At 46.6% G+C, this 121896-nt stretch overlaps 1 protein-coding gene across 2 annotated transcripts; it reads left to right on the top strand.

The window, feature by feature from the left end:
* The first annotated feature begins 3640 nt into the window (after positions 1-3640).
* LOC142768623 (uncharacterized) lies at positions 3641-81924 on the top strand. Of its 2 annotated transcripts, XM_075870633.1 has the most exons (6): positions 3641-3768; positions 35420-35568; positions 61261-61337; positions 66640-66750; positions 77730-77840; positions 81750-81924. In XM_075870633.1, exons 1-5 carry the CDS (start codon positions 3658-3660, stop codon positions 77795-77797), a joined length of 516 nt encoding a protein of 171 aa, XP_075726748.1. In that variant the 5' UTR covers positions 3641-3657; the 3' UTR covers positions 77798-77840; positions 81750-81924. The 2 variants fall into 2 exon arrangements, with proteins under 2 accessions (XP_075726748.1, XP_075726747.1); XM_075870632.1 differs by lacking the exon at positions 77730-77840.
* The last annotated feature ends 39972 nt before the right edge of the window (positions 81925-121896 follow it).

Below are 121896 nucleotides of genomic sequence, written 5' to 3'. Positions count from 1 at the left end.
ACACTGGTTTTCAACTCCATTGCGCACATACGTCCCCTTCCCCCTCTCTCCCCTTCTAACTTCACCCCTCTCTTGCCACGCTGACGCAAGTAGTATCTGCTATCAAGTTTTCTTTTGTTGAAAAAAAAAACCTACTGCTTGCGCTGTACAACCGTTCACTGACCACCCCATTCATATGGGGTCGCCAGTGATAAATAAAAATAGCAGCTATTACTATGCCGTGAGATTGTTAGGTGAATTATTTGGTAAATTATCTAAAGCAATAGGTAGCATGCGTCGCCATTGCAGTTATCTTCCCAAATTCATTAAAAAAACTATATGTTTCAATGTTTCTTTCTTTGGTTCAATACGGAACTGTAGTCTTGGGGACCACTACTGTCGAAATTGTTCAGTGACTCTAGGTACCACGAAATAAAGCTATACGCCTTCTTTCCAGGGTGCCTTATCTTTGGCATGCCTAGGTGACATATTCGTATGGTTGCCTGTGTTGCCTTAGGTTCACCTGTTGCTTTCTTTTCGTTTTGCTGTCTTTATCACTACAAGGATTTTACTCGGTTTTTCAAATGCTTACGCAATACCTTTGTTCATTATTTCTGACCGTGTTTGCCTACTTTTTCTGCTGTTCCGTTCATGCATTAGGTTTAAGGCATGCCTTGAACTGCTGTAACCGCTCAGTGTGAGGAGGCCAGGTTCTCCTCAAGCTGCTCAGTGAAGCTTTTCGCCTGGTCTCCTCGCAACCTTCTTGCGGAATAAACCTCATTCAATAATTCAATTCAATAAAGGCACCACATTGTAACCTCTAAAGTAGGGCCGGTAGGGGATCTCATCTGTGCGTTGTCGAACAATAAAACTCGTAGCGTGTGCATTAACTAAAAGTGGACTGTGGGTCTCTGCGTCCAATGAGCGTATTCTGTGCTTCATTGTCAATTAGCAGTGATTGGCATGTTCCAGTAGAAAGCACCAGTTCTACACTTCGTGCTTTGCGCCTCTCAAGCTTTCTCCCCAAAGCAACGCCTCTATGAACGCAACCGTCAACACCACCGCCAGTGTAAGCATTAGCGCCCGCAGCTTCGCATCTACACATAATTCCTGTAGCAGGAGATGTCTTTGATGTCGTTATATTGATCCGCAGATTGAATTGGTCAAAATACTTTCATGGCTGTTTCGAACTAAACTAATTTATCCGGATGAGCACGAGTGATGATCTTTGGATAAGTGGTTATGGTACTTGACTGCTGACTCAGAAGTCGCGGTTGGTGTCTCGGCCTCAGTGCTCAAACTTCGGTGGAAGCGAAAAGCTAGAGGTTCGTGTCCTGCGTGTTGTCAGTGACGTAAATAAGACGAGATGGCTTAAATCTCTGTAGCCCTTCACTACAGCGTCTTTTAGTTCGGGACGTCCAATGATAGATATATTTACAATTATGAATTACTACATGTAAAATTTGATTTGATTGATTGATATGCGGGGTTAAACGTCCCAAAACTAGCATATGATGATGATCGATGCCATTGAAGGGCTCCGAAATTTTCGCTCGGGTTTTTTTAAAGATTTCAAACTTTCGTGTGCCACATGTGTGATTAAAGCTCACAAGTTCTTGCATGATTTTCTCTAAAAAAAGATGAAGACCAACACTTCATAATGGCAAGTTTTTATTGCGAATGAAAAAAACTTTACACCATCTTCCTAAAGAGAACCATGATGAGAGGTGAAACAGCAGCGTTGCGCTTGGGTGGCATCACGGGTTCAACGGCACTAACATGGGTGCTGGGGCGAGCGCTCCTGGTGGTGGTGAAAAGCGTGCATTTACAAAAAAAGAGGTGTAAAACCTTTTTAGAGGTCCCTAAAAACCATGTAGAGTATCTTCTCCGGTACCCCATTGGTTAGAGACGCCGCCCTGGCTCGCTAGACCAAGGCCTGCTGGGCCAGAAGGTCTGAGCAGCCGAGCAGGGCCGTCTGCCAGTCCTCTCACCTAGTGTTTGGATTGGGAGTAATGGCGTTGTTATCTTCGCCGGCCCACGCCATGTGGTAGGTGTATGCCAATTCCCAACAGTGATGCCACTGTCTTGTGACCATCGGTTTGAAATGTTTCACTATGGAAGGACATAATAATGTATTCGTCTGGAGGCGAAGCAAAATGCGCTTCTTTGCTTTCGTCAACCCCCTTGCGGGAGGAGGGTAGCGACGATGACTTTTTCGATAATATTGAAGATTTCTTTAAAGCAATGGGTGGCGTAGGTTTTGCGATGGCTCGCGCATCAGGTTTACTGCGTGTGATTGACGAGCCGGCGGTGTTGCGAGTGGCGTTATTGGTAGCGGCGCTAGCGGCAGGTGCTGCTGGGGAACAGAGAAGGCGGGAGCTGCGGCGTGCGGGCGGCAGGCGAAGGAGAGAGTGACGTCATCGTGCGCTGCTAGGGGAGCATGACGTCAACGAGCAGCTGCGGCGTGACGCACTTGGCGCCGCTTCAACGCCTGCGGTGAGGGGAGCGCATTGTGGCGAATTCGTATGGATACACGCAAGGACAGCGTTACGCAGGCTTGTCAAAGAACTGCTTTGCATCTAAAAACGTGTACCTTTGTTCACTGTGCGTCGACATAGAACAACGTCTTGAGTAAGATGGTGGAAATCTGCCCTGAACTTTGCGACGTGGTACTTTTCCAGCTTTATTTGTAAAACTCTATGGCCATAACGGATTTTATACAGTGTACCAGTGTGCCATGGACACTATTTAGAGACTACTGGGTAGTAGTAGTCCAGCCATCAAAATTAGCTTTACGTTCTCCTGTTCCCACTCTGTAAAGGTACTTTCAGTCAACCATGAACAACGTACTTTGCCACCTTGACTTCTATAGACAGTTTTAAAGACCTTAGTCTTTCTTGCGAAACTTGACATAGAAATAATGGCCAGTCCGTCTGTCTGTCTACCGCTCTGTTGTTCAGACGATGTCTGCCATGCATGATTCAGCCACGTGGCCAAAATTTGAGCACTTACTGGCTGAACGCCCAGCCAACTTCAACTGGTCTCAGCGTACATACTTGTAAAAAGTGTCCCCCAAAAAAGAGAATATTAAGCATACCTGAGGTGCAGCATCAATACGCAAGTACTAAGTGGTATGTTCTCTTTTAGAAAATACATAGATAGGTAAACATAGAGACCCTAGTGCTTCTGACGCTGCGACAATATGCAGGAAAAAGTCCTCTGTCGAGGATATGTTGCTGCCACTTGGCAGGACGTAAATGGTACGAGAACTGCATCACGCCTAGCCTTGTATGAGACCGTGACTCATGTAGTACGGCTGGCCGAATACTATCGTCATTCGGCGACGTTTGCAGAGAAACACGCAGATACGTGGCCACTTTTTTTACGTCAGTGGCTTCTGAAATTTGAAAAATAATTAGTTGGAAGCATTTTCAAGGTAAGCAGGCATGCACACGATAGTTCTCAACAATAAGTTGCGTCAAGCAAATGTTGCTACGAAGTATTGTTGACAGAAAAGCAGAAATATCATTTTTATGATATCAAAAGGTTAAGTTTTTTTAAAGGGTGGCTGTTTTTTCACAATAGCACTAGTTCTTTTTTAGTGTCTTGGAAATTCTATGGAATATAAATTTCATCCTTTGAACAGATACCTTTTAGACGAAGTACTTCTTTGCTCAAATGTACGCGTTGCATGGAGTTCTGATGACTGTAGCGATGCCGCTATTCTGTGATATCACCGCTCTGGTGAAGGTTTCTGTTGCGGAAAATACGGTGCCACCTATCGTTAACGTAAGTGAATATCTGTTTATATACTGCAAATTGTTATTCACGTGAAATAGGGAAGAATTGCCTTCTAAAGTGTTTCCACACCCATATCTTTCCTTCGGACCAACAGTTAAACCATGTCGCATGCCTTGGTTGAAACAGAGTTGTGCATGTTGCATGATAGCACTAAATCTAGAACGCGATAACAGACTCACTTTGGTTGCTGTTCGAGATTGTTAACAGGCTCGAGGTTTCTGACGAAGGCAGTCCAAGTTCGATGAAAGACTAATCGAGAACGCAGACTAACGCAATTTAGATGCGTTTCAGTGAACTACTGTAATGGAGAAGTCATCAAGTAGCCTTAAATGTTTCATTCATTACAGTGAACAAAGTGCTTTGTAACGTTAGCGTTCATAATGAAACATGGGAATTATTGATCAGTATTCAAAACTTAGCCGTGCGGAGAGTGCTGCAGATGAGTTGCAGGTAGACAAAAAAACTCTGACAGACAACGCTAAAATGCTGAAATGAGTGAAACCTTCTTTCACATGCTAGTATCTCTACCACGCACCACGACGCTTGGTGATTTTTATTCCTTGATTGAACAAGCATGCCACTGCGCAAGGAACGAGCGGCCGAGGCATAGTTTACAAATATTGACACCTTTCTGCGCGAGGCGATGTTGGCCTTTTTGTGCAGAAAAAATTGCTGGTACACGATAAGTTAAACTAAAACGCGTGCTCTGCACTGACAACACCGTAGCTTTTTAAAATTGAATTCCCAACTCACGCATGACATCCAGCAGTATCTCCACAATAACTGCATTCGGATTTCCCACTATTCGGTGGCTTCACCGCCGCTCTTCGTGTTCAGTGCCATCACCGTACCAATTTGAACTTCAGCCGCCGTCACTTTTGTTAAGTTTTTGGCAGTACGATTCGCTAATGATAAGAATCTGCCTGGCATTATATAAATGTGTGAAAACAAAAGCGACAATGGCTTGCTGATTGATTGATATGTGGGGTTTAACGCCTCAAAATCACCATATCATTATGAGAGACGCCATAGTGAAGGGCACCGAAAATTTAGACCATTTGGGGTTTTTTTATTCTGCACCAAAGTCTGAGCCCATGGGCCCATAGCATTTTCGCCTCCATCGAAAATGCAACTGTCACATCTGGGATTCGATTCCGCGACCTGCGGGTCAGCAGCCGAGTACCATAGTCACTATACCACTGCGGCGGGGCAAAAGCTACATTGTCTGCGATGTCAGTCCACGAAACATCAACAGGAAGACAGTGTGCTATTTTTTTATTATTTCATCTTTAGTTACGGATACTGTCAGTCAGTCAGTCTTACATAGGGTTATTACAGGAGCGGAAAAAGAAGTACATGAAAACATAGCGATCCTTGTAAAAAGACACCATAGTTAACAAATATCATCAAAAGTAACAAGTTAGAAAACAAAAATGAAGTCAGCCAAAAGAAAAAAAACGCAACAAAGAACTTGACCATTAAATACACTGGAGCATGCAGAGACAGATAAAGCATCATTATTTACAAACGAGAATATGTGCTGTTTTAAAAACATATCTATGGATGAGCATAAAACGGCTTCATCGCTCAATGATTTGCATTCATTGATAGCTCTTGGGAAAAGGTTACACCTAAATAAACGGTAGATACAGCAGGTGCAGAAATAAACATTGAATGACAATGTCTAGAAGGTTCAGTACGAAAAATATTGAGACAGTCAGCATACCTTTAATGAACCCGGTCATTAATAATGAGGTAAATATACTTGAGTCCTTCGTGTTTTGTCCTAGCTTGAATCGTTGGTCGCTCCGACAGTACACATGGTTGAGATAGGGAATCTGTCCACCGATATTTATTAAATAAAAACCAGATTACTAAACGCTGAATTTTTTCAATAATTGGTACTTTTGTAACCATGAATGGATCCCAGGCAATTTTCGCACATTCAATTATTGCTCCAATAAGTGTTTCGTAAGCTAAACATTTTTATTTCTTGTGTCGCAAACGGCCAATAGTGCCTAATAATCCCCAGGACCCTAGTGGCTTTTGCGCACACATGATCTATGGCATGATTCCAGCGAAGATCACTTGTAAAACTCAAACCAAAGTACTTATGTTGTTCAACTCTTTTCAGTGAGTTATTATAAATATAAGCAAAAATTTTTGATTCCTAGTGACTGTCTTAACTACTGTTTTCCCAGGGTTCAGCACAATTTTCCATTCATCCCACCATTTTTTATTTTCTGTAAATTTACGAGTTATTTTACCTGGTCACCTGTTGTGTCGACTTTATTGTATAGATTGCAATCGTCTGCAAATAGCCTAATAGAAACGTCAATTTCCTTCAGAAGGTCATTTATAAATAACAGAAAAAGAAGTGGGCCCAGGACACTGCCTTGGGGTACTCCCGACTTAACAGCTGGAGCAGTTGTTATATGAGCAAAAAAAAAAAGAAGTGCCATCAAAATAAGTACGCAGCACGCATTACCAAACGTTTGCTTTATTGTACAACATTTATGTTACGTGGCAAGTTCAATATGCCGCAATATACCTGGAACACGCAGTGTTCTACTCGGCCATATGACAATCGCTTGATTGATATGTGGGGTTTAACGTCCGAAAGCCGCCATATGATTATGAGAGACGCCGTAGAGGAAGGCTCCGGAAATTTTGACTACCTTGGGTTCTTTAACGTGCACCCAAATCTGAGCACACGGGCCTAAAACAATTCTAGCTCTATCAGAAACGCAGCCGCCACAGCCGGGATTCGAACCCGCGACCTACGGGTCAGCAGCTGAGTACCTCAGCCACTAGACCACCACGGCAGGGCCAAATGAAAATCGCATATGGTTATTGATTGACGGCTAAACATAAGCGGTCAAGTATGTTCCTGGCCGTTAAAGTGGAAGTAATCTAAGCACCTTTCGAGCACCACTGCTCTCGGCCCCGCCGCGGTGGTCTAGTGGCTAAGGTACTCGGCTGCTGACCCGCAGGTCGCGGGTTCAAATCCCGGCTGCGGCGGCTGCATTTCCGATGGAGGCGGAAACGTCGTAGGCCCGTGTGCTCAGATTTGGGTGCACGTTAAAGAACACCAGGTGGTCAAAATTTCCGGAGTCCTCCACTACGGCGTCTCTCATAATCATATGTTGGTTTTGGGACGTTAAACCCCACAAATCAATAAAGCACCACTGCTCTTTTGGCTTTCTTTTGTTTTTATACTTTATTATGAACGGCTTGGTCCAAACACCTTGGCTTGGTCCAAACACAAAAGGAACCTCACTTCCTAGCTGGGTAACCAGCATGGCACAATTAATTTCTACTGCGAACCCAACCTTACAGAACCCGAAAATTCGCTGATTTTCACATAAAAATGACGTGGAGCAAATCTTGTCGTGAGTGTACAACTTCCGTAAGACGACGGAATGAATTGTGCGGAACGTGCGATATGAAAGCCGAACTGTGAAAAAAAAGGGTTCTACCTCTTCGTTTTTAGCATAGCTACCTCAGGTAAACAATTTTTTTGTGTGGTCAGGAACGACAACTGACAAGTCGCACAATGATATATGTGATACATACAATATAATCAATTTTCTTCTAAAAGCACAACAAAATAATAAATGTTGTTAGGCTTGTGCATTTTTTTCATAACGGCCACTCTTGCTCGTTATCCTCACGAACGTCAGTCAAAATTTCGCAAAAGCCGTACAACTGATAGAGAAAAATTTTAAAAGTAAGCAAAAGATTGCTTTTATGCTGATCCTAGTTTCAAACCCAGCCGTGTTTGGTCCCTCATTGGCAGAAGAAACTAACTGTTTTCTTATACCACTGCCACGATCCAATAAAATGCCACGAGTTCGAGAAGCAAAAAAAAAAGAGCATGCTAGCACGAAAACATCAGCATCGCTTTTTGTGTGCCACCATGTCCCTGTGAACAGTTTTAATTTCGTCCGTACCTGGAGACAATGAATAATGAAATACGCATGTGTGACAAAGACTGATTGAAAAAATATAGACTGCAGTTTGTCAGCCACAAACAAATGCTGTCATCACCGAGAAATCGCAACTGCGCGCACACGCACGATCTTACGTACCTGTGGTAGGCGCTACGACAATACAAACAGACCGCGAGTGCAAAAACAAACTTCAATCTTACAGTCCAGGAAAAACAAAATCTATTGTTTCTTCAAAGGGTGCCAGCATTTGCTTGCCCTGCGGGAAAGAGTCGAAAATTCCTGACGATTTTAAAAAAGTAACAGTGCTGAAAGCATACGACACCAACCACTTGCAACACGTTCGCACCATCGCATATTATCACATTTGACCCCGAGCGAATCGAAATGTTTCAGCACGTATCAGAGACTTATTTCCTACCTTTACTACATCAAATGAGACAAAATTTTGTGTGCCAGAACGAAAAAGAAAAAAATGGTTGATTCCACGTACAGTGGGAGTCAATGATATGCGAAGCCGGAATGAGGAAGGTGGAATAGTCCCTTTCAAATCGAGAGAAGAATACGAGGCGGACGTAAATTATGCCGTCTTTGAGTTCCGTGTCATGATTATCATGTTTGTGCCCGGCATTTGTGCTCGTTGTCTATACAGGTCACGTAATACCAAATTTGCTGTATGTGAAGCTAGTGCAATGACCACGAGCGCACTATTAGCTTTGTATATAGTCATGTTTTATGTGACACGCATGCCATGATTGTCATGCTTGAACGTGTCATTTATCTCCATCGTCTATTCACGTCATGTAAAACCAAATGTGGTGTAGCGAAGATAGCAAAATGGCCGTGAGTGCATCTTCAGCATGGTATGTAGTCATGTTCCTACATGACACGTATATGATAATTATCATGTTTGCAGCAGTCACATATTTTCATAATCCATTCACGTCACGTAACACCAAATTTGGTATAGGTAAAGCTAGCGAAACGACCGTGAGTGAAGTATGAGCGTGGCATGTAGGCATATTTTACATGCCACACATCTCATGATTATCACGTTTGGACATGTCATTTATCTTCGTTATCCGCTCGCGTCGTGTAATACCAAATTGGGTATATGTGAAGCTAATGAAATGGCTGCAAGCACGATGAGCGTGGCATGTAGTCATGTTCATAAATGACAGGCATATCATGATTGTCATGTTTGCACCAGTCATATACCTTCGCCATCCATTCACATCTCGTAACACCAAACTTGGCATATGTTAAGCTAGCGAAATCAAAGAAGCGCACTATGGGCGCAGCATGTACTCACGTTTTACATGACACGCATGCAATGATTATCATATTTGCACCACTTATATACCTTCGTCATCCATTCGCATATCGTAACACCAAACTTGGTATATGTTAAGCTAGCGAATTCGCAGCAAGCGCAATACGGGCGTAGCTTGTACTCACAATTTACATGATTCATATGTAATGATTATCATGTTTGCACCACTCCGCCTTTCTTCGTCATTCATTCACCTCATGTAATACCAGAATACGAATTTGGTGGCAGCGGTGACAACGTTAACCCATGTTTACAAAGAGTAAGGGCAGCCGATGACAGCAACAGTCGGCACTTCACAGATGCACACTATGGAAGACGACACGTCATCAACGGCCCTAGAACCTCCTGCCCCAACTACGCAGGAAAGCTTGGTACAGGACGCAGAGCCCCAGTCTCATCACACATCCCGCCACCAGCGCCCCATCACCTTTTTCTGTTGTATTTTGTTGTCCAGGATACGCCAAATCCTGGACATCAAATCCTGGACACCACTCAAGCACTGGTGCCATTCTACCTATACCTGACTGCCTGCAAGCCCTTGTTTCACAAAGTGAGGCCGGCAGACGAGCTTTTATGCAAGATTTCGAAACTCGCTTCGCTACCCACTTGCTCTCTTTTGAGGCCACCTTCGCCCAACGTGCCCCGATGGCGGATGTCGTCACCGACCTAGCTGCGCGGCTCTCTGTCGTTTAGGAGCAGTCCGTGTTTCAGCAACGTTTGTCTACCGCGGTCAAACGAAATGTTCCTCTGTCAGCTCAGCTTTGGTTTTTTGAAGCACAACTTCCACCACCTACCTTCGATGGCACGACGTCGTGGGCAGCATTTTTGGTGCATTCCGAGTCCGTTGCTGCCCTAAGCGGTGTTTAGAGTAGGAAGTTGATGATGGCATCCTACCGCTGTTCGCCAGTTGTTAAGGGTACGAGGTCGATGATGGCCCGGTGGGCTATTTCGAGGTAGCTGGCTACCCGCTGTTGTCCGCACAGCCGAGCTTCAACAGTGAGGAGACGCGTTCGTGAGAGAGAATGAAGATTTATTTACACAATAGTTCAAAGATAGGAACTGTACAAAGATTGAGAAGATTCAGCTGATAGTTACAAAATGCTTCGTCTTTTATAGGCCGTTAATTCTTTACACGGCAGTCTGAAGAAGGCGGTGACCATTGCTGCTGCGAATAAAGTGACGTGATGTCTCAGTGGTTCACTAACCAGAAAGGGTGCAGAAATTGGGCCACACGTACGTAAGTGAGAATGTCCAATGATCATCACAAGTGCAACACACAATGACGCACGCAGCCCACGCCTTGAGGCACCGCAGGGCGAGGGGGTAGAGTCCGGAGAGGGAAAGTTGAGCTCCTCCAGGTAGATAGCCGCTGACACGAACGTTGCAGCGGTTCATGGCTTCTTTCTGCTAAAGGCTTCCAGAACTCTCTCGAACATGGTAGTTCAAACGCTCGATCCCTGAGAACGGTTTCTTCGGCGCCTTTCCACGCTTCCAAACTGTTAGAGTTTTGCGACGGCCTCACGTAGATGACAATAGCCGAGTCGATATGCGACTTCATGAGAAACGCCACACTGGCGCCGTCCTATGCTGTTGGAGCCTGTTCAAGAAAAGGGTTGTCTCACGAAGTTTTTTTTTTTTTGAAACCCGACCACAGAGAACTAACTCGAAACCCTACAGAACAGCGACGTGCTTTTCGCTTCCGTCTGGGCACCGATATCGGAGAAAAAGCCTTCTCGCAGACCGGCTCGCGCACAATGGCGTCTGCTTAGACAAACTGCCAGGCCAAACGTAACAACGACTGGACATTTCAAAATAAAGCTCAGGCGCTCGTTGTGCAGCTCCATGGCGCCGCGGTTAAATACTTCGAGCACATACCGCAAGTCATCCGCTCGAACTATGAAGCTCTGGTCTTCACGCTGGAAACCGGATTTGGCGACCGTCATCTTCAGCTCTACCTTACACAACTGAAACACGTCCGGCAAGGTCACCCCGACTTTCAAGAGCTCGCTGCTCATGTAGACAGCTTTTTCCGGACGATCTTGTTGGGTCGGTCTACCACAACCATGGACTTTATTGCTGCTAATGTCTTTGTTGATACCATCAATAACAGAAGCATCAAGCACTTCGTCCTCCTCGCTCGGCCGATTGACGTACGATCAGCTTTAGCTGTCGCTATTGAGGTGGAGATACAGGAAAGCTCGCAAGCAGCTGAGGATCCATACCAGAGGCCAACCTACGAGGACGCGCCATCCCGGACCCGGCGTTCGGCTCCTACTCGGCTCCATGATGCTACAACGGCCGCATCACGATGTTGGGCATTTTGCTCAGAACTGCCATCGGGTGACCGAGTCGCTGACAAACTCAGCTTTTCCTATGCAGTCTTTCTCGGGAAACTACAACGTGGGCCATCGAGGGCATGACCCCGTATGGTGGCTGAAGCCCCTCTTCTTTCACTTGGCTCCTTCACAGAGATGCCATCTCTGCCGGTGAAGCTTGGAGACCCGCCGTAACACATTAAAGCACTGGTGGACACAGACGCTGCATTCAGGTTTTTAGCGATAAGTTTCTTGTTTGGAAGATTCTCGGTGAGCCCTGAACAAGTCATCGATCAACCCCATGTCGCCCAAGCTGACGGAGCCACTCTACCTACTTTCGGCGAAGTCTGCCTGAATATGTGTGCGCTTGGGAAGACAGTGAGACAGCGGTTCTTTGTTGTCCCAAACCAGTGTGTGCCAGTGATCTTAGGCTGTGATTGGTGCACAGAGTTTGGCATTAGTTTGCAGTTTAACAGCACTGATTGCGCCATTGAACTGATATCTACCGATTCGACTTGATTCGAGCAAGTGTCCAAACTTCGAATAAAGTTTGCTCTAGGCAGTCATATTTCCCGTTGAGTCATGTCATTTACAGATCTGTTGACAAAGAGTGCTCCCTGCTCGCTGACAACTACCGCATGATGAAAAGTCTGATTATCAAATTTTCTTCGAAAGTCGGCATTCTATCAAAGGGCAAGAATGCGGCCGTGGGCTAAAACAGAAGTGAACAACCTGAAATTGAAAAATCATCCCTGCTTTTCAATCTTGTGTTCACGGCAACCTCAGTTACCATTCTCTTGTCGCCTGCTGCGTGGGTTCCTGTTTACCACCTCGACAAGTCCTTTGCTGACAAGGACATTTTTGTACAAAGTACCAATTGTTCCCGGTCTGGAGGGGATTTCGCAATGCCACGGGCCCTCCATCACTGTTCCGGCAAAACCTTTGCAATGCTTGTCTTCAACTTGTCCGACAGTATTCTGTGCGTGCCGTCAGGCATCATCTTCAGTAGCTGTACTTACCATCAAGCACCATCTGTCGTAGCAGTAGTACAGCCCATAGAACCTTCGCCCCCAACTGCATGGCTCTTAGACTGGGATGAATTCAACTTCGGCCCCAACTTTACTCCGTCACAGAAACCCGAGATTCAAGCACTTCTAACGAAATTTCGTGACTGCGTGGCGATGTCACTGAGTGAGCTCGGCCACACTCCTTTTGTGCAGCACAGAATCAACATCGACTCTGAAGTTCCTGTTCAGCGTCACCCGTGCCGAGTCTCTGCCTCTGAAAGCACCGAAATTGCTATGGAAGTGGATGACATGCTTAAGCGTGGTATCATAACGCGCTCGTCAAATCCGTGGTCATCTGCCTTAGTTCTTGTGAGAAAGAAAGACAGCACAATCCGTTTGCGCGTTTACTATCGACAGCTAAACAGTGTCAACAAGTCTGACGTGTATCCGCTTCATCGTCTTGACGACGCCCTTGACCGCCGGCATGGTGCCCGTTTTTTTCACTACGCTGGATCTACTTTCGAGCTATTGGCAGGTGAAACTAGACCCGAGTGACGCTGAGAAGACCGCCTCTATAACTACGGATGGCCTATACCAGTTTACCCGCCAGCCATTTGGTCTCTCCAACGCTCCTGCTACATTTCAGCAATTATTAATTAGGCCGGGTTCTTGAGCATCTCAAGTAGTCAATGGCTCTGGTATATTTAGACGACATATTTAACCATGCTCTCACGTTTCCCAAACACCTGAAGCATTTGGAAATGGTCTTGCGTGCTCTCCAAGACGCTCGCCTTTGTGTTAAACTTTCCAAGCGCTTTTTCGGCTTTCGTAATTTACTTACTTGGGGCACGTAGCGAACGCCAAACGCAACAACCCAGATCTCACGAAGCTCCAAGCCGTTACCTGTATTTTGCCTCCCACCACGGCTAAGCAGCTCAAAAGTTTCTTGGACTCCACTTAATACTTCAGATGCTTTGTCTCTGACTTCGCTTCTCGCGCGGTACATCTCAATGAGCTACTGAAGAAAAAAATTCGCTGAAAATGAAGACCCAACCAAGAAGCTGCCTTCCGCGACCCCAAGATTGCCCTCCGAGCACCACCGACGCTCGCGCACTATGACGGGAATGCCCCAACACTTTTACACAGCGATGCCAGTGGTCTTGGCCTCGGAGCTGTTCTCTTGCAAGTTAACGAGGACGGGCAGGAGAGACTGGTCGCTTATGCCAGCCGCCAGCTCAGTGAACCAGACAACCGATACGACGCCCCTGAACTTGAGTCCTTGGCCGTAGTTGAGGCAGTCGAAAAATTTCGTCCGTACGTTTATGGTAAAAGCTTCACGGTCGTTACCGACAACGTCGTCCTTCGCTGGCTTCAAACAAAAGCAGACCTCAATACTAAACTCACCATGAGGGTTCTCAAACTCAAGATTGCAACTTTTTGCTATTGTCCATCACAGCGGCGCTCGCCATCGAGACGCTGACTACCTTTCTCGCCACCCGACAGCTTTCAACGACATCTCCCCAGTCTCTGCAGTGTTTGATGTACAAATCACACAGCTATAAGACGCAGAAATTGTCGATATAACCCGACGACTATCCGGGGAAGTACGCACTTCCAAACTTCGTCGTAAATGTCTTTCTGCATCGTATGTCGTCCGAGAGGAAATTATTTATCACTGAAATTATCGGGCCGGTAGCCATGCTAAAATCGGTGCTATTCATCCGCCACGTCACTCCGACTGCCGGTCACTTTGGGCTGCACAAGACGCTGGCATGCATTAGAGAGAGTTTTTGGTGGCGGCGCTTGCTTAGTGACATTTCCCGCTACCTTTCGTCGTGCCCACTCAGTCAAGCACGGAAGGGCACCACAAATCCACTACCGATCCCTATGCAACCTACCCCTTTCCCGGAAACACTTTTGAGATTCTTGGACTTGATCATATGGAACCATTTCCACGTACATCACGTTGCAAAAAGTTCCTCATCGTCGCCACCGACTATCTCACGAAGTGGACCGAAGTCAGGGTCGTCCCTGACTGCTTCACTCTGCACGTCCTATCGTTCATCAAAGAGTGGGTCATCTTTCAACACTTCAAGCCACGCTTGCTCATCACTGACCATGGCGCAGCATTCACGTCCCGCGCATTTGAACGACAATAGAATTCGGCATGCCACGGCTACTCCCCAGCACCCACAAACAAACGGTCTGGCAGAATGTACAAACCGTACCATAAAGGACACTCTGTCGCCATACGCGAGTTCCAGTCATAACAACTAGGACGAATACAACGCCGCAGCTGTCTTCGCCCTCAATACGTCACAGCAGAAAGTCACACAGTATTCACCGTTCAAGCTTGCGTATAGAAGGACGCTCAAGCTTCCGCAAGAGAGCTTCTTTGATTTGAACACAACAATGCAAAACCATCTGGATGATATCAGTACTTCGGAGCTTCTTCTGAGGGCTCACTTTAGAGCGCACCTGGCCATAGCACATCAACAAGCAGAATTCCACTCGCTTTCCAACGAAAACCACACCCCGTTCAAACGAGGAGACTTAGTGCTGGTTCAACACACCCAGCGTGTTCCACAGCGTTGCCAGGAGTTTTTTTCCGGTATGCCGGCCTATTTTGCGTGGTGAAAGCCCTAGGCCCTGCTACATTCCACCTGGAAGTTATTCCCGAACTGTGATCCAAAAGCAAAAGCCGTGTTTTTTCCGCCCATGCAAGCCAGAATAAATTTTCTGTGCCGCGTAATTTCTGTATAACGCCTCTTCGTCTTCTGGTTGAGACCCCAGGGGAGAGGGAGTGGCGAATGTTGTGGATGAGAGCAACGGGGTGACCTGTGCGTGAGGGGTAGACCGGGGAAAAGCGAACGACCAAGACAGAGCTGTGTTTTATCGTGTGCGAGTGAGTGACTCTTGTACGTTACAATATATATAAATATATATATATATATATATATATATATATATATATATATATATATATATATATATATATATATATATATATATATATATATATATATATATATATATAGAACTTGAAGGGAAGGCACGATAGGTCCGGGTATTTTCTATATTGAATTAACTTGCAGATAGCACATAAGAAAAGGATCGTATTTACTAACGTTTCGGCCGTGGCACAGCCGAAACGTTAGGCAGAACCATGGAGAAAAGTAGGCAGAACCATGGAGGCATACAAAGGCATCGTCGATTCATGGCAAACGGTAGGCGCCTCTCTTCGGAATCTTTCTAGGGGGCGGTAGTCCACACAAAATCGCCACGATCCGTCCTTCTTTTTTACTAATACCACCGGGGATGCCCAGGGACTGGAGGATGGTTCATTAATATCCTTCACTAGCATCTTGTTCACCTCCTTCTGAATTATGCTCCGCCCAAAAGCAGACAATCTGTAAGGACGTTGGTGAACGGGGTTCGCATCACCTGTGTGTATGCGATGCTGGACAAAGGACGTCTGTCCTAAGGTCGGTCGCCAAAATCGAAAATATTCTGGTAGGCCTCGAGAAGATGTTGTAGGGCTTCAACTTGCGGAGGCGGAAGATCAGTGGCGATCATGTCTAAAATTTGACGGCTGCCCGAATGTGTTGCGAGTGGTGTGCGCTGCGGTGAAACAAGGGTGTCTAAGGCAAGCACTTAAATTTGTGAATCGAGCAACGGACACAGGTGGGCCACAGAAATGCCTTGTGGAAGCACGTGATTCACGTAGCTGAAATTTACAAGTGGTAGACAAGTTTTGTTATCTGTGATGCTGAGCACCGTGTAGGGCACTGAAACATTGTGCGCAAGGAGTACGTCGGTGAGAGGGGTAGCGTAATAGTCACCATCGGCACAGCTGGTGAGCCCAGAAAATTGACGTACGTCACAGCTTTAGAGGGCAGGTGAACAAAGTCGCTGCATTGTAATGGGCTTATAGGTTGGTACGGGGTGTCACTGATTTGTGGCAGTTCAAGGCGGAGCACACCAGCGGAGCAATCAATCAGAGCAGAATTGGCGGCAAGAAAATCGAGGCCTAGTATGAAGTCGTGGGGACATGTTGCAAGCACGGTAAAAAGGACCACTTGATGACCGGCTACGGTAAGTTGAGCTGTGCACATAACGATGACAGGGACTGTTGCGCCATCTGCAACTTGGACGACATTGGTCAACAGGCGTGAGGACCTTCTTCATGCGACAACGATAACGCGAACTCATAATACAGACGTGGGCACCAGTATCTATCAAAGCTTCAACAGGTGTGCCATCAACATATTCTTCAAGGTTGTTCCAGTTCAAACGTAAGGGCAAAAGAGGATTTTTGGTTAAGTCGACAGGGCAGCTTCGCCTCTAGAAGCTGCGCAGCCTAGTTTTTCGGGGACATGCGGCGGTTAAACGATGGCGAGGGAGAGCGGCGACGCTTATTTGAACGAGAAGGGCGGCTTTGAGGCGGTGGCGACGACGGGACAGGGTGGCCGTAGTCCTCGGGGACAGTAAATGCTGCAGACTTAGCTCGGGTCGAATAACGGTGGTTTGGTGGAGGGAATGAGTTACTGTAAGCGGGGTATGAGCCAGAACACATAGACGGCCACTGGCTGCGGCAGTAACGAGCGACGTGTTCTGCGCGACCACAGCGGAAGCAGATTGCCTTATCATCAGCTGTTCGCCATTCAGGCGGGTTTCTGGTTCGAATAAAGTACGGATGGCGATGTCTCAAGTCCACAGAAGCTATCAAGGGACCAGTATTATCCAGGGCGGGTGCAGTGGACAGGATGCCAAGGTTAGCGAATTCCTGGCGGACAACAGCCTGGATCAAGGCGACAGCTGGCGTTGAGGCGTCGGACAACGTCCGTTTGTTGGCAGCCGGGTAAGCGGCCTCGAGTTCACGTCGGAAGATGCGCGTCACGTCTTCGGTTGTAGACGAATGACAAGGAGTGGCTTCGCGAGGCGACGTTGCCGCGGTGTTGGGTCGGCGCTGGAACTGCTGCAAAATGCGTCGACTCTTCGCCTGCTCGAGACGGCGGCACTTTTTCGTCACGGCGTCGATGGTCGTTACGTTCGTAAATACAAGCAGGCTGAACGCGTCGTCGGCGATTCCTTTTAAACGTGTGAAATCTTGTCGGCCTCAGTCATGTTGGGATTGGCCCTTTGACACAAGGCTAAGACGTCTTGAATATAAATCAAGTAGGGCTCAGTGGACGTCTGTGTACGTACGGCCGATTGCTTTCGGGCATCAAGCTGTTGACCAAACGGGTTGCCAAAAAGGTCGCAGAGCTGTTGTTTAAACATTTCCCAGCTTGTGATTTCGTGCTCATGGGTCTCAAACCAGATGCGAGGGGTCTTGTCGAGATAGAAAATGACATTCGCAAGCATAACGGTTGGGTCCCGGCCATATTGCTTGCTTACGCGCTCGTACATACTAAGCCACTTCTCCACATTCGCGTTGTCCTCTCCAATAAAGGTACCGGGATCATGGGGTTGCGTTAGGGCGACGTACCGGGTTGCTGTCGTTGCTGAGGTAGATGGTGAAGCCGTATCCTCGCCCGGAGCCATAGTAGCAGACTTAAGAAAACGTCCACTGCGTAGCCCTGTTGTCAGAAGAGCACCCAGCACTTCCACCAAAATGTTACGTGGAAAATAACAGTGGTCAGTCTGCAGCCACAATGCAGCTCACCGACAACGTCCACTTCTTCACTCTCAGTCTGAGGCACATTTCTTGGGTATGTTCTACTATGCCCTGTTTGTCAGCCGAAATCACTTATCAATATGTATATATATATATATATATATATAAATATATATATATAAATGTACACAGGCATGGTGGTTGAGTGGCCGTACCGTTGCAAGTAGTCAAGTAGATCCTCCGTGAGCGGTCACAACGTGGTTTATTTCGACGTTGCGGCCTACAATCTGGCCTTCATCAGGATTGAGGGTACAGTTTGTTGGTGCTCAGCTTCATACAATCTTGAATCAGAGGAGGAGAGAGAGAGAAAGAGGAAAAACAAAAAAAGAAAAAAGAAAAAGTGGAAGAAAAGAAAACAAAAATAGAAAAGAAAAAAAAGGAAAATATAAGGTGGGCTCCCCCGGGCGGTCCTTTTCACTCTACCTTCCCCTTCCTTTTCCATCTCTCTCCCTTTTCTTGTTTTCACCTTTAGGATGTCTGTGGTCTGTGTATCCTTCCTTTTACTAACGCGTTGTGCCTGACCAGACGGCACCTCCTGGCTCTGGCGGTTTGGTGTGGGGGAGAAAGAGCTTTTTAAAGAAGTTTAAGCCTCTTACTACTCAGCGCCCCGTCATCTCGTCGTAGAAAGAGGGGCGTCGCGTATTGCTGCAGAGGCTGGCAAGCGGGTGCAATGGCAATTCTTGCCCGCTTCTGGATTACGCGTGCCGTAGGGGCCTTCCAATTGTGCACAGGGTTGCTGTTGGGCATGTCATGTTTCGCATAATTGATTGTATAGTGAGGTAAAAACAGAAACAAACGTACGGCTGTACCTAGGAAGAGTGGTTACACTTGTTTTATTTTCAGTTGTCCAGTGCCCTTCTCAGTTGCTGTGCCGTGAACTCAGTTATTTTTTCATTATTTCCGTTATTGTTTTCTAGTGCTTTAATTGCTACAAGCGTACCCGGATTCTCATTCATTCCTCTATCGAGGGTGTTAAATCGGTGTGACGCTCGTTGTTCATGTTCTCGGTTTGATTTAAATCCGTCTCTAAGAGCGTTACTAATAGTTTGTCGAATGCATGTTCGGGAAGATTGATATGTTTTGATAGGGGAAGATTTGGGGCTGATTTCGCATGGGCTCTGTGATTATTGAAGCGAATCCTAAATGGTGTTTGTGTTTGTTCGATGTACTGCATACTGCACACGTCGTATTCGAGTAGGTATACCACATTAGAGGAATCACATGTTAGCTTTTCTCGTATGTTAATTGAAAACTTTGATTGTGTGCTGGTTGCTTTGTGTGTTTCACGCATCGCTTTACATACAAGACATCTTGACTTTAAACAATGTCGGCATGAATTACTAAGGGGTGAGTTATTGATTTGAGAGTGGACAAGTGTGTCTTTGAGGTTGCGTGGTCGTCGGTAAAGGACTTCTGGAGCAGATGGGAATGTGAGTTTCAGACGTTCACTTTGTTCCAGAATGTTCTAATGTCGTTTAAGAATTTTGTTTACATTGGGGAAATTTGTGCTGTTAGTTAAGCAGAGGTGTGTTCATTGTGGGTCTTCTTGCGGTGGTCGCTTCCTAAGTAAGTCATCACGCTTCAGTTTTCTCGGTTTTTGAACGGCGTCATCAATTACATGTGGCCTTTATTTTTGTTTATCGAGCATGAGTTTTAGCCTCTGTGAGCTCGTGTCAAAATCAGCGTCTCTTGAGCAGATTCGCTTAAACCGGTGAGCCTGGCTGTGTGGAATACTGTTTTTACAGTGGCGCGGGTGATCGCTCAGGTAATGGAGCTATTGTTGTCGATCCTTTGGTTTGCGATATCGGGTTGTAGAAAGTTTGTCTTCTTCTATCGTTAAGGTAACATCAAGAAAATTTACGGTTGCTAGCGAGTAGGTGTGTGTGAAGTGTATGTTTCGATGTACAGTGTTATAAGTGTCGACAAAGCTGAGAAGTTCATCCTCGCTGTTGGTCCAAATATGAAAGATGTCGTCTATGTATCTTCTGTATAACAGTAGTTTCAAGGAACTTTAGGCAAGAAATTTCAATTCTAGCTTTCCCATAAATATGTTGTCATAATTAGGAGTCATTCTGATGTCCATAGCGGTCCCGCTGCTTTGTCGAAAATACTCTTGGTTAAACTCGAATGATTTTAATTCGAGAACCATCGCTGTCTGCAGCTAGGGGGCTGAGCCACTCGGACGCCTCCCGAATGGGCTCTGCCAGTTTTTCACTTTCGCGGCTGAATAAGGACAACCACGCGATTCAAGACCATCACAGCTGCCGCCAGACGATCACCCGATTTGTCTGATGCCAGGATATACCAGGTGGGCCAACTTTTTTTTTGAGCCGTGACACTACTTTTAAGTTCCCACAATGGCGTCGCCCTAGCTACGCCATCGCAGTGCCGACGCAGTGCCATCGACGCGCTGGCAACTAGGCGACAAGCCAGGCCCGCGGCTAGTTCGAAGCCTGCGAAATAAATGTTGTGGAAATTGAGGGGGAGACGCGGTCTCCCGAAGAGTACAACGACACTCAAGGATGGGTTGTGGCCCATGAACGACGCAAGAAGGCAAAAGACAAGAGAAACGCAGAACCAGCCACGAACGCGGGAGGTGCGTCCATGGAGGCGTCTCGGAGACTGAAGGCTTTTTTACATCGCCGGCCAGTGCTAAAAGAACGGGAACTACCAGAAGACGATTACAAGTTTGTAATACGCCCAGGAGGAGGTCTGGACTTGACGCGACAGAGTCTAGCGCTCTTAAGAGACTGTGTTCTATGAGCGGCAAAAGTACTGCCTGACATTGCTGGGGAAGACACTCTCAGAATCAACATGCCACAAAATACCATGATCATGAACACAGCTAGTCTGGCCAATGCGAAGGAATACAGCAACATCAAGGAAATTATGATCAATGACAAGAGCTATGCTACAGCCGCTTATGTAACAGCACCAGAAAACACATCCAAAGGGGTTATCCACGGAATACCGAAGTATGATATTCAAGAAGACATAGAAAAAAGCTTGGTCAATCAGAGGAACCCGACGAGTCTACATGCACGACATATGGGACTTACGGACTCAGTGGTCATTGCTTTCGAAGGGTTGTTTGTGCCGTATTTTGTATACTACCGTGGTGCCGAATATAGGTGCTTCCTATACAAGAAGCAATATGAAACATGCACTACTTGTGGTCGAATTGGACATCGGGCGGATGTCTGCCCACAGCCTGACAGCAAAAAATGCCGTGGTTGTGGGGCGCTCAATCCAACTGAAAACCACCAGTGCGTCCCTAGGTGCAGCCTTTGCGAGAAACGTCATCTTACAGGGGACAAAAAATGCAAAGAACGGTTTAGGACCCCGTACCTTTTGAAGAAAAGATGGTGGGAAAAGGAACAACAACAAGGCGGTGAACGAAAAGAAATGAAGATTTTGTCGAACACTAGAGCAACACAGGCATGGAGGGAAGGGTATTCACCAAAAAATCCATGGGAGGAGAAGGGCAACGCCATCCAGGACAGAGGGGGACGACGCAGAGATCGTTCCAGCTCCTTCCCGCGACTCGCCGAAGGGGAAAGAGAAGGGACTCAACACGAACCCAGATCTACGTCCAGATCAAGGTCCACTCGTCAACACAGATCCAGGTCATGGGCCAAATCCAAGACAAGGGCAACGACATCACCTCAAGGACAGTCCCACGAGGGTCCTGTCGGCGGTCGGGGCAGTCAACAAATGGTGAGCTGGGTGGGCGAGGTATCAGGGGAGTCTCTCCGGTCTGGGAGTTTGCCTGAGGTTGTGGCAGAAGGGTCTACCCTAGGTCAAGAGCTAAACCATATTAAGAAAATGCTAGAGCAACTCACCCGTGAAAACGCGAAACAGAGGTACGAAATAAAACAACTAAAGGAAGAGAACTCTAAACTCAGGCAAAATCAGCTGCGCGAGTCAACTAGCTCCATAGCATCGTGTGGTCGAATTTTTATCTCCAGCGCCTGCAAAGGAGTCAGGAGTGCATGCAGCGAAACGGAGAGCAGAGGAAATATCTCCTGTAGAAAATGAAGACCTCTCAAAACCTCTCGAAAAGAAAGTCGAGAATATGCTCGGAGAACTTACTAAGGTAACGCAACAACATTTCGCAGGATTGCAGCTGCAGCTCGTAGAAATAAAACAAAGAATAGATAGCATAGAAAATCGACTAACGCTGGTGGAGAACACACAAACAGATTTGAGGTCTATAGGAGTAGGCCCGGTTAAAACTACTACTAAACCCTACAACCAGCCGACTACGACCGAAGTAATCTGTAGTGCCATCATCACCATCATCATTTCTCAATCACCGCGCCGCGCCTCTCGCGCAGCTGGTGCTAGCTCGAGCTGCGCGAGGATTAGAACGAGCTCACGCACCTGGCGCGTCGGACGTGGACAGCCACGGCGGCTGCTCTTCAGGCGTGGAATAAACTGGCGAGATCAGCACGGCCCCGTCGGCCGCCTTCGACGCCGTCTCACGTCTCTCTTCTCTCGCCGCTACATTGGTGACCCGGAGAACACGCCCTTCGCCGAGCGGCCCGCGGCCATGTTCCTGCAACTCTGCCCGCCAGTGCCACCGTTCCAATCGACCTACCCCTAAGGTATGGTTCATGCAGCTCGATGCCGTTCTGGCGTTGAATGGCATCACGGACCAGCCGCTGATGCACGCCATTCTTCAAGACGCCCTTCCGGTAGAGTTGCGTCATCTCTCTGGCACTTCAACCTCCAGCCAGCAGCCTTACGATGACCTCTGCTCTGCAGTGCTTGCCAGCTATGGCCTCACCTACCACCGTTCACCCGCGACTTACAGGTTTCGTCTATGTCGCAGCGTGCGGTACCCTCCGGCCCGAAAGTCTTCACTGACCGGGACCTAACTTCCCCGACTACGTCTCCTACAACATCTCGTCCGGCCGCTATCAACGCGAGTCCCGCGTACGAATGCCCATCCGACGAGGTTCAGAACATTCGTGCTGCACGCGACCAGTCAGCCACGAAATCCGACGAGCTTCTTCAATATGTTCCTGTAGCCAATGACCGGGTCGCCACGAGGTGCATTTTTCCGAAGTCCTCGGCCGATTGTCCCTCGGGCACTCTCGCCACCCACATGTCTTCTCCGGCCTACACAGACCACGATTTCTCAGACATGTCAGACTCCACGACGGCTTCATCACCGCATATCCCGGAGTCTGCCAAGACTACGGATATCCTCACGCTCACTATTCGCCCCTTGGTCGCGGAGACTTCAGCGTCGACGATGTCCGAAGGCGCCTCCCCACCCAGCTCGACGCTCTCTGCGTCCTGCCAGCAGCGACCATCTTCAGCCCCGCAGTCTCCCGCAGCCGAAGTTAAAGTCATAAGCCGTCAACCACAGCCAAACATCCGAGAGGCTGCGACTATGATTGACGCAGCTGAGGACGACTTACCTGGCGGCCTATGGCACTGCAGACTACATATGCCACACATACTGTAGAGGTTGTCATCGATCATGCAGACCTGCACACCAACCCTCATGCGCGGAGAACCGATGGTCTTTCAGGTGTGCCACCCGATCCTCCATCAAAGCTCACGTCTTCTGAGCTTCACAACTATTCCCCAGAGCATTTGGCGCCGGATGCAGTCCGCCACACAGGCTCGTTGGTAACAACAGCGACGACGTGCGGTCCAACTGCATATCTGCCGCCCTTGATAGTATGCCAACGAAATCGTCCCGTTCGGCATAGTACAGAGAGGCCCTTTTTCAAGCCTCTTGCTAAACAGTCATGTGTTGCAGCCTTGACCTTCAAGACGGCGCAAACACCTACGAGGTTTTCCCGACGCAAGGGCCAACCACTTGCCGTGCACATGACTAGCCGCAATGCACGGCGTTTCCGCATCCGTCGACTCGGCCACACGCCCCGGCATGCCGGTCGCAGTGCTACGCGGAGGCCGGTGTTTCATCGACAGAGACGTCCGCACCAGCACGACCGCGACGCTGCTCCTTGTCGACAGCTTGCTCAGCACCCTGTGCGCTGTCCGAGACCCCGCTGTGGCTGTGAAACTTCAGTGCTCGGTCATCATGGGTGCGTTCCGATCCTTCACACTATTTCGCCCACATTGCCGGCGCGAGCTCTTCAGCGCCTGTCCACAGTTCCAGCTGTGGGCACGTTTGTCAGCCGCGTCTACTCGAAATGGCGGGTGCGCATTCGCATGGTCCCGCCGCGTAATTGTGGGATGGACGTGTCTATGAACACAGCGACCCGGCACTTCCTTTTTCGTCCCTTGCGCTTCTCCCCGAGTCGCCCACCGGAGACACACTGCCTACTGATGGCCCATAAACGTTGACAACCTGGACTTGCCAAATGACCACTTTATGGATTGCCGTTCATGTATATAGCATTTGTCGCTCTCTTTCTTTTTTCATATGCCTTCAAATCGCGCAAAGCGCTAGGGAGGGAGCCCTGTAATGCCATCATCACCATCATCATTTCTCAATCACCGCGCCGCGCCTCTCGCGCAGCTGGTGCTAGCTCGAGCTGCGCGAGGATTAGAACGAGCTCACGCACCTGGCGCGTCGGACGTGGATAGCCACCGCGGCTGCTCTTCAGGCGTGGAATAAAGTGGCGAGATCAGCACGGCCCCGTCAGCCGCCTTCGACGCCGTCTCAAGTCTCTCTTCTCTCGCCGCTACAAATCTAAATCGCAGGGGAAGAGACCGTTCCTAGACATGGCACGACGTAATCAGTATAAAATTTGGCAGTGGAACTGTCATGGGTATCGCCAGAAACGGGGTAACTTACAACAGTTCCTAAACGGAAAGGAGGCACCAGACGTCATCGCCTTACAGGAAACTGGAGGAATGGCTAAATTGTCGAATTACAAACCCTATGGTACCCCTGATGAAAAAACGTCCGTAACAACCGTCGTGCGAAGAAATCTCACGGTGATAGAACATGATACAGAAATCTGCGATGTCGATCATGTTCTTGTTGAGTTAGTTCCATCGCAGAAGAGTGGTGAAAGTCAATTCATATTAAATGTCTATAGCAGCCTTAGACAAAAAACCAAATTTAGGTCACTTTTTTAAAAAAAAAGATCAGCATTACTGAAAAGCAAGCATTGGTTATAGTAGGAGATCTCAACGCGTTGCATGCGGCATGGGGTTATGACAAAGAAAACATCAAAGGTAGAAATCTCTGGATCGACGCCCAACAGGAGGGCCTTACGTTAATAACCGACCCCCTTTTTTCAACTAGGATGGGAAACAGCGTATCCAAAGACACATCTCCTGACCTCACGTTTACTAAGAATATCATCGAACCTTATTGGCTTAATACACAAGAAAATATGGGCAGTGACCACTATTTAATTGAGACCACGTTTAAAGCAGGTCCACGTAAACGAGGAGGCAAAGAATTAAGGATGGTTGAACGGGATAGCTTTAGAAAAATCAGAGAGAAGGTGTAAACGAAGACTTATATGAATGGCTAAGGAACCTTAAGCAAAATATTCAAATCGCAACTAAGACCATACCAAAAACAGAAGGACTAGAAAGCACAGACAGTAAGCTCTTATATATGTGGGAGGCAAAAAAGAGCCTAGAAAAACGGTGGAAAACACAAAAACACAACAAACACCTTAAAAAAGGATAGCCACCCTCAGTAAAGATATTGAGAAGTACGCGGAGCAACTATGCAGACAACAATGGGAGGAAAAGTGTGATGCAATGGAAAAACAAATAAGTCTCTCTAAAACACGGAACTTGTTAAGATGTCTGATAGACTTAGAAGCGAGCAAAACAGCACAACAAGAAAACTTCATTAGACTTGTACATAAATACAAAGGTACGGAGGAAGAACTGATTGAAGAAATCAGACAGAGATACATTAGGGCTACAACCAAAGAGCAATTAAGCTCGTACAGAGGTAAAGAAAATGATTCCCTAGACCGACCCATATTAGAGGCTGAGGTACGATCGGAACTAATGAAACTGAGCACAACATCAGCCCCGGGCCCCGATGGGATCACGAATGAAACGCTCAGAAACTTAGACGACAAATCTATCACAGCCCTCACCGAATATATGAACAAGTGTTGTTAAAAAGGTAAGATACCCAAGCAATGGAAAACGGCAACAATCATAATGATTCCCAAGCCAGGCAAGAAACTAGATCTTGATAATTTTAGGCCTATTTCCCTGACATCCTGCATAGGAAAGTTATTAGAGCATGTCATCCTAACTCACCTGTCAAATTATATGGAAGACAACGAGCTCTTTCCTCATACGATGGTAGGCTTCAAAGCAAAATTGTCTACACAGGACATTATGTTTAAGATTAAACACCAAATAATTGATTCGAGTCTCAATACACACGATACAAAGGTAATAGTTGGCCTAGATCTTAAAAAGGCATTCGATAATACATCACATAAAGCTATACTTGCCAATCTTCAAGCGTTAGGGGTGGGAAAAAGAGTATACGATTATATAAAAGACTTTTTAACTGACCGGATTGCAAGAATAATACTTGGCGAAGCAGAATCCCAAGAGTTTAGTCTGGGCAGCAGAGGTACGCCGCAAGGCTCAGTCCTATCCCCCTTTCTTTTTAACGTGGCCATGATAGGTCTCCCTACCAGACTGAAGAAAATTCCAGGACTCCAACATAGCCTCTATGCAGATGACATTATCTTATGGGTAGCAGAGGGTAGTGACGGATACATAGAGGAAACTTTACAAACAGCAGTGAATGTTGTGGAAGAATCTGCCATCCATGCAGGATTTCAATGTTCACCGGAAAAATCGGAACTTCTCTTCTATAGCCCGACATGTAGGGGTCGGAAAAGCATCTAGGAAAAACCTAACATTAAAGTCTGTGTTGGAAAAACGCAAATACCTACAGTCGAAAGCATAAGAATTCTGGGACTCTGAATCAGCTCAAACGGGCACAACGAAGAGGCGATTAGAATACTTGAAACCAGTGCGCAGCAAACTATGCGTCTACTTAAACGAATTGCAAACCGGCACTATGGTATGAAGGAAAATAATATGATAAGACTGGTACAGGCTTTTGTCATCAGTCGTATTGTATATGTGATTCCGTACCTCAGACTGCAAGTGCCCGAAAGAGAAAAGATTGACAGAATCATTAGAAGAGTTTTCAAACCGGCGATCTGACTTCCAATTACTACCTCTAATGATAAATTACTTCAATTAGGGCTTCACGACACATCAGAAGAGCTTATAGAAGCTCAAAGAATCGCACAATATGAAAGACTAACGCAGAGTAAATAGGTAGAGCCATACTAGAGGAACTGGGTATAAACTACGCAAATAAATTTGGCATCAAAAAAGATATCCCGTATGAAATCAGGAAATGTTTAGTAATCTTACCGATTCCAAAAAACATGCACTCCGAACATCACAAAGCAAGGAGAGCTGAAAGAGCGAAAAATATACATAACAACGTAAAAGATTTACCAGAAACAACATACGTAGACGCGGCCAAATACAAAGGAAATGACAACATGACTATAGCAGTAGTGGACTACAAAGGAAATCATAAGGTCAGCGGCTCGGTGAGAACGAGCTTTGCAGAAGAGGCGGAGGAAGCAGCTATGGCAATGGATATAGCATCCAACTCGACTTCACTCATTTTTAGCGACTCGCAGACGGCTGTGAGAAACTTTGCACGAGGGCGAATATACCAAATAGCTTTAAGAATATTGGTTGGATGCAAAGACCAACGAACAATAGAAATAGTCTGGGCACCCGCTCACTCCTCCTTGCCCGGCAATGAGGCTGCACACCAGACAGCTCGAGGACTTACAGACGAAGCCTCTGGGTTGCCCTGGTCGAACGGGGAGGACGATGAGAGATTTGAGCGGATGACCACTTACAGAGATATTACGCAGTATTACAGGCTAAGCAGGAAAATTTATCCTCCCGCACACTCGTCATTGAACAAAGGACAGGCGGTGGCGTGGCGCCTACTCCAGACCCACAAGTTTCCTAGTCCGTTAACAATGAACCGCTGCGTGCCGGAACTTCATTCGGACAAGTGTAAATTTTGCCACAACAGGGCGGGCTTGAGCCACAATTTATGGGCATGCCCGCAGGCCCCCATGAGAGGCGAATTTCCAGACGGGAGTGGATGGGATGCCGCACTCCTCAGCTCTGACTCTCAATTACAAGCATGCTTAATACGGCAGGCCGAAGACGCCGCCAGGGCCCATGGGATCATAGCCGTCGTCTAGGTTTGGTCCTCCCTTGTCCTCTCGCACCTGAAAGGGGAAGAGGACCTTTCTGCTAATTAAATAAAGTTTGTTCATCATCATCATGGAGAACCATCTTGGTCAAAGTTGCGATGGCAGAGAAATCTGGGGTGTTAGATTATCTATGGTCTGTGTACATGTTTTGTATTGCAGCCTTGCCGTCATGGTGAGGAATATTTGTATACAATGAAGAGACATCAAGAGTAACCAAGTACGAGTTTTTCGGCACGCACAGACCTGCAATGTCTCAAAGAAAATGTGTGGTGTATTTTATGTACGACGTGAGGGTGCATGGAATGTGGCTTATTAGTTTGTCCACGCCCCCTGATATGGGTTCAGTTATTGTACCGATGCCTGATATGATTGGTCGATCTGGGTTACCGGGTTTATGAATTTTGGGATAATGTAGAAGTGACCTGGACGAGAGTATGCTGCTTGCAGCAATTTCTGGTTAGTGTTTGTTATCTTTTCTGCATCAAACAGTTTCTTTAGTTATGTTGAGACGATACGTTTGTATTCGTCTGTCGAATCACCTGGGAGGCGTTCGTAAAATCTTGAGTCGTCTAGTTGGCGGCATGCTTTTTGTAAGTAGTTGGTTGTATTGAGGACTACAATTGCTCCTCCTTTGTCAGCGGGTTTTATTGTTATGTCTGTCACAGATGCCATTTTTTTCGTACTCATTTTTTCAGATTTTTCAAGATTTTTTATTTCCTTTCTGTCTGTGGTATTCATGTACTATATATTTCTGTACTAACGTGATATAGAGGTCCAGGTACTTGTATCGATTACTGTTCGGTGTCCAATCGTATGTTTTATGACGGTGAATTGTTTCTTGGTTAGAAGGCCTGTCCAAGAAATATTCGCGCAACCTTAAGCTTCTAGCGAAGTTGTCGAGGTCTCGGAGCAATCGAAAAATTTTGTGGTCAGGCAGAAGATTAGTTCTTCAGATAGCAGTTTTTCTTCGTCAGGTGGCAAACTCGTGCCCGATAGGTTTACAATCACAGTTTCAGAGGGTGTGTTCATAGATGGGGGCTCGTTTGTACCGTTAGTGCTTTCCTGGGTAGTAGTAATAAGGAACTATACCAGGAAACATGGGGTTGGGCACATTGTGTCTTTTGAGTTTATAAATTTTTGTGGTGATGAAGGCTTGATATTTATTCTGTTCAAATTCTGTTAACCAGGTGGTTTCTTCGTTCGATAAAGTGTTGTGGCGGAGAATGGCGTTGGTCATAGCGACCAGTTTCTTTACCTGCTTATCACTGTGATTGAGAGCGATTTCTGTTAGAGATGCCTCAAGGAGGAAATTTTTCCATGTTATTTGGTCGTGTTCGTCTATGTTTGTAGCGGCTGGTGTGATGGAGAGTGTCATACCCTTGGGGGCTATTCCAGCATGAACGTACACTTGCAATGTTGATTTATTCATTTCACGTCTAATTCATTTGTCAGCAAGTTTTCGTACTTTCAGGAAAGTGACACTGCAACTGCGAAGCGATGAGCTGGACGTACATTTCAGAGGTCAATCTTCTTTTGGGTGCGGGGATGGCACTGATGAAGTCCGCAGACTGTACTTATGTCCGACAGGCCTCCGTCGTTGTAGGAAGGATTTCGGCGTTGATCTCCCGGTGAACGTGTTCGTAGGGAGTTCCGGTCCCGCGGTCCGCAATAGAGGGACGTGATTTCTTTGAGTACTGGTGTAGAGGTGCTGTCGTGTAGTGCTTTTGGTCTCGACATCCGCAATATAGGGACGCGATTTCGTAGTTCGGCAGGCTTCCCTTTGAGGACTGGTGTAGAGGTGCTGTCGTGTAGTGCTTTTGGTCTCGACATCCGCAATGGAGGGACGCGTGTTGGCAGTCCAGCAAACTTCCCCCCTAATAGTGGTGCGCTGTCTATGATGGTGAGGGGGTGCTTGTGGCTCGCGAGATTCACAGTTTCGCCAGTCTTTGGAAACTCGTCTGTGATGTTGGGGGGGGGGGGGGCGGGGCTCCTGGAGTATGTTGATATGCAGAGTTCTTGTCGCGGGTGTCTTGTTGTGATGAACTGATATTGAAGGGAGGTGCTGGTTGAGTCGACCACCCCGTGGTAGCTTCGAGGTCTCCGCGACCGAATGCACTCTTGAGGGTTTCGGCAATCAACGCGACACACATAAAACTTCAATGAAGCCCATCCGCAGCAAGATAGCATCTCAGTGGCAAGTGCTCAAATTGATAGTCGATGTATGACACCTTGCTAGGTCTACGGCAGGAGGCTTTGACTGTCTCATTGAATTCACGAGGGTCCCGGTTGAAGTGGTGCACGAATCGTTCGTTCGATCTTTCCAGGTGTTGTTGCGGCAATACGTGGCGCCCCTCTTTTTACGACGAGAGGTCGACGGGGCTGAGTAGTTAAGGGCTTAAACTTCTTTAAAAAAAGCTCTTTTTTCCCCAACACCGAACCACCAGAGCCAGGAGGCGCCGTCTGATCGGGAAAAATGCGTTAGTAAAAGGAAGGATACACAGACCGCAGACATCCTGAAGGTGAAAAGGAGAAAAGAGAGAGAGATGGAGGAAAAAGGGGAAGGAAAAGTGAAAGGGGGTTCCCGGGGGAGTTTACCTTATATTGCCCTTTTTATTTTTTATTTTTTTATCTTTTTCATTTTTCCTCTTTCTCTGTCTCCCTCTTTGATTCAAGATACTATAAAGCTGAGCACCAACAAACTATACCTTCAATCCTGATGAAGGCCAGACTCTGAGCCGAAACGTCGAAATAAACCACGTTGTGACCACTCACGGAGGATCTACTTTATATATATATAGAACGGATGAGACATGGTGTCAGTAAGAACACCAGTTGATTCTGACTCTTCGTCTTCCTCATCGTCTTTTTCACCATTCACACGTGAAGCGTCACACGTTTTCTTCTCCCCTCGAGAGACCGTCAACTTATTAGGACAATAGTAACGGCGCAGTTTATTGACGTGCACAATGCCACTAGTTCCGCTTAACGGTGCTACGCATAGGTCAATCTCGTAGTTCGTCGGAGAGACTCTGCGAAGAATTGTGTAAGGTCCCTCCATGACCGAACTGAGCTTTCCTTTGTTTGGGTGCCAAGGTGTTTCGTAGAGGACCTATTCGCTAGGTTGAAGATCTTGTTGTAGGAAATTTTCCTCGTAGATGATATTTGTTCTTCTCGTGATAGGCAAGCGTGTTCTTGATTGCACTTTTCTTTGCTTCTTGCACACCCTCCATTGATGCGCCTAAAATTGTGTCGTATGAAGGAATTCCTTACATGAGGTACGATGGTGAATATCGTGTTGCTTCATGAGGGGGTTCTGTTGTATTCATCGACGACATCCGAAAGATATTTGACCTCGATACTTCTGTGGCAGATCATTCATTTTGCCCTTTAGCTGGGTTACAATAGTTTGATTCGTACGTTCGTTCACGCCAATACATTGAGGGTGTTGGGAGGACGTGAACGATTAGTGGACGTCATTGCGTTTTATAAACTCCTTGAATTATCAGCTGTGAAAGCTGGTCCACGATCAGATAGAAACTTCTTGGGCTTTCCTGCAGCAAAGATGATGGTTATGCACAATATGTATGCATCACAAGTTTCATTCTTGTGGGGAAATGCCCAGACATACCGTGTAGCGTGGTCGATCACCAAGTGAATAAACTTCTTTGTCGAGCCGTATTCTGAAAAGCTGCCTATATTGTCTATTGCTAAATGATCAAAGGGTTGTTTTGCAGGTGGTAATGACTCGAGAGATCTGAAACTCTTGGTTTTCGGCTTCTTACAACGCTGACATATGTCACTGTGGTGAACGTAGGATAAAACGTCTGTCATGATTTCCGGCCAATAGTAGGATAATGACACCAATCCTCGAGTTTTCTTTACTCCGACGTGTCCGAATTGACAGTGTACTTTCTGCAGAAGGCCTAGTCGAAGCTTGAGAGAAACGTACACTTTGCGAATTCCTTTACGTGTCACAATAGTGACCCCATTTTCCTTTGTTTTCTTGCAGCGAGGGTGGTCATTCTGATAAGTTTGAAGTTCTGGTAACGAAAAGAGTTGAACTATAGGGCTCCGGGAAAATGCTCCCGCTTTGATGTTTTCGCTGCCTTTTTAATGTTAATTGTTAACATTATACATCGACAGCTTCAGAGATCATCGAAAGAGCCGTACGTGGGTTTTTTTATGTTTTTGAGCCATTGCAAAGCAGCATGACCGGTAACCACAGTGAATGATCGTCCACGGAGATAGCAGTGCCCCTTGTCAACAGCGTCAATTTAAGAGAGGCATTCGAGCTCTGTAATGGCATAATTTAATTCGTGCATGAATAGCTTGCGCGGGTGATAGGCAACGGGGTTTTCTTTACCATCATGACCTCGTTGCTTGAGAACTGCACGTATGCCTACGTCAGATGCGTCGCAATAAAGAATGCACGGTTTTTCGCAAGAAAAAATTCGTAAAATGGGTTCTTTAGTCAAACAGTATTTCATGTTTTCAAGAGCTTCTTCAGGTGAGGAACCCCATTCCCATGGTGTGTGCTTTTTCAACAGCTTTGTAAGTGTGAAAACTATGTCCCCGAAGCGCGTTATAAACTGGGGGTAAACGTTGCTGGTGCCTAAAAACGCTGAAGCTCTTTCGGGGTTTTCTGTCTTGGGAATCACAATACAGCTTCTATGTTTCTCCGTATAGGCGATACTGTACCGTGCGACACTCTGTGACCCAGATATTCAATAGAATCTTGGGCAAAATGGCACTTCTTCCATTTTAGTTTTATATTCTCTGTCTTTAGAGCATGTAATAGAGCTTGAAGGTGCTGTAGGTACTGAGTAAATGTGTCGGAGGAGACTACAATATCATAAAAATATTAATGACATTTTTCAATTTATGCTTTGTGATAACTGATTTCACAGCTCTTTCGATCCTCAGGAGCATTTCTCAAACCGAAAGGTATAACAAGCCACTCATAATGGTCATTCGGCGTGATAAAAGCTAATTTTTGGATGTCCTCCGGGTTCATTTTGACATGCCAGTAGCCTGATGTTATATCCATTGTCAAAAATTATTTCGATTTTCCCGGGTAGTCTAGAACATCGTCTAAACACGGAATAGGTTGATAGTCAAGTACAGTGACAAAGTTAAGGTTTCAATAATCAATGCATGAACGTGTGCGTTCTTCACGTTTTTTCTCTGCGAGAATGACGGGAGCCGCGTATGGGGAAAAAGGCGGATGCACTACACCCTGCTTGAGAAGTAAGTCCGCTTGCCTGACAATTTCCTCTTTGTCTGCTGGGGAGCATCGATAAAGTGGTCTGTGGACAGGGACGTTGTTGCTGAGGGCAATGCAATGTCGTTCATCCGCAATACATCCGAAGTCCATCTGAGACTTTGAGAAAAAGTCCTCGTAACTGTGAAGCACCTCTCTCAAAGCAGCTTGTTGCGATGGTGGAAGGTGCGTGACATCAACGGCTTGGAGTGGGGTTGTATCGGCGCTGAAGACACACTTTTCAGTTTGAAAGGAATTCTGCAGAGCTTTGTTGTCTTGAAGCAAAGCCATCGTAATAAAGTCCAGCGACAGGTTGAAAAAGGAGGCATTGTCCAGGCCTAGCAAGCATTCAGTCTTCACGCCTGGCAGAACGTGTGCTTGGACTGCCCGCTTCATCTTCCCTATTTCCAACTGTATGTGCACGGGGCCCCAAGTTTTTGTGGTTGAGGTCACTTGTTGGACCTCAATGCATGGATGCTTGAGCAAGTGCAGCTGGAGTTTTTTGAGCACAACTTCATTAATACAGGTAATAATCGCTCCTGTATCCAGAGTTGCGTTTACCAGGTGTCCGTTCACAAGTACACCAAAACGTATTATTGAAACGTTGGCCCGCCATCTTGGTTTTACTGGTTGTCAGTTAGAGCAGACAATCATTTCACGACGAGGGCACTCATTGTGCCAGTGAAACTGATTCAGCAAACCAGCGGATGTACAATGTCGGCACTCACTGTGAGGGGTGCGCATCGATCCTGCAGGAAGCCATGGTTGCGTAGAATAAGGCTCTCGATGCATGAGATGCTGCTTTGACGAGTGTTGGGAAGCATCTCTATGGAAAAAGTCTTCCACTTGGCCGGAGTGGTGAGCGTCAATCCAGCGAGGCGCCTTTCAATCTCCTCTGGTACACCGTCGGTCAATCCTGATACTATGTGAACGTCCTTCAAGTCTGAGAGGTGACCAAGGCGCGTCTTCTCTTCGTAGTAGCGCCTGATGCGCTGTTGTCTTTTGAGCCTGCAGTGTATGAATTGCCGGAAAGGGTCGCTGACAGGTGCAGAAAATCAAGCTATCATGCTTGTTTTGAAGCCTTCCCACGTATCTTCTGCGTCGAAAATCTCGGTGAGGTACCCGTGGAATGCCCCATTTTCCAGGCACTCACTGATGCAGTCGATGCGATCTCGTTCTGACCAGCTAACGTTGCTCGCCTTCGTTTCAAGAAGTGCAACCACTTGTCCACAGGGACGTCGTCATCAGCTCTGGTGTATTTCGGCAGGCTTATCATCTTTTTTGGTGGGCTCATGATATTGCTGCGGTAGATCCTGTCGACTTGCTGTAACGGATGAGACATGGCGTCAGTGAGAACACCAGTTTATTCACACTCTTCGTCTCGCTCATCTTCCTTTTCCACATTCACCCGTGAAGCGTCACACACACACACAAACACACACGCATATATATATATATATATATATATATATATATATATATATATATATATATATATATATATATATATATATATATATATATATATATATATATATATATATATATATGTTCAAATTGTCTTGGAATTCTATTCACATGTATATATTTAGTTTTCTTCTGTTTTCTGTCTTGGTTTAAAGCCACTTCTGCTAGGGCCAAAGTAACGGCCTGCCGTATTTTTAAACAATAAAATAAAATCTCGGTCGCCACGCGCGCGAATCGATCCTCAGGCGTACAGATTAGCAAAGCGGCGCCGAGCTTTCTCAGCAAACCAGGCTGTTTCTGACGCTATATCTGGAGAGTCTATGGAATTTTTGGCTGACTTCTCGTGGAAGTGATTTTGCTGTATTTTAATTTACACGCAGGTGTTCAATACAAGTCAGCCACTGTGGTTCTACCAAAGAAACTCTTCAGATCCTGAACCACGTGATACATGCATATCATATGGCTTTATCGCCATAAACGAAACGGACTACTATTCTTGGAACAATGTATCCTATACAAAAACTTTTAAGTAAGTAAAATGAGTGGTAAATGACCTGAGATTAAACAAACGTGTGATTTCTGAAGGGAAAAATCACTGAATACAACGCTCACAAATGTAATCTTTGTGAAATTTATTTGTCGTACCTATATGAACATGGCTGCCATCGTTGTGCGGGTCCCAATGTGAAAAAGATGAGTCCACACAGATCGAATGCCGATGCAAGAGCAAGTATCACTTTAACTAAAGCACACCATTTGTTCGAAGCAATTCATAATATGCTTCCGCCATTTAGAGCCACCAATAACAAAAACTTTATCACCTCTCTCGAGATGGTCCAAATTCATCGAATTTCATCGAATTATAATTCACGTGCTACGCGTAACGCTCGAAAAATTATCTCTTGAACTTCCCCGTTTAATAAGAAGAGGGAGAATCCCCCCGTCTTTTTCTATTCCACAAATTATACCGGGATTCCTCTCACTTGCGTGGAACACTGTTACTTTCACCTACTACTACTAAGCTAAGTACAAATGTATTGCCGCAACGTGAAGACAGAAGTAGTAATTAAGAGGTTGAGAAAGTAGCAGCAGGTCAGTATTTTTATTTACTGCGTGCCAGAGCGTTCCTCTACTTTCTTGTTATTGCTTGCTGCATAAAAGCGTGAAGATGCGCGTATGCGCTGTCGTCTTCGTCTTCCTAGCAGTACGCACGTAGCAATATGTTCTCATCGAATAGTGTGACGGCCGATGCATGCAATGTTGCAATGTCTTTACCGAAATGAAAGCGCTGATAAAATATCGCCTGCGTGACCTTGAATGTGCAGTCCCTAAAGACCCATAGAGCTAAGCAAAACGCATCAGCTTAGATTTTTTACCAAAATTCGCTACATGAGGTCGGTGAAGGTGCGCTAAACATTGCTCCTGAATATTACAAATGCGCGTTCTGACTAGTAGCTCGTGCTGGCCGCACTGCACCGTCACAAAGTTCACTGCGATTCAGATGCACTGTTAAAGAACGAGTATAACGCAGCAGATCGCTGCCGCACAAAAAAAAACAGCGCCCACACTATCAGCAGGGGCCGGAGCTAGCGTTAAACCACATCTAGCTTGTCTGAGAGCGCCACACGGCGCCATCAAGTCTCGTCGCCTAGACAACCTTGGCTGCCTGGTATTGCTGCGCGCCGGGCGCACAGCGCGGGAAAGGGGTCGACATCGTCTTACATGTCACTGCATGCGCTGGCGAGAAACCCTCCCGTGTGTGTGCGTGTGGTGTGCGTGGCTTCTCGATCGGTAGAGTTTATTAGTCGGTGTTTAGTTTGAAATGTGCCTGCGCTCTGTGCTCGAGCTGTGTGTTCTGTCAGTGCTGATTATTGCGAAGGTGCACCATCTTGAAGACTGGACCTGTGGATTCATATTGTGGAGCACTCGAAGTGAAATAGTGAGTACCACTCTCACGTTGTTCCGTTCAGCGCTTTGTTAACTGCGTGAGCACGAGAACAACGCCTTCAAACAATTTTGGTTTCAACTAGTTGATGAGAAATCTGCATTTTTAATTAGCGAGAATATTTGTCCGAACTGTTTCACGGGGATGATGGCGAAGTGTCATTGTGGGCAAGTTTTTTGTTTGTTTGGTTGGATTGTTTGGAGTAAAAAGCAGAATGAGCGTGCGCCGCTGAGGTTCAGCGAAGAAATCGAACACATTTTTGCGGTGCCCTTTGTTGGCAGCCGTTTTTAACGGGGCCCGCTCGTGCTGCACATCAATTTTAGTTTACTAATTAATACATGTGTGGGGACGGTGCCTGTTAGCTCTAAGCATCAACCGTATGTAAGACGCATATGCTTGGGCATGTCGGTAGTTCATTTACTTTCTTTTTTTCTTATTGCACAAAAAGACCGTGAACGGAAAACAAGGGCATGGTGTACATGTCGTTCTTTTCGGTTCTTTTCGTTTTGTGCGTTACACTACCGTGATAACTCGGGTTGATGCATCGGGTGACAATACCGCATATTGTTTCGCGTTAGGTGCGCCCCGCGAAGTTTGCCTACTCGCTAATACACTCAATTTTGTTATTCGTCTTCACCGGCATTTTTGTTAACCCGCAACGTAGCGTGACACTGCCGACAGCCGTTCCTATGTAGCGGATCAAGCACTGAAGCTGGACTTTTGTTTGAACAGACCTTTCGTTTGTGTGTGTTGTCGAATTGCCTACTTGAACAGCGCAAACGCTTGTTTGAACATAACTGCTAACGTTCGAGCACATTTTATTCAGATTGTTTCCGTCATGTGTAACTTTCAAAATATTCTTGTTATTCAGAGTTTTATTGCCATCGCCTCGCTTTGGTGTTTAACTTCGCTAAGTACTTCAGATTTTAAAGGTATTTTCGCTATGTGAAACGTATTATTAGTTTTTTGTTGCACAAAAACACTTTGATTTTATACATACTGCACGGTATCTAAGCTTGTGTAGCAGCCAAAATGTAAGACTGGGCAGCATATCTATCTGGGAACACAACACGCACAACCACTGAACAGCCTACACTGCATTGGGAAGGAGTTATGCTTTCTCATCCTGACAGCATGATTGAAACAAATGGCCCTAATTTAGCAGTATGCAATTGTCATTGTGTGAAGGTAACAGGGTCACTTTATTCGACATTTCCCAGCCAATTTCGCGGCTATGGCAAATGTGTTTGAAAAAAAAATCGTGATGATTTAATGCACTGAAAACAGCAAAGTGCTTGAATATTTCGAAGAGAAAAAAAGTTTTTGGTCACGTGGTCGCATTTCAAACCTTCCTGACTGTTGTTTGAGTGTTGTTTGTGAAAAAAATATTTTATAAGTACCGCACGTTTTTTTATACCAATTTCGGTACATGTTAAGTAAAGTGGCTTATGTAATGTGTTTGAAACCCAGCAATAATAATACAAATTTTCAGCCACATACGTCTGCAAGAATTTAGCCAAAGTGTGTTATGTTTGCATTTTCATTGCTATACTGCACTTTGTATGAATATCTGAGCTATGACTACTTACTTCACAGAAAAGATATTTTGATGAAAAATTATTTTAGACATCTTAAGCTGTTAACCTCTACGAAAAAAGACCACTCATTTCGAAGAATTGTCATTTTTGTCCGTATTGAGACGCAATTTGCACCATGTGGTGGTCCAATTGGAATTCACCTTTTACCTAAATTGAAAGCAAATAAACAGTTTTATGTATGTGACAAGTTTCATCATTATTTCTATTTCAAGGAATAAAATATTTTTTTGAATTTTTCCATCAACGGCTATGGGGAACTTCGAGGCGTCGGCTGCTGTATGACCAAATAACGAATGGGGAACTTGGAACTTCAAAAATTATTTAGGGGCAAAGCTTTTGAGGCCGTGGGTCATTCCCTCCTCTGTAGTCGTACTAGTGTTATGTAGCCACTTGATGAGTTGCACAATAGATAGCGTTAGTGGTTTTCACAGCATATACACGGGCAAAATGATGATTCGTGGGGCGAATCGTTCGTCCGTACAGTTGTGCTTTCGTCCGTTCGTCTGTGCATCCATCCGTCCGGGCTTCCGTGTGTCGGTCTGTCAATGAGTCCGTCCGTCTTTCTGTTCGTCCATACTTCCGTAAGACTGTCTGTCCATCAGTTTGTGCGTCCGGACGGACGAACGCTACACCCCACTCATCATCATTCACTCCGTGAATATGCTGTGATCTTTTTCTCAAAACATAAATTGCTATGACAAAATTTGGCACAAGAAAAGAGCTGTTTATTTGCTTTGATTTAGGTACAAAGTCTACTTTAACTCAACCACCACATGGTGCAAGTTGCGTCTCATTATCGACAAAACAATTATTTTGTGAAATTTGTGATATATTTAGTAGAGTTTGACAGCTTGAGAGACCTGAAATATTTTTTCCTCCAAATATACCTTATGTGGATTAAGCATTCACTCCTCAGATATTCATTCAAAGTGCAGTATTGATATATAAAAATGCAGATATAACACACTTCAGCTAAATTATATGAGGCGTATGTGGTCGAAAAATGGTAATATTGCTACGTAGCTGACGTATCAGCGGTGAAAAGACGACAACAAGGAAGTGGTCTGTCGGTTGCGCGTGCTGCTTCCATCTTAGTCATACGCATCATTTTGAATATAGATTTTAAATACACACACCTCGTGTCATTTTTACGTAACATCTTTGTGGTGGACGTGCTGGGTACTTCCCCGTCTTCATCACGAAGCTCCGCAACGGCCGCATCATCATAGGTCCAACCATGTCACAGGTTGAACAACCATCGTCTTCGCCACCTGCCCCTACCGTGACTTCTACATACGTCGTTCTACCTCCTGCTCGTGATCCCGGTGTATTTTCCGGTCAGGATGGCGTTGACGTCGACAAATGGATAAACCGGTACGAACGGGTCAGCGCAAGCTATAGGTGGGACCCGACTCTTATGCTTGCCAATGTGCTTTTTTACCTCGATGGCCCACCGCGCGTGTGGTTCGAGACGCACGAAGCGGAGATTACGAGCTGGGACTCCTTTAAAAAAGAGATCCGCGACCTTTTTGGCGACACCATTGGGTGGCAGATCGCAGCGCGGAATCAACTGGCGGCTCGTGCACAGACGTCGACGGAGTCGTACGTCGCGTACATTCACGACGTCATCGCCCTATGCCGCCAGATTGACGAGCACATGAGTGAGTCGGAGAAAGTGGCCCATGTGCTGGAAGGCATAGCAGACGACGCATTTAATATTCTAGTTTACAACAACGTTGCCACCGTCGACGCCATCATTAAAGAGTGCCGGCGGTTCGAAGAAGCCAAGAGCCGCCGTATTACTCAGCGATTCACCCGGCTGCCCAACACGGCCGCGACCTCATCGTGTGAAGCCGCCCGCCAGTCCCCCACGTATGACAACGTCACACGTATTGTTCGTCGGGAAATTGAAGCTGCCTGTCCGGCTCCTCTTCAGCCACCCGTTTTCGCAACGCTCACCTCTGACCAACAACAGCCGTCAGTGGCGTTAATACAAGCTGTGGTGAGGCAGGAGTTTGCGAACCTCGGACTTCTCTCAGCATGTCCCCTGACTCGCCCTGAAGCTCCGTCCTACTCCCGAGGACACGCTCGCCGTTCACCTCCAACAATGCCCTTCCGTAACCCTTCGGAATGGCGAACACCCGACGACCGACCTATTTGTTATTCCTGCCACCAGTCTGGGCACGTTTCTCGCTATTGCCGCCGCCGTTGGTCAAACCAACCACGTCAGACTTTCTCTACCTCAGCGCTCATGCATCCGACGAGCCCTCGACGTTCAGACGCCACACCCTTCAATTTCTATTCGTCGTCATCTTACGAGCCTTCCACTGACGCCCCTTTGCCCGGTCGCCGCTACCCTGACGCCCCTTCGTCCGGTCGCCGCAGCTCTCGCTCCCCGTCGCCGCTACGTCACCAATCCCGCTCTCCGCCACCTCGGCGCTTTTCCTCGCTGAGCTTCTCTGGACGACCGCAGCAGGAAAACTAGATATTCCAGCTTATAGAGGTGAAACTGCAATACCAATGATGACCGAAAATCTTCTACTGACGCTTCCCACGCACCATAGCCTGCTTGAAGTACAAGTCGACCATGTTCCTGTGACCACCCTCATTGACACAGGTGCGCACCTGTCTATTATGAGCGCTTCTCTACGCTGCCGCTTACAAAAGATTATGACGCCATCTACGACTCAGGCAATACGTGTTGCCGATGGCGGCACTGTACCAGTAATCGGAATGTGCACTGCTCGTGTCAGCATTACCGGTCGTCACGCCGTGGTCCTTTTTGCCGTGCTAGCCTGCTGCCCTCATGACCTCATGACCTCATACTTGGCCTTGATTTCCTTTCGGCACACTCGGCACACTCGGCCTTAATTGATTGTTCGTCTGGTACCCTCAGCCTTGATCTACCAATCTTTGCCGACTACTCTGCAAAGCCCACCAGCCGCTTGAGCCCAACCACTTTAGTTCGCCTGCCACCTCGAGCCGTCACGTAAATGTCTTTGTCATCGACCCCTCCCGTTCCTGACGGTGATTATATCGTTACGCCAATTACTGACGTTCGGCTGACGCGCAGTGTTACTGTGCCCTATACCATCGCGACCATAGCGCATAACTGTGTGTTACTTCCGCTCCTTTACTTTGGTTTCACCCCTCAAGTGTTGCCCTGCCAGATGTCTCTAGCCCAGCTAACTGCCATAACAGAGGACGATGTCAGTGTTGTCGCTGTATCTGCTCCTGATCGAAGCGCAGTCTCACGGTCACCAAGCTCAGACGATGGTATGTTTCGAAACATGATTGGATCGGAGCTGTCGCCTCACCACGCCGACGCTCTCTGCCAAGTTTTGGCCTCATACAGTGACATTTTCGACACCGACGATCGTCCCTTGGGCCAGACTAAAATTGTCACTCACCGAATCAACACTGGTGACTCTGCGCCCATTCACCGTCGGCCGTACCGCGTGTCAGCATCTGTGCGAGAAGTGATTCAGAAAGAAGTGGCCAAAATGCTTACGAAAAACGTAATCTAACCATCAACGAGCTCTTGGGCATCTCCCGTGGTATTAGTAAAAAAGAAAGACGGCTCATGGCGTTTCTGCATTGATTATCGCCACCTCAACAAAATTACTAAAAAAGACGTGTACCCTCTACCACGCATTGACGATGCCCTTGATTGCCTCCATGGCGCCACCTTCTTTTCATCTCTCGACCTCCGATCTGGCTACTGGCAAATTGCTGTAGATGACATGGACCGAGAAATGACCGCCTTCGTTACCCCTGACGGCCTTTACCAATTCAAGGTCATGCTGTTCGAGCTCTGCAACGCTCCAGCGACCTTCGAGAGAACGATGGACACGCTCCCACAAGGATATAAATGGTCGACATGTTTGTGTTACCTGGACGACGTGATCATTTTCTCACCTACCTTTGCAACCCACCTTGAATGCCTTTCGACCATTCTATCCGTATTTCGACGGGCCGGCCTGCAGCTCAATTCCTCCAAGTGCCACTTCGGTCTTCGTCAGATTACCGTATTGAGTCACCTTGTTGACGCTGCCGGCGTACGGCCAGACCCAGCGAAAGTACACGCTGTAACAAACTTCCCAGTCCCACGCTCTGTCCATGATGTTCGCAGTTTTGTGGGCCTCTGCTCGTACTTTCGCCGGTTCGTGAAAAACTTTGCAGCACTCGCGCGGCCACTCACCGACCTTCTCAAACAAGACGTCCCATTTTCTTGGGGCCCTCCTCAAGCTGACGCCTTTTCTCAGCTAATCACCGCTCTAACGACACCTCCTATTCTTGCCCATTTCGACCCCGATGCTCCCACAGAAGTGCGAACAGACGCGAGTGGTCACGGAATTGGTGCAGTTTTGGCGCAAGTTCAGCGGGGCAACGACTGTGTAATCGCGTACGCGAGCCGTCTGCTTTCAAAGTCTGAACGCAATTATTCTATAACAGAACAGGAATGTCTCGCTCTTAATTGGGCGGTTTAGAAATTCCGTCCTTACTTGTATGGCCGCCCTTTCCGTGTCATCACAGATCACCACGCGCTGTGTTGGCTTTCTTCTCTGAAGGACCCCACTGGACGACTTGGTCGTCGGGCATTACGCCTACAGGAGTATTCCTACTCGGTTGCTTATAAGTCTGGACGTCTCCATCTGGACGCCGATTGCTTATCCCGCTACCCTGTTGATCAGCCCGACGAACCAGACATCGAGCCTAGCCTCAGCGTCATGTCAATGTCCCAGTTTCTTCAGATTGGTGATAAACAACGTCTTGATGCTTCCCTGCGACAACTTATTGAGCATCTCGAATCTGCTCCGAACGACACGTCACTTCGCATGTACGTCCTCCTGAATGGCACGCTGTACCGTCGTAGCCTCCAGCCAGATGGCCCTGAGCTCCTTCTTGTCGTGCCGAAAAATTTGCGTTCAACCGTGCTGCACGAGCTTCCCGATGAACCAACTGCTGGTCATCTGGGTGTATCTCGGAAGTACGACCACGTGCGTCGCCGCTTCTTTTGGCGCAGTCTCGCCCGGTCCGTTCGCCGTTACGTGTCCTCCTGCGATAAATGCCAACGTAGGAAGCGACCTACTGCGCCCCCAGCTGGACTTCTTCAACCGATCTCCATCCCAACCGAACCTTTCTTCCGTGTTGGTGTAGATCTTCTCGGTCCTTTTCCCGAGTCGAAATTGGGCAACAAGTGGGTCGCTGTTGCTATAGACTACGCGACTAGGTATGCCATCACTAGAGCACTCCCCACCAGCACCGCTACTGACGTTGCGGATTTTTGCTCCACGACGTCATCCTACAGCATGGCGCTCCTCGCCAATTACTCACAGATCGTGGCCGCGCATTTTTGTCCCGTGTGATCGACGATCTTCTGCGCTCTTCCTCGACGCACCGCAAGCTGACCACTTCCTACCATCCTCAAACAAATGGCCTTACCGAACGGCTAAATCGGACCCTAACGAACATGCTCACAATGTGTGTGTCCTCCGACCACCATGACTGGGACCTGGCGCTACCTCACGTGACCTTCGCGTACAATTCTTCGCGCCACGACACCACTGGTTATTCACCCTTTTATTTGCTTTATGGCCGTGATCCGACGTTACCACTCGACACCTTACTTCCAACCACTACAACGCCGTCAACCGAATATGCACGCGACGCTATTGCTCGTGCTGACCACGCACGTCAGATCGCCCGCTCTAGACCTTCGGCTTCGCAAGCCACCCAGAAAGCCATCTACGACAGCCTGCATGCTGACGTTCACTTCTCACCCGGTTCTCTTGTTCTCCTGTGGTGCCCAGTTCGTCGAGATGGCTTATCAGAGAAGTTATTGTCTCGCTACATGGGTCCTTACCGTATCATCCGCCAGGTAACCGACGTCACCTATGAGATCATTCCTGCATCTGAGACCACAAGCCTGCCTGCGACCACACCCAGTGATGTTGTGCACGTCAGCAGGCTAAAACCTTACCACCTGCCTACTGAAGACCGTAGTTAATGTGCACTGAGACGGCGCTTTTACCGCAGGGGGAGGGGGGGGTAATGCTGCGTAGCTGACGTATCAGCGGTGAAAAGACGACAACGAGGAAGTGGTCTGTCGGTTGCGCGTGCTGCTTCCATCTTAGTCGACGCCATACGCATCATTTTGAATATAGATTTTAAATAGACACACCTCGTGTCATTTTTACGTAACAATATTATTACTGAGCTTTAAACACTTTACGCAAGCCCGTCACTTAACTTGTAGACCAAATTTGGCACGGAAGAAGAGATACATATGAAATAATTTTTTTCACAAACATGCAGACGAGATTCCGGGAAGTTCAGGAGGCAGCCACGTGACCAATAAATTATTTGTCTGCGAAATATTCTAGCAGTTATCTTTTTTAGTGCAGTAAAATCAGTGCGATTTTTTTTCAAACGCATTTGCGGTGGTCACCAAAATGGCTGGGACGTCTGATGTGGAATGACCCGATTGCCAATTCTTCCATTATATTGATACAAAACAGCCGCTAAACACGGCTGCAAGAAAGAGGAGGACGAAGGGGGTTTTTCCGTGGGATGCTGGTCTGACGCCATCTTGCTCGGCGGGTTCTCTGCGCTGTAAATAGCTCATTAAACAAGTTACTCGTAACATTATTGGTGGAGGTGGACGACCCCCGTACCTCGATGGAGGCGCGCAGCGGTCGCACCATCGGCGACCTTTCGACTGCTTCGACCGCTGGTACATCCTATACGCCGCCCTCATCAGTCCAAGCCACCACCTACGTCACACTACCACACCTCCGGGATCCCGGCACCTTCTCCGGTGATGGTACGACCGATCTCGACACTTGGCTGAAGCGGTACGAGCGCGTCAGTGCTACTGACCGATGGGATCCCACGCTCATGCTCGCCAACGTGCTTTTCTACCTGGACGGCACTCCCCGAACATAGTTTGAAAGCCACGAAGCAGACATAACGAGCTGGGATCTCTTCAAAGAAAAGATACGGGACCTGTTGGCGATTCATCTGGTCGTCAGTTCGCTGCGAAGAAGACTCTTGCCACACGGGCCCGGTCTTCTACCGAATCGTACGTCTCTTACATTCTCGACGTCTTGGCCCTTTGTTCCAAGGCCGACCAGTCCATGTCGGAAGACGAAAAGGTTAACCACGTCTTGAAAGGCATTGCTGACGATGTTTTCAACCTGCTGGTTTTTAAACAACGTCTCGAGCATCGACACAATATTAAAAGAATGCCGACGTCTCGAACAAGCTAAAGCCCGCCGCGTAGCCCAAAGCATCGTGCGCCTTCCGAACACAGCGGCCACTTCTTCGTGTGACGACGCCTTCCACCAGGCACCTCGATGTGACAACCTTACACGCATCATTCGTCGAGAGGTCGAGGCAGCACCACCGGTAGCCACGCCATTACCGACGCCTGCGCCTTCCCCGACCACGATCTCTTTAATACAAGCGGTCGTTCGTGAAGAGCTATCGAATGTCGGCCTACATCTTGTTCCTACCGTATACTCTGCTGAGCCTTCTTATCGTACCCTTTCTGCACCTCGCATACGACGCAATCCGTCCGAATGGCGTACTCTTGATGACAGGCCCATGTGTTTTAACTGTCGACGCGTTGGCCATATCGCTCGTCACTGCCGCAGCCGCTGGGCTCCACCATCCCATTATGCACCTCAGTATCACACCACTTCTGCTCGCCAGGCGTCCCCACCACTTTCTACATCAACGCCGACCACATTTTCCGCTCCTACAGCACCTCTGAGCAGACCTCGCTACGACCGGTCACCGCCCTCTGCTCATCGTCAGTCCCGGTCGCCCCCAGAACGCCGCGCTGCCTCCCCGACCTATTCGCAGCATCTCCGACCGGAAAACTAGGCCGTGCAGCTTCTGGAGGTGGAACTGCGTTGACGACCTTCGTAAGAAATCCTCGATTAACATTAACAACGAACCGGAACCTTTTGGACGTTACTGTCGACAATGTTCGTGTCAGTGCATTGATAGATACTGGCGCGCATGTGTCCATTATGAGTGCTAACCTTCGCCGCCGACTTAGAAAAGTTGTCACGCCCGCCCTCAACCGAGCTGTACGAGTCGCCGATGGAGGAACTGCTGCAATTCTTGGCATGTGCTCTGCGCGAGTGTCTATTGGGGAGAGAAGCACTGTCGTTCTTTTCGCCGTTATCGAACATTGCCCTCATGAACTCATACTCGGTATGGATTTTCTAGCCACGCACTCTGACCTCATAGACTGTTCAGCTGGCTCTCTCCATCTCGATTTACCCCTCTTTTCCGACCCGACCAGCCCACCGCAAACCAGCCTCTGCTGCATTGATTTCACGCGCCTCCCTCCTAACTCTGTCACACATGTCGACTTATCCTCCACGCCGCCAGCACCTGATGGTGATTACATGGTGGCCCCTATTCCTGCAGTGATGCTTACGCATGGGGTTGCTGTGCCGCATATGATTCTGACGATTAGGAGAAACCGCACCTTCCGTCCACTGGTCAACTTTTCACTCACCACCCAAGTTCTGCCACAGGGTATCTCCCTGGCCAAAATTACTGCTCTCCAAGATGACCATGCCGAGCCCTTCAGAGTTGACGATTGCTGAAGCTCAGTCAGTGGTTCCACTTCATCACGTTCTTGGGGCGCCGACATCGAGCGAATGGTGTCATCGGACCTCACGTCTGAGCAAGCTACAGCGCTTTGCCACGTTCTTGAGGGCTATCGTAGCATTTTCGACTTTGCCAGCAACTCTTTGGGTCAAACGACCATTGTCACCCATCGCATAAATACTGGCCATGCAACTCCCATTCACCGACGCCCCTACCGTGTGTCGGCGTCGGAGCGTGCAAGATTACAACACGAAGTCGGCAAAATGCTTGCGAAAAACATTATCGAGCCTTCATGCAGCCCCTGGGCTTCTCCAGTCATCCTTGTTAAAAAGAAAGATGGAACATGGCGCTTTTGTGTCGATTACCGTTGCCTTAACAAAATTACCAAAAAAGACGCTTATCCTTTACCTCGCATCAACGGCACCCTCGACTGCCGGTACGGTGCCACTTATTTTTCAACTATTGACCTTCGATCAGAGTACTGGCAGATAGCCGTCGACGATATGGACCGTGGGAAGACCACATTCATCACTCCTGATGGTCTTTATCAGTTTAAGGTGAGGCTCTTTGGACTCTGCAATGCACCAGCCACACTTGAAAGAATTATGGACTCATTGCTCCAAGGGCTGAAATGGTCCACCTGCTTGTGTTACCTTGGCGATGTTATCGTCTTTTCGCCCACATTCGACTCGCATCTTGATCGTTTGTCAGCTATTCTGGACGTTTTTTGTCGAGCCGGACTCCAGCTTAACGCCTTCAAGTGCCGCTTCGCTCGTCGTCAAATTTCCGTGCTCGGTCACCTTGTCGATGCTCAAGGCGTGCGTCCAGACCCAGAGAAAATTCGCGCAGTCACGAACTTTCCCGTTCCGAGGACCACAAAGAATGTCCGCAGTTTTGTGGGGTTGTGCTCATATTTCAGACGCTTTGTTAAGGACTCTGCGACCATTGCACGCCCCTTACAGACCTCTTAAAGAAAGACGCCTCGTTTACATGGGGCCATGACCAAGCGTCATCGTTTTCGCAACTTACGACTTTGTTTACAACGCCAGCAATCTTGGCTCACTTTGATCCATTAGCTCCAGCCGAGGTTCACACGGACGCCAGTGGACACGGCATAGGAGCTGTGCTATTGCAGCAACAACGCGGACACGACCGTGTTATAGCCTACGCAAGTCGACTGCTATCTCCAGCCGAGCGCAACTATTCCATCACGGAGCGCGAGTGCCTCGCCCTTGTAAGGGCAGTCGCCAAGTTTCACCCATACCTGTACGGGCGCTCATTCCATGCTGTCACGGATCATCACGCGCTCTGCTGGCTAGCCTCCCTGAAGGACCCCACGGGACGTCTCGCTCGTTGGGCTCTACGCCTTTAAGAGTACACGTTCTCTGTAATGTACAAAACAGGGCGATTACATCAGGTGCGGATTGTTTATCCCGCTACCCTGTTGACGAAGCAACCAATACTGACGCTATCACGGACGTTTTTTCTGTGTCGCAGCCGTTAAACATTGGCGAAGAGCAACATCGGGATGCTTCTTTACGAGCCATCATTGACAAACTGGAGTAAACGCCTCGCGACCCGTCCCTACGAATGTTTTTGGTGAAAGACGGGATCCTATATCGCCGCAACCTTGATTCCTTCGGATCAGACTTACTTCCTGTCATCCCAGCACACCTGCGTTCCGCTGTCCTGCATCAACATCATGACGCTCCCATGACGGGCCATTTGGGCGTTTCTCGCACATACAATCGGGTACGACGTCGGTTTTTTTTGGCCTGGACTCGCCCGCTCGGTTCGACGCTATGTCGCCGCTTGTGAGCCCTGTCAGCGTCGCAAAACGCCGTCTGCCCTCCCAGCCGGCTACCTTCAGCCGATCGACGTTCCCAACGAGCCATTCTTTCGAGTTGGTCTCGACCTGTTGGGCCCTTTTCCACTCTCCACAGCCGGAAATTAATGGATTGCTGTTGCCACGGACTACGCAACGCGGTACGCAATCACACGAGCACTCCCGACCAGCTGCGCTACCGACGTTGCGGACTTTCTGCTGTACGACATAATATTAGTGCACGGTGCTCCCCGTCAACTTCTCACCGACCGTGGCCGCACGTGCTTATCAGCTGTCGTTCATGAAATCCTGAGGTCTTGCCATACCAAGCACAAATTTACCACTTCGTACCATCCCCAGTCAAATGGCCTCACGGAGCGCCTTAACAGGACCCTAACCGATATGCTTGCCAAATGCGTTGCGCCAGACCACCATGATTGGGACATTCATTTGCCGTATGGGACGTTCGCCTACAACTCATCTCGTCACAACACTGCCGGATATTCGCCCTTCTGTCTACTATATGGCCGGGACCCAACTCTACCTTTAGACACGTTACTACCTGCAGCCACTGAATATGCTGGTGAAGCCATTTCCCGCGCCGACCACGCGCGCCAAGTCGCCCGTAACCGTCTACAGGCTTCACAGGCGCGCCAACAACACCTCTACAATTCTCACAATAGGGACGTGCACTTTTCTCCGGGTTTTCTCGTGCTCCTCTGCTCACCTACTCGGCGTGTGGGACTGTCGGAAAAACTGTTGTCGCCCTACACTGGAACATTCCGTATCGTTCGCCAGGTGACAGATGTCACGTACGAGATTGTTCCAACCAATCCAACAAAGTCATCGTCGGCTCCGAGCGACACCGTTCACGTGGCTCGGCTAAAGCCCTATTACCCCCCTTCGACATCATCTGCGTAAATTTAGCACCGGGACGGTGCTTCTACCGCCGGGGGTTATGATACAAAACAGCCGCTAAAAACGGCTGCAAAAAAGAGGAGGACGAAGGGGGTTTTTCCGTGGGATGCTGGTCTGACGCCATCTTGCTCGGCGGGTTCTCTGCGCTGTAAATAGCTCATTAAACAAGTTACTCGTAACAATATAATCGTGTCAATGTGAGCCAGTTCAAGAACACTAGTATCATTCGCATTTTAATACGTAACTGTACAGCACTTGATTTTACAAGTTACCTGAACTGAATACCTTCTCAATGCACATACCCTTACGTATGCTCAGCGGAGTTGTGCTTTTGTGCAATATAGATAAAATATGTATATGTTGTTGCGCGTCGTACTGTATTCCTTTCAATAAACTAATTGAATGAGTACCATGGTAGATCTGCAGAAATACACATGCAGCTGTGTTGATGCATACCTAAGCATAGAACTTGACATTCACTTAGATTGGTCGTTGCATGCAGCTAATGGAACATTATCAACTTGGAGCAGCACCTTTTTATTTGCCTGCGCGAGCAAGATGAAAGGATAATTTCATACCTACGGCACGAAAGGTATAATGATTCCTAAAAGCGCGCTTTTTATGGCGTTTCTTGCTCAGCATACCTTTTCTAGCATTTATCACTGCAGTGGAGCCCGATGCCACTGAATATGCTTGCTATGCACTCAATTTATACATACACATAAGAAAGCAGTTAGTTATGCATGGTGCACACAGTATGTTGCACTCTTTGTGAAATTTCAGTCATTGTTCCTTGTGTATTTATTTTAGGCTTGCGGGATTGAATTTCCTGTACAGAAAGAACAGCTTCGCCCCACTTCTCTCGAAGGCACCAGTCATCTCAGCAGCTGAAGATGATTGCGCAAGCAGCAGTGACGAGTGGTTTTGCAGTTAGAAGTATAACAACACTGACATTACATTATTACAACACCAATTACACTACCTTGTTGAATCTTCTCTTTTTTATTGTCGAAATTTATACTGCGAAATGTAATAGGTTGTAAATGTGACTTCAGAAACTTGCTTACTCTTTCTACGTGTTTTTTTATGTTCTATTGTATAGGTGTCAATCAAATGCCATACGTCTCAGTCGTTTGCCCGACTAGCGCAAATGTTTTAAAAGTTGTGGATATTTATTGTATTGAAAACAATGAATTTTTAGTATAGAAAGAAAGAAACTTGGTCCCGTGACATATGTCAAAATTTTGCAGAATGCCATCAGAATCCTGTTTGTCAGATTTGCAGATTTTCTATAATAAAGGCAGATGTTAACATATAGGCCTAATTGTTTTTTGCTTCGGCGTTATGTTCGGTTGGACCTTACGCTACAGGTTACTGCTTGCAGTACTGCGGTGTGGTGTGGTGTGGTGCGTGTTTGTGTGTGTGTGTGTTTGTGTGAGTGTGTGTGTGTGTGTGCGTAAGTGCCTTCCGCGTCTTTGTCGTTTACGGCCCAGTCTACGTACATATATATACGCTGGTCTCATGCAGCTCATTCAAGACCATGGCACCTTATTTTATCAGCTGCATGCATGCAGGTATAAGTGCAGCGAGTGACACCAGTATCTTTCTTCTTCCCTGTCAGCCGCAGAGAAGGTTAATATATGCTTCTCCCTAAGAACAATTGAGGCTTGGGCCAGTTGGTGACGCATATTTGATGGAATGAAGTGCTGTGAACGGCTCTCTTCAACACACAAGTCTAAGCGTCACGTCGTGTGTCTCTGCTTTTGTTTCCCGTTAATTGCGCTTCATTTGATCAAGTATGCTCATCCATATGACTGCCGTTGTTTCAAGGGGGTTTTCAATGTACACCCCTCTCGCATGGGTGTAGCCTCATCCAACACCCATAGTTTAGGGGTGTTCATAAACACTTATTAAAGTAGGGTGTAACGTTTCTTTACACCCTACGGTTTCAGGGTGTTTTTAAACACCTTATTGTTCAGGGTGTTCCTAGACACCCTCAAGAGGTGTTGCCCATGGGACAAAACAAATCCACTTTTATGGGTGTAAACATTTTTAGGGTGCAGTGTGCTCAAATCCCAGATAAAAAAGAAAAGTTGCACTATACTGTTTTAAAAGCAGCATGCATGGGAGTTATAAATCATCAAATGAAGTATTTGTGCTGTTTGGAATGTAGGAATAGCTAATGCTCTCAACAACAGCAACCTGCTGATTCCCCGTACCCGTTATCACCTGTCAGTTTACGCCGCTGCAGTGCGCGCCGCGTTGTTAAGTTGTGCCCTGCTTTTCAGGTGGGTCAGTTCATTTTAGATCTATCTATCTATCTATCTATCTATCTGTCTATCTATCTATCTATCTATCTATCCATCTATCTATATATGTATTTATCTATCTATCCGCTACGTATGGGTGCTCTCGTGATCACGTCGTTAACTTCGGTTGAACTAAAATTAGTAGGACACGGTAAGAGCGTCTGAGACTTATGATGGCATGATTGTGACGTGAGTAATTCAAGATTCCGTCATGTGTGAAGTCAAATCCTTTCCTTCAGACCCGCGTTGCACATATACGTATAACATGGGTCGTGGTATGCGAGTACGCGCCACCGGTCTAGAAAAATTTCTCAAAAAAATTGAGGGGTGACGATCACTGTCTCATAGTACCTGTTGTAGGCTGGCGTTCAGAATCAGAATCAGAATCAGAAATTTATTAATAAAATTCGGTACAAGTGACAGGAATTTAGTATACAGAAGGAGGTCCCATAGTCAAGTGACTGTATCGGGACCTCCTGTACAAATGCAATGAGTTATTAAACACATTAAAGCAACAGGAGCGTAAGTATAAATCAAAGCGTACAACTGAGCGCATAAAAAATAGAGAAAACAAAATAAAGGTGTGAAGTACAAAAAAAAAAAAGCGATAGAACAGTTTAACAATCAATATACAAAACTAAATAATAAAAGGAAATAAAAAAAAAACAAATAAAAAGAAATACAAAAAACAGACCAAACAAAAGCATACGTCAAATAAAACAAGCAGTAAGTCTTATGGTTAGTCCGCATGAAGCAAATACAATTTATACTGTTTCTTAAATTGATGAAATGAACTGATAGATTTTATGTTAAGTGGAAGAGTATTCCACAATGAGATAGAAGTGAATTTAACAGTTTGTTTGCCATAATTAGTACGTATACTGGGTAGAAGGAAGTTATTGTTTAGTGCAAATCGGGTATTACTATAAATAACAAGATCAGAAGACGGGAAAATGGTAGGGGGAAGTTGATTATTAAGAAGTCTGTAGAAAAAAATGCCAAGGTTGAACTTAGTAAGTTCAGTGAGAGTAAGGATGTTATTTTCATGTAGTAAAAATTTAGCATTAGAAAAACGTGGGCTGGATGTAATTAGTCGAATAGCATGATTTTGGACGATTTGAAGAGACGAAATGTGAGTATTGTAAGTATTGCCCCAACATGTTATACCGTAGGTAAAATGAGAATGTACGAAAGAGTGATAGAGGGATAGTAATGTGCTGCGTGAGAAGTACGGGCGCGTTTTTACCAAGACTCTTATACCATATGCTAATTTTTTTTTATGTGAGCAATATGTCTCTGATATTTTAAATTGCAATCTAGAAGGATGCCAAGGAAGGAAGAAAATGAGCAAGGAGAGATAGAGTGGGGGCCAAAAGTAATATTAGGTGCTGATGTTACATTCCGCTGGTGTGAGGTGAAAACAACAAACTTGGTTTTAGAAGCATTAATAGACAACATATTAGTATTACACCATTTGAAAATACTTTCTAAGTCAGTATTCAAAATGGTTACAAGAGATGAGATGTCTTTATGAGAGGTGAATATGGTGGTATCGTCGGCGTACAAAATGCATTGTGATGAAGACAGACACTTGGGCAAATCATTAATATAAATCAAAAACAGAAGTGGCCCCAAAATGGAGCCTTGGGGCACACCAATGTTAGTGGTTCGCTGTCGGGAATAGACGTTGGAAATAGAAACAACTTGAACTCTGTTGTGTAAGTAGCTTTTTAGTAATGAAAGAGCAGGGCCGCAAATGCCAATGGACTCCAGTTTAGTGAACAGAATATTATGATTTATGCTGTCAAATGCTTTTGTTAGATCGATGAATATTGAGGCAACTAGGCGTCCTTCGTCTATTAATTTTTTTATCTGATCAGTAAGATGAATAAGCGCCATCTCTGTTGAGTAGCCATGGCGAAAACCAAACTGAGAGGAAGAGATAATGTTAAACTTGGAAAGATATTTAGTTAGTCGTGTCTCAATGAGTTTCTCAACCACTTTTCCAAGGAATGGTAAAATACAAATAGGACGGTAGTTGTTTGGTAATGATTTATCCCCCTTTTTAAAAACAGGGATAACTTTGCCACGCTTTAATTCATAAGGGAATACACCATTCTTGAACATCAAATTAACAATAAATGAAAGAATGTCTGATATTATATGCACAATAGATTTTATGTTAGCAGGATGGATCTCATCTATGCCAGCACTAGTCATTTTTAAATTACGAATAACATCAGTTATTTCATCCGGTATTGTAGGAAATAAAAAGAATGAGTGGGGTAAGCGAGAAGTGTTAATGCTTACTGTAGGAGAATTGGTATTATCAGGGAAGAAGAAGTTGCTAAAAGCCTCAGCTACTTCTGAAGGGGAATCATATTCTACTCCATCAATTATAATTCGACGTACCTCGTCTTGTCTCGAGTTCCTGTTTAAAAAAGAGTTCACAATCTCCCATTTCTTTTTAGTGCTAGAAGCATGTTGGATTCTTTCTTCAAAATAAAGTCTTTTGGCAGTTTTAAGTTTGTAGTTAAGAGCATTGCAGAAGATTTTATATCGGGCACTTAAGTTCTTATTAAAAGGTTGTTTTTTAGTTTTTCTATACAAGTTATCTCGTTTGCGCATTTCGGTTAATAGCTGTTGCGAAAGCCATGGATTATGAGAGAAGGCGATGATTTTTTTACATTTTGTTTTGAAAGTGAATTTCATTAAATGCGTTGAAATTAGTGAAAGAAATTTAGAAAAAGCTTTCTGTGGGTTGATTATTGACTTAATTTCAGTCCAGTTAGTGTTAGCAACAGCCGTTTTAAAACTTTCTTTGTCCAGCACATATCTTGTGTGAGAAAAGGAATGCGGTCGAGCATTAGTATTGAAGCGTAGGATGATGGGGTAATGATCACTGATGTCAATGTGTAAAACTTTTGCCTCTGGTGGGTCTAGTAAGTTAGAGAGAGCATGATCGATGAGTATGGCGATGATGGCGAACATAGGCCGACCCAAGTCACTTCCTCTTCCTCTACCTTTGTCCCCAAAACATGTCCCGGCTCATACCGTACCGTTTCCCGGTTCACAGTCGAAGCCCGGTGGGTGAGGCGACTCATTGGCGTAGTGTTGGATGAAACTGCTTGAGACCACCTACATGCGCCAACTGTGTTTGGCTTGACCGAAGACCAGCTGACGTCAAGCGTGCCACCACATAGGTCATGTCACTCAGGCGATTTACGATAACGAATGGACCGACATAGTGCACTAATAATTTCTGGCCTAAGCCACATTTTCGCTGGGGCGTCTCATCTCAACCCAGTTCCTGTGATGGGAGGATACATACATAGCCAGCATGTTAGTAAGCGTGCGGTTTGTGCGTTCCACAAGGTCATTCGTCTGGGGATGATACAGCATTGAATGGTGAAACTTCAAAGTGCAGAGACGAAGCTATTCCTCTACAGTGTCGGCAACGAACTGGCGACCGCGATCACTGATGATAATACGAGGTGGACCACAGCGAGGAACGATGGATGGTAACAGGATAGAGGCGACAGAAGCCACTGTGGATGATGGTATTGCAGCAGTTTCCGCTTATCTGGTAAGGTTATTGACGCAGACTATGATCCAGCAGTTGTTGTAGCAAGACCGCAGAAACGGTCCTAGCAGGTCGATACCAACTTGTTCGAAAGGTTTTGTGGGCACCGTCATATGGTGGAGGAGGCCATGCGGACAGCTTGAAGGACGTTACGTTTGTGGCGCTGGTATTTGTCGCAACTGGAGACGTATTGCTTCGTACAATGTCGCATTTTAGGCCAGTAGAAGTGCTCTTGAGTTCGATGCAAAGTGCGGATGAATCCAAGATGGCCAGACGTCGGGTCATCATGCATGAAGTGTAGGACTTCGTATCGCAGGCTGTGGTGAACCACTAGCAAATACCACGCACCATTTGCCGAGAAATGGACCTTGCACATCAGTCCATCGCGAAGACAAAAGCAACCACTGCCCTTGGGGCTTCTGACAGTGGCGAATAAAGAGTCTAAAGTCAAGTCATTGCGCTGTTCCCGCTAGAACGTGGTGCCACCAGGAAATGCGCGTGAAACAGTTGCAAGTAAGATGTCGAACGTGTCTGTATTGTCGTCAGTCATAGACAATGGAAGACTAGAAAGGCAATCGGCGTCGGTATGATGCCGTCCACTTTTGTATGCAACATTAAAGTCAAATTCCTGGAGGCGTAGAGCCCAGCGTGCAAGGCGTCCAGAAGGGTCTCGGAGAGTAACGAGCCAGCATAGGGAATGATGGTCCGTTACAATCGTGTAAGGACGCCCATACAAGTAACAACGAAACTTCTGAATAGCAAATACGGTTGCCAAGCATTCTAGTTCAGTCACAGTTTTTTTTCAGCCTTGCTGTAGGAACGACTAGTAAAAGCAATGATATGCTCTCTGTCATTATGTCGCTGAACAAGAACGCCTCCGACGCCAATACCGCTTGCGTCACTGTGTACTTCCGTAGGAGCAGAAGGGTTAAAATAACGGAGAATCGGCTGTGATGTCAGCAGTTTGAGTTGACAGGACGCAGCATCACATTCAGATGTCCACTAGAATGCACTGTGCTTTCGCAAGAGACTAGTCAATGGGTACTCGATGTCCGCAAATTTAGGCACAAAGCGTTGAAAATAAAAACACAACACGAGAAAGCTGCGAAAATCTTTTACAGACTTTGGTGGCTTAGAGGCGCTGACCGCTTCAATTTTCCGGGGGTCAAGCCTGATCCCATCTTTGTCTACTAAATGGCCAGGGACAAAGGCGTGCGGTTAACCAAATTGACACTTCTTGAAGCTCAAGACCAAACCAGCCATTCCCACACAGTCCAGAACGAGGCTCAAAGGAACGTTATCTTAATCGAATGTGCGGCCAAAGATGACGCCTCGTCCAGATAGCACAAACAGATCTCCTGTTTCAGTCCGCGAAGGATCGAGTTCACAAGTCTTTCAAAAGTTGCGGGGGCATTGCATAGCCCGAATGGCAATACACTGAAGTGATATAGTCCATCTGGTGTTACAAATGCCATTTTCTCCTTGTCAGCAGGGTGCATGGGGATCTGCCAATATCCTGATCGTCGATAGAGTGAAGAAAACTGTGAAGTAGAATTCAGACAGTCAATTACGTCGTCCATCCGAGGCAGTGCATATGCATCCTTTTTAGTGAAGGCATTAAATCGTATATAATCAACAAAAAACTTCCAGGAACCGTCTTTCTTGCGAACCGAAATCACAGGTGCTGCCAACGGGCTACAGGACTCTTCAATATCGCCATTCTGCAACATCTCCTGAACTTTTTCAGCTATAACTTTCTGCTCGCATGACATGACGACACCATGTAAGGCTTTTGCCGAACCGGATGGGCGAAGCCTGTGTCAATGGTATGCTGTGGTCGAAAGCATGGTAAAGACAGTTACCCTTTTCGCCGTAGTCAAACACTGACCCATGTCGTTCCAATAGTTGGACCAATTGTTGTTGTTCATGTGACCGTAGCTTCTTGCTAACCATGCTTAAAATATGAGACTCATAGAAGGTACACCGTTTAGAGGTACCCACACGTTTCTGACTTTCCTCGTCGTTGATGGCGACAATAGAATTTTCCGTGACACCATGAAACAGTGCGAGCTTCATCCCTCGAGCAAGGATAATCGGTGCAGACGAAGAATTAGGTGTCCAGAAAAACATGCAGCCATTAGTAATTGAAATAACCGAATGAGGCACTTTTACATCTTTATTTGTACCCTGAGCAATGAGAGGTTGAACGACGGCATCCGACTAATACTGCAGCTATTGGAGTAGATACGGCTACTGAACTCATAGACCATGGTAGTAATGTCAGCTCTTTGGAAACAATCAGTAAGTCTTCTGGAGGCAACGGCTGCTCAACTAGGGCGGGAAGGGCATCAACACCGCTAACAGAAACTTAACCCGAACCGCATTCTACGAAAGCGCCGCATTCTTGGAGGAAGTCAATGCCGAGAATAACATCCCGTGTGCACCATTTCAGAATCAAGAACTCAGTTGGGAATGCTTTTCCGCCAACAACACGTTGATGGCACATATTCCTACGGGTTGAAGTATGTCCCCGCCAACGCCACGAAATCTACCAAAATCCTGATAAGAAAACATAACTTTGCGGCCTAAGCTATCTTTAAACAAACTGCTCATAACAAAAACTGTGGCACCAGTATCCACTGAAGCCGTGGCACGCTATCCGTCTGTTGACACACATATGTGGTTTTTGTCCATCGGAACTGGCGGAGGCATATGAGGTGAATCCTGTTGTGCGACCTCACCTCCATCGGCCACGTCGGCTAGTTTCCTGGTGGTGGTGGTGCCAGCCACCACCGTAGAGGTGATGGAGAGCGATGCGTTGGGCCAGGCGGAGTTGTCAAGCTACGGTGAGAAGCGGGGGAGGTTCCACGCCGGCTCTCTTGTCGTAGGGTGCTATTGCGATACGTGGACCACCAAGGATTGTCATAATAATTGTGGCCACCGCGAGGAGGTCTTGAAGATGGCTCGTATATCGATGTCATGTGTCTCTGCCGACGGAAGAACCGAGCAATATGTCCTGGAGCATCACAGCTGTAGCCCACAGCAGGTTGACGATATGCATTTCGAGAACATCGCGAGGGCGTGGTGACACACTTGCGCATTCGTTCGAGTTTCGATAGGCCGCGGCCGGCTGCCGAGGGTAACTGAAGCGGCGCTGGTGCCTGGTGTTTTGGTAGTGACTGCGCTGCGGCCTCGCCAGAAACGTAGTCATACTCCTCGATGCCTGCTGCTGCAATGAAGACAGGATGCTGAAGCTGGTCTGAAACCAGCAAGGGTGTAGCTTCGCAAGGCGTCGCGCGAGTGTTTCGACTGGAATCTTACCGCACGATCTCACGTATTGTAGACGCAAGATCAGAAGGCGCGTAGTTATCAACACTCATTACCGTGGTTACATTAGTTAATCAACCAAATTTAGGAGCAATGCGCCTCATCTTCAGCGTTTCAAATGGGCGACAGTGCCGTATGACATCGGCTACTGTACCAATGCTGTCTTTGCCGATAAGAAAGTGATCAACATCCTCTGCGATGCCCTTCAACAGGTGACCGACTTTGTCCTTCTCGGAAATGTAAGAGTTAGCGGTCTTGCATAGTTTCAAGATCACCTCGATGTACATCGTGCACGTTTCGCCTGCGACCTGGGCTCTTTGCAGCAGCGTTTGTTCGGCTTGCTTCCTCTTTGCCACGGTGTCCCCGAAACACTCCTTGATTTCAGACACGAAGCGTTCCCACGTTGTGAGGCCGTCCTCATGGTTCTCAAACTATGTGAGCGCCGTCTCTCTCACGAAGAACATCACGTTAGTCAACTGCGTTGCCGCATCCAGAGCGTAGTAGTTGCTCGCCCGCTTGATGTTTGATCCACTCGTCCACGTCTTCGCCAGATTTGCCCCCGAAAGGACGGGGCTCTATCAGATGCTGACGCGGCCAAAGACCCCCCGCGGCTGAGGTCGGTAGTAATGGTGTCGCTGGAACTGGTGGTGCAGTGTCGTCAGCTGTGGAGTTCAGAGTTCCATCTTCACCGTGAAACATCTCGACCACCAGCGGTAACGGGGGTAGCCCATAAATGCGGCGCCTTCGGTGTAGCTCAGGTTGTTGCAGAACCATGTCGCTTGGTTAGGTACACAGTACCTCCACTATAAAATTGTTACGTTTAGATTGAGTTTAATTATGTTTATTTACAGGAGAGATCAGGCTACAATCGGCAATGATGGCGAACGTAGGCCGACCCAAGTCTCTTTCTCTTCCTCTACCTTTGTCTCCAAAACATGGCCCTGCTCATACCATATCAATACTTACTAAAAATAGCTTTGACGTAATCATATTGCTCACCTAAAATTACCCAGTGATTGAAAAACACAAGGTCGACTAATGCGTGGTGAGTCAGTGGGCACTACTCGCTGGGCGAGGGAATGCTCCTCGCATGTCGCCACTTTTGGTTCTGCCCTACGCTGGCATGCCGCATCATTGCTACCTGACTACATCCAATAAGGACAACCTGACAGAACTCGCTACACGCGATGCGCGTCTCAACTACTATACTATGCAGGAAGTTGGTGTATCACGGCAAAAACTTAGGTGCATCTGACACACTGAGCTTGTAAAAAGGCCTAGCAAGATTTTACCAGCACCGGACAAAGATACCCGCTCTACTCAAACGCTGGCCTCATTGTCGCACTTGTAATTGAAGCAATGGAAACTGTAAGAACGGAAATCGGAAATCGCTAGGTTCCTGTGTAACGCACTTTCTTGGGTTTCAAAGTAGTAAAGCAGCCATATGATTTCTACGTTAAATCAACCAGCGTCGGTGTGGCAGCAACGTTTAACTACTATACGAAAATGGTGGTGCATTGGGCTGGAAGCAGCACCCGTCTCTCCAGTAAACTAGTGGCGTTAGTGTACGACGCTTTTAGAGTATTGCGCTGTGCAAGTGACCCCTTCTTAGAAAAGCACACGCTTCCCTTTCGAACCACGCAGTCGGACCAGCTTTTACTCTTTGTAGAATCAAACGTGACTCTGAGAGTCCACTTTTTAAGAGCGGAAAAAGTGTGCTACGTTTCCTGTAAGCCGTCTAGCTGCAGGCAAGACCTGAGCCGAGCGCTGGTAATTGGGAAACTTGCAGTGAGTGAAATCAGGTCACTGTGAAATAAAATAACAGCGTGTACGCTGGTGTATATTGCCACGGAGAATTATTTGACACTCGTATTAAGTGGATCATGCTGGTTTAATTTAGGAGCACTTGGTATTGAGCTAACTACTGCAGGAACACCCTCCAAAGTATATCAGGGCTGAACGAATACGTGTCATTGAATGCCATTGTTAGGTGTAACACAAAGTAAAGTAAGATTATTTACTCGTAAATACTTGGATATTCTATTGCTGTTATATTTAACTTTTCACTAATACGGCTCATTTCAGCATATCAGAGCGTTGCCATGGAATATTTGAAAAATGCACAGGAGAAAACCTAGGCGCTATAGAGATTACATGCACAGGTAAGGAAGGGTTGCTTTGTGCTTTTAAGGAACAGGGTTAGCTACGGTGAGACACGTTGTGGGTAGCTTGAGAAAAATTGTTAACTGTGATTTTAGGTTGACACTTAAATAGCCACTTGAATAGCCTGAGAAAAAGTGGCACATCAAGTATGATAATTACATGAGTGATATCAATTAAAGCGGTGTACCACGTGCAATCCATTCGAAACACGTGTTTACATTAGCGTATGCTAAGGTTGTGTTGCCTAACATGTAAGGTGGGCATTTTAGGTGTGACCACCTTCTAAGAAATAAGACCACGAGGCCAGCGAGGAACTCCCTGCATAGACACAGGCAAAGCTATAGAGCAGCTTTGCTAGAGCCATTTTTAAACTCTGGGTAGCTACTACAAGCGCGCTTTCAGCGTACCCACTACGCCATAAATCAGAACTATTGTGTTTTAGAGAGGCAGCCACTATCCTATTCGTCTTGTTTTCCCGGGGAAAGGGTGTATACGGTAGTTATGTGCGTTTTGTTGATGCTGTGCGTGACGATTATTTGGGGTTTAAGATCCCAAAACCACGATATGATTGTGAGGGACTTCGTAATAGAAGTTACCGGAAATCCTGACCACCTGGTCTTTTTCACGTGCCCTGACGTCACTGAGTGCACGCGCCTCTAACATTTCATCTCCATCAAAATGCCGATGTCATGGCCGAAATCGAACCCGCGACCTTTGGGTCAGCAGCTAGCTTCACAGCCGCTACACCAACGTAGCGGATGGAAGATAGAATGAGAGAAGGCAGTCCGCCTCCTCAGAACTAAGGGCTGCACAAAGGCAAATCCCCTCCCCCCCCCCAAAAAAAAAAATTGACAGCAAAAGTAGGGCATCAGCGGCCCCGCACCGATGCGCCGAGTGATGGGCGCCCGAGAAGCAATGACCCGTATAGTAGGAAAGACAGGGGTCGACTCCGTCAACAACCCGTTCACCACAATGGGAAGCTTCATCCTTTGGCCGAACGAGCACACACACCTGCCAAAAAGGTCATTGTACAAATCATTCACCTGATCCTGCTAGAACTGGCTACCACTCTGTATCCTTTGCATTTGTCTTTGCTTTACCCTCACTCTAATGCCATGAGAGACGGTTTGTATGACATAAATGAATAAATAAATTGGTGCCATGACTGCTTCATATTGCAAAATAGAGAGTATGACAACTTTTCAGAGATAACACGCCACCACGGGAATGATCCTTGTCAACTTAACAGTGAGTGGAGCACAGCAGAAAGGTAGTGTGAGCACTTTGAACACCATGTTTGACGTGAGAGTGCAGTGCTCTAGGAAAGGGAATGCAGCTTCTTAAGGAGTTTTCTTAAACTCTGACACCTAACAGACAGCGGTAACTATCAGCGATATCATGGGGGTATTGCACTCCCTCTATTGCCAAGGCTCTTGGCTAATCGCAGCCGACCTTGCACGCACTCCAAGAAAAGATATATCTGAGCACTCTACATTTCGGGTCCTCTCATCAGTGAATTAGAAGTCGGTTAGTTTCGAAGCATATGTAGTTCAACGTAAAGCTTGATTTGCATTTTTTCCTTGAGATAACATACAAGCCTCTAGGTTTAGAACAAATCAATGATAGTTAGGGCATCAGCAAATAAAATTCCAATGTTCTTTGGTGCTACTTACTTGAGAACACATTGTAAGCTCACACAGCTTTTAAGATCCATACAGTGCCGTTTTTGTACACCAGGCGATAAAGAACGGTGAGACGATGTAAGGCAACTAGACTTTTCTGAAGGCTGCATTGCGAATCAGCGTTAGTGAGCAGGAGAGCCCAAGTCAAGGAGACACAAGTGCGCTGAGAGAGGCAGAAGTACCATTAGTCCATCAGTTATGTTTGGGGCACGCAAAGGATAGCCAGTCGGTTGACGGCGCTCGACGAAAAGGGAAGTTAATGAAAAGAGGCTGCCCAGACGCGGTCTAAGCCGTTCTCCTTGAAACGCGTCTTTGTCGTCGAATCCTGTTAACATTTTTCACCACACCATGTGCTGGGAAGTCCCCCGCACGGCCGTAGTGCTCTCATGGTGAGCCGGACAGAGACATAAGTGGTCACTGTCGCGACGCGGCTCTCGATAAGACAATGTGGCGTCATGCTGTAACAACACGTGTGGATATACGGCAGAGTCGTGTCTACTAACGCCAGGCAGCCGACCGGCCGTCTAGACAGGCTTGTTTTCACACGAAAGTATCATTTAGGCTGTACGTCATTGAAATGACGGAGTTCTTAACCGATGCTCGGAGGATAGCAAAGTGTGGGAACGCAGAGGCGGAAAGCCATCTCTGAAGAAAGGGCAGTTGTTTACTCCATTCGTGGAGCATCGAGTAGGGGTTCGTCAAACGAGGCTGTCTCAAATGAGACGGGATGTATTTACCGAGGAGAAATGGAGAGAAGAGATCTTGGTGCTCGAGAACGAGATGGTGGAGCGGGGACAGATGTGCTTAGCGCAGACCCTGATAAAAGGTTGATACTGCATCCAAAAGTTGGTGTCGATGTGTGGAGTATACGAAGGGCTCGGCAAGTAACGCCGATGTTACTATTAATACAGGCCAGTGCTTACTGTGCTATTGCTTTAGTGGCCGCCCCTGCCTTTTTTGTAAATAAGTGTCAGTGTGTAAATAAAGCGAAGTTTACCAGGAAGTGCGCAAGCAGTCCAGTCCTTTAACGTGTCATCGTGATCATCTGAACCATCGGGATTACACCCTTTATGCCAATCTCATCTACATCTTATGGATAAGAGGCTGCATGAAATCGAGGGATTATACTCACTGTAGTCCTCCTCTACCACGTTAGGTCATCTCAGGATATCCTCCTGAAAATAAGGAATGCAGCTGCCCACGGCAGCCTTCCACAGTTCAAGACTAATTATGGTTTACGAAGGCTAGGCAGGGGGGAGTGATTTAGACACTTCCCCATAAAGTGTCGAAGGTACGATTTCCTGGCAGCACAAAATATGCAGTCCTACTGATGGTATTTTGCAGGGTAAATATTGTGGCGTAAGGCAGAGGATTGAAAAGTTCGCGTATGTAGTATACGCCATAGAAACTCACGCCTGCAGGGCAACTGACGCAGTAAAGAGGGTAAGGTATGGCAGTCAAGGTGGTAGTGCCAGCAAATGTTGTATGCTGAGAGATCTCAAACAAAGACCGTGACATCGTTGAGGTAGTCAAGGTAGATCTATTTAGGACCTCGTGGATTGTTGTACACCATTTATTCGCAAATAGTCAGGGCTTGGGTAAATGCAAAAGCATGGCAATGAACTTTTACAACCTGTATGGCATAAGAATATTGGGTCTTGGGTGGCCAGCTTCCTACATGGATACATGACGGACACCTGTACCTGGGCGAGTAGTCTGACTACTCCTCCACATGCACAAAGAAAGCTGGGCAACCGATGTGCACCCTATACTCTGAAGCATCACGAAAGCGCGTCTGTTGATAACCTTTTTCAAAACGTTCTAATCACTGGACGACTTTAAGCTCTCCCATAGAAGAGTACCCTGTACTCTAAATCGTTACCCACTTTTTCTAAGCACGACACAAACCGCTTTTCTCTTTGACGAGTGCAACCACTGAAATGCATGGATTCTGCAGATATGAAATGACACCTTTTCGGGGAACTTGGTCAGCGCTATCTGCAACGAAGTGACATTTTACTGTGGCTACGGGATATTCGTGTAGGCACTGTGTTGTGTGAGAGTCTGTGTTGATGTGGTGTCTGACTGTTAGTTCATGGCCGAGGGGTGTTTCTGAAACGTCGAGGGGTAGAAGTCTGGACGGATCATATGAAGCTCTGATAGTCGGTTGGGTTTATCTTCGTAGTGAAGCATCTGAAGTCTACATCGCATGTGTCGCAGGATACGAATACCAGTCGTGTAAAAAGACTGACGATGTTGACAAGAAAAAGAAAAAACTTTATTAAAACTCGAGTGCAATTTTCTTTTATTTTTGAAGAGAAGGGTAAAATTAGCTTCCCCCATCCCCAGCTCTAGAATAATTCTTGATTTTCGCTACTGCGCGACTGTACTTGACGAAATACGTTGATCGTCAAAGTCGTTTGACATCTTCCTATTTGTCGTTTGCGGCACCACAGAGAAAGGAATGAGATGAGAGAGCCCGCCCAGCTGGCACGCTACGCGAAAAGTGTAGAGGAAATGCCATTATGGCGGTTTTGTCTACTGGGGACAATGACAGCGATGCTATGGTTACGTTTTGGTGCAATGTAGCTGGTCTAGCAGTGATCTTCTGCTGGTCTAGCAGTGGTCTTCAAGTACATCACCCACCACATGGCACATATCCATGTGCCGTGCGGTAAGTGAAGTACTTGAAGTGCAGAGCGAAACTACGTTCGGGCCCCATGACAAAACGGAACCACGACGGAACCCTTGCAGGTCAGAGTGTTTTGCAGTGTTCCAGCTTGTGACAACGGACGAAATGTTTGCGCTGACGATGTCATGAGCACATACGTAGGTTTGTGTTCAATATGTGTACAGTAACCAGTTGCATGTACGTGCTACAACACATTTTCTGTTTGGCTTGCTACACTCACCTTTTCGGCACTAGAGCTACCGCGTTCGAGTGTCACTTGCATCATGCAAAAGGTCACTGCAGTCGCACAATGTTAACGCTGGTGACCTTTCACGTGAGAAACGAGCACGGTCACCGGGCACCACGACGGCCACGTGAGAGATGAAATGCAACCGTAGAAGGCAGCGCATGGCCAGTCATTTTGTGTGTACAGTTCGTGAATATAAATGTCATGAAAATATTGGCATGCCACTCGCCGAAGTCAGCGCATCTACCACGCGTTCTCTTGTGCTTGCTTCCTTGTAGGCAAGCTGCTAGTCGATGTTTAATACTCAAACTAAATGATTTCGCCAACGGTATCGCGCTCATGTCGAGCCCCGTTCTGTTGCTTTCCAATCTGCACGACAGGCCGGCCGTATAGCACACGTGCTTTTCGAGCTGGAGAGAGAGTCACGCCTTCTGCTTCACATTCGGACGTAAAGGAGAGAGGAAAATTTACCCATTCATTATGGACAACTTGCGCCTTTACCATGGCCTCACAACAAGTGACATCAGGGCTTGTCTTCAGTTGTTTCCTTCCTCCATGAACGTGCAGTGCTGTAGGTATACCGGACTGTAGCCGCCATGATGCTATCTCGAAGAAAAGTTTCAGAAGTTTCTTATCGTACTTTATCAGACACGATGCGATATTGAAAAAGTTTCTGAAATTTATTTTTTTTGTGTGTGCAGATGAGACTGATTATATATCCGGACCACACGATTCGATGGAGCTCATGTATACCGAACCAAATTGTAGCGTGTTCTTTACGTACTCTCTGGAAGGGATCCGCGCAAGTACAGGTACGAAGCTTTTGCTTAAAATCAGAAATGTCTAGTTTATCGCGAACTCTTTGCAAGAACACGTGCATTCATGCCTATTAAGATTTGCGCACAACTAAGAGTGTTCTGTATTATTGATAATATTTTGTATCAAAACAACACACCTCTTTACTCAACCAAGCCTAATACCGGGGCGTTTTCTTCGTACCATGGCGGCTGCACTTGAACGACTTTCGATCGACGCCTGTTTTTGTTTAATGAGTGTTTTGTTGTGGTTTGAAAAGCCAAGGGATTCCGAAATTCGCATACAAAAGCAAGTATTGACCACCTATAGAGCTATAGATTAATAAATTGAGTAAAGCCGCAAAGCAAATCTTGGTTAATTTGTTCTCTCTTACTACTTAAACAATCCCGACAAACTGACGGCCTTTTTGCGATAAACATTTATCGTTACTGGAGCATTGCTCTTTTTATGGTACATTTTGAAAGCCATAAAAGTACCAATTTCACCTGCTGACGTGTTGACCAAAACTTCGTTTCCTTCAACCTTTTTTTTTTGTTTTGTAATGCCTGCTTGATCAGACCCCTGATGACACAGTTAAGACCACTACTGATTTACCTTGTCGCGTCCTCACACAGCAACAATCGGCGCATGGCTTGATGAGTTACATTTCTCGCTTGCGCCATGCTTGCTCTTTTTTGAATGCGAACTTATATAAATAATTTTAGCTAGAAAGCATCATACGGTCTCGGCTTGTTGGAGTCGGGTGTCGTCACGGTGTTTCATGTAGTCGCGCTCCTTCATAGGCGGATATGCGCCACGAAAATCGGTTAAATCTATACAGCTCAAAACCGTTCTATTAAAAATCAGTGAGGCAACAGTGGGGCCAACAAATAGCCGACTGCGTTAGTGTAGTTGAAACACTCTTACTTAAATACCGTAGCGAGCTAAAAATTGGCTATAGAAAAGAATATGAAGAAGAAGAACCACAATAGCGTAAGCTGCATTTTGACGCAGTTTTTAACACCAGCCGAGAGGAAAGACCCTCCCATACATGCACTGCTTCAGTCTAAGTTCCACTAGTGCCTGATTAAAGAAATCTTTCACAGAAGTTGAGCTTAAACATCACTTCAGGACATGCTTCACTACCTTAGAGTTTTTTAATCATCTGCTAACATAAAGACACGTGGTTAATACAAGTGTTTACTCAGTGAGAGAAAAAATGCAGATCCCGAGCACAGTGGGAATCGGTGATGCGTGAAGCACGAGTGAGGAAAGTTATGTCTTTTTAAATGAGCACAACGTTACGAAGCGGACGTAAATCATGCAGTAAATCATCTAGATATAATGATTATCATGTTTGGACGTGTCATTTACCTTCGAGGTCTCTTCACATCACGTTAAACGGAATTTGGTATATGTGAAGCTAGCGAGACGTCCGCGAGCGCACTAATAGCGTAGCATGTAGTCAGGTTTTACATCACACCCATGTCATGATTATCGTGCTTGGACGCGCGATTTACCTTCGCCATTCGTTCGCGTCCCGTAATACCAAATTTGGTATATGTGAAGCTAGCGAAACCACCGCGAGTGCACCATGATCGTGGCTTACATGGCATGCGTGTCATGATTTCCACGTTAGAGTCTTTCACGTATGTTCGGCATGCAGTCATGTCATACCTTATTAGCTTTTCAATAGTTCGGGTAAACCATGGAGTTTGCTGATATAACTAGATGGGACTCTGGCGCTGTGAAGCTTCAGCGACCATGGGTACGAAAGGTATAGTACAAGGATTTGCCTGTAGTATTCGTACTTAGGGGTGGTGTATCGCACTTGTGGCTTCGCTCATTGCTGTGTTTCAGTTTTGTTTGGAAGGAGGAAATGAGCGCTTTTGAATGTTGTGACCTGGTTTGAAATGGTAAGCATGAAAATGTAAGGTAGTGAAGCGCAAGCGCTGATGATTTGATAATTCTTCTTTTGTGAGAAAACACCTTGCTAACTCAACTGCTAGTCATCTAGTCATCTAGTAAATACTGCTACCTCAACGTTACGAAAGATATACAGCTGGACCCTTGAAAATTCTTTACTTATAAATTCTCTCAAAACAAAAGCTGTTCTTTTTTGTGCCAAATCTCCCCTCAATGAAACCACTGAACCCTACAATCTCATGTTAAATAGCAGCATAATCGAATTTTCTTCCACCACGAAGTCTTGGGCGTTGTTTGCCTTCAACACATGAAATGGGATTATCACACGGAATTTTTATGCAATAAGCTTTGCAAGGTCTCTAGTGTCTTGAGAAAATGTCAGTGTTTATTGCCAGTTCCTCATAAACTTCTGATTGTTAATGAGCTCTTTACATCACATTTGAGTTACTGCAACCTAATTTGGGGTAATGAAACAAAGCAATCCATTAGTAATCTTATTATATTACAAAAAAGGCGCTACGATCTGTTGCTAACCTTCCTTTTAATGCCCATACTTCACAATTATTTGCTAAACTCAAAATACTCAAAGTAAACCTGCTCTACGAATATTCCATAGCAGTCTTTTTTAGATCTGATACCATTAAAGGTCGCGGCTATATACGCAGTTTAGCTAACTTGCAATTAAATCCTTCAACGCGCCTAAACCTCTGAATATTGGCATGTGCCGAGACCGCGCACCAATTATGGTTTTGAGACATTGAGTTATTGCTTGCCGAAAATACTTAATAAATTAGGAATTAATTATGAAAATGTTCGTATGTTCTCTAATATTACTATTTTAAAAAGGCTTTATTAATTTGTGTGTAGTATTATTTTTTTTATTACTTCTTTCGATGTATAGCATGTACGTTTTTTTGGTTAGTGTAGCTTGTTTAAATTTTTTGTTCTGATGCAACGCGTATGCATTGCTGGTTTAAACAGTCCTGTCTTTAATTTGATTTTGCTTTTTTTGTTGCCACAGCTGCCGTGGGGATATAGGGCTTTGTCAAGCTGTTTAATACAGCTTTTTTCCTCTGTCCCAACCACTTACTGTACAACTGTACGTGGTAAATAAACTAAACTCAACCTCAAGCTCAAACTACGAAGATTAAACAAAGCCGTGTACTACCCATCATTCTTATGCTCGCTGAAGCGCCGTGCATTGCAGCTCCCATGGACACTAGTGCCAGAGTTCGCTCTAGTGTATATTTAGGAAACTCTTTTATCTGAATGAAACCTCTGCAAGAGCAGCAAGGCCAAGAAATCCAGTTCATGACATCAATGACATACATGTCATGGTTTTCGTGTTATGACCAGTCACTTATGGTCAAATTTAGTGATGTTATGCCATACCAATTTTGGTATCGATATTATTAACGAAACGGCCAGGAGAGATAAAAGTCGTAGATAGATAGATAGATAGATAGATAGATAGATAGATAGATAGATAGACAGACAGACAGACAGACAGACAGATAGATAGATAGATAGATAGATAGATAGATAGATAGATAGATAGATAGATAGATAGATAGATAGATAGATAGATAGATAGATAGATAGATAGATAGATAGATAGGTAGGTAGATAGATAGATAGATAGATAGATAGATAGATAGATAGATAGATAGATAGATAGATAGATAGATAGATAGATAGATAGATAGATAGATAGATAGATAGATAGATAGATAGATAGATAGATAGATAGATAGATAGATAGATAGATAGATAGATAGACAGATAGATAGATAGACAGATAGATAGATAGATAGATAGATAGATAGATAGATAGATAGATAGATAGATAGATAGATAGATAGATAGATAGATAGATAGATAGATAGATAGATAGATAGATAGATAGATAGATAGATAGATAGATAGATAGATAGATAGATAGATAGATAGATAGATAGATAGATAGATAGATAGATAGATAGATAGATAGATAGATAGATAGATAGATAGATAGATAGATAGATAGATAGATTTGTGGGGTTTAACGTCCCAAAACCACCATATGATTATGAGAGACGCCGTAGTGGAGGGCTCCGGAAATTTTGACCACCTGGGGTTCTTTAACGTGCACCCAAATCTGAGTACACGGGCCTACAACATTTCCGCCTCCATCGGAAATGCAGCCGCCGCAGCCGGGATTTGAACCCGCGACCTGCGGGTCAGCAGCCGAGTACATTAGCCACTAGACCACCGCGGCGGGGCTAATGCTATCAAGTGTTGTCACATATATATATATCTATCAAATTCATCGTTCATAATACTGATCGCATGCATGTATACAAGCGCCAGACACAGTTTCATACAGTCTAACGAATCTTCAGAAATTCGGTAAACAAACAGACATGTCCAGAAGTCCAAGCCACTTTGAAACTGGGCTGAAAGTCTAGACAGCACTACGCATGTTGGCCGATTCTTCTCGAAAAAACAGACCTTGTTGAGCGAGGTGGCTCAGCATGTCTGTCTATCATGCAGCTCCCCCATAATGATTACAGACCCAATAACGTAAATAAATCCTATGGCGCATTATTGTTGATGGTCTTTTTGAACAGTAGCAACCTAACAACATGAGCTGTCATAGGAAGTGTTTTTCTATGTTTATCTTGAAAATGTCCCAGAAATTACACGCATCACGCCAATGAACAAAACAATGCTCGATTGTTTGAGGCTCGTTGCACAGTCTAAAATTTAGAGACCAGGACACGTATATACCTTTTTCATGAAGCCACGTCAGTACAGGTAATGTGGAGGTGTGTAGTCAAAAGAAAAATGTTTTCGCTGCCGACTGCACATATTATGCACAAGGTAGAACAAGTCTTGACCAGTCAGATATAAATCACAAACACATGCCTCCTGTAAACTTCACCAACACATGCCTCCTGTATACTTGCTTTACAATACAGAATCAAATATTGCCGTAAAAACGCGTGCTACAAGCGTACATTGCCATCGGGCTCCAGAACCCGGGATATCATAATGACTTCATAGGTTAAAGTCAGTCACCTAATACTAAAAGGCAGACACGCTACTACACCCTTAAGGCCACGTAGGGGATGCATAGCAAGTTGGAAAAGATTTAATAAAAGTTTATCCAATACACTATATAAGGACGCATTCACACTTGAGAAGTAAAGCCAAAACGAAATCGCCAGAGCAGCCGGAATGCCAAGGCCCCACCTGTTGAAAATGTCCACATTTGTTCTGCCCCTGACGCGGCCGCTGCCCGTCGCAACCTTGAGAATAAATTCAATTTCGCGTGATTTCTAAGCACTAAAACAAAAACGCCAGGGCTGCGCGAATGGCGCAGCACAGTCACAGTGAAAGCTAGAAAAGTGGCCTTTCAGAGAGTAACTGCTGCAAGCACACCAGCCGAGTACCCGTTAGGGCAATAATGATAATAATTTCTGGGTGGTAGGCCGACATTCGCTATAGTACCTTTCGTCATTCTTCTGAGAAGTGTGGTATCCGCTAAACGCTTGCAAAGAATTTCATGTCCATTGTTGACACAGAGGCTGACGACGATAAGAAATTGTGCCTGAAGTGGGTGTGAGCCACTGTCAATAGGAGATCAAGAACAAGCTCTTGTAGTGCGCTGGAGCATTGGACAACCCACTCATTACGCTATTCGCATCGTGTGACGACTGGTTGGTCTTTTGCTGTTTTAAAGTGCTTTATTACTCATGTTAACGCTATTCCTTTCACGACATCAAGCCTGCCTAAAGCAAGCTTGCGAACAAGTCCCAAGCACCGGCATGGCTATGTAGTAGAATACTGGGCTGGCACGCCGCGGACCTGGGTTTGAGCCCCACTCTAACGTACTAGGCTTTTTTCTCATTTCTGCGATGGTGGTTACGGACACCGGTGGTGTGGGCGATGGCAGCGGCGGCGGCCGTGGCGGACAACTATACGGCGCCGCGCGTGACTCGAGATTTGATCTCATAACAGCATTCGCTGTAAAAGCGAGAGAGAGAAATAAAAACATTATAAAAAGGGAGAGGAAAGAAAGTTAGCCTAGAAGAACTGGTTTGCTACCCTGTACAGTGCAGAAATAACGACCGAAAGAGGATAGAGATAGATAGAGATAAAATAAATTCGAAAATAATATACACGCGCACACGTATGCAGGGCGTTCAAATCACAATCGTTTGGAGAGACCGGTTGAAGGTAGCAAGCAGAGGAGTGCCTTTACAACCTTCTTCTGCGACATAAAGTCCTGTCGGTAGCACAGGATTCTTTCTTTCAAAAACGTCTGTCCAGTTGGTCTAGTGCAATGCAGAGTGACTGTCTCTGCGAGCAGTACTGTGGGCATTCGCACAGAACATGCCGAGTTGTTTCATCCCTGCCGCAATGGTTACATGCTGCAGTGTCGGCTATTCCTATGTGGCACACGTACGCGATGGTAATTGCGGCACGCAAACGTAACCTGCTCAGTATAGTAGCATCTTCTCTGCGATGTTCTGGAGGATCTTGAAGACGGAGATTTGGGTATTTGGTATATCATTGTGCGTGTATGAAATGTGGCTCGTTCCATTGCGGCGTGGTGTGCTCGCGAGCAAGCATCCGAGCACCAAGTTTCGTACTAAACTGTAGTTATTCCCAAGAAGTACTGAAAAGCAACAGCTTGCACCTTTTAGGGCGTTGTTTCGGGAAAAAAGCTTGCAAAAATGACACGAGCGAAGGCACTGGCAGCGGTTGCGGCGGCGGATTCAACTGTCTGTACACAAACGTGAGACAAGTTGGGGCATGTTGACTCGCTGCTGCTACACCTTCTAATTGCAGAGTTCTTGGTGATCGTTAACCAAACCAGGCTCTCGATGAACGCGTCCGTCTTGAGGCCACAAAACTTGGTCGTGCTGCACGAGTAGTTTCTGATTTGAGCCGATGCGAGCCACCACCAACGCCTTTTCGCCATGTTGAATCCCGCGCCGGCTGGTTAGATGACGTGGTTTGATCTGGCGCTGCCGAAGCCATGAAGCGGAAACCGGATACGCTTTCGCTCGGTGTGAAAATCAGTCTCGAACCGATTTTCGTGCGACGGCCGTGCGGCATGATTTTCCAGCCACTCGGGCGGCGAAACAAGTCAGTTTCCGAAGAGTTTCGCTGCTTTCGCTCTCTTCGGGGCCAAGTGTGAAGGCGCCCTAACCCTTAGTTCACACAGAGGCATCCGCTCTTTCTCCAGCGAGCAAAATTCTGTCACATAAACGCAGTGTCATTCGCACTGAACGTGAACCGTACCGCCGAATTTACCAAATAGCCATAGCGTGCCTTCTGCCGAGTGAACAATACACTACAGGGCGAGCACGGGATGGATGCGCTGTTCCCCGTATGTTGTCGGCGGCTCGCAATTTCAGTGCGCTCGTGAAGAGCTAGATTCTTATTTTGTGCGCGTTTCAGCGCTCGTTTGAAGTCTGTCTAGAAAAGCAACTGCATCGCAAGCTGCTGGCAGTTTAACGAGCAAAGTAACATAGGCACAGCAACTCCTACTTACCAGCAATGCTGAGCTCATTTCTTTTTTTTATTCCACAAGTCATCCTTTAAAAAGCGGTCCTTGTGGTTGGGGGAGGGCGGGGGGGGGGGGGGGGCGTTTGTTGTATAGGATGGGGTGGTTGGGCACAAACTCAATCAGCATTTTAGCTAAGCGCAAGTTACTTGAGTGTTACATGACGAGCAAGTCAGACTTGGCCGCCATTTTTTTAAATTCCTCGGCTAGCGCTCTTATTTGTCCGCGGCGAGCCAGACCGGCTGCAGAGGCCACAGAAATTGGTCTGAGAGTGATCAGCACGAAAAGGGCCCTTTCAGCGGATCTCGCCGCTGCCGAATTGGATTTGACACGGTTTCGGCGGCCGCAATGCTCAGTGTGAACAAGCTGAGCCATAAGTGTTTGAAGTGCGCACTAGCAACAGAATATAACTCTACCGTTCAACTTAACGGCGAAGCTTAGGTGTCTCCCGATTTTTTTCTTCTACCATATCATTGCCTGATAGGTCTTTGTATCTTTTTCTGTGCCTGTTTTTTTCTTTCTGCGTAATCGTGCTCTCTCTGAGTCCTATTTCTTGTGTTCCACGCCGAACGGACCAATGTGTCGGGGTTCCGCGTGCGAGTCGTACGTGTTTCCGCAGCAAAGCACACGATCAAAAGATTACAAAGAAAACGTGGGCCGGCATGATGATGATAGTTTACAAAATGCTGAAGCGAGTTCAGCACCCATAATCAGCTACACTGTCAGTGCTTGTGCAAAAAATCCTCCCATGAACCAGTTGTTATGTTAAAAAGGTTTGCAGAGCAGGCATGAAAGTGCTGGAAGTAAAGCGTGCGAAAGGAGAAGGACGGAAGGCAAAGAGTCACAACGCCAGTTTTGTCCACTAACTGCATTTATTTTTCGAAGATACATGCTCATGTAGACGAACAGGTAATATATTTTAACAGCAGGCACGTGCAACGTGATATAGTTTGGGGGAGCGTCGGATAAAAATTCAGCAGATCCCAAGTACATTGGAATCGACGTTATGCGAAGCATGCGGAGGAAAGGTGACCATGTTATAATTTTTTTGATCGAGCGACACGTTAAAATGACTCTAAATATATGTACAAATGTTGGACGCAAAGACATACGTTTAGGAGTTGCCGATGTGTATATAACCAGTCGTTCGCACTTTCGCAACGATGTCAACTGGAAAATGCATATTAGCAACACCAGAAGCTGATATGAAACACTGATGCTCGCGAAGATGGTGAGCCTGGACACTGCTACATAAATCAACTTGAGAGCATGGCAAGTACCCGACGTGACGGCTATATCAAAGAAGTAGATATGTGATGTTTATATAATTGGGTAGGCAGCACTGCAACCACTGTTGACGTTTCCTGAAAATTACAGTCCATTTAAAAAGCATTTCCGAGGCCTTGCATAGCTCTGTGGTAAAATGTTTGACAGCCACGCAGAATGCTCGAGTTTAATTCTTGCTAGGACCCTAAAATTTATTATTCACAATCGTCGGGGGGTCAACGCTGCCTATGTCAGGTTTTTCTTAACAATGACATTTGTTCTATGCCTTCGTTGGGTCGATGCCACCGATGTCGGGTATTGCTTAATGCTCACGCGTTAAAATTGCCCATGTGTGTTCTCGTCGTTCCTGGGTACATACGAAGTGTGACCTGTAGCACATACCCGCATCCCAGCGGCCCCTACTGACCTGTGGGTATGTGTTACTGTCTGTCGGAAAGTGTTTGACAACGTACGCGACGAGATTCTGACATTGTTCATGCCTTCACCATGCGCACTAGCCATATTCATCGAACCATCTTGCCATCCCATGGTAATTTTGGTTCACACCATGTTAAGGGGGTGGACAGAAAAGCACCCAAACATAAGCAGCGACATAGATAAAAAAATACGCTGAAAGTCTCCGAAGTTTGCTTCAAAAATGCTTCGCATTTAAAACGAAGGCACAATAGTAGATGGTTAACCCTTATCCAGAAGCGTCATTTCTTTTTCATGCTAAGCCACTGAGGGCTGGCTCACGCATTTGTCACCAAATTTCCTATAATGACACACCTCAGCGATATCAGTGTTAATTTGTTGTTATGGCAATACAGCACACTCCCGGCCTAAAAGTGAGGCTGACACCTGCTTTACTTCCAGCACTTTAACGATTGCGCTGCAAACCCGCTTTACGTGAAATTCAACAAGGTAACCCAAGCAGTCTTTCTTAGTCAGTTGTAGTCGTTCCTGCAAAGTTCACTACTAAAAACACTGGTGTTAGTGTCTCTGGATTTCTTAGCAGGGCGGTTACTCAAGTGATAAAGGGAAGGTTCCTAGGCAACTCCTTCTGTGACTTTTATCTGCTCTAAGCGTAATACAGTCCCCCCCCCCCACCCTCACCCCGTAATACAGCGTGCATAGAACAGTTTTGGCATGGCAAGGCTCAGCTTCACAAAATTTTAGCATGAAAGTGTTTTATGCCGGGGTCCACAATGGCTCCGCTGACGTATTTTTGTCACAGGTTTGATGTAAAAAATATAGGTTCAAACAGCAAGGAAAAGCGTCAAGAAAATGTTTCTTCGTGAGGCGTCAAACCAGCGGCCTCTCCTTCCGCAGCGCGCCCCGCAAGCCACAACACCACAACGCACAGGTTGCTATGCTTGTTAATGGCAAGCTATCGGTATATATTTATTAAAGTATGTAGTAAACTTCAAAAGCCATCTACAGAACCCTTTACATGAGGGTGTGGCAAAACATATAGAGTTAATAAAACATTGATTATATGACATTTCTAACTGTATCTGTGTTGGAAGGACCGATGACCTTTGAGGGAAAATTGTTCATGTCCCTCTAAGCGGAAAAGCAATGATGCGGGGCTGTGGTGCAAGCAGGAGGTGGGAAGACGGCCTTGTGGTGACTTGTGTGGGCTGATTGACGATATGCTGGTAGAATGCGGCAGGTATAATGAAGCACACGATATATTTTGTGATACAAGTACAGTCTAAATATCTTATGGCGTTTGTCGTGGTTAGGCACACCAACCCTACTTTTAAGGGTAGTAAAAATGGTGTGGTATGAGTAACCTGAATAGATAAATTTAACTGCGTGATTTAACTTACTTAGATCACTTTGTGATGGGCCCAAAATAATTAGTGCATATTATAGTTTGAGACAAATTAGGGTTTTCTAGGCTAGTAATTTGACTGATGGAGGGGCAAGATGCATGATACGATGAAAGTAACGAAAAGCTCTGGTAGCATTGTTAGCTCATTTAGAAAATGTATGGCCTGCGTGGCCACTTTCCTCAATGATGTAGTGTGTCCGCTGTGCTCTGACGTCCCAAGAACTTTGTAATTGGAAATGAGCGCTAGTCACCCAAGGACAGAACAATGAGTAGATGCCACAGCTTTAACTTCTATATTTTCAGGAAACACTTGCGTTAATAATCTAGAATAAACCGCCGCTTTGACTGCTGCTGAAACGGTATTCAGCCTTTCGAAGTTTAACCTACCATTTCCTCACATTTTTCAGAGGCTGCCTTTACCGACCGTACCATAGCCTATCAGGAGCTCCCCAAGAATGACGCACGCTCTCCATAAGTGATCATGCAAAAGTTTCGATCTCGTATGTTTGGAAAAATCTGTATGTATGCGAACTTCCATTTCAATTCGGTTCCCTAAATGTTAGAGCTGGCAGTGTAAAAATGTAAAACACTTGGTATTTTACGCCCCGCAACAAGAAAGGAAAACAAATGGGTGTCCTTGAGCTTCACCTTTACGAGTTGAGCGTGATAGTGGTATTGTGTTTCTAGTGCGTACTTCAAACACTTAGTGTATGAAATCTTTGTCGAATTTGCTATGCACCGACTACGTTACCATAAGGATGCAGTAGTGTGTGTAGCTTATGTAGTGGGTGATCGACTTTAAACTATGAAGTGATAATAATCCCATGTTCTGACGCACAATGGCATTCCAAGTTTGTATTTTGCATTACTACGGCAATATTTGATGACGTGTTGGCAAGGACTTATACAGGACACGCATGCTTGTACAGCATGAAAGTTACTTTCACTACATTTTCAAGCAGGCGAAGCTGTTTTCACGGTATTTACAAGCAGAGACGTGGCTGTGTCATAAATGACTCCTACTCTATTTTGGTGAGGTGTTGGACTTTACCACTTTCTTTTTTGTATAGCACAATGTGAAGAACTCTCGATGTCAAGAACCCACGCTCGGTTGGCCATTGCGTGTTTCCAATAAACGCTTGAGCCCTTATTTGCGCGACGGCATTGTAAATTTTGTCTGTATTACGTGAGTACTGTAATCAATACCATATAAGAAAAAAGTGGCGTGGCTGTGTGGCAAAACACCCTTTTGCCACGCACAAAACCCGGGTTTAATCCCCATGCCGACCCAGCGTTCTTCATTATTCGTTTTGGTTGCATCTCTCTCAGTTTTTCTGTCACGCAAAGATGCTCAATTTTTCGGACACATAGAGACGACGATTTTTCACTCAAAGCCACCGACACCCCCACTGACACTGACGCCGGGGTTTTTCAGAAACAAGCTTTGTAACGTGATTCTGCTAGTATTACACACGAAATATAACTGATGATGCTGCATGTTTTTGAGTGCGCTGCTCCAATTAAACTCGTTCAAAAGCATCACTATAAGTAAACCCGGCAAAATACCACGAAAGCAGGTCATACCAGTCGACACCCATGTGTTACGGCTCAGATGGGCCACTGTCTTTCCAAGAAGGTGCTGTTCATCACAGTTTAGCATTGAACGTAAATTAATCGCAGATACCGCAATTACTTTACTCATTACGCTTTAACACAGGGGTGTCTTCCATGTAACCAGCACATTTGACGTATCTCAGACAGGATAGCACTAACACCGCAAGAAATAGTTTATTTATTTGAATATACTGCAGCCCCAATACAGGGCCATAGCAGGAGTGGATGAGTTATACAAAGCTACTACAAACAGAGCAACAACATTAAAACAACAATAAACTGAAATACATTACAGCATTACATAAGAAAACATAACTATGTTATTGCAAACACGATCTTTACCTATTTTCTAAATGGCAAATAGTGGAATAAATGAAATTTTGTAATAATAGTGAACGAATACTGCCTGGTAGGGAATTCCAGAGGTCTATAGTACGCGAGAAAAAAGTAAATTTGAATGTGTTAGTACGAGCAAATAAAGGCTTTATGTTCAAGGTGCGGGAGCTGCGGGTGCAAGATTCTTCCATAAATGCGACGTAGTTACCACCGAAGATGCCAGGAGAGGAGTTGATGGCTGTATATAATAGTTTTAAAGATTCGATGCAATAACGACAATGCAATGGTACATTGTTCAGTGAATGCAGAGCCTGTGTTGGGGAGAAGTTGTGGCTGTAGTTACGACATATGAAGCGGATGGCCTTACGTTGAACGCTATCAATGATTTTTAGGTCACCTTGTTTGTGACGGTACCAAACGACAGATGCGTATTCTAGAATAGGGCGAATCAACGTTTTATGCAGAAGTAATTTGGTATCACGGGGAGATTTAGCCAAAGTACGGCGCAAATAACCAATCTTTTTTAAAGCTTTCAGGCTGATATATTCAATGTGGTTGGTCCTGGAAAGATTTCGTGTCAGAATCACACCCAAATATTCATATTGTGAGACTCTTTTAAGTTGTATATCATCTAAGTAATAATCAAACAAAAATGGATTCTGTGCATTGGTAAATGACATGACGACTGTTTTAATGCAATTGACGTTCATCTGCCATGTTTGATACCAAGAGCTGAAAGAAATGAGGGATTGCGAAAGACGGTGATGATCTTCCGCAGAAAAAATGGGTTCGTATAGTACGCAATCATCAGCATAAAGTCTTATTTTAGATGAGGTGCAGTGAGGTAAATCATTATTATATAGGAGGAATAATAATGGGCCTAGTACAGATCCCTGAGGCACACCTGACGTGACGTCAAAAAGGATAAATCCACTGAGTTGAAGGAAACAAATTGTGAGCAATAATGAAAGAAACTGGCAATCCAAGAAACAAGACGGGAATCATTAAATATGGTATCTAATTTCACTAGCTACTTAAAATGAAGAACAGAGTCGAAAGCTTTAGAGAAGTCAATGAAAGTGGCATCTATTTGATTTCCTATGTCTAGGTTAAAGGCGACGTCATGAACAAAATCGACTAATTGTGTAACCGTGCTGTAGCCACGACGGAAACCGTGCTGAGCAGACGTTAGAATTTCATTGGAGTCGAGGAATTCAATGATATGCTAGCAATAATGTGTGCCAATATCTTGCATGACTGCGGTGTAAGAGATATTGGCCTGTAATTAGATAAGAGTTGTTTATCACCAGATTTATACAAAGGCAAAACTTTCTCTGTTTTCCATGAAGATGGTACTTCACCACAGTCAAGGGATTTCTGGAATATTACAGTGAGGTAACAGGCTGTCCATGCGGAGTATCTGACAAGAAAGGAATTCGGTTTGCAGTCAGAACCGGCACATTTCTTGGTGTACATGACTAGGACTTCTTTGCATACATGACTTCTTTGCGTGAGGAAGGATGAAAGTTTCGTATGAGGGCAATCTTTTCAAACGTCCTACAATCATATAATAATGACGATGTTTTTATCAAATGCCCGCCAGTGCAGCATCTCGAATCATGCTTCAGCCATCTTTTGCGAACCTAGATGACCTTCCCAAAGATGAACAATCCTGTAAGAATTGTGAATGCGACTGCTAGTTCATGCTAATAGCAAAACAATACTCTGAAAGCGACTGTACTTTTGTCTATTTAGTGTAGGATCCAATAATTTGTGCTAAGCACCAGAAAACTCATTTTGCGTCCGACGCGTTCAAGCTTTGACCATGTGATATTACTGTTTGATAATGATTTCTCAAATTGTTCGTCTACTACCAAAAAGCGCGCGATGCGGTGCATTTAATTCATGGTCAACGCCGTTAGTAAAACAATTTTATTTACAAGGGCTGTTTGCACAAGAGCGTGAACTTTCCTGGCTTGTGTTTGCGCTTGGCCAGAATATTTGGGCAATAGTTTTTTCACACTGGCATCAGAGCCGCATATATTGAGCAATAAACTTAAGTATATAAGTATTGTCTATATAAAAAAAGAAGCGCATTCTTTGCGAATACACAACTCCACAGTCGCGTGATTCGAATGCCAACGTCTCGCGGCGGAAATCAGAAAATTGTTGTTTAATTCATGCAGTCACGACGTATGCTTCGATGGTAGCAGCAGTCTCGCAGTGTGATTTCGGATGAAAGTGTAAACGAGTAGTAACTCAGGCAGTTTACTTATTAGCATTGAAGCATTACGAAGTGTGGAATATTGGTGGCTTTAGGCATGCTCTGCTAGAGTGAAGCTTTTATACTCGTTCTTGCGTCACGTCTATTTAAACGCGACACTGTAAAAGAAATAAGAATTAGCCCTAATGTACTTTAGTATAAGAAGCAACATATGAACGCTAACCTTCAATTTACTTGCATTTTTCTGTTTTAGCATCTTGCCAAATGTTTATACCAGGCAGCGCAGTTCGCAGAGGCCCAACACAAAACTGCACGGATTACTTCAACAAGACCTGCAAAGGAGACACAGCTGTTTTCTACAACCCACGTTGCAACTAAGACTTCACGGCACAGCGAATGTGAAAATAAACGATGCACTTTTCGCTGTACCAGGAACTATTTTTGAAACATGCTCTTGGTTTTCCCAAAACATTGTCCGCAAGCCAAGAGGTGAAAGGGTATGGATATAGGAGCTTTTTTTTCGTTAGTCGCTTTTTACGTAATAGTTAAACAACACAAAACCATGACAATCAAAATTACTATGCCCGCATACAACTTGACGACCCACCCAGACGTCGAAAGTGCAGCAGGCAATTGCCTTCGCAAGAAAAGTTCTCGTTGTCCATATGTAGCCCCACCAAGCAAAGTTCAGGTCCTCTGAAGGATGGTCCATCTCCCTTGTTCAGCTGATGTGGCGTCATTACCAACGCGTTCTCGAGAAAACAACACTGCAACTTTGCATGTTTCCTGCATCAGTGAAGCAAGCAAGCCATCCGTGACACAATAAACTTGATTAACTCTTGCAAAACGCGAAATTTTGTTGAAAGTACTTGGCCACTTCCTCTTTCTTTGATAACCCCCAGCGTATACATATATCAGCGTCGCGAGGTTTTCTGTAGCTGTGAAGGTTAGTTAAATTATATTGTTTGACCTTCTGAATTGAGACTCACATTGGCTGGCGTGCGCCTTTCGTCAGTGCTTTTAATGCGATAGCTACTTATGGGAACTCTCAGCCGGGTTTTACCGCTGGCGTCGGTGTCACAGTCATTCACCGTATATGTATACATATCGACATATATTAAAGCGCAATAAAGAAAAATATTCACAGCGTATCGACGCAGTGAATGATGATGAGTGGTGCGAAGCGCTGAAGGGTTTCATCTCTAACGATAACCATTCGTGAATATCGTCCACTACATCATCAAAGACGCGACAAACAATGTATATATTTACACAGGACATTTATTGCTCGTCAGTAGTAGCTATACGTTGCTTTCGTTTCTCCTACATAATAACGGCTCTATGGTCAGTAAATCGGTGAATTGGTGAATGGGCGTGGTGGGATGTTTGCAAGGACGAAGTAGTGGGCATGCGCACTATAGATGGCCACATACAAACAAGGAATAGACACAGCGGGTCAATCTATAGCTCTTTAACGCGCACTTGGATACAAGTACACGACCATCTTGCATTTATTATTGGCTACTTCTCTACAGTATTAGTTTATGGTCAGTTAAGTGGTGGATCAGCGATGTGGCGTAGTGGAATGTTTGCGTGAATGAAGTAAGGGGCAGTTGGCAAATGTGGAACTATAAGCGGACACTTACATACATACAAGGGTTGGACAGACCAAAGCCTTTAGGAACTTCGCCCCTAAAATATTCCAGAAAAAGACTCCGGCACGCGGAATCGGACTTCCGACCTCTTATTTGCGAATGCGAGGTGTTAGCTACTGAGCCACAAAAAAGCATCTCCTTCAACGATTAACGACGAGCTATTTATATACAGGGTGCCTCAGCTATCTTTAGCCAGAGTTTAAAAATATTCCGACACACGCTATTACGACGCGACTAAATTCATGTTGCTTACCATTGCCTGGAGTTAGGCTATTTTTTGTGTTCGGATCATTTGTTTCTATCGAAACTTTTAATTAGGTAACTTTTGAAGGAATGAAGATGAAATAATAGTGTCACCGAAACAGTTGTAGATCGGTTAGTAAAACGTCTAATTCGACGGTTTCGAACTTTATATCTGGTAAATATTAGTGTTTTTGTTAACTACGAACATCCGCGAAATACCGAGAAAAAAATTCCACGTGACAAACCAACCGGCGCGCCTACGCGCGCTGTGATTCCGGTGCTCTCTAACGTTCCGCGTACGAAACCATACGCTTCCCTCGAACTGGTTCATGAGTGATAAGCGATCACAGTGGTTATCACTTGTTTTGCCAATTGCAAAACGTGTTCATCGCAAAGCCATTACCATCTTTGCGGCCCTATCCCGACAACACAAATGGGCGAGTGCTATGGTTTTTCGTACGCGGAACGCTATAGGGAACACTAGAATCATCGTGAGCACTTGCGTGCGAGCGGGTTTGTCCCGTGGTAGTTTTTTGTATTTTGCCTGCATTTGTAGTTAGCCGAAAAACACTAATAATGAAAGGCCAGTCAACTGGCTCCGACTTTTTTACACCTCATAAACAAGCTCAAAAATCTGTAGATTAGACCGCAGCGATCACGTTTTCTAAATATCACAAAACTGCGTGCCGCGCACAGCCTCCATTTCAAAAAACAATTCCTGCGCTCCTTTCCTACGCCTGACCAATGCTCCTTGCACGCACAGTGACGACAACTCGGCGATCGGCAACGTGACGCAGCTCGTCGATTGGTCTAAAGCAGGTCTCAACAAACAGTAGTGAAGTCAACGACTGTTCCTGTTCCTTCCCACAGCTACTACAGAGCTATTCAATCGTACGAGTGGCGAAACTCCCCATAGGTTTCATGCGTTGAAGTAGGGCACTTCACTGACCCAGTCTTTGAGAGTGAGCAAATTGTCGCACCACCTGTTAATAGTCACACCCACTAACGAATGCATTATTTGGGTTTTGTGATGCCGCGGCAATTCGCTCCAAAAATTGAACTCCAGAAAAATCGGGTCAACCTCACAGCCGGGTTTCGGAGCTCAGTTTTGCTGCAAACCGTTGTCGGCTGAAATTGAGTGACTGGGGCTGCGGAGAAGCATCGGCACCGGCTAAACGAAAAACAACCAGGCATCGCAGCAAGTGGAAGGGCGTTGTGACTGTTCGAGTTCACCGATGACGCCAACCGCTGACGTCTTGTCACATTGCCAAAGTGGGAAGAGTGACGACGATGGGCCACACTTTCCCCTTTCTCTGAAGTAGAAGGCGAGACCACGCGAAAATTTCAAACCACCTCAACGCGATGTTCTAGCCCCTCTAACTTTCTTATTATAGCGCGTATTCGCAAAATTCTTGCGGCAGCATGATCTCGAAGTAAAAGTGCACATATTTCTCGTTACAACAATTTTCGGACCTTAAGGTTGTTTACTGGCCCTTTACCAGATATAAAGTATGAAACTGTACTAATCGGATGTTTAGCAAACCAATCTACAACTCTCTCATTCGAAGCTTCTATGCATCTTTGTTCTTTCATAAGTTAGCTAATTAAACAGATTTATTTAGAGCGTACTTTAGAACATCAAAAGTAGTCTGAATAACTACAGGCAGTGGTAAGCAACATGCATTTTGTTGTTTCGTGATTGCGTGTATCGGTATATTTTAAAAATCTTGCTAAAGCTATAGCTGGGAAACCCTGTATACCACTTACTGCTGGTGACACCCATCTCGGGGGAACTAGAGTGTTTTCAGCATTATCAGTGATGTAGCGCAATCAGCTCGCGTCGCCAGATCGTCCCTATGCGGCAGTGCACGCTCTCATCTTTCACGCGTACTTTGAAGCAACGCCTCCGAGAAAAACTATGCCTGGAACGTCGCTCTCTTTTCACTTGGGAGCTTCCTGCCAGCACGCCATCTCGGAGGCCATGCCTCCCGCCTTGTGTTGCTACCGGCCGCCACATGAGGCCGCTCGCCTCCGTACCGCTCAGTCAAGTGACATAACCGTACAGCTTTGTCGCTTGATATCACGATTGCTCGGAGGCAACTGTGAGAGCATTGGTGTGTTCGCATAGGGCGGCCATCGGAGACGCTCGCCTCCGTACCGGAGGCGGAGGGTAAGCCCAGAGGATAGGGCCGCGCGTTCACGACACGTTCCAATTAGGGGCCTTCTTCCTCTTTTTAGAATCACTCAACAACAACAAAAGACATATTTTTTAGGAGGCGTTGTTTGAAGAGTGGGGTGCGTGGAAGCTCACATGTGCGCACGCTTATCTCGCGTTGGGGAGAATCGGACGCCTTGGGGTTTCATTGCAATGATTTTGTTGTAGTTACAGGGCACACAAAGGTGGTTCCACTGACTGCACAGTCTTCGTTTACAAAAAGCGCGCGCTTTTGAGGCACAGCGAAGTAACATCTGAGACACTTATTCGCGTGCATTTGAACCTGTGAATACGTTTCGTGCGTAATTTCTGCGTGAGAAACGTGGGGCACGTTTCGATCTGCTTGTCATTCTGCGCGTGACCTTCCAATATGTTGCTATCGATTTCATTGCTTTGTCTTTGCGGCATAGCTGTGACTTTTCTATCTACCCATCTTTCTTCTTTAGAGGCCCGTCTTTGTCGACTCTGTGGACGAAGGCTGATGTACGTAGCTTGTATGTGAGTTATCTACACCGCTCTGGACGCCTAGGAACGATTTGAAGTTCTTAGTGGCCGGTGGTCCGAAAGCCTTGCTAAATATTTCACATAGCAGCTCCCTGACATCTCCACCGCTTAAGTTATTGTTACGCAGGTGTGTGTGCCAGTGCCGACTAGAGGACGGTTGAGCTATTCTTGGTTTAGCACTGATGGTTTAGCACTTGCCTTAGGGCGCCTGTAACTCCCATTACAACTGCAACTGCTACTCGACGCATATCATTTTGGTGGAAGTGAGGGGCAATCTCTCCGAAAGTTGGACCTAGACCTCCACAGCGGACGTCACATTGGTTCAAGACTCAAGACGCCTCCAGCTCTTTTTTGGCTGATAGCGTCGTCTATTCCACACTGGCACAAACATCTACGTAACATTAACATTATGGTGCTTCGTTGGGCGTAACTTACATCATGGTGCTTCGCGTCAGCTGCTCTCTTATGGAGGTCGTTGTTCCTTTTCAAAAGTTGTCGAAGACCTTCTGCACTCTAACGCAACGTCCCAAAAGTTCAGCGTCACTTACCGTCCTCAATCGAACGGATTTGCTGAGCGCTTGAACCATACACTCATAGACATGTTATTCATGTACGTGTCTGGTAACCATCGGGATTGGGAGGGCTCTTTGCCATTCGTAACGTTTGCGTATTGTTGATCGCGGCGCAGTATTATTCTTAGTCTTTGTTTTATCTGTTGTATCACCGCGATCCCCTCTTGCCTATCGACTCACTGATCCCTTATGAGGCAAGCTGAACAACATTTCACGGTCGTTACGTCATCGTTTGCACAGCGACAGCACGTCGCGTTGCCCGTGATCGATTACTGGCATCCCAGGTCAAACAAATGCGATATTACGACACTGCCCACGGCAACGTGCGTGTCAGCCCTGGCTTCCTGGTCTTGGTCTGGCTGCCTTGGCGTAGCATTGGCTTCAGTGAAAAACTTCTGCCACGCTAATTCGGGCCTTATAGAGTTGTTCACTGAGTTACCGAAGTAACATACGAGATCATGCCACCAACCCGCAAGCCTTCGTCCACGTCACCAGCTTTGAGGCTGTGCATGTTTCCCAACTTAAGGCCTACATCCCGTTCACCGATCCGGGGCACCGAGGCAATGCTTTTGCCGCCGTTAGTTCATGTTACGTAGATGGTTATGTGAGTAAAGTCTAGAGACGCTGCTAACCAAAGAAGTGGTTCAAGTGTCTCGCGCTTGAGATTGATGGTGTCGTACTTGCCTTAGGACGTCTGCGACTACGACTGCAACTGTTACTCTACGCGTATCAATATCTCGCCACTGCGCCTGCAGTGCAGTCATGTATTGCCGCGCAAGTAAAGCCCTAACCGCATGAACGCGATTTTCTAGCGACAGCGACAAACTTGATCCATCGCGCCGTTGCGTCGCGAAAGCTCAAACCGCATGTCAGCGACAGTGTCACTGTTGCTAGATTGAGGACTATTCAGTGTTTACCCATAAAATGTGAAAAGAAGTTGTAAAAAGTAGCTCAATGACAACATGCCAAATTTATTGCTGTGTTGTGTGGCATAAGAAAGCCACAAAAAGATTTCACGACCTTTTTTTTTCACAATATTTGGTTTCACCACGACAGGGTGCCAAGAGGAGTACGCTACGACGATTTTGCATTGTAGGAAGCCACGAAATTGTCACAAGCTGTGGTCGAGACACACACACAAAAAAACCTTCGATAACGGGATTTACGGCAAAATACTGCCGCTTTCTCACACTCCGCGTGAGATGAGAATGTAAAAAAGGTAGTTCATACCTTGCATTTGTTGAAGTACGCGCGGATAACAAGCACCGAGAAAAATTGAAACCAAAGCGCGGACCATGGACGCAGCAATGTTGCCGGAAGTGCCACGCTGGCTTCCGGGCGACAAGCGATCTTTTCTAGTTTTCTAGAAACACGTGACGCGACAAGCAGCGCCGATGGATGGGCCTCCGCAACAGCAGATCTTGTCGCTCGTTGCTGCCGCTGGTCGTTCTTGCGAGGAAATCGCGTGCAGGCGGTCAGGGCTTAAGAGATATTACAAAAAGTAAAATAGACCATATTGCTTGATTTAGGACTCTGACAGAGGCAATCGCGCCTCACAATTTCTGGGCCCAGGTGTATTTCCCAAAGAAACACAAACTAACGGGATAAAAACGGAGGAGGCATATAAGCACAAGCTGAAACTTGATTAACGCACCGAAGATATTATATAGTAAAAAATTACAAAAGAAAAGAGAAATACAGAAGAAAAGGTTACCCCAGGATCACGTTTCGTTCAGACACGAGATTTTGCAGTCTAGAAGCAATATAGCCGGTGAGCTGACACGACTTTGAAAATTTTTTGCGAAAAAATTGGCAGATCTAACGTACAGTAGGAATCGATCATATGCGAAGCATGAATGAGGAAGGCTGATAAGTCGCTCTAAACTTACCACAACGTTACGAGGTGGAGGTAAGTTATGCCGTACTGGACTTCCGTGTCATGATTATCATGTTTGGATGCGTCGTTTATCTTCGTCACCTATTCAAGTCACGTGATGCCAAATGTAGTATATGTGAAGCTAGCCAAACGGCCATGAGCGCGCTATGAACGTGGTATGGTGTCATGTTCTTACATGATACAGGTGTCATTATTATCATGTTTGCACCAATCATATACCTTCGGCATCCATTGATGTCACGTAACACCAAATTTGGTATACGTGGAGTTGGGGAAACAGCAGCGAGTGCATCATGAAGGGCCCAATATACTCCAACGTAACGTTGATGCGCGCGCACGCTGGGCACAGCGATGCTATACGTTAGCAAAACGTGAGAACGCTATAGTCTGACGCCAGGCGTGACCGGCGCGACCAGCATCCGTCAGCGCAGCCCGACGGCAACCGGCGCGAAATGCGCCGTGCTGCATTCCGCACCGATGCGTTACTCAGACAACACTGCGTCTCCTTTTCGTGATGGAGGGACACCGGACGTGCTGAAACGCGGATGCCTCAAAGCAACGCAGCGAGGCGCGCGCCCGCGAGTATATGGCAGGACCGGCGCTTGGCGTGGCAACGCCGGCGTGAGGCCACCAAAGGAACGCCGGCGAGCACACGTGCCGTGTCATGCTGAAATGTATTGACGCCTTGACTGTGACACGTAGTCAAGCTCTCACATGACACGCACGTCATGATTATGATGTTTGCACCAGTCACATACCTTCGTCATTCTTTGGCGTCAGGTAATATCAAATTTTGCATATGTGAAGCTAGAAAAACAGCCGGAAGCGCGTCATGAGTGTGGCATGTAGTCCGGTTGTTACTTTACACTCATGTCGTGATTATCATGTTTGTATGTGTCATTTACCTATGACGTCCGTTCGCGTCGCGTAATACCGAGTTTAGTACATATGAAGCTAGCAAAACGGCCGCGAGCGCATCAAGAGCACAGCCTGTAGTCTTGTTGTTACATTACACGCATCTCATAATTATCAAGTTTGGACCAGTCCCATACCTTCGTCATGCATTCACGTCCCGTAATACCCAGTTTGGTAAAGGGAAGCTCACGAAACAGCCGCCAGCGCATGATGAGCATGAATGTAAACATTCGACAGAAGTCTGTCTGGTTGAGGATGAAGTTGGAGATGATTTAGGCTCCAAACAAAAGTTTTCAAAAAAACCCGACGTTTCGAATCCGACTTGGGTACTTCCTCAGGGGTGACTGCGGAGACTACGTATAGCAGCGGCGTCTTCAGAGCACTCGCGGGGCGGATAATGGCTCTCTCTTTCTTTCTCTCTCTCTTGTTTTGTCGTGGCGCGCAGTCCATGTGTATACACTGGGGAAGGGTTCCGAGAGAGTGGTTGATGTTAAGGGCTCTCCTCTTTAAGTTCCATGACTCGAGTAATAACCTTCTCTTCCAGTTTGGCTCACTTTCAAGGATGGCAGTCGCTTCGAAATTTATCCGGTGATTCAAGGTCTCAGCATGTCCGGCGACTGCGCTGCGCTCTTTGTAGAAACTCCGCACATCGTTATCGTGTATACACATGGACTGCGCGGCACGGCGAAACGAGAGAGAGAGAGGCGTCATTATCCGTCCTGCGAGTGCTCTGAAGACGCCGCTGCTACGTAGTCTCCGCTGTCACCCCTGGGGAAGGAACCAAGTCGGATTCGAAACGTCGGGTTTCTGGAAAACTTTTGGCTGGAGCCTAAATCATCTCCCAGCTTCACACTCAACCAGGCAAGCTTCTGTCGAATGTTTACATTCACGCTCACGATGCGCTGGCGGCCGTTTCGCTAGATTCACTTATACCAAACTGGGTATTACGGGCGCCAACACAAACGTGAAGAGTGTGGTCGCCCAAGAAGCCCTCTAGGTAGTTAAACATCCACCCGCATACATCGAGGTAACGAAGTACCTCCAAAATCGATGCGTGGGGCAAACAATCAAAAGCACTTCTCACGTCGAGCACCACATGTATACTGTAATCACCGCGGTAATTGACCTCCTCGAGGGTAGTGATCATGTCAAACAGTGAGTCGAACGTACAGCGCCTTGGGCGAAACCCGCTCTGTTCGGGAAGGAATGCGGTTGCGTTGGTTGCGGCAGCAATCCCACGAAGGCTTCGCAATGCCATGGCTTCCACGACTTATCCTGTGACCGAGGTAAGTGATACTGGCCGGTAGAATGAAAGCTCTGTGGCCGGCTTCCGTGGCTTCGGGATGGGCGCCACGAGCACCTCTTTCCAGCCCGGAGGCACCTGACTTGTGCGCCACACTTCGTAGCAGGCCTCCAGCAACTGGGGCCGCATAGAGGGGTCAGTATTGCGCAGCATCTGGTAGGTGAGGCCATCCACTCCCGGGGCAGACCGCTTCGTGCGGTTGTTGAGCACTGCGGTCAGTTCGCTGAGAGTAAACTCCTTCGTGTGCAATGTGCGGATCTCCAGCAGAATGTCCTCGGCGGGGAACTACCACTCGGGAGCGAACACCTCAGGCCTGTTGAGTGCAGGCACAGTCGGTAGTCCCTGTGGTGGCTGTGGGCATGGAGGAGGGGCAAACGTGTCTGCCAGCAGCTCAGCCCCAACTCCTGCGTGGTGATCTTCAGTGCAACAGCAACAAAAAGAACCGGGCAGCGAAGCTTTCTGGTGTGACGAACGGCAGCGAAGATACGCCAGGTTTGGGCGTGGTTCTGAGGGTCATCTAGTGACGAGTAGAGGCTCCCCCAGCTCTGGTCGCGACGGCGTCTGGCGTGCCTGTGGCACACCACGTCAACCCAGTTATAGGCACGCCAATGTTCCGCCTTCTGCGAGCGCACCACCACAATCTGCGCCATGCGACGCGTGGCGCGAAGGTTGAGGAGGCTGATGTCTGGTGCAGCGGTGCCCGCAGACACGGTGCAGCGGGGGGTAGCTGTGTCGTGGCACTGAGCCAGCGCGGTGGAGAAGTCTGCAGAGACTGGCACTGTAGCACACAGTTCTCTGAAGCTCGCCCGCTTCACAACAGTGTATGTCCGAGTCTACCTGATGTTAGCTGTGGCAGGTGTGACCACGATGGGTAGTATCGGAGCTCTGAGAGTCTGCTGCACGTTGCCAATCATATTAGAGAGTTTTAGTGCTGTGTACCCAAACTCTTGGGGCGCTGCGGGCTTGGAGGCGCGCAGTGTTGCGTACCCAACCCATACCCAACTTGAATGCCTTACAGAGGCGCGCACATTTTCGATGGGAGTGGCTTCGCTTTGCTCATCCACTCTTAAAATTGTGGCTCAAGAGACTTTGGGCTTTCACTTGTTCTTGAACTACGCAATTTGTAGTGTTTGTAGTGAATGCGAGATAATGGGCCCTCGCAGGTCCAGGAAGGCAGCCGGTCTACGCGGTGGCTGGTATACGTGATGCACATCTTGATTTTGTGGTCTTGTATCGAGTGAACAAGCGAGTCTTTCCTGATCCCATGAACTCGTTAAAATACGACAACAAAAACAACAATGCTTCCCTTTCAATATCGTACTCAGCAACAGATGACGAGCCCCCAGCAAACCGCGCTGCAGCACGCGAACTGCTGTAGGTATTCAGCGGGGTACCCGGGCATGGCGGGAGAGGGCGACAACGGCGGAAGTGACACCACATGAACACTGTGTATAGTGAGTAGCCACTGTAATATTTGTGCTTTAAACTTAAAGGTCAAGGTTTTGGCACTGGTCAGCCTCGGCTTTGCTTGCTGTGAAGGTGGGTGACGTCACGGGTAACATGATGTGCCAGCATGTGCGCCAGGGCAGCTTATCTCCGCTAGGAGGCCAGTAATGATAGCGTTGTTTATGGCCGCGCGGACGCATGGCCCCAGAGATCTTGTGACACATCTGTTTGGGGTTTTGCGCATGCGCAATACCACCGCCCCGACGTCCTGGGTACGCAAGAAGCTTGGGTATCCTGCACTAAAAATCTCTACTTAAACGTACCACTCCAGAGACTCAGGTCGATGGCACTGTCGGACACACCACAGCGGGTGAGAGTACAGCTACCCGTGTTTATAACGAGCATTCCGGCCTTTCGCACGGCATCGAGGAGGTCACGCCAATGGTGGTTCCTTCCGCCACTTGCCTACGAGGTGTGGTGAGAGTTAAGGTCGCCACTGATGACCACGTCGCGATTAAGGTGGTCTGCGAGGCGGCACACGAAATGGTTGTCCCAGCGTTCCGAGCAGTTAGATGTGCGTACGCACACGCTCACGACACTGGTGTCCGTGCTCCCGATGCGCAGTCAGGGCGAGGGCTTTAAGGGTTTCACAAAGAATGTCCTTGATCTCCACTGCAGCGTGAGGGAGGTCGGCGCGCTCATTAAACGAAGCCCTCGACGTGCCGAGAGGATGCGAGGGAGTGCTGCACCGGACTGTGCGACACTCTTTAAGTTCGCACTGCGTGGTGCTGTGATAGCAGACAAAACCAGGTAGGTTGAGTGTTCCGACGTGAGCATAGGTTTCTTGCAGCAGCAAGGCGTCGTACTGGCGTTGTTGGCGTTGGGTAGACAGCTCGGTGTGATGGCAGCGGAGAGAACGGACGTTCCGTTGAAGAATCCACGGCCGAAACACCTTGCTGCTAGCCATTTTGGTTGAGGGCAGCGTGGGTGGTCAGGGGCGCGTTGCACAGTTTGAACAAAGGGCCGGATTGCGGTATTGTCCAGATGAGGACCTGCACGGCAACGGTCAGTGCACTAATCACCATGTTCTTTTGCGCCTCAATGACGGGGGCCTAGGGTTCATCAGCCGGGGGCGAAACAACTGTGCTGTACGTTCAGCGCGGTTGCACCACCAAGGAAATAACAGTACACGGCACTCGAGCAGGCACGGCTTTGCCCTCGCTCTTATGGTTATTTTCAGCCTCACGACGAGACAGGGGCGGTTCTGCAGAGGCCATGATTTCTAGCACCTTCCTCTCGTGTTGCCAGCGAGGGCATCGGGGCTCGGTGGTGGGATGGGGGCCGCCGCAGTGTAGGCACTTCGGGGCCGCGTGCAACGCAGTCGGCACGGGCGTGGTCGTTGCCACAGCGCGAACAGCATGGGGAGCTGGTGGACATCGCATAAGTGTGTCCGAAAGCGCCACAGCTAACGCACTGGAAGGGGCGGTGACGACGAGCACGTACAGGGAGGGTCTGCTTAAATAACACCACCTCAGGTGGCGCTGCGTTATCCGCAAATCAGAAAAGGACATTGCGTCTGGTATGGCCACAAGAGAGGATGGAAGCAGAGCTTTCTGGGTTGTTTTTGAGGACCTCCTCCTCAAAAGCAGCGTCAACGCCACTAAGTACGCCGGTACAGGTTCCACTGTTGGTTGTCTTGGTATTGACAGCCACTTCCGCGATGCTTACCACCGCCAGAAGAGTCGAGGTGTCAGCTCTAGGTGTGATGTCAACCGCAACAACGTTACCGCGAAAGTTGACGCGCACACGCTTTGTGCCGGGCACCTTCGAGAGCTGAGCTGCAATTGCGTCTCGGCTGAGGAAGAAGAAGTTGTTCTTCCTGCCCTTGGGGCGGTAGAGTATGGTGGCATAGGTGCGACAGGGTTCATTCGTGACCAGGTGTTCGATAAGATGGAGTTGGTGCTGGCGGCGACCTGATTTCTGGCAAGTCCCTTTTTCCTTGCTTGGGGGAGCTGCACTGGATGTCTGCCTACTGGAAGGGACATTCATATTTGTTGATGCCTGGCACGGAAAACCATTTTAGGGGCGAAGCTCTTTAGAGCAGCACCTGTTCGTCCTTCGAAGTGCGGTAGTGTTAAGCAATTGTAACATTTTATCCTCCAAGGTGGGGCCGGTGAGAGATTTCTTCTGTGCGTTGTTGAACAATGAAAAATAGTGCTCAATGTACATGCCAATGGCTGATAATGGAGAATGAGAGACAGGAGCATTCGGCTTTTAGTTAACGTGCATGCTGCGATCCCCATTAGCAGCCATTAGCATGTAGATTGAGCACTATATGACAAGAAAGGGTTGCTACGTTATACACGCTGGGTGTAAGCTCCTTGTTTTTAGAAAGGTTTAGCGAGCGCTGAGCCGTAGTGCCATGAATACAGTGAACTAGTATATACCATGAACTCGAGGTGGCTAATGGTGGGAAGTACACCCGAAGCGGAATCCGCAAGAAAGTGTACGTGTGCCACCTCTCGTTTCATCCTTGGAATGTCCGCTAGATGGTGGTGCTTCTATATGGGGAATAAATGATGAAAAGATGCGAGATGGTGGTACTTGGAGTGTTGAATAGATGGACGAACGGACACGCAGACAGATACATGGATGGACGCATGAACGGACGCAGGGTCGGATGCGTGGACGAACGCAGGGACAGACGCACGAACAGACGCACGCACGGATGGGCGGATGGACGCATGGAGGGTCACACAGACGGACGCATGGACGGACTGAAGCAAGAACAAATGGATGGACGAATGCTTCGCCCCACTCTACATCATTCACTCCGTAGATATGCTGCCAATTTTTTTCTGCTGATGCTTGCGTCGGAACTCTTCGTAATCTGCTTCGGTAAAAGCGTCCACCGTCAGTGGGCGCATGGGGGCGAAGGCAAAAGGAGGGGGTGGCGCGGTGCTAGCTGAAGAGTTCGGAGGAGCTCCGGCCGCAGCAGACGGTGCTCCCATGCGCCCCTTTGAGTGGGAGAATGGAGGGGGATGCATTGATTGTGGCGAGCAGATGGGAGGTAAACAAACCACCCCATCTGACAGCGGAGAGGGCACTCTCTCTGAAGGATGGGTTGCGTGACCAGAAGAATGTGGGGAAGGCTCGAGGAGGGTCGGATATCCTGCGGTGGTCTTGGAGGCTCCCTCTTGTGCAAGAGACTCCAAAGTGTCCTAGGTTGCCTTTCTAGTAGAGTGGTGGTAGTGGTTAGAAGATGAGAAAAAGGCAGCTAATTTCTGCAACCCGGTCGTGAGCACGGCGCAGTGCCTGCGGGGAAGGGAAAAGGAAGAAAAGTGGAAAGAAGAGGAAAGATTAATTGAGCAGCGGAACGGTCGTCATCAACAGAAGCAGCAGTCCAGAAGCAAGGGTAGGGGTGGCAAGGGCCCCATCCTCAGCGGTAGTAGTAGAGTTCATGCGCGTTCCTTCTCCCTCAAAAAGGGGACAGACAACACTATGTACACAACCCTCTCCGAACAGGTCTTCTCGACGCCCGGCGCGGCAGGCTTCCACAGCCAGCAGGCAAGGGCAGAAACTGGTTGCCGGCGCTGCAGTGTACTAGAAACCGGCGGCGCAGAATGAACACGCGCTCTATTGTGAAGAGGCGGGGGAGCTGCAAATGACACCTGTAGTGTTGCTCGTTGGCAGTCTGGTCTGTCAGCGCAGTTTCTGGTTCCAAAACGGGCCAGACACTTGCGAAGAACGGCAGAGATGGGAAGGAGGACGGAGGTGTGTTGTGTTCCATATTGGAGGAGGACGTGGGCGAGGAGGAATCGGTACTGGTCTATTCCTCGCACTCTGCTGGTGTTGATGCGATCGATTCTTGGTAGTCCTGCAACTCCACCTTGCTTTCCTCTTGTTGTTTGGGTACAAGATGGAGCTGTTAAGGCTGTGGTGCTAAGAAAATGGCGGTGGTGGTCTCCTCTGTTGCGGCCGTTAGCATCGCGCTTTTTGTGGTGGCGGCCTTGATTTTTGATGATTAACGCCGGCATGGTGTCGACAGTTTCCTGATCCTTCGTACACTAGGCAGAGAAGTTGTGGTGCTGGAAGATGAGTCCTTTTGAAGACGATTGGCAGCAGCCTTCAGTTTACGAGCCCAGGTCATCATCGGGGCCACAGGGGATTGTTTGGGTGAGCTCGGGCAGCTCGTTACGGGTTGGAAGCAGGCTCGCGCAGAGGTGATCTCGTCAGAAACATCCTCAGAAGGGGTGTCCGTCATTACTGGTAGAGGCGATGGGCTGAACTGGGTGATGTCATTAAAGATTAACAAAAAAAACTAAAGGGAGATGAAAAGCCTCTACATTTTCTCTAACTTGATAGCCCTGCAGACGGCTTGAAGCAAAATATCTCTCAAGAAGACAAAAGAGGGAAAAAAATTTAAACGGCGCACAGGTGTGCGCATGAAGCTATCAAAATAAAAACTGGGAGAAAAGAAGGGAGACATAGAAGCACCCATAAAGTACCGCACCACACTAGACGCTCGCGTGCTCCTCCGGGAAAACCAGTCTGGGACCGACCGAAAAACACGCCCACTATTTTCGGTGGTCAAGACAGGACTCCCGAGCACTTCGGCGAGGAAATCGCGCTGAGTACTACTTCGTCGGTGTTGTGATTATTTCTTGTGTTGTCTGTTTTTAGTGGACGTCAGTGTTACAGGTGTCTGCGCTGCGCCGTTACTCAATGCTGCGTAGTTTCCATGATCAGAGCATGACACAACTACGTATAGATAGGCTCAAAATTCTCGTTTGCTTGTGCTATTTGTAAAACATGGAAGAACAGCGCTATAGCAATTACTTATTGAGCCACCTCCCTAATCATTTAAAGCAGTGAAAAACTACGTGAAACGAGCGGTTTGTGGAGCTTAAGTTGTTTCCAATTGTTTACACAATTCTCGACAAATTATTTCAAGGCTTTTTTGTTTGCTATTCCTTATGGTGACTTTCATCGAAGAAGCTCTAGTACTAGCAGTGTATAAGACCATTATTCATTAGAGGTTTCGCATTACTTTGATGGTGTGTGGTGCTTTATGGCGCAAAAGCCACATGATGGCCAAAGAGCGCCATTTCATGAATCAAGGAGTGTTGGCAATGTTTATGGTAGGTGACTGTACAAGGGCCTTGAAATTCCACACACTGCAGCGGTTAAAACTGAAAGGTGTCAAGTGAGAATGGGTGGCGAAGGATCGTGATAATACTCTGTGGTGATAATTGGCATTAGCACAAATGCCTCTTGAATGCCCTTGTATACAAGGGTTGAGAGGCATGTGCTGTGTTTTTTTTAATAACCACAGCAGCAACCTCTCTTCAGAGGTCGTGGTACCAGTTCCCTGGGTAAACCACTTGATAATTTAGCCCCTGTTTTAAAAACGACAGCAATGACTCGAGTTTGAAAAGTGGTTTCCTACCCGTGAGCATTGCAGGGTGGAATGGTGGTATTTGTTGTTGATAGCGTAATGGGAATATTTGTTTTCTAAGTGTGTCTAATTCCTTAAATTCAATTAAAGTGTGAAACACAGTTTGTGCTTCACAGATGTGACGAAGCACAGTTTTTCATTCAGCACATCTCTCACAGAATGGTGGATCGTCCCCAGACAAACGGGGGGAGTGTGTCGTGTGTGTGTGTTCTATCCTCGGCCGCGTTAGTGTTACTTGTGTGCTGCGGGACTTAGATACTGTCGGCCACTGAACAAGTAGCGGCTTGGTAACATGCAGTTTATTTCGTGTGTGCGCATCCCATGTGCGCTGCCAAAAAGCTCTGAGGTTTCGTTTGAGGAGAGGTTTCAGGTCGAGTGCAGGGATCGCCATTGTTGTATTGGCATTGGTTGGCTTGGCAGATGCAGCCAAGTGGTCCGCCCATTTATGTCCTTCTATCTCGCGGTGTCTTGGCGCCAGGCAAACTACGACATGCTGTTTGAGTGAGTATACTGTGCATAGAAGCGAGTAAAGAGATAAAAGAACGGAACTTTTGTGTTTTTTTCACGGTTTTGAACGCTTTTACCACGCTTAGGGAACCTGTGTTTATTACTGAGCTTTGTTGTTTTGTTCGTTTAATGTGTTCAACGGCCGCAACTATCGCCTGAGCTTCTGCAGTGAAGATATTTGTGTTAGGATGAAGAGTACCGGCATCTAAAAAGGATGGGCCGACCGCAGCGTACGAGACAGAAGTGTTCGTCTCCGAGGCATTGGTGTAGAATTCGGGAAAAGTGTGCTTGTGTTGGAGTTCATGAAAGTAGGTGCAGATGTGTGCAACAGGCGCATGCTTTGTGACTTCCGCAAAAGATATGTCATAGTCTACAAGCTGCCACTGCCATGGCGGCCCATATGCAGCAGGAGCTATCAAACTGTGTTCTAGAAGTGGCACATCGGTTTCCTCAGCGAGGTCTCTCACACGAAGTGAGTACGGCTGTCTCAACGAAGGACGGCTGTGGAACAGGGCAGAGTAAGACCGATCATTGATTGTGAAATGAAAGGGGTGTTCTTTGTCTGCGTTCACCTTGAGGTAGTACACAAAAGATGTGTAACATCTCTATAAGTGGAGTGACCACTCATTCGATTCCACATACAGGCTTTTCACAGGGCTGGTGTGGAAAGCACCCGCAGAAAGGCGAATGCCCAAATGGTGCACGGGGTTCAGCATCTTCAAAGACATTGCCTGTCACCACCCCACGTGGACCGTGACAACACCTTTAGAACGTTCAAGGCTTTTACACAATTTGTTTTTAAATACTTGATGTGTGGTATGAAGGTCATTGCAAACTTGTTGTCCAAAATTAGGCCTAAGAATTTATGCTCAGCTTTGACAGACAGACGTTGACTGTTCAGTTGAATGTCAGGTTCTGAGTGCATGTCTGTGTTTCGGGAGAACAGGACACACGTGCTTTTTTGTGTGTTCAGTGTGAATCCGCTTTCCTCTGCCCAAATGGAGACCTTGTTTAAACCTAGCTGAACCTGCCGCTCACACATTGCGAGATTGCATGGCTTAAATTAAGCCAAGCTGGACATCGTCGACATATGTACAATAGAACATATCGCGGAGGATGGACAGGTGCAAGGAATTCAGTTTGATAATAAAATGTGTACAACTAAGTACACTAACTTGCGGTACTCCCGTTTCTTGGACAAATGTTTGGGAGAGAGCATCGCCCACACGCACACGGAATGTCCGATTGGACAAGTAACTCTCGATTATGGAAAACATTCTACCACGCATACCTAGGTGAGGCAAGACTCCTAATATGCCAAAACGCCATGTTGTGTCGTAAGCGTTCTCGATATCGAGGAACACAGAGAGGAAGTATTCTTTGTGGACGAAAGCGTCTCGAATCTCTGCCTCGATACCCACCAGATGGTCGGTGTTGGATCTTCCCTCTCGAAACTCACACTGGAAGTGGTCAAGAAGATTGTGTGTTTCAAGAAAATGAGAACATCTGTGGTTTATCATCTTTTCAAAAAGATTCCAAAGGCAGCTTGTAAGTGCAATGGGTCTATAGCTCAAAACAGAGGATGAGCCCTTGCCCTCTTTTAAAATCGAAATAATTATAGCCTCTTTACAGGAAGTAGAGATGGTGCCAGATAGCCGGATAGCATTTAATAGGGAGAGTAATGTTTTGCACGGTTTGAGCGGCAGGTCTTTTAACATTTCAAACACGACACAGTCGTAGCCTGAGGCAGAATTACTGCAAGAGTTTAGTGATGTTTGTAGCTCAGCTAAGATGAAAGGTTGGTTGTATGCCTCAGATTTTGTACATTCGTCGTCTAGTTTCTGCTTTTCTATGCTTGCTTTATAACTTTGGAAAGCTTCAGTATACTGTGATGAGCTAGACACCTGATCGTAATGGGCACTGAGACAGTTCGCCTGATCTTCCAGGCTATCACCCTGTGTGTTCACGAGTGGGAGTGAATGTACTTGTCTTCGTGCTACCTTACCAGTCATGTCCCAGACTTTAGCTTCTTGTGTATATGAACTGATCCCTGATAAAAACGTGTGCCACCTTTCTCTTTTAGCCTGCCGACGCGTTCTTCTGCCTTGAGATTTTTTCTTCTTGAAGCTGTAAAGATTTTCGGCTGTTGGTGAATTCCGAAGCAACCTCCATGTCTTGTCCTGCTCCTTTCGCGCATTACGACACTCAGTGTTCCACCATGGGATGCGTCGCTTGCCGGGCAGTCCAGATGTTTGTGGGATGCACTTGGCAGCTGCGTCAATAAGGAAAGCTGTGAAATACTGCACAGCTTCATCTATGCTTAACACACATACGTCGGCCCAACTTAATTGAGTAATTTTATAAAACTGTTCTCAGTCAGATTTGTGTGTCAGTCATTTGGGAACTCGTAAAAGACATTCGTATGATGTTGGTGAACTCCAAACGAAAGAAAAATGGTCACTTCCGTAGGGATAATTTATAATTTGCCATTGCAGTAATGGTACAAGTGAAGGAGATCAAATACTGAGGTCTATGGGGAAGTGAGTTTTGTTTCCAAGGTTATAATATATTGCCTCTTTCCTATTCAACAGACAAGCAGCTCATGAAAAGAGGATCTGTTCGATGAAACGACCTCATGCATCACATCGGAAGTCACTCCATGAACCGTTGTAGCATTCAGGTCCCCTAGAACCAGATAAGGTTCTGGTAACTCATCTATTGAAGACTGAAATTCATGTTTTTCCAGGTGGTGTTATGGTGGTATGTATAGAGAGCAGATGATGACGAGCTTATTTATTAGAACTGCTCGAACATCCACTGCCTCTAGGGATGTTAGTAGTGGTACATGAGTACTTGCTATTTCTCGATTAACAATAATTGCTACATCACCAGATGGCGCCACAGCAACATCTCTGTCTTTTCGGAAGACAACATGTTGACGCAAAAATTTGTATTTTTGGATTTTAGGTGTGTTTCTTGTACACACAGCACTTTTGGTGAATGTTTATATAGAAGGTCTTGGACATCATCGAGGTTACGAAGTAGTCCTCTGACGTTCCAATGTATAATTTGTACTTCCATATTGGGAATAAAGAAGTGCAGTGTGTACGCAATGAGTTTGGTTGGTGTCTCAAAGAGACAAGTGACTTATTTTACAGGGCTTTTAGGAGGCCCTGTAAAAAAAGACGCTGACATGAACTGATGCCTGTAGACCTGGACATCTTCGCAGGAACGGAAACACCAGTAACAGTAGAGACATGAATTAGAAAAGTGTAGCTCTGTCGTCACTGCTGTTGTTGCTCTTGCACATGTTGCAGTTACTGCACACTACGTATCGGTTGTGCAGCTTGAAGAAAAATTTTGGCAGTAAAGCCTACTTTTCAAGCTTTGAAAACGAATAAAGTAAAGTGGTTGCTCAAGCCTATCTGTGAATCACAGCTAGAGAGAACTATGAGAGGAAAAAAACAGGCTTGAGTGAAACAAAGCGTAACTTTTTAAAGCTTCTTACACGTTCATGAGACACCTTTCGTGACTAGCCAATCATCTTCATGAACACAACCTTATGATACCAATTGTCGCCATGCATCTGTTTCTAATTCACGTGCAATAATAATGCCCTCAGTAGGACATGCATAACGCAAGAATGAGTCCCAGCGCAGTGAAAGTCCGTATAGTTACGCCGATCACGGGATACTTTTAAGTTTGTTGAAGTTCACCTAAGCTGTTCCTATGAGCGCGCATCACTCCCATTTACTTGATTTCACCCTGACCTGTTTTTAATCGAACAGCACCTCCTTCATTTTATTATTGCCAGCCAGAAGCGCCTGATCCAGTCATCCAACCACCCTCTAGTATAGCTCCTTCTGAATCTCACCCATCGCGTAGCCTTCGAGAGTGCTTTGAAGTCATGGGGTCATACTGTTGCCCATCATGTAGTGCCTCATGACGGAATCATAAGAAAATGCCTCTTTCGGAGAGCGGACTTCATCTGTGGCTGTTGTTCACCAAAGTATTGATGAGAAAGAAACATTATTGTTACTGTTATCAACATTATTATTATTACTAATATTATTAAATGCGAAGCACTTCTCAGCAAACTTCGGCGAATTTGAGCGTATCTATCTATCTATCTATTTATCTATCTATCTATCTGTCTGTCTGTCTGTCCGTCCGTCCGTCCGTCCGTCCGTCCGTCCGTCCGTTCGTCCGTCCGTCCGTCTGTCTATCTATCTATCTATCTATCTATCTATCAATCTATCTATCTAGCCGCCTACGACTTTTAGCTCTCCGGGCCGTTTCAATAATGGTATCAATACCAAACTTGGTATGACATAACATGACTGTATGAAGAACATATGCGACTAGTCTTAACAATAAAATCACTACATGTATGTCATGATTGACATGATTTACATTTCATGGTCCTCCAGCTCTTGCAGTGATTTCGTTCACATGGAATGTTGCAAAACTAGTATGGTATGGCATGATTGCATGGCGAATAGAAGCGACAGAGCCTAACATGAAAATCATGAGATGGGTTTCATTTAACAACATGACTACATGCCGCGCTCATGATGTGCTGGCGCCCATTTCGCTAGCTTCACTTATACCAAACTTGGTAATACGACACGTGAATGAAGGACGAAGGTATAATACTGGCGCAAACATGATAAGCATAAGATGCGTGTCATGTAACAACATGACTGCCTGCTACACTCATAATGCGCTTGTGGCCGTTTCGCTAGCTTCACTTGAACAAAACTCGGTAATATGCGACACCAACGGACGACATAGATAAATGACACATCAAACATGATAATCACGACATGCCTGTCAGTAACAACATGACTACATGCCACACTGATGATGCACTCGCGGCCGTTTCGCTAGCTTCACATATGCCAAATTTGGTATTACGTGGCGCCAATAGATGGCGAAGGTATGTGACTGGTGCAAACGTAATATTCATGAGATGCGTGCCATTTGAGAACATGACTACAAGGCACAGTCAAGGGGCCAATACATTTCGACGTGACGCGGTGCGCGTGCTCACAGGCGTTCATATCGTCGCGTCACGCCGGCGTTATCATGCCAAGCGCCGGTCCTGCCATGCTCTTACGGAAATGCCATATATGGCACTTATATAAATGATATGTTGCCACATATAAGCATATACGCCAGCCTATGTGGCTTTTGTTTACCATATATGGATGTGTATCTGGCGCGGTCGGTTGATATATGGGTTTATATACAGCCATATATCGCACAGTTTGCCCCATAGAAGGAGACGAATCCAGCCTTATAAGGCACGGCCACACCATATATAGCATATCAAGTAGTTGCCTATATGTGGAAGTGCTCCCTTATATGGGATAAACAATGTACTTATATAGCACCATGATCCCAAACTATTATGCGCATTGTCGTATATAACAATTCGTACACAAAGGTGACCTGGTTTTTCTCTACAACAACAATAGCTACAGTTATATATATATATTTTCTGCCAAGCAAAAAACAATCAAAATTGTAGGTCAACTTTGTGTAGATGATAGTTTCAACTATGCAAGCATTCGTGTAATTTAACTTGTACAAATTTTCCATAGAATTTAGGTTTGAAACAATAAGTGGCAGTTAATACACACTAAACAAAAATGACCTGAAATAACCCCAAAAACTGGGTAAACCATTTTTCCTCTAGCGCACCACCGTTCCTGGGTTTTTTTACCACCTACTACCGAGGTAAAAATTTACTCTCGTGCTAACTGGGTTTTTGAACGTAGAGAGAGTAGTAAATATTTACCCCAGTGAGGTTTTCACCGAGTATAGAGAGAGTAAATTTTTACTGCCTAAACAAAGTTTTTCCGGCGCTTTCTAAGAGTTATTTTTTAAGCTTATTCAAGGGTTTATGGTGGCCGCCACGGTAGTATTTATTTACTACTGCTACCGAGTTTCTGCGGCTGTCTTGGGGTTTTTTTTAAGCTTATTTGTGGCTTTATTATAGAGTTCCTGCGAGGTTATTTTTTACTACAATTACCAGTTTTTGCGGCGATTGGCGAGACTTATTTTTAAAGCTCATTCAAGGGTTTAACGTGGCTGCTGTGGTAGTATTGATTTACTACTGCTACCGAGTTTCTGCGGCTGTCTGGGGGGGGGGGGGGTTTAAGTTTATTTGTGGCTTTATTATAGAGTTCCTGCGAGGTTATTTTTTACTACACTTACCAGTTTTTTTGCGGCGACTGTTGAGAGTTATTTTTAATTCTCATTTAAGGTTTTCTTGGGGCTAATGTAGAGGTATTTATTTAAACCTGTATTGTGGTTTTTGCGGTTGACTTTGCGGGTAATAAATTAAAACGCAGATTACAGGTATTATTCCAGCTGCCAGAAAAGAATTTTTTTACCTCCTTTGATAGGAGGTAATTTTTTTTTTCTGGCAACTCGAATGATGCCTCTAATGCAGCAAACTTCAGCATTTTTGGAAATTGATGTAGTGGTATTTATTTACACCCGTATTACACTTTTCACATTCATTTTTCGCGTTGTTTTAATGCCATCCAGGGCCATGAGTAACATTTTATTACCCCTTGAAAGCATGCCTTGCTTCAGTCTGAAAGTTTATTGAGACAAAATGAACTTCACATGAACATGTCTCCTATAACTTCGTGGCCATTCTACAAAACAAATAAAGAATTTCAAAAGGCTTCAGGCAAAAATTCATGAAAAATCAAATAATCTTTACCGATACACTCAAAGCAGGAGAAGAACACAGCGAATAAAGAGTTAGGCACGTGATGCCAGCTCATTGGGTAGTTTTTCGCAGTAGCCTTGCTCCTTGCAGGACTGCAAGTCAACATACAAAGCGTAACACACATTTGTTCAATGAGGACAGCAGTTGCTTGATTGCTGAAGAAATGAAAAACGATTTTGCCTGTCGTTGCACAACAGAGCTTCATTACACTTAATGTACAGAGCATTGTGACTAGGCAGTCAGTATTACAATAATATTGCACATAAATAATACACAAGTACAATGAATTATGTGACAAGCATTGGAACATTTGTATTAACAGAACTTTAACATTTGTACAATTAAAATAGCACTGCTACTCCCGACTAGATTTTACAAGAAAAAACATACACAGGTCATGTGTAACAGGAGCAAAGATTTTAAACATAAGAGGGGCATCAATAGAGAATCGGAACAAAATGTATACTTTTTGTACTAGCTTGAGCACCTTTTGGACTTGCTCGTGCATTTATGCACACGGTTTCCAAGTCACCAATAGGCTTTTTTTCAAGAACACTAGCACCAATGACGAGCGTGCAAGCGCTTATGAGAAAATTTTGTAGGCCAGCACTTTTCAGATCAAGTGAACTTGGCAAGGTGAGATATATTACCGCGTAATTCACTCACAAACTTCAGTGTTTAAATGCGACGGCCTGTTTCTTGGCACTGTAACTTCAGATTGGGATAATGCCTACAGGGCAAAAACAATTAAGTAGGACCAGAAAAAAAATATGCACACCAGAAGTGCTCACTCACGATTGAAATGTTATCACACGTGTTAAAAAACATTGTGACGACGCGAGATTGACAGAACACAAAGCACCTCAAACAAATACAATTTATCGATCGCAGGAAACAGACTGCAAAGACTTCTTCGTCTTTTGCCCTCAGCCAAGGACAGTCGCCCTGCTTCGTTATCCTCACCACTGGCACATACGCGCGGCATTATTCCCCCCTAAAAAAAAACATCGTCCGATGTAAAACGATTGAGAAGCAAGGCGAAACCAAAACTGCACAGTTAGTCACTGAAAGTAAGGCTTCATCCGAAGCACGTGGACAATTTCTGGTGAATGTCTGCGCCGCTTTGAACACTGCACACCGTCCGGAACAACCTCGTAGTTGACGTCACTGATACGTCGCAGAACCTTGTAGGGTCCGAAGTATCTTCGCAACAGCTTTTCGGAGAGCCCACGCTGACGAATAGGTGTGCAGACTTATACTTTGTCGTCCACTGTAAGGAAAGGACTTAAAGACGCCGAGGAGCATCAAACCAGAACTGAAGAAGACGAGCGGAGAGCAGGTGGCACGAAGGCGACAACAAGAAATGAAGAAGAGAAGGCACGTGCGATTACGAGGCAACTGTGTGCCAATCAGCTGATGACCAGTGATGGCCCATAGAGGTGGCGTGCCACGATTGGGCCACGTGCGACCATCACGTGGCAGTAGGCTGTGTGGCTGGGGACGAGCCGGAGCAGCGGCAGACGGGAGACAGCGGGCCGAAGCGTCGGACGCAGGCGATCCAGGTTCCGGCCAGGGAACGCGGCCGTCCACGCTACGGCCGTCCAACTACCAGCTCGGGCGGCGTTGCCGGCACGAGTACTGCATCTCGGGGCGCGGCCTGGCCTGCTGTTCTCTTCCTTGCCGAGGGCATCGCGGATCTCGGCGAGGCGTCTCCACGGTCAGCCGTTCGACACAGCGATGAACGTGGCCTGGCTAATGGTCACGGTTGCGTCGAGCATCGCGTCTCGGCGCACGCTCTTCGCTGGACGGGCTGGCCATGCCCCGCATGGAGCATCGCGTCTCCGATGCGGGTTGACTGCTCCGTGGCCGCACCCATGCCATCAAGCGCCGGTGTCACGAGAGCGTCGCACTTCGGCAAGGGACGAGCGAGATGTTCTGCCGGGCGAGACGCGGGAGTGCGCACAGAGGAGCACGGAGCCGGGTGAGGATTCAGGGTGGCCGAGGATTCAGATGCCAGGGGAGAGACTGGCTGAATCTAGGATCGCCGAGCGGTGCCGAGCGACGGGCCAGACTCGGACGTGGGCCACGAGCTCATGAGCTGCAAGGTGCACCCGAGGGTACCTGGCGGTGCCCTGGCCAAGAAGGAACGTGCGGAAGAGAGAGCTCGAGGGTGGAGGCCACGAAGGCAGACGAAGCAGTGCGCCGCTCGAGAGGACGAGTTCCTGGGAGCGTTCCTGAGCCGGACGTGGGACCCGTACGTGTCGGCCAGGTCGAGCTCCGGCGTGTTCGCTCGGGGTCGAGTCCGCCGGCCGGTGCAAGGTGCAAGGACGGGGCCTGCTGAACGGCTCCTGCCTGGGTGCAGTGGCCGGGAGCAGGTTCGTGGCGAGGCCTACCGGGCGTGGTCCTCGTGAGCCGGGGCTTGACCCTGAACCTCAGGAGTTGCGACCCTTACTGCTGGGTTGGCCGCGACGTCCGACTCAACGGCGCTGCACACGGTAGCGTATCCGTGCGTCGTCAGCCGTTCCACCCATGCCATGAAATAAAAAGTTCATATGAATGCTTTCTCGTCCGCTATCAACAAACATAGTGACGAACGTCCGTTAACCATCACAATAAATGGACTTCCGAGGCTGGTGCGTCGCTCGGCACTGCTCGGCGATCCTAGATTCAGCCAGTCTCTCCCCTGGCATCTGAATCCTCGGCCACCCTGAATCCTCACCCGGCTCCGTGCTCCTCTGTGCGCACTCCCGCGTCTCGCCCGGCAGAACATCTCGCTCGTCCCTTGCCGAAGTGCGACGCTCTCGTGACACCGGCGCTTGATGGCATGGGTGCGGCCACGGAGCAGTCAACCCGCATCGGAGACGCGATGCTCCATGCGGGGCATGGCCAGCCCGTCCAGCGAAGAGCGTGCGCCGAGACGCGATGCTCGACGCAACCGTGACCATTAGCCAGGCCACGTTCATCGCTGTGTCGAACGGCTGACCGTGGAGACGCCTCGCCGAGATCCGCGATGCCCTCGGCAAGGAAGAGAACAGCAGGCCAGGCCGCGCCCCGAGATGCAGTACTCGTGCCGGCAACGCCGCCCGAGCTGGTAGTTGGACGGCCGTAGCGTGGACGGCCGCGTTCCCTGGCCGGAACCTGGATCGCCTGCGTCCGACGCTTCGGCCCGCTGTCTCCCGTCTGCCGCTGCTCCGGCTCGTCCCCAGCCACACAGCCTACTGCCACGTGATGGTCGCACGTGGCCCAATCGTGGCACGCCACCTCTATGGGCCATCACTGGTCATCAGCTGATTGGCACACAGTTGCCTCGTAATCGCACGTGCCTTCTCTTCTTCATTTCTTGTTGTCGCCTTCGTGCCACCTGCTCTCCGCTCGTCTTCTTCAGTTCTGGTTTGATGCTCCTCGGCGTCTTTAAGTCCTTTCCTTACATCCACGTTGTATATGACGGGTCTGTGCCGGAGGTTGTAATACTTGACATCTTCGTTTTGCTGTTTGGTGATTCGCAACCTGCAAGTTGTCTGGCTTCTTCTGCTAGCTGGGTAAAATCTTCGGCGTCCGTCTCATTGCCATCATTTTCATGAGGGAGCATTGCGTCTAACGTAGTCGTAACCTCGCGTCCGTGAAGGAGGCTAAAGGGTGTCTTCTGGGTGGTTTCCTGACGAGCCGTGTTGTACGTGAACGTGGCATAGGGCAAAATGATGTTCCAGTTCTTGTGCTCTACATCTTAGTCTCTACATCTTGCTCTACATCTTGAGCTGTACCACTTAGTCGGAAAATGGTGTCCAAAAGCTCGGCCATGAACGCAGTACCTCTGTCGGTGATGACTATTGCGGGAGCACCGTGTTTTAAGACGATGGCTTCGATGAAAAATTGCGCCGCTTCAGCTGTCGTTGCCCGTGGCAGAGCGCCTGTCTCCGCGTATCGGGTCAGGTAATCCGTGGCGACAATTATCCACCTGTTTTCAGTGGCAAACTTTGGAGGGGGTTCAGAAAATCCATGCCAATTTGAGCAAACGGTGTCGCCGGCACTCGGACAGGCTGCAGCAGGCCAGCTGGTTTGATGGATGGTGGCTTGCGGCGCTGGCAATCTAGACATGCCTGCACGTATGTTTTGACAACTTCGGCAAGTCTTGGCCAGTAATAGTTCTGCCTTATCCTCGCCAATGTTCTTGTGTAAACCAAGTGACCAGCGGTAGGTTTGTCGTGACAGGCTTGCAGTAGCTCACGGCGAAGCGAAGAAGGAACGACGAGCAAGTAGCTGCTGCCGGTGGGTGAAAAGTTCCTCTTATAAAGAACGTCATTTCGCAAGCAGTACGACGGCAGCCCTCTCGCAAATAACTTTGGAACGCTATTCGCTCGCCCTTGTAGGTAATCTATAAGTGGTAGCAGCTCAGCATCGTCACGCTGCTGTTGAGAAAAGACGGCAGTGTCCACAATTCCGAGAAAGGCCGTGTCGTCATCGTTGTTGTCCAGGGATGCCGTCTCAACAGGAGACCGAGAAAGACAGTAGGCATCGGTGTGTCGTTTTCCCAACTTGTAGGCAACAGTGAAGTCAAATTCTTGGAGCCGAAGACTCCATCGTGCAAGGCGGCCAGACCGATCTTTCAAGTTGACTAACCAACAGAGAGAGTAGTGATCACTGATAACGGTGAATGGGCGGCCGTATAAATAAGGACGAAACTTCAGGACTGCCCATACCATTGCAAGACATTCTTTTTCCGTCGTAGTGTAATTAGCTTCAGCTCGGGACAGCGTCCTGCTGGCGTAGGCGATCACGTTTTCGTTTTGTCCTTCGACTGTACGAGCACTGCTCCAAGATCCACATTACTAGCGTCTGTATGAAGTATTGTTGGTGCGTCTTCATCAAAGTGGGCCAGAACGGGGGGTGTTTGCATGCGCTGACGAAGCTCGTGAAATACCTGCTGTTGGTCTTCGCCCCATCTGAAGGGGGTATCTTCCCGAGTAAGCTGTGTCAATGGCCATGGGATGCGTGAAAAATTAGCAATAAACCGCCGGTAATAGGTACAGAGTCCTAAAAAACGTCGCACTGATTTTTTGTCTGATGGCGTCGGGAAGTTTGCCACGGCGGCAATTTTATCCGGGTCGGGTCGGATCCCTTGGCTGCTTACGACGTGACCGAGGAATTGAAGTTCGTGGAAGCCGAAGTGGCACTTTTCTGGTTTTAAAGTAAGACCGGCCAAGCGTATTGCTTCGAAAACTGCTTCGAGCCTTCGTAAGTGTTCCTCGAAAGTCGCCGAAAAGACAATCACGTCGTCGAGGTACACCAAGCAGGTTTCCCACTTAAGTCCCGACAGAACCGTGTCCATGAGACATTGGAATGTTGCTGGCGCCGAACACAAACCAAAAGGAAGAACCTGAAATTCATAAAGTCCATCGGGCGTAACAAAGACGGTCTTCTCACGATCTCTCTCATCCACTTCAATTTGCCAGTAGCCGCTTTTTAAGTCCATACACGAAAAGTAGCGGGCGTTTCGTAGTCTATCCAATGAATCATCAATACACGGCAGAGGGTAGAAATCCTTCTTTGTGATCTGATTAAGCTTACGGTAGTCGACGCAGAAACGCAAGCTACCGTCTTTCTTTTTCACGAGTACTACAGGTGATGCCCAAGGACTGTTAGATGGCCGAATAACACCATCTTCTAGCATCGTTTTCACTTGTTTTTGAATTGCCTCACGCTCCTTTGGGGCGACTCGATAAGGATTTCGCCGGATGGGTCTGGCGTCTGAATCCGTGATGATGCGGTGTTTCGTCAGTGCCGTTTGACCAACTCTTGATGTGGATGAGAAGCAGCCGTGGAACTTGTTGATAAGCATGAGAAGGCGGTCTTGCTCAATGGGAGATAACGTTGGACCAATGTCGACAGGTGTCGGTGTAGTGATAGTAGACGCTGCTGCTTCCTCCACTAAATGACAATCTTCTGTTTGCGAGAGTTCGTCAAAATAGGCAATAGCCGTGCCTTTAACTATGTGTCTGCGTTCTCTGCTGAAATTTGTCCATAGTAGTTCAGCGCATCCGTCAATAACAGTGATGACAGCCCTGGCAACAGAGATGCTGCTAATGAACGCGAGCTCTTTCATGTATTCAGCGATGCCAGTACCGTTTTGTAACTTGTCACAGTGCACGGATACGAGGGAACAGCTTCGTGGCGGCAGTATGACGTCGTCATCGGCAATACGGAAGCGAGGTGGCTGGTGTTCCTCATCTGTAGCAGTCTCCGAGCTTACAGTGAACGTTACACTTCTGTCACGGATGTCACTCACAGCCCCGTATTCGCGCAAGAAATCCATTCCCAATATGAGCTGTCTACAGCACTCATGAAGAATGACGAGGGTGGCGACAAAGGTGGAACCAGCGATGAAGAGTCGGGCCATGCACTTTCCAACCGTTGTCATCAACTGACCTCCTGCAGTTTTTATATTGGGTCCCTGCCATGGCACCTTGACCTTCCTTAGTCTGTCGGCTAGCTGAAGGCTTATTATAGAAAAGTGGGAGCCGGTGTCCACAAGAGCCGTCACTTTGTGGCCGTCAATGTGAACGACGAGGTCAGCGCTGATAACGTCGGTTACGTCGGCAGTTGTTCCATTCGTCGCATTAGTCGTTGCTCTCGTCGTCTTCGGCATTGGTGGCTTCGAGCTGTTATATGTCTGCAATGGGGGCTGTTTGGAAGTTCGATTAATGGCAACCCCACCCCCCGAGGTCGCTGCGTCTAGTTTCCCCGTCGCGGGCTAGGGGACCTGCTCCTGATGACATCGGCAAAACTGCGATGATTAGGTGAAGTGCCCTGCGCAGGAGATGGAGAACGTGACCCGGGCCTTATTGGATTCTGCGGCGGTGTGTTCATAGGAGTGTCATTGTTCGTGCATCGATCGTCGTACGTAGCGTAATCATGGTAGCGAGGAAATACCGAGTACTGAGCGTCGCGACAACGGCAAACTCTGTAAACGTGCCCGGCTTCGCCACAATGAAAGCATACCGGTCGACGATCAGCGGTACGCCACAAATCGGTTTTCAGACGCTGGTAGGTAAATGGGGACTCACTATTGAACCACGTTGTGGACTTCACATTTTGGCTAAATGGCATTCGTCTTGTCGGCGAGATTGGTGTGGTTGGGAAAGTCGGCGGAGGTGGCAGCGGCTGTGTTTGCAGGGTTGGTGGTGGTCCAGTCATTGGAGTCTGTTGTGCTGAAGGCGCGACGACGGGGCAACGGACTGCATCAGCATAAGTAAAATGTCATCGCACACCATTATAGCCGGATGAAGAGAGAGCCTGGCGGACCTCATCCCGGACAACATCAGCGACAAAAGACAATGCCGGCGTCGGTTCAGTTGCTGGAATTAAACCAAGCTGCCAAAGATCCTCCCTCAAAATCTACCGGATGACTTCCCGCAGAGGCCTGTCGTTGTCGCAGAGGCTCGCCGCAGTCGTAACAGGGCTACTCGCTCGAACGTTGACCGGGCTCTGCTGGCGGTACCGTTGCTGTGGGGCCCGTTCAATAGCTGTGGCTTCTTTCGTGAACTCAGCTACTGTTGTTGGCGGATTTCTCACAAGCCCAGCAAACAGTTGCTCCTTCACGCCTAGCATTAGATACCGCAGCTTCCTGTCTTCCGGCATCTCGGGATCCGCCCTGCCGAAAAGAGGGGTCATGTCCTTGGCGAACATAGCGACGCTCTCATTTGGTTTTCGAATTCGAGCTTCCAAGAGACGTTGCGCATTCTCTTTTCTGTCAAGACTTCTAAAAGTGTTGATCAGCTGGTTGCGGAAGTCGTCCCACATAGCCATGCTTCTTTCCCTGTTGATGTACCACGTCTGGGCGTTGTCTTTCAGGTAGTACACATTCGTGAGCTTGTTTCTGGGGTGGCCCACTGGTTGTACTTCGCGCAGCATTCGAACTGGTCCAGCCAGTCTTGTGCACCTTCATGGGTCTCACCATGAAAGCAGTCAGGAATCATGGGATTCTGAAGTGTCATGTGCGATGTAGCTGCAGTAGCCAAGGTGGTTGAAGGAGGCAAGTGATTGCTGGCAGTTTCTGGAAAGGGATTGAGCTCGGGAGCTATGCCTTGCAGACGGCGGCTGGAACGGTGGACTGGTGTGTCGACGGGTGGTAGTGATTCGGGGATCGAATGTCGGGTCCGCGAAGGGGTGCGAAGCATGAAGACGTACCCAGCGCCTCCACCAGTGTGACGACGCGAGATTGACGAGCACACAAAGCGCCTCAAACAAATACAATTTATCGATTGCAGAAAACAGACTGCAACGACTTCTTCATCTTTTTTTTTCTTCAAGAAATAAACAGCCAGATATACAGTCCAACCCACTTAGAAAGATCCCAGATATAACGACCATATATCGGTGCACTTACGATTTTTCTACACTACCCTATGAAACTGAATCTACATACACCAAATATTTTTGAAGGTCTACTTTTACAAAGAACCCTTCCAACACGATCGCGGCAAAAATATAGCGCATACGAAGTGCAAAAAAAGTTAAAACAGGCGTTCTGAAACACGTGATAGGTGTGCTTGCGTGCAGACTGGTGCTGTTTAACTGCGAGATACCACACAATGCGGCGAGCACCGCAAGCAGATTTCGGACGTTGCGAGCGAGGTCGTTTACTTTCCACACATTTCTTCACAGGCAGAACTTCAGTTAGGAGGAAAAAACGAAACGGAAAAAAAGGCAGCATGCAGAATTGTGGTCAGCTTTTGCATCGCAAACTATAGTGCATGAAGCAGTACGAAACCGCACACTTCGCTACACCTAAACGATTAGAAGTGCTACAAAATTAAAATCAAAAACATTTATAATGTAAAACTGAGATATCTTCGGTCTAGGTTCTGCCTTTTTCAGAAATTTTAGCATTTCTCTTCTCGCAATTCATTAATCTAGCCTGATTATCATCTGTCCTGCCGCACAAATAGCCTCTAAGTGGTCTACCCACAATTCGAACAGACCGCTGCGCATCTATGCTCCTTTGTTTTTTGTTGTTTTGTGAACACATCAAGAGACTAAAGCTAACTACCCAGAGACGTTATGCTCCAATTCAGCCTGCAAGCCTTCAAGTTGTTGAACAAGTCATTGTCACTAGACAACAGCCCATACCTCATGTAAAAGCTGGAGTATTCGAGATAATAATAAAAAAACTACAGGAACTAAAATTGCACTGATATGACTTGGACTAAAGACCGCAAAAGTGTGTCAATAAGTTAGCCCTAAATTTCTGCCTTTCAATCAGGAGTACTGAGCAGAAACTGCCTTCACAGGCAAAACTACAAAACGTATCACAGAAGGTCACAGGTTTGGTCCCTGCTAGTGGGAAGTTGAATTTTGGTCCACTTGTCACATTTACATTACAATTACTCCTAATAACATCCCCTATACTTTCTTTTGCATTATTGTGTGCGAGTTCTCATTATATTGCGCCTAAAAAAATCGAACCCTTAAATTTAGACATTCCTTCAAGGGGCCCTGCAACACTTTTTGAGCATGGTCAGGAAACGCTGCCGATCGGTAGTAGAGGTTCCCGACAACACACGAACCCAATTGTATAGCGCAGCACGCGACCTGGAATTCACAATAAATTATCTAAGTCAGCTAAAAATTGCTTTCCCTTCTCTCGACAAATGACGGAACACGCTCAAAAATCCCTCGTAGCAAGTCCACTTATTAAGCCATTGGCTGATTTGAACATAGCTCGTTCGGTCGTTACAGAGATCGCCGCCGCAGGCTGCGATTTGTCCACACATGCGAGCGCGATTACACTGGAAAAGCTTAACATTCAAAGAAAAAAGAAAGTGTTCAAGGTCATGAGTGACCTTGAAAAGTGTTTCAGGGCCGCTTTAAAAGGCCACTCACTAGGCCCTATACAGAATTTTAGTTAGACAATGAAAGTTGTTGGGTGTCCGATGAGGAACATTTTGCCACAAAAATTTTTCAAATCGGTTCATCACGAGCGGAGAAAACAGGTTTTTTGAAGCGGCGCGAAACGAGGATGAGAGAAGGCGAGCTCGAAACCCTTGCCGCTCCTCCGCGTAGCCTTCGCAAGCCAAATCTCTTCCCCACCCTCTCGAGCATCCCACCATGAGATGATGTGCGCATCAAGTGCCCAAACAAGTCCAACCCCCGAGCACGCCAGCAGCGTTGCTTTGTTGACCAGCGTTAATTTGTGGTGTTCTGCCTGTTTCTGCGGGATGATTTGAAAACGATGGCTTAAACGCGGTAGAGTAGACGAGTACAATGAGTGCGCGAACGCTTAGGAGCGTTCTACAGTGGTCGTCTGCTCAATGCACTGACCGCAGGGACACGATCGCATGGAAAACGCTGACACATTAGCCCCGCATCTCGTAGCATTTCACGGGAAAAAACTGAAAAAAAAAAACGGGCACAATTTTTTATTGCGTCTCATTAGCTATAATAAGTTTTATTAATTTCTTAAAGCAACAAATACATGAACTACGCATGTTGTGTTAAAAAATTTTTGCCATGTCACGTGGTATACTGTTGACAACGTCAGAGCAGACTCGTCTACGTAGAGGACCAGCGTCATTGCACTGCCGTGTACGTAGGGCCATTCCTACGCCCACGTCACGCCCTCATTCTCTACGCATGAGCCGGCAGAGGGGAGGGGGAGCAGCTTTGATCTTGAAATTTGACCCGTTTCTACGGTGCGTAGCGTTGCGAATTTTGCCAGACATGATCATGATTGCCTCGTCTACGTAATGCGCTTGTCAGCTCAAAATCCTCAAACCTGGTGAGTGGCCCTTTAATACATTCTTCTGTAATATGTAATAAACTTCTACAAGAACTTTTCTAGGAAAAGTTCTTGTAAATGTTTATGAGCTCAAGGGCCTTTACTTTTGGCTTAGTTTGACTAAGGTCCACAAAGGCGTGCTCAATGAACGTCAGCACCCTGTCTGCCTTTTTTGGATATTTAATGTGAAATACCCAAAAAATGGAGAACAGGAAAGCTACGGCAGAAAGTAGCGATGATGCCACGAACAGGCGTTGATTATCCGCGTGAAGCACCAGGGTGCCGTCGGTGGCTCTTTGAATGCAGGGCGTCAGTGGCGTGTCTGCTTTCTGCAGAACAAAGCACAAAGCACAAATCAGTCATATAACTTGAACAAGCACTCAATGTTTTATAGTAATAAAAAAGAAACCGTCCTAGCGTTCCATTTTATATTCTAAAAGATCTTCCAGAAAAGCAAGCGCATTCAAACATGGTAATAAAATCTTGATGATGATTTCTGGGGTTTAACATCCCAAAACCACCATATGATTATGAGAGACGCTGTAGTGGAGGACTCCGGAAATTTTGACCACCTGGGGTTCTTTAGCGTGCACCCAAATCTGAGCACACAGGCCTACAACATTTCCCCCTCCATCGGAAATGCAGCCGCCGCAGCCGGGTTCGATCCCACGACCTGCGGGTCAGCAGCCGAGTACCTTAGCCACTACACCACCGCGGCGGGGCTGGTAATAAAAGCTTCCCTACTGGTACGAGCCTATTTTATAGTTGTTCTGCTAACTACACAAAAAATGTATGTCTTTGTGAACACTCAACGAGTATGAATGGTAGACTTTCTAAGAATTAGGATGACACCTAAGTATTTGGATCAGTTTTTTTGTCAAGATGATGCTTTGTTATCTTCATGCAGTGCCTGCTTATTCTAAAATTTTTTGTACTGTAAGAGTCAGAAAGCACAGCATTCCTATGACTCAGCACAAAGACTACTTGAGGCAATTTCAAGTTCACAGCTGATAATAGCACTTAAACATTTATTCAACAAGATGCAAATGTTGATGATAACTTGTACATGCTAATTAAAATTACACTAAGCTGCTCCACACTCCCAATACCAGGCATGAAAATTTTTGGAATCCTAAAAAAGGATTGTTACTTTTTTAGGCTTGGACTAAACAAGATCCGATCATGAAAATTTGGCTATGCATAGGGAGCAAGCTAATAAAAACATGATGACCGAAGTGCTGAAACTGGTGGGCCAATGCTCATCAGTAAATGAGTGAGCCACTGCCATCAACGCATAGTGGCAAGGACAGTCTTATGCAGGATACAATGAGAGAAAAGCATGCATGTGTTCAAGCCTGGCTATGTTGCATCTAATCCGCTATATAGCTTTGAAGCACTCACGTCGGTCAAAAGTGTCTCCAATGAGTCATTGCAGCGGTTTGCAATGAACTTCAGAACACCTAAAATAGCATCCTCTGCAAAGAACGAAAAAAAAATTATGTCAGCGTTTCCATATGCCATAATTTCTAACATTCAAACAATATGCACGCACATGAAATTAGGTGCAGTTGTGCATGTCATCAAGTTTCAAAGCAGAGGAGCATGACAAAGTCGGCACATCTGTTCAAGCGTAACTTGTAATCACCACTTTCTCCACTAAATGACGGCTGGCACGACTTGTTAGCCACCACCATGATCACCACAATTCGATGAAAGCGGCAGTGTCGACGCAGCGTTTCAAAATGCGTCAATATCCATCAAAACAAAAAAATGCCGCAGAATATCCACGGAGTGAATGATGAGTGGCGCGAAGTGTCCGTCCATTTGTTCGCGTGACAGACACTTCACCCCACTCATCATCATTCAGACCGTGGATATGCTGTGAATTTCTTTGTATAACAGCGGCATCTATCCTCTTTAATAGTCAACTATACCGAAACCACTAATGTCATCCAGTGATATTATTTCCAAGGACATATACACACTGCTATCTAATGAGCAATTCTTAAAACCAACTTGAAGTGGTTACTACTACAACATACTACTACTAGGAATCGACCCACACCTTAGGGAGCTTCACCCCTAAAACAAGCTTGCATTGCTGCGAAACAAAGTTTAGTGCTGCAGCGGGCATGCCTTCCTGGGTCCAAGCATAACCACATAATAGACAATCATTACTTGGTCTTACTGTAAACAAAACGGCAGTGCCACAAAACAGAGTTGATTGATAACTACAAAATGTCAATACCTTCTTTCTTTTGAAGCAAGTTAAAAAGCTCCTGCTTAGAAGCATGGTTTGTACTGAAGTTTTTAGATTTAGCTCAACTTTTCACTGCAGGTTTGCTTCTCGTTTCATTTTCCGTTTCTCTTTATTTTTACTACTAAGATTTAAAAATACATTACTGTATTAGCACTCATTTATAAAAATGGTTGATGTTACAGAGAAATAATAGTTGTCATGACAACAATGTATGTGTGTGAACTACAGGAACACATTACCAGAGGCCAAGGTCGAAAAATCTGTCACCTCCTCTTGGTGGCCATGACTGAGAATCATGGCACAAAGGCACTCGAACCCCTTCATGACGTCATCCAAGATGTTTTTTTTAAACAGCAAGTTGAATTCCAACTGCAACTGAAAAGAAAGATCACAATGTTTACCACAAATGTCACAAAAAAGGGGAGGGAGATAAGAGCATACAGAATGTTCGGTGGCCAGGAACGGATACTCCAACAGCGCCTGCTGTATAGTCATGCGCTCGAGCCGCTCATGCCTTTCTTTGGCGGTGGCGAGGAGGCGCGGCCGCAGCTCGTCATCCCCTGCTGTGCTCGCATTTTCTGTGAGCCACTCATGGTGCCTTTGACGCCCCTCAGCGGTCTCACCTTAAAACAATAAGTTCTGGGTTGTCCTGCAACATGTGAATTGAGTGGCCACTTTATTAGCGCACACCTAGCACAGTAAAAGAAAAATAAGCACCAAAAATATGTGCACCAGTGATAACATTTCACCTGCACTTTTTACAGAAAGCAAAAAACTATTGTTTCACCATGAAAAATATATCTTAAAAAAACACTTACAGACAGCTGTCACAGCTTCTTGTTGATTTCTTCTGGCCCTGGAACCCTGGGCCTCTTTGGCGTGTTGATGACCCTCATGGCCTCCATTTCTTCGAGGATGTTCTGCATCTTTTTCCGGTTATTTTTAAACTTGTTTTTTAGTGCAAGTTTCCACGATTCCTGCACATTGTGCAAAAACACAAGCCCGAATGAGATTATTCTCACAGCTTTTGTCATGATTTTCAATGACCTGAATAGCTTTGTTACAAAAGAAAATACTGTTATAAAACCTTATATGTTTTCTACATGGCTTTCTGCTGCGAAATTTGTAAATGAGAATGTTTTGACAGAACTCGATCTGTCAAGCTGGCTAAAAATTAATACAAAAAAAAAGAACTCTTTAGCCACTTTTAGTCCAAAGTAACTAATATCTAAATTGAAAACTAAAAACTGATTCGATGTTTTGGAACCAATGCAGTCCCTTCTTCAGGGGACTGCATTGGGAACTTGTTGTTGAAGCGTCCCCCTTAAAGCACTGCAAGGGCTTGGACCTTGTTTAAACTTACCGGCCCGAGCCCGGCTCGCTGGCTTAAAGCAAGACCTAGGCCATACCCTTACCGGAGGAAAAAATGCACCTACCCGGCCTGACGGCAGATTAGACCTGACATAGGCGAGAGCCAATAATCTGGGTGGTGTTGCTCGAACACAGAATTGACAACACGGTGTTTTAAGTGGCAAATATCAGTGCTTTAATGGCGCATGCTTTGCTAACAATTATGCTTTAATTTGCGGAAATTGTAGTGCAACTGAGAAAATTTTGTGGCTGGTCGACCATTTTCGCACACCGTGACACAGTTTCGGCACATTTCGTGGTTTTGGTGGCGCTCAACAGAAAAATTAGGAATTATATCAGGTTAGTGCAAGTAGTGCAGGTGTTGCACGCCTTAGCAAACCTGCTTTCTGCTTTTTCATATTTTACTGGCATATGGCTCCCTAACGATGCACTGGTAGAGGGCAGTCACTGGACTATGCGAGCATACGACTGACAGGAGGTCGACGAAGAGATTTCTAGCTATCTTGAAAGTTTGTACCAGTTTTGGTAATAAAGACACGAATAAGCTTTTCGACGCTTACTCATCAGATGCATATCATTCGAGGTCAAGTTACAGCTGCCCAAATCTTTAACTATCGTACTCGAGTGGCGACATTGCTGTGCATCAGCACCACACAATAGAGCTGAGTTACAAATAAGGCGAGAGTATGTGCAATCCCAGAAAGTGCATTCAGCTGTGCTCATGGTCTCCTTGGCTGTTCCTTCTTCGGAGCATAATCCCATATCTGCACATTTAAAGGGGTATCGACACAAAAACTTTGGCCTCGCATTTTTCTGTTGCTGCTTGCCTGTTAGTTATTACACGACATATCATTTGCTGCAGCACATGACAGATAATTTATTACATGCCTCTCATTATCCACCAGCTTCAGTTTCAGTTTGAAACAGCTTCAAAAACCGGGTGCAACTATTGCCACCTAGCATGTGCATGTCAGCACACAGAAATGTGACACACTTTCGCACGGTCGACATCAAGAATCAGTTTTGAATAGAAACCGAAACTGCAGTGTCGTCAAACAGAAAACTTTTAAAGCATGCGCCACGGCAACCAACCATTAATTAAGAAGTATAGACTGCGGGAATAAACGCAAAAAAGGAAAAATAGTGGCTATGATGTCATCATAACTTGTTTTATTGACTGCAGCGTGGTGACGGCAGGCAAGTTCGGGGTCCCCAAAAAGTCCTCCTCCAGGGTGTCAAATGGCACGATGGAGTTGAAGGCTCACCCAAACTTCAAAATTAATTTAAAACACCTTCCAAGCTATACCTATTCACTGTTGATATTTCGCAGATCATATACGAATTTTTACAGGAATCGACCTTGCAGGCTATCTCGGCAACGAAAGTTTGTGTCAATATTCCTTTAGGAGGCGCCAAGTTTTTCCATTTTAGGAGTAGAAATGTGTGGCGTATCGTGAAATATTTGCTCAATTTCTTACAGCCACATTCAGCATTGGAACATTATTTCTTTATTTAGAATACGCTCAGGGCCAATGGCATCACAGAAGAGGTGGGGCAAAAATACAGAAAATTGGTAGTAATTCAGAAACAGGTCACAAGACAAAAAAAATTCAGAAATAGAACTCACTACCATTCATAACTACATTTCAAAAGTTTACAAGTAGTTACTCTACTACAAGTAGTTACTCTAGTTATAGCAATACAAAAAAAGAAAACAAAATACATGATACCTTAATTATAAAGAAAAGTCGAAATTCGGTGTATCAGCAAAGAGAGGCACATGATATAAGTATAAATGGTGGTACCTAGTTTAAAAGAAAAAGAAAACTTAGAGAAATATATCACGTACAGCTTCTTTAAATTGGTTAGTATCCTTGATGGTGACAACATTTGGAGGAAGGAGATTCCACTCATCACTAGTGTGTGGCACAAATGAGTGAAAGTAAAGAAGATGCCTTACAAGATGGAATGCCAACTTTGAGTTGGTGATCAATGCGAGATGATATGTAATATGGTGCAAAATACAAGCACAATGCTGAACTGGACAGACTCACAATGATGAGCTATATACATTTCCCTCCCAGTCAGAAACGTCATGCATTCTCTTCCGCATGACCTTTCCCCATTGTATTGCGAGGACTTCCAGCAACTAACTACTCGTAAATGGTGGCAGCGGGTCTTCTTTGCATTTGTACCAAAAGAGATTTGATTGACTGATATGTGGGGTTTAACATCCCAAAACCATCGTAGCGGAGGGCTCCCAAAATTTAGACCAACCAAGATTCTTTAACGTGCACCCAAATCTGAGCACACAGGCCACAGCATTTCCGCCTCCATCGAAAATGCAGCCGCGGCAGCCGGGATTCGATCCCGTGACCTGCCTGTCAGCAGCCGAGTACCTTAGCCACTAGACCAACACAGCGGGGCCGTACCAAAATGGAGCATGTAGTTGTTTGGGAAAATGGCCGCAAGGTGGGTGCGTACACCTCAGAGAGATTTTGACTGCTTTGACAGTTGACAATGACCCAGCGA

The sequence above is a fragment of the Rhipicephalus microplus genome, chromosome 8 (genome assembly GCF_043290135.1).
Source record: "Rhipicephalus microplus isolate Deutch F79 chromosome 8, USDA_Rmic, whole genome shotgun sequence".
Classification (NCBI taxonomy): Eukaryota; Metazoa; Arthropoda; class Arachnida; order Ixodida; family Ixodidae; genus Rhipicephalus; species Rhipicephalus microplus.
The sequence above is the reverse complement of the archived record's forward strand: the minus strand, read 5'-3'. Positions and strand labels throughout refer to the sequence as shown.

Bases quoted from the DNA above. Each gene is read 5' to 3' on its own strand.
- LOC142768623 (XM_075870632.1), top strand. From the start codon at position 3,658: ATGTACGCGTTGCATGGAGTTCTGATGACTGTAGCGATGCCGCTATTC. The intron at 35,569-61,260 runs GTAAGTAAAATG...GGCTCATTTCAG, and splicing joins TCCTATACAAAAACTTTTAA to CATATCAGAGCGTTGCCATG. The intron at 61,338-66,639 runs GTAAGGAAGGGT...TTGTGTGTGCAG, and splicing joins TATAGAGATTACATGCACAG to ATGAGACTGATTATATATCC.